This window comes from Aythya fuligula, chromosome 1 (genome assembly GCF_009819795.1).
Source record: "Aythya fuligula isolate bAytFul2 chromosome 1, bAytFul2.pri, whole genome shotgun sequence".
Taxonomy (NCBI): domain Eukaryota; kingdom Metazoa; phylum Chordata; class Aves; order Anseriformes; family Anatidae; genus Aythya; species Aythya fuligula.
In genome coordinates this window covers 184,681,462-184,825,640 of record NC_045559.1, presented here as the reverse complement: position 1 = coordinate 184,825,640, position 144,179 = coordinate 184,681,462, and the positions used below count along the sequence as shown (strand labels likewise).

The following is a 144,179-nucleotide window of genomic DNA, read 5'->3' as shown; positions in this document are numbered from 1 at the left end:
CAACAGGCACCTAATGACCCCAGCGCACTCTGGATCAAAGCCTGAGGTACACCTGCCTGTGTCGATATGCATATACAGAAGATCCTTCAGTTAGAGTAATTTAGGCCACTCAAAATTGAGGAAGAAGCCTTTCAAAGATGAATTAATTCGATTAAGGCGAATCCCAGATCTGCACATCTTATCAGGTAGAAGCATCTGAACTCTCTTGCAGGAGCTCCACCGAGAGCTGCAAACTCGCCTGTTACGTGCAGAAATAGCACAGCCTAAATGTGGGTTGCTCTGGAAATAATGCTAAAGCGAAGCAAACCCCAGACAGACTTGACAAAAATAGCAAGAGCTATGGGTGAAAGAGCTACAGCTCCACGTTGAAGCTGTTGCACTAATTGCTACTTGCATGGGAATAGCAGGAGGGAGGGAGGGGGAACCTTTCCTACAGAAGCAATTTGTTCGCAGGGAAGAAGATCACAGCAGGCTGAATTTTCCAGAGAAGCTCAATAAGTGGCTTGTATACAAGCCAAGCTAGACCCATGCAACATTTATAAATCTCTCCGGCGTGTGCCAGCCCGTGTTTCCTTGCAGGCCAGCATGAAGGGTTCAGAGAGTGAGCCAGGACTGAGCTGATGGACGCGGAGACATTGGGAAGCCAGGGAGCAGTTGTTCTGTGTCACAGTCTCAAGTAAAAAAAAAAAAAAATAACAGCCTGGTATCACTGGCTACCCTTGCAAGCTCCTTATCTGTGGTCTTTTGTTGGAATTGAGGATTTTGGCCAAGCAGCAAAACGTCATTAAAAATGGATTTGTGATACGCCTGCTGCAGTGCATTAAAATAACCTGCAACTTGCCTCCCACTTCCTCAGGCATTTGGGGCGAGCTCTCCCAAAGGTACAAGGGTTCTTCATGGAAACTGCCCACAAGTTCAAAGAAACAACAGAGCTACACTTGATCGTGGCTTAAAACAGGCACCAGAGCCAACCTCGTGCTCCAGGTTATCTGAAAAGCTCTTTTCTCTCAGCTTTGGACTCACTCCTGTGCAGAGCCCATGCTGGCACAGCCTGACTCCCACCACTTTCACCCCAACAGAGTTGCCCACTTTCAGCAAGCACCCACCAAAACCACCTTAGCCCCCAAAGAGCTCGGTGAAGGAGGAAGCCGTCCCGTTCACCGATCCTCTGAATCGCCCCACAAACCCTCCTCTAAACCTGCTGTTGCAAATGCATCCATTTTAGGTCTAAAAAAAAAATCTGCGACCTACTTGTCCCCCAAAATGCTGTGGTTGGTGTTGTAAATGTCCTCTTCGGTCAGCTGCCAGTTTTTAAGCGATCCTTTCACGAAGCCGGAGACCATGACGAAGCCGAGGACAAGGATGTTGATGCAGGTGAACACTTTGTTCACCAGGGCCGATTCCTTCACACCAAAAATTAAAAGCCCTGCGAAAAGAGCAAACACACGGTCGGCTACTTCAGCACCAGCAGCGTGCGCAGGGGCAGGCGGAGGAGACCCAGAACAGCTCCCTTAGTGAAAACGTCAGCGCTGTACCAATGCTGAGCTCTTCCCAGCTTAAAATTTTACACATTTTCAAGACTTTTCCAAATCCTGATCAAAGCCCTGGCACATTTTTCGGAAAAAAGGAGGAGGACCTGACTGCTTTTCATGCGTTTACTTCTCTGGGGTCTTGCATTCAGTGCTGCAAGTTGAAGCCTGTACATATTTCCATGTTTTGACACCTAATATAAAAAAAATAGTACATGAGGTTGCTACCAAGTCCCATGTTTTTCGCTCTCACTTTTCTTGGCCCAAGGCACTGAAAATTGGCAGATTATCAAAGGGGGAATAGAAGTAGTGGAGTAACAGAATGAAATCCTTGTGTAATAGGATTTGTGGGGGGAAGGATTAGACTTCCATACTGATTGAGGATAACAAGTCATCTTTTCTTTCCTTCCTTATATAAAATTTGATCGAAGGCTTTAAAAGTAGCTCAAAAACACCAACAACGCTCCCCTCTAATTACAAAGCTTGTAAACAGGAGATGCCCAGCGTTAACATCCCCCCCGCCAGGTTTTTACCTGTTAGGATGATGATTATCACCACGGCGAAGATGTCTGGGTACTTGGCCAGCACTCCGGGCGCATCCATGGTCATGTATTTCCTGCAGAACTCCTCGATGTGCTGCCCGATGATCTCGTCGAACGTCGCGCTCCAGGCTCTGGCCACGCTGGAGGTCCCTGGGAGAGGAAAAAGAGGAGGAGGGTCACCTTCTGCAGCTGTCACACGCTCCAAACGCGGGGCACTTTGCACAGCTTTTGGCCACGGCAGCTCTCAAAGGCTGCCTCTGAAGGTAGCCTTGCATTGGGAGCTCAGGTGCAAGCAGAATTTCCTCTGCAGACCCAGCTCATTGCTTCACAGGGTGAAGGTCCTCATCATGTTTTTTTTTTTTCCCCTCTGGAGCACTCCAAACCTCATCCTGTACTCAAAGCACCTGCAAAGGCCATCAGCCGTCACAGACTCATGCTCTGACAAGATAAAATCCCTTAACAAAGTGTTTTGGCTTCCTCATCATCTTGAAAAACCCTCACAGGTGCTCCACACTCCATCACAAATGTTCTGCTTTCCTTCAAGACAATTCAAGGGAAAAGGCTGTTTCTTTACTGCTGGTTTCTTTCTTTTTTTCTTTTGGTCTTGGCTGCAACGTTTCGTGTTCCAGGACGGGAACAACCAGCTCCTGCACGCTTTGTCTTCGATGCCAGCTGCTCGGAAGCCAGTTCCCCATCGCTATCAGTTCATCCTGAACTCTCTGTAACCAACGGGCTTGAGGAGTGGGGGGAATCTGACGTTCTTCCAACGGTGCAGGCACCTGGATAATATCTTTACTGTTGCTGAGGAGCTTGGCACAAAGGCATTAGGCCTGTACCCAGGAGAGCTGCACCCATGGCCACCACGATCCTGGGACCCCAAGATTTCATTTTTTCCCCACGTTACTTTCTGAGCCTCAGTCTGAAAGCCTCAGTGACAACATCAGCTCGGCTGAATCCCTTATAAATTTAAGCTCCCACCACCTTGGCTGGCTCTGGTGGCACTGCTCAGGATTTTTTGCTATGCAAATGAAAAAAAAAATTGGCTTTCTGCCCCCTCTCAGCCCCCAGCTCTGAACTGCAGCCTGTGCCTGCCAAGAGAGCTTTCCCTCCCCCGCCCCTGATGCTGACGGGAGTTGTCCTTGCTCACAAGATGGGCAATTAGCACAAGGGAAGAAGTTGCATAAGATAAAGGAGAGAGACCTCGTACAGCTCGCATCCTCCTCGGGCTGATTTGTCTTAGCCACCCTTCCCAAATTGCGAGGAAGCCAGTTGCAAGCATTTCTTTTTGCTACGGAGCTGAATTAAAAGCAACCAAGTTGTGTCAGAGCTTCTTCACGGACAACACCTACGTAGTTTGTAATGAGTTCTCTACCCTCTGCTAACACAACCAGCAGCCAGCTCAAAACCACAGGCCGAGGCAGCGGTTCAAAAGCCATTTTGAGAGGACAAAAAAATAGATCAGTCTCAGCTCAGACTGGGAGCGTAATGCTGGGTGTACAATCTTCTCACAGTGAAATTGCAGAATCAGGTTTTGGGACCGAGCTGAGGCTTTTCCAGGGCTATGTAAGCCAGTTCTGTGGTCCAGTATCATGGTAGGAAGGCCACCGTGTAGATAACAAGACAATGAGCATGATGAAGACTGTGTGTCATTAACCTTCAGAATGAGGTGATAAATCACCACGAAATCCGTGCCATTTTTCTACATGTAGCCTAAACAGAGTCCATTTTAGAAGTCTGGAGGAAACCATATTCTTACTTTGTTTAAAAACTATTTTTATCTCCTCACTGGAATGAACCTGATTCATAAAAGAACCCCAGGACTCTGATTTCTGAAGGAGACAAGGTTAATTAACTCTGGCTTTTCAACCCCTCAGTTGTTATTAAAAAGAAAATAAAAGAGAGAGGAAAAGGAGGAAGAGGTTCCAGGTCACTTCATCACTCTTGATCTGATCTCACACTTCCCAGCTCCATGGGAACTGATCTCCAAGGTAACAGTTGCACATCCCATAAAATGCAACTTTAAAAAAAAAAATAAAAAAAAAAACTTCCTTTAATCATTTAGCATAACGCTGGGTTTCATTTTCATTCGTTGAGTCTTCACTCTCAGCTGGCAAGTTGGTTGCAGCCTTAATTATGGGCACGGTGAGGGATCCTTACTTGGCAAGGTGTGCTCTGTTTTAGTGCATCAGCGGGGCTGCACGCCGCGTGCTCAGAGCATGCTGCACGGCCTCCCTTAATGTGAGCAAAGGGCTTAGGAGGGATTTGGTTTGGACCTCTCAGAGGCTGAGAAAGTGCAGCTCACCCTAGGTTAAATCCTGCCACCACTCATGAGAGAGAATTCTGAACTCCAGCTGCTTTGAACAGGTCTCAAAGGGACCAGAAATTAATTCCTGATCAGGCAGGAGCACAGAAATTCTGTCTCAGCAGCCAGGGCATGCCAAGCGGGTGATGTGGGAGTTCAGAGGAAGGAGCTGCTGCAATAATTTGGCTTCAGGACAAAGCCCAGGGTGTAGCACTCACCTTGTAGGGTGCCAGCAGCCACTGCCGCCCTGCTGAAGAACCCTCAAACCTTCAGTGGGTTTTAAAAAGCACTAAAGGGACCAAAAAGGTTTAAAGCTAAGGTCTCATCGCACGCCCCCCGTACTTACCGATGACGTAGGAGAGGATTAAATTCCACCCCGTGATGAAGGCCCACAGCTCGCCCACGGTCACGTAGCTGTACAGATAAGCTGACCCCGTCTTGGGAACCCGGGCACCGAATTCCCCGTAGCAGAGCCCGGCCAGCACAGAAGCCAAGGCGGCGATGAGGAAGGAGATGACGATGGCAGGCCCCGCGTTTTCCCTTGCCACGGCCCCGGCCAGGACGTAGACGCCTGCCCCCAAGGTGCTGCCGACGCCCAGGGCCACCAAATCGAAGGTGTTGAGGCACCGCGAGAGCCGGCTGTCCTCTCGAGTGCAATCCACGTTTTTCCGCCGAAGGAGCTGGTTCCCGAAATGGAGAATCTTCTGGCACTCCATCCTCGTGTCCGGGCCTGCGAGAAAAACAAAAAATTCATAGTTATTTATACTTTTAAAGTCTCGGGGGGTGAACTAAGAGCAAAACCCTGGAGCGTTGCATCCCCGAATAAGGCTCCACACGTGCTGCTGGCCCTAGAGGGAAACGTGAGCACGTGCAGCAGTAAAACAGAGCCACATTTCCCTCTGGGAGCTCCAGCTCCTGCCAGCAGGCAGTAGCACGGGCTGGCAGCTGCCCCCGGGCTGGAAGAGATACAACTTGGGATAAAGGACACGCAGAGCTGAGCTTTATTTAATTCGGTTGCACCGAGGCAAGGCTCAAGCTGGTTTTTATTTGCATCGGCTGCGTGCAGCTCCCCGGGCCTCTCAGCCCACAGCCTGCCACCCTGCCTCCATCCCAGCGTCAGCACCCGCAGCCTGCTGGCAGTCGAGTGCCTTCAGGCCACTACCAAACACCGCTTCAGTTCTGCCATCACATCGTCGACTCCAAAATGAAGAAACTCCTCGTTTTCCCCAATCCCTCTCCCTCGGCCTGCCGCCTGCCTCCCCCACCATCCCGATTTGCTTTCAGGCTTTGGTGCAAAGCCTCTGCTCCACAAACCTGCCGCCTAATAACGATCGTGGACCGTTTATTTGCTGCGTGGGCTTTTCATTTATTCATTAAAAAAAATAGCTGGGGAATTATCTCCAGCTCGTCTATAAATCCAAGAATCCCACTTAAAATATATGTTGAAATAACTTAATTCTGAAGCTTCCTGGGGCACACCTGCAGGTATTTTTTCCAGCTGCGTTGTGGTTATCAAGAGCAAAAGCAGAAGGGCTTCCGACGGATAACCTGGTTAGAGGAGGAACCGTTTCATTAGGACTGGCCTAGAAATGAAGGCTGGTGGCCATCCTGAGCCTCTCCTGCCCGTTCCTGTCGCTTTTCAAGCAGCGGGTGACAAAAGCGAGGTTTTGCTTCCAATTACACCCCCTGGGACTCGGCAAAGTGCCTTTCAGTAAGGACAAGCGGGGATTTTGCTCCTCGTCCCGCAGTGCAGCACCTCCCTGGATGCTGTGGAGGGGCCCTCACGCCCCTGCCCCGACCCTTCCCCCTGCCCTCATTTGTTATCTTTGCAATTGCATCAAAGGGGGACTGCGGCGGAGCTGATTTTCCCCTCCTTAGAAGTCGGGCCCGCCTGTGATCTGGCTTTTTGAAGGCTTCTTGCCTTTGAAGTACGGAAATGTGTGCTGGGCTGCCTGCTCTCGCTCCCACTCCTGCCCGCGCTGGAAAGGAGGAGCCTTCATTTCGGCGTGTGGGCAGCGCTCCCGCGGTACAACGCAGCCCGAATCGCCTCAAACAATGCGAATTACTCCAGAGACGCTGCCAAGTGGCACAGAACCGCCTCCCCGTCGAGGAAACTTGACCTGAATGAACCGAAATGAGCTCTGTGTGTCCTCACACGCCCGATTCTCACCCTGCTCAGGGCACCGAGGTGTCAGAGAAATCCTCTGGGACCCTGGGCATGAGGTCCTGGAGGGAAAGGAAGAGCCCCTTGGAGGGGCTCTGGGCATCACTCACCTGCTGCTAGGACAGCTCCTGGGACAAGCTCTTGTAGGGCCAACCCTCCTCCTGCCCGGAGCCACCCCAAATCCTGGGCACCTGGGGGCTTCAGCAGGAGCCGAGGGAAGGCTGAGCCACCTCGATAACCTAGCAGGGAGGCTCCCGGGGCAGGGTTCACATCCTCAAGTGAGATCCCACCGGAGCCAGCAGCAGAGCTCCCACCGACATCAATAGGGCCCAATTCCCCCCGTTCCTCCAGGTCCTTGTCCTTTATTTACAGCTCACCCCGTGTTTGTTCTGCGTCCAAATTCTCCTGCCTGGGCCGCATTGTGTTGTGAAGTCACATAAGATATTCTTTCTCTTCTGATCTAATTGTTCATTAACCTGTTATATCAGGCTTGTGGATTTCCTTCCCCGTCGACAACATTTCCAAAAGGGCCGACGTTCTTCAAAAACAAGGCGGTAAGAAAACAAGCAGCCTTGCATCTGGCTACAAGCAGCAAACCATAACAAACCTCTGGCCGGCCGAACATGAAACGCCACGGGTAAAAATAAGCTGACAGGGCAGCCCTTTTACATAAGCAGCGCTACCGCTTCCGAAACAACCACGGCTTGTTTCAGCTTCTGGAAAGCCCTCCTTATCTGCCTCAAGGCCCTGCTGCTCCCGAGAGTTTGCTTCTCACAAGCCAGCTCCGACACGCAGAAGAGCGTGAAATTAATGAAGTGTGAATGCCCCTCCTTCACGGCAAAGTAGCATCCCACAGCGGGTTTTGTTTTTCCTCGGCATCCTTTTGGTCTTCGGCGAATGTCTCCTCATGCAGCTACAGCATCACTGCAACTGATCTTCAGGAGAACAAACAGCGGGTGCTTATGACACGTTGGCATGTCTGGAAAACAACGTGGAATGGGTTTGGCCCTCTGTTTTTATATTAAACACCAGCCAGCTTCCTGAACGTGCACGTGGTGATGACTTTTTGATGGTAACAAACCCCTTCGGGTGCCCTTTCCAAAGGGCTGGCTTTGGTTCGTCCATCCCCGAGGTAGCACCATCCACAGAGAAGCCCCACTCAGAAAAAGAAGAGATGGAAAACCTGTGTTCCTCCTCTTTCTAGTAGCACGACAGATATTTTCAGGTGTCAGATTGAACTGCAGACTCCTAGAGGCAAAGAGGTTTTAGGGGACCTCGCCAGAACCACCGACTGCCTCCTGAAACCTCGTTGGAAATACATAGAGGAAAGCAAACAAGAACTGAGGCAGCCACCTCAGGTGCAAAGCAAAACCTTATTTCCCTGCACTAAAGGATCAAGAGTGTCAGATAACGCATTTGGAAGGACCTCTCCTGGAAAACCTGCAGGTGCTTTGTGAAGTTACCTTGCAACGAGTGACAGGGCAGAGAGAAGACAGCTACAGCAGACACCGAGGTCTCCACACAGACTCCTGCCATGAGAGAAGAGGCTTCACAGCTGATGAAAACCAAGGCAGGACCGTGCAGCAGCGTTACGTGGAGCTGGAAGACATCCCAGCACGGCAGCAGCGATGGCTGGGAGCCCGAGCCAGAAGCCAGTGAAAGGAACTGCAAACCTTTGCATCGGTTTCACCGTGCGGAAAAGGATGCCACCCTCTTTTTTTTATGATAACCAGGCAAGATTTGTCCGTGTGCTGTCGAATTGCTCCCTTGATTTACATAATTCTGTATTTTTTAGGTGTATAAGTATGTATTTATGGCCCTACACCCTGCAGAAATGCAGATTACATTGGCACGTGTGGATGTGGCCACCGAGCGTTGTATTCTTTGCCAATCCTGTCACGAAAAGCGGGATCACCCAGCAGCAAGGCATTTATGGCTCAGAGCGAAGCCATGCAGTTAAATATAAACCACTGGCTACACACAGCTCGGCCGCACACGCAGCAGGGGGTGTGCAGTGTGTACAAACACGCTCCTACCTACCTGCCCAGAGACACGCTGCCCACAAAACGGGGCCCGTGTTACCTCCCTCTTTTCAACACGGCCGTTTGCGTGGCACGAGGAATGTGCTGCCCGGGAAGCAGCCCTCTGCCCCTCGTGGCTTCTGTTCTTCCAGCTCCTGAACGTCACGGGTAGCTCAGAGATTTCTCCCAGTGCTCTGCAGGCATCTCACAGCCCCGAAGGATTCGCCCCACTGCAAAAGGAGCAGCGAGGTGCCCTCTGTGATCCCTACACCACCCATTTACTCACCATCAGCTCCTGGAGGGGAATAGCCAGTGCCACTGGAAGAGCAGAGCGTGCTGCTGCTCCACTTCTGCCTCGGGGTGCTGCTGCTCGCCAGCCTGTCTTGTGAACCAGCACAGCTTGAACCAAGTTCATTTCCCATCCCATAAGGGCTTCCAGGATGGCAATCATCCTCTTCCCAAGTCCAGACAAAACCTCCTAACTGCAAGCTGTTTGCGAGCCAGGGATTTCCCCCAAACCTCAGAGCAGACAGACTTCAATGTTCTGCTTCGATGCCTGCCTAAAACTTGATCCAGGTTATTTGTGGTTATGCTTTCAAACATATTTCAAAACAAAGAGTGATTTTTGACCAAAATAAAAGGAGGGAGGGTGTGACAAAGGGCATCACACCTCTCCCGCTATGGGAATCCCTATTTTCTGATGAAAAGCATTTAAATTGGAATTATCTCCCACCAGCTCGACCCGTCTTCCCAAATAGTTCCTCAGCAGGGCTTCAAATTATGTTTTGTGAGAAAAGGGCTTGATTTAACCCCCCAGTTTGTCACAAAACCTGAGGGGATCTCCACTGATAATTAGACGTGCCCAAGCAGAGCCCGAGACGGATTGCCAGGGATCGAGTCCGAATGCCAAACGGCCTGGAGTCTGCCAGGGGTTCAGCCTTGACAGCAAGCAGGAAAAAAAAGAGAAAAAAAGGAATTATGCTCTGGGAAACAATACTAAATAAGCAAGTTTCTGTCTTCTTACATCCAGATAAAAGGGAGACAGGGCTCTGCTCAGCCGAAACGTCCGGCCGTGCCACGCAGCAAGCTGCAGGAGCGGCCTTTAGACAATGATCCTTGGGAGACGGTGGGAAGTGTCCGTGAGGAGATAAGGAAGCGAGCTAGACCGAGACAGAAGTTGGTTTGTTATTCAAACAGCGGTGGGGAAACGATCAAATCAGAAATCCAGAGCCCTGACGCTTCTGCAGAAGAACGAACGGCGTCCTGTAGCGAGGTGGGGGGATGGATGGAGGGAGCCTTCCCCAAACGCTGCCATTTAATCAATGAGAAGGGCACAGCAGGCAGGGATTTTCAGGCACACCGATTTTGGGACGTCCCTGAGAGGTGAGGATGGCAGCCAGCACTTTGCTACCCTCAGGTAAGCGTGCCTGCAAACCTCAAATTCTGCTGCACAGCCTACACCGCCCCTCAGGGCTTGGGCAATCGAAATAAAGTAATTAGACTAATTAATTGATTAATCCGGGAGTTTTCCCAGGTAAAGCACGAGGCGGGCACCTGGCCACACTTCTCATCTGCCATCAGACCCCCCCAGCCTGGCTCTCGCAGCCCGGTGAAAGCCGCTACCTGTGCTTGCAACGCGCTACTCCAGTCGCATCATCACCTCCCCACCTTCCTCCCCTGCCCAGGCAGCTCCTTCCCGCAGGATTCCCGGCCCCCCGGAGCAGCCTGGTGGTTAGGAACAGCAGCAGGGCACGGTTTGGTGCTTTCTGCCAACACCACGAGCAGTTGCCATGGCAGCTTCGCCCACGTGTTTGCCCGCTCGCTGTTAAAGCTTCACGTTGCACCAGTCACTCGCTTTCCTTCCAGTATCTGCCCCGATCCTGCCCAGCTCGGCGCTCCTCCAGTCCCTTTCACCACTAAAATCCAGCATTCAGTGGGACAGGAGCACCTGAGTAATAAAAAAAAAAAAAGGCAGACGAGCTGGGATTACTGCTCTGACAGAGGGGAAAAAAAACACTCTTGGAAGTGATTTGCAAATAGCTTTCGCTGCAAGGACTTCACAGCTCCTGGACGCTGATGGGCTTCCACCAAAACGCCTCCAAAAAATGCAGGCATGGTATCCAAACCCCAAATAGAGCAGCCCAAACGCTACAAGTGTGAGGTCTGCCTGCTCTGATCGCACGGCCATCAGGTGCTCCCGCTGTCGCACGGGTATGGGAGGCCAGGCTTGATCTATTCCACCTAAATAAATCTGATTATCGGAGCGGGGCAGGTGGAAGGTCTGTTTGCTGGCGGTAAACACTCCTCGCTCGGCTAAAACTCACTGCTCAGCTCTCCCCTGCTCCTCGACGGCCGTGCTGCAGGAGGAAAAAAAGGCAAAGCGAAAGCTTTTCTCTGCAGGCTGACCAGATTTGCCATCGTCGAGTTCTCATTCCCCTCCAGCAGCCTGGCAGCCGACCAGAAAAATTACTGGTGGCATCCAGCCTGCTATCACATGTTACAAACCTGATTAGAGTTTCCCAGGTCTGATAGCAAAAGAAATCTCTCCTGATTGCACTTTTGGGGTTGAAGGTGTGCAGAGAGGCCGAACCGCTGAACTTCAGAACCGAGGATCTCCTCGCCGGAGCGGTGATTCCTCCAGCAATTGCAGTCCTCACAAATAAAGATCCTTCTGAAGCTGCTGAGCTCTCCTGTTTTCACTCTGCTGCTTGTGTTGGAGCTTTCCTGAAGCGAAAAGGCCCCAGCAGCCAAACTCCCAGCCCAATCCTTGCTGTTCCAGATCAATCTCACACGAGTTCTCATTTTCCACACCCCAGCGGGAGCCCAAACACCGATTGCTCTTCCCCTGCGTGGCACCTCCACCCTCACCCCTCGTTCAGCTGCCGAGCTCTGGGTGTTCCCCTTCCTCACGCTAAGGCTGCCAGCTCCCTTTTGGCTCCTTTCTTCCTCTTTTCCAGCGGATTAAAGAGCCCAAAAGGCCCCTCCTGCTGCACCTGCGGTCAGCACCAGCAGATGCCCGATGCTGTGGCATGGCTGCGCTTCCAAACCGTGCCAGCTGAATTCCCCATCCTTGTTTTAATCGCTCCCGCTGCTGTTCCAAGCTAAAAGGGACACCAAGCAAAAGCCTTTCTCAACCCGCGCTGCCGGTCACCCTGCTCCGTGAACTTTTGGAAGGGGGAAAGCAAACAGCGCAGCCCTCGGCAGCATCCTCTGCTCGGGAATTATCTCAGGCGGGTCAGCAAGCGGTGAGGAACCCGGCGCGGAGTTTAATCAGCAACCTGGAGATGAAAGGCTGCACTCTGGTTACCCAGGCCAACAAACTAATCCCCCCCGTAGTATTTTTGCTGGAGATAAATCACCTTATTTACTCTGCCAGCTGAAACAGCGTGGGTGAAAGAGTGGCTTCGGCAAAGCCACCTCCTTCTATGAACACAACAGGTTTTTTTATTTTAAGGCTCTCCCCCTTTTCTTCAGCGCAGGGACACAGCTTGTGTATCAGCTCACGGCGAGCTCTTGCCACATCCATATCCTAAAGAGCCTCCCACGGAGGCATTCCTAAACGAAACCACTACAGCATTAGCAGCATTTTGCTTTTGTTGTGCTTTATAGCTCGTGCTTTTTTTCCCCCCTTCTTTTTTTTTGGCAGAAGTTCTCTCCTTCTGCTGCCCCGCAATCCACACCTACATCACTTCCCGCTGCACAGGCAGGACGGGGAAGCGGATCCTTGGGAAACAAAAAGCCCCGATCTCAGCGTGTTTCACCCATAAAGTTTTTTAAAAAAAAGGCAGTTTTACACGGCCCTGCTTTTAGAGCAAAAGGAAGTGGCTCTGAACCACATCCCACAGCCACCCCGCAGCCCCAGCACACTCACCTGCGGTTTACCTGCCCCGGGGGGTGCAGACACACGAGGCAGCACCGTGCAGGTCGTCCTACAGCTGGCCCCAAGAGCTGCGGGCACAGAGGGGAATATCCCCAAAGGGGAGGCTGTAACCCAGTCCTTCTCACCACAGCCAAACGCCCGGCAGCCAGGAATAACACGGGGTCACAGCACACACCGCTGTTTCTGCCGAGAGCACCTCCTCGTTGGACAGAGCGGCTTCCAGGAATAAATAAACCAGCTGGGATTAAGCAAGCTGCGTGAATCCGCACCAGGGACAAACCCAGTTAAAGAAAAAGCTCATTGTTCCGTTTTTATTTTTTTTTAAGGATGTCGGAGTGGCTCTAATAAACTTTTTTAGGAGGGGATGACTACCAAACAGCCACCGGATTCAAGAAGAACACACCTTGCTCAATAAATCCGGATGGTAACTCACTGCAAGCCCTCAAAAATAGCACCCTAATTAAAATCCTCATCCCTGTAATTTATAAATTAAGCAGGCTGAAAGATCTGCAAGGAAAGATACAGACAAATGACACGGGTCTGGAAAATGACGAGGCACAGGAGCGAGGTGCAAAACCTGCCCAGCTCAGGACAGACAACTCTGGGGAAAGAGAACCCAAAAGTTGTTCCTCAGCCCAGAAAAAGGCAGGAGAAGGAGCTGTAAGGAAATAGGAAGCTAAATACTGCCCTTACGGTCATAAATGGGGCATTTGAGTAAGCCTAGGAATCGCCTGGATTTCTCAGAGGAGTTGTGGCATGGTACGGCACGCACTGAGGAGTGGGTTAGGTCATCAGGAAAATGTAAGGAGGAATGCTGCTTAGCCAAGGAACCGGTAGTGCATTTTTTCACCTGATTTACCCCAATTTCTGAGCACATTTCATTTGCACCTCTGTGAAAATGATGTCTTCCGATCTGGTTTTCACTCGAGGAGAAAACTGGAAACTCCGAAACGCACCCCGAGCCAAAAACCTCGTGGCATTTCATCCTGGAAACTCCGAAACAAGGCACTTCTGTGCAAGATACGGCTCACAGGACCGCTGGGCAGCCACCTCGGTGGGCTCAGGGCAAGCCAGCAACGCTGGGACGAGGGTCCCGGGGTTTATACAAGCCATGCTGGCAGCGGGGAGGTGGGAGCCCCAGTCCCTAATCGCTGACACTCCCCAAGTGCCCAGGAACCACAGGGAGGTGTCAGTGAACCCCACGTCCTGTTTGACCAAGAGATTCAGCTCGGCCCTTTTATTTTTTTTTTCTTTGTGGGTTTAAGCAGGCAGCGATACGGGAGCAAAGGCAGCAAGAAGGGAGTGCTCGAATACCAGAACAAACTCACCCCCAGTGCAAACAGCCACGGCTCTCCCCGAAGCCACGGAGGAATCCGAGAACCTCGCAGGTTGACCGAGATCAAGGTTTAGGTGTTTGCAGTGCAGACCTTTACGTCGGCATCGCTGATATGGGCCAGGAGAAGGGAATTATAGGTGAAAGCTAGACTGGCACAGAGCAGTCCTCACACGTCCCATCACCTAAAGCAGAGACACAGAGCCCAGGTGCAACATTACCTGCCATTTGTTAGTGCACTGGCACAGAAAAAAAGATAAAAATAAAACTAGGAGTCACAAAGATTTCAAGAGAAACACAGCTCTGAGCTGGTTCCTCTGAAAACTGGTTAGGTTGCAGGAAGAGCAATGCTCTTCTACGCTCCTTCTGCCTAGCGGATCCAGCTCCCTTCTCTCTCCTTCACGTGGACTCATGAGCACGTTGCAAATGTGCAATAACACATTTTGACCCACATTCACAGCTGAACTGCTCGAATTAGAAGCCTCGCTGGCCTCAGTTTCCGTTCCAGCCCCCCCCAAAACTCGGGGGGCCTCCTGAAGGCGTCTTCGCGCTGCTCAGCACAAGCCTACAAGGAGCGAGCCTCAAAACACCCCGCAGTGAAACAGCACAAATCAACAACACAGCCCAGGGAACCGGGGCATTTTGGGGCCAGTTTCACTAAGGCACACTGGTGGAGGGGCACAGGACAAGAGCCATCCCCTCCGGTACAATACAGAACACAATCTGCAGTTACGCAGCCTTGGCAATTCCACAATTCCTCTCTTTTTTTTTTTTGCATCAGGTACAAACCTTGCCTAAAAGACGTTTAGGCTGACTGCCGAAGGCAAGGCAAGCCCACAGAGTATCTCACCAGCCAGGAAGGTTTCTCCCAGTCAGAGGTAGAGCCAGTGCAGCTGGGAAGCTGGGTGTGGGTGCGTGCCTCGCCGTGTGCCAGGCGTTTCGTAAAACAAACAGCCGGTCAGCGCTGAAATCCAAAGCGAAACAAGCTTCCCTGTCACGAGGTTCAAACGCGCTGCTGTCAGAGCAGGCTCTGCAAACCCTTTTTGCTTCACTACTGTTTTCACATGCTGCGTCTTGCCCTCGGGAACTCAGCACAGGGACTACCCACGCCTCTCCCTCCATGGCAGAGGCAGCCAAGTGTCACGGAGTAAAGGATTCCTAAAGGCAGAGCTGTCCCACAGCACCTACGGGTGCGAACACATCTTCCCCACACGCCCTGGGCTTGGAGCAGGGGTGCTGAGAGGTTCGTGTGATGGCAGACGTCGCCACGGGGTTGTTCCTCGGGGCTGCTGCTGATGTTTGTACATGGCCGCGAGTGCCACACGTGGCAGGCAAAGCCGCTTAGCTAACAGACAGCTCACTGATAAACCCACCTTCTCTCATACCCTGTCAACTCCTCAGACCTGCAGTGGCCTTCTTGTCCTCAGCACCGATGGTAATTACACCCTGCTCCAAAACGAAGAGTCCTAAGGAGTCCTACCCCTTCTTTCCAGCCTGTGTTGCATACAAAAACCCTCTTGAGTTGGTTTTTCCCCCCCTCCCTGCCCTGTCTGCCACAAACGTTAGGACATGAATATGCAAAAGACGAAGAAACCCATCTGTTAGCCCAACCGGCTGACAAACAAAATGGGCACAAGCCCCTTCCCTAAGAGCAGCAGTGACCGGGGCAGGCTGAAGGACAGCAGGCAGCAGGAACTCATGGGCTGCAGCCTCAATTTGAGCACCAGGAGCACAAAACAGGCTTCTGAGTGAATTTCCAGCCTCTTTTGTAATTTTTAAGGAAAGGAAAGCGCCGCACGCTGGGGCCGCAGCGGTCCCAGGTGAGGGATGGCCATGGTGGTCCGAGGCTCGCTCCTGCTCAGCGCTGAGGCCTGCACCTCCTGGAGAAGCATGTCCTCTGCCACCCCGCTCGTTTTGTGGGGTGAAGAGACGTGGGTTGAGCGGGGCCGGGTGGGTTTCACCCCTTGAAGGCGGGCAGGGTGGCGGCGATGCCCACCTGGGTGGGTGCCAGGTGCCACCAAGGGCGACCGGGCACCGTCCCCCTGCCACCACAGGACAGCCAGGGCTGGGGGTCCTGGTGTTTTGGGGGGGCACGGAGAGGGGATGGGACACCCCGAAAGCTGAACAAGGGCTGAAGGGGACTGAGGAGGGGGCTGAAGGGGGCTGAGGAGGGGCGAAGGGGGCTGAGGAGGGGACGCAGCCCCCGATTGCATCATGCAAAATGGATGCCCCGCGCGTGGCGCGGCCCCGTCCCCATCCCCGTCCTTCTTTCTCCTCGTCCCTCTCCCCGTCCCCGTCCCCTTTCCAGCTCTCTCCACTCACCCTCGGCCCCCTGGCCGGCGGCGGGCTCAGTTGTGAGGCGAGGCGGAGCGGCGGGCGGCAGCCGCGGCGGGCATCGTGGCCATGGCAGCACCGCGCTCCCCGCCGGCAAAAGGGGCCGCGCCGAGCTCCGCCTATGAATGCGGGAGGGGGGAGAGGGCGAGGCCGCCGGGACGGGGCCTTTTCGGGCTGCCCGGACCTCCCCCGGGCATGGGGAAGGCGATGGGGTGGGTTTTAGGGACGGCCGGTGCCGGAGCCACCGCCCCCGGTGAGCCCCGGGCTCCGCCGCCCCCTGCCCACCATCTCGCTGCTTTCCCGCCCGCCGCCATGGCGGGCCCGGCCCGGGAGCTGAGGGGGGGAAGGAGCAAAAGGGGACTTTGAGCCATGGGGAGAAGGGTGATCGGGCAGATAGCGAGGCAGGGAAAAGGGAAAGAGAGGGAGGTGAAGGCCTCGTTGGGCCGGCTGAGGAAACATAGCCGGAACGGCGCGGGGAAGGAGGGCTTGGGTGAGGGCATCTCCTCAGGCTGGGGAGAGGTTGCCCCCAGAAGCGGGTTATGAGAAGGGTTTGGGTCTGTAGCGCACGGGAACGAAAGCTTGTGTTGGAAACCTGCTTACTCTTTTTCCTCTTGAACCCATTGGAAGTGAGAACTGAGGGGCTGTGCTGCAGTGAACTGCCCAGCCGTGGTGTTTGCCCCGCTCAGATCGCCAACAGCACACCACAGAGACAAAATCACAGAACCATTAAGGTTGGACAAGACCTCCAAGATCACTTGGTCCAACCACCCCCCTACCACCAATGTCACCCACCAAACCGTGTCCCCAGGCACCACGTCCAACCTCTCCTTGAACACCCCCAGGGACGGTGACTCCACCACCTCCCTGGGCAACCCATCCCAGTGCCTGGCTGCTCTTTCTGAGCAGAAATGTCTCCTCATTGCCAACCTGAACCTCCCCTGGCGCAATTTGAGGCCATTCCCTCTAGTCCTATCACCAGTTATCTGCGAGAAGAGGCTGACCCCACACCTTCCTTTCAGGTAATTGCAGAGAGCAATGAGGTCCTCCCTGAGCCTCCTCTTCTCCAGAGGAAACAAAACCCCAGTGCCCTCAGCTGCTCCTCACAGGACTCATGTGCCAGATCCTTAGATATAGATAGATGCAGGCAGAGCCCATGGTATGAAATATCATGCCCTGAACCAAAGGAATAGGCTGTTGGTGAAATCCCCACAGCTGCCCCTACAAATAGGACAAACAAGCAGTCCACGGGAGCTGTAGGTGTCAGGAGAGGACAGCATGGGGTCTCTGCTGGGCTTGGCTCAGTGTTCATAAAATCTGTGGTGTGACCCCTATGGCAAAGGTTTCCAGTAGGTTGCAAGATGGGACAGCATCTGAACACAAATCTTGAAGAAACTCTCCAAAATAAAGTGGAAATCTAGAAAGGTGTAGCAAGTTTAGAAAAGAAATACAAATTAGCAGTGCAGAACAGCTGGCTGAGCTGTTCTAGGCTAGGAAAAGGTCTGGAGATTACAATGAATCTCAACAGTGTTGCAAGACTGATACATAGTTAAACCAAAAAAAAAAAAAAAAAGAAAAAAGAAAAAAGAAACACAGCCATACCTTTCTTCTAGAGCATCTTGATGGTAACATTGTATGCAAGACATAGAAAGTAATTAGGAAGCTGTAGTGAATAGAGCTGAAACCTCAGCTGGAATACTATGCTTATTTTGACATTTAACAATAAGAACCAAATAGAGTTGCTTGGGGGAATACCAAAATAGAAGTCTGATAAAAAACACTTATTAATGAAAAGCTGAAGGAATTGTTTATGTGTTTTTTTTGTTTTATTTTTTTCGCAGAACAAAGGCAGAATAGAGTCCTTCAGCGAATAAGCAGGCATAAGCAACAAAGAAATTGCTTAATGGCACTTATGACAGATCCACACTCATTAGTGATTACAGAGGAAGGCTGGAGCATTTCTGGGGTAAGCATTCAGAGAAAGCCCTTGAACGATGTTTCAGTGCAGCAGTCCACTTCTACCTGTCACTGTCCTAAAGCTCTGGTTCATCTCCTGTGCATATTAAAAGATGTGGCTATGTAAATAAGGATAACAGTGGTCTGTTATCTATCCTATCCTATCTGCTCAGGAAAAAGAAACTCTCTTTTATGCCAAGCTGAGGTACCCAATAATGCCAGATACAAATAGTATGCCAAAAAGAAAAATAATAATACTCATTCTGTATTTGTCTTCTATTTGCTATAATTAAGATATTCTGTATTGAAAGATTATCCATTGTACCTTAATAATGCATTGTTGGTTTTGTTTGTGTTTTTATTAAGGAGCCAGTCAGCTCGTTGTAGTTCATTTTAATCTATGGCACCGAGGAATTATTCACAGCATTGTCTTCTGCCCTAGACATCACTGGCACCAACACACACAGGTGAGTAAACTCCAGCCAAAGGACAAATTGCAGACCTGGCACTAATCGATCATGTATCATGGGTAGGTTGGACATCCTGGCTACTTAAAGAAGAAGCCCTGTCCGCTGATGTGGCTGCAAAGATAACAGGTGAACAAAACCAAGGAGGATCTGAAGCTGCGAGCAAGAAGCTTGGTGGTGAGATGGGCAGTTTTCATAGGTTATGTGAACTTTGTGCAATGTGAAAGGAATGGAAGAGGAGGGGAAGAAGGGAAAGATTATTCATTCTGCAGTTCAGGTTCCTTGGAGAAGATGTGGCAACACCGGGAGTTGAGCAAGTGGAACTGTCTACATCCAAGCTAGTCTCCAGGCTTTGTAACCAATAGACAAGGAGAAGCCTAAAACATATCAGCTGAGTTTCAAGCCCAGGAGTCTCTGGTTCACTCCCCAACACTACTGCTGAGGGGTACACCTACAGCAATGAGCTTAGATGTTGGTATCTGCATTATAGATATCCACAATTAATTGAAAAGGGTCCCATTCTGGCACTTAGATGTGTGAAATTAGGGGAAGATGAATCCAAACACAGGGCCTGACTACCCCAACAGCGCAATAGAGTAGGCAATGGGGTGGATGTCATACTGTGACTAAGCAGTTAGAAGCTTCCTGCAGAATGTATGTAGCCAAAAGTGAACATGTAAGAGAATGTGTACAAGGGAAAAAAAAAAAAAAAAAAAAGAAAAGAAAAGAAAAATAAGACTGGAGAGGTAGATGGGAATTTTACAAGCTTTGGTTCTGCAAAGGCCAGGCACCACCTCAGGCTGGACTCTCAGAGCATCATGGAAGTGGGAAACCCTCATGGCTACAGTGACTGAACACCTTCCCTTCCATGAGCACACACAAATTATCCAACTGCATGGTGCCAGAGCGAGGAACTAGGACCTGCTTTCCAGTAAAAGGCACTGCAACCTCCAAAGATACATGTATGTACAGTGTGTGCCCTAGAGGAAAAACATCCGAGTGAGAGAGGAGGGTCTGGAAGCTGCACCCACTTTGCATGCTCAGGAGCTGAAACAGGGCTCTCCTGCTTTTCAAGAGCGGTGTGCCAGGCTGGATTTTCCTTTTCCCAAATTAGTTCAGTGTGCCAGAAGGAAATAATGGAACAAACAGACACTGCCTTGCAAAGAACCAAAATGCTGGTGGTATCATTACTCTGGGTGAGGTGGTAACTCCCAGTTCCCACATCTGAATCTTCCTGGGTGCTGGTAAATGCTGTCTCATAAATGCTTCTCTTGCTATGCTCTGGTGGCAGTCCTGCCAGGTGCCACCCAGTTAGCCTAAGCCAAATATTTGCCACCTATGGCAGACGCCTTTCTCCCAATGACTTCACGGTGCTGCTTACAGAGAAGACACGCTGCAGCCACCGAGTGAGCCCTTGGGCTGTAGGGTGGGATTCCACTCTGGGACTTCCCAGTCCCATCTGGGGTTGTGTGCTATGTTTGAGAGAAGTGATGCTCAGCCCATACATTTTAGTCACTCTTGTGTTTTTAGCTAACAACAAGATCACTGCTGTGCCCTACTGACAGGCAAGATGAGCCTTTAAGGCAGATTTTAAATGTGGCTTATTGCAATATGCAGAATAAGTCAAATGAACCCGGATGATCTTTTAAGCTGTCTCTTCCTTCTTCTTGCTTGGCTGTGGGAGTGACTCGCTCCTTTCCAAGCTAGAAAGTCTTACAGCAATAACCTCTGGCAAATAAAAACACTGACGGATAATTATAAATGGGTATTTCCATTTCACTGGAAGGATCTTCTTTCCTACCTTGCCGAGAGTGAAACTCTCATTTTTCACCTCTTCTGGTTTATTCCGTTTCTTTCTTCTCTGCTCGGTCATTGATGAATTTAGCAGTAGCTCAGGGACCCGGGAATAAAAGAAAGTGCATCAAACAAAGCTGATGCAACAAGAGCTGGGCCAAGAGGTCACCTTTGAATCAGACAGTGGATTTTACAGGCTTCTCGGCCAAGCTTTATTCCTGCAATGCCGAAAACAAGGAGAGATGCAACTGCCAAGAACGGAATCACTCCAGACTTACGACAGTGAAATGGCAAGGAGAAGAGTGCTCTATACATTTTCATAATTTTCCTATAAATCTAAAGGGACACCTTGGAATGCACTCAGACAAAGCTGTGGGAGGTGGTGGTGTAATGTGCGGCTTTTTTACTCATTTACTTTTATCTGAAACCACCACCCTCAATCCCTTTTCTTAAAATAACCAGAGCTAACATCCTGTTACCGCTTTGTGTCTGTCCCATTCTTAACAAAGTTGTTCTTTCACCTGCTGAAGTGCTTGGATTACTATTCTCATTCATCTTTTCTCTCTCTTTTTTTTTTTTTTTTTTTTTTTACCCGTTAGGATTTAATGGGTGTAGTGGACTTCCTTCACATCCTTGTGTTTATTTGGGGGGAAGCAGGCCATGATTTTATTGGAAATCGTTAATATAATTCATGTGTTTTGTGCTCTCTGAAAGCGCTGGAGATGAAAAAGACTTTTGTACTTTCTGCTCTTGAAAGATCATTGTTTCTGGCAAAGTCGTTTAGCATTTTCCAAGCTGTGAAATGATATCACTGACAGGCGAGGCATTGGAAAGGGTACATCCAGACATGCCAAAGGATACCGAGAAAAGCTAAGACAATTTTCTTGGGAAAACCGCAGTGTCCGTGGCATACACATGTTGTCCTCTCGGCTTTGTACGTTTACAAAAATGTTGAGGAATAGGCTTGATTGAAATGGACTTTCCATGTGTTGTGGAACAGGTGGGTTAGTTTTCATTTTGAGAGAATTTTGCTGGGTCTTTTTGTTGCCTTTTTATTATTTTTTTTTAGTGAAATTTGAATTGCTCATTTAAAATCGGTAAAAAAAAAAAAAAAAAAAATCCTCAGAAATAAACTATTCAAGACATATAAAATATACAGACATACACTCTTACCATAGACTCCTCTTGACTCCTTGATCCCTAAATCATGTTGCATTTATGCCATCCCACACACAGCAAGAACCTGCAACTTATCACCTCCTGGAGCCAATTTGTCTGTAGCTGAGCCCGTCAGTATCTCACTCATCTGTAGGACAGGACCAGGCATTAATGCCCTGTAAGTGGATAATACATTTATTTTAACACCTGAAGAGATACTCTGTCTCCAGTCAACTCCACGTAAAGTACCCACTGAGTAGTTTTCAACCTGAATTTTCAAATGATGTGTTGGGATTTGGCCATTCTACTCTGCCGGGCCTTTGTCCTCCTTCTAGTTGATGGAAAACCTCTTTCCCTGGGATTGGGGAAGAATTGAATCCTATGATAAGCAAAGGATTCAAGGGGATCCGTAAGATGTCCAGGTTTTGTCTGTTGGTTGATTGGTTTTGTTTCGTTTGTATTTCCTTTGCCAAGAGTAGTAAAGCCAGGCAAGAGGCATCCCTAAGTTCAGTCTCGGTGAGAAAACATTCCTCGACTCAAAATACAGGTTCAAGTCAACCCCAGACAGAGTTGTTGACCTTCAGGACCCCAAATGAATATGTCCAGTTACAGATGAAAGGGAGATTCTAAATGTTGTGGGTTTTTTCTCTTTATCTCAAGACCTAAATCCACTTCAGCCCACATTTATGCATGGGAACAATTCTGAGTTGGCCAAAACGCTGTGTTTTAGGATAAACTAAATTATTTTAATGACAGAAAGTGCTTCCAGACCCAGTTCGCCTCCTCGTTGACACTTGGTACCCTGACAAATTTCAACTGAATTTGGAGAAGAAAAAAATTTAATTCCTTTGTTCCCAGATCACACATCCAGGCTACATCCAAGTCTTGCAGATTATTTTACATATTTCAGTGACTTCACTGAATGTGCAGGTGGGAGGTTTTCCCACTCCATCTCTGCAGGTAAAACTCTCAGCTAGGAAATTGGAAGAGGATGGAAAGGGTGGTTTGGGTTTTACAGTAAGCACCAGTGTTTACAGAGTGTCTGCGTGAAGGCGGAAGGTGTTGGCTGGGTGTTTTTTGCATTTCTAGACCAAACAACTAGTGATTAAGGAATTTTTTCTTCTGACTGGAAGAAACCAAAGTCCATTACACGTTTGGTTTCTTACACTTTTAGTTTCCTTTCTTATGCCTTGGCTGTTGTAAAAAGTGTTGTAACACTTTTCTTCTGCCTTGACAAACTCTGGCACACCCTGCTCATATCCACACAAAATGCTGCAAAATTACCCCCTTCCTAGCCTGGTGCAGACTACATGATTCTCTCTTTGCAGCCTTCAAGTATCTCTCTTTGCAATTTTGTACCAATCAGCATCTGCTGGTCTGTCCTGTACAAGGCTTTTCAGGTCCCCATATTCCCTTTGATATCTACAGGCTGATTTCCACCTCTGATGCTCCGTGGTGCCACTCCACAGTACCGACGTGGCAAATTCTCAGACTAACACTTCTGAGTTTCCTTCCTTAGCGTGCAAGAAATCGCCACAGTCACCTTCTTTTCTTCTTTTTAGGTGTGTCCTTTGCATCGATGACTGAAGAGAACTTTTGAGAAGGGTGGTGGTAAGTGTACTGAGTTCACATCCTCTCCTCTAACAGACAGTGGCTGTTATATATGCCACCCCCATTTGCCTCCAGCTGTCTCAGGCTACAGCTATGCTGCTCAAAAGAGAAGGCATGGGAGTGAGCTCAGATACTCAGGCCTGGGCATTCACACCACGCACTGATTAGTTCACTTCTTGGCTGTTTTGGGTCACTCCAGCCATTCCTCTTACACATACCTACCACGGAGAGGGAGCGAGCCCAAGATGTGTAGCCATGAGCCAGTCAACGCCAATTGGTTTCAGGCCCAAAGACTTTCCCTTTCTCATTTTATGGTATAGATACAGCTTCAGGCAGTCAGTTCTTGGAAGAGACAATTGCTGTGTAGAGAAATGAAAACAACCGCATCGTACTACCAAGTCTCTTGGTGCTATAGTAATAAAAATAATGAGGATAGTTCCAGGTAGGAAGTGCCTTTCTCCACAGGATGATTCACTACCACTCACTGTTCATTAACTTGCCTAACCCAAGCAGAATTGCTGCAGCATTAAGGAAGTCCCAAAATCTGGAAACGGAAAGGCCACAACTACATCTAAAGGCGTTCTTGCCTATGACTTGGACAACTGTAAACAGTACTTGCCTAACTTACTGGACCAACTCATTTGTCTCAAGATAATAAGTCTCAGGCTCATAGAAACTCATCTGGCTATCCTGTAGTTCACATAATATTTCATTTCATCTTAGTCAAATTCATAGAGCTGTAATAAACTCCAAGATATACAACTTTGATATCTCCCAACTTTGATCTAAGCAAGTTTTGCCAACCCAATCTGGCTTTTGGTGCTAAATGCATTAAAAGAAATACCAAAATAAAACCGATCCCAAGATCCTGAAGGATCTCATTAGTAACTTTCTTCCAGGTTGGTAGTCAATGTCATCTTCCTCTCATTAGCTCTACTGCTTTTCACCCTCCTTATCAGTTATTTCATGTACTAACCCTTTCCTGAAACCAGTTTCCAAGGCAGTGCTATATCATTTTCTTTACTGAAGTCCAAGTAGATTAGATATGCTACATTTCTCTGGTCTATAAAGTGATTTCCTTTAATCAAATAAACTATATGGGCTCCTTTTGAAATCTCACCAGTCTTTGAGCTCTATTTTTCATTTAAATCCATACCTTTGCATACTTTTTCTTCAAACTATGTCTTTATATCTTCTCTACTGCTAAAATCTGTGTCGCATCCCATTTGCCACCCCCTGCTACTCATCTGGTTGTGTTGTACTACCTGTGATTTTAAAAATCTGTGAAAAAAAAATAAAAATTCCTGATGTCCAGATTTTCAATTATGTGCTCACATCTTTTCACAGTTCTGGGATGGAGATGACCTGCTCTTCAGCTAGCGTACAAGCCTGTGGGTTCTCTTCCAACAGTTTCATCATAGATTGTGCACATTCCTGCTCCAGTGCTGATTTTGTCCTTCTCAATACCCTTGCTGGAAACTTTGGACATTTAGGACAACATCTAAAGAAGAACTTGACAACCTAACATGCAACTTTGGTAAAGGCCTCTAAATTCAGAGCAGTGATCCAAATCCTCCTCCAAATTGGAGGCTGATTTAGCTCAGATGCCATTTGATTAAATGGCTCCCGCCTTCCTGATAGTACTAAAGACCTAGTTACACCAGGAGCTAATTTGAGAAGGGCTGAAGATTCAGTTATGTACAAGAAACTCAGAATACACTAAAAGGGGAATTCCTACTAATTTAAGAAAAAAACACTGTTGAGGTTGTTAATGGCCCCTTTACAGAGTACATTACTGAGGCCATCCAAGATATCTCGGAAACATCTCAGTCATTTAGATCATCCCAATCTCAGAAGCTAGCTTTATGATACTAAATAAAATGGACGGTCCCCCATTCTCTGTTCTTAAGGGCAAGCTGCACATCACAGCCTGAATCCACACAGGAAACCCCTCTTCTTCTCCAAAACAAGTCAAAAACGAGGTGGCCACCTTCAAACATATCACTGAGAGGAGCAACCCCATGCTATCCTATGAACTGTGCCCCCTCACTGCTGGGCAGAAGGCTGTCTTGGACAAATTGTACCTGAAGCAGGAACTATTAAATACCACCCTGGCCCCTAACAATGCTTTAGGTACGAACACAGGTGTAGCCAAGGAGGCTGACACCTTCTTACAGACCTAGAACCTCACGAGCAGCTCAGGCACCATACAGGTTGCCCTATATTCAAGTCCTGGGAATGTTACTTTCTCTCATTTACTAGCCAAACGACTTAAGGCATCTTCTTCAGCACTGTGGATTTTGTTCCCAGAGCTAAATTAACTTCCTGGCATTACATCCCTGCGTACCCTCTTGGGTCTGGCCCTTGATCTAAGTGTGAACCAAATAGTGTGTTTGATCTCGGCGCCCTACTCTGTACACAGCAGCCCTACTTCCGCCTTTTTTTATTTCGTTTCTGTTTATACAGATACCAAACCTTTCAGCATTTATCTTCACAGATCTTTGCAGGTCTAACTCAGCTTGACTTCTGGCACTTGAAAGAAAGAAATCAGAAAGATATTTTTTATCCTTTTTATCCCATTCCACTGAAACACTATCAACACCTTGGTCCAAAATTACTTAGTGTAACCAGCTCTTCTATAATATGTTCACTACCAAAACTACACCCCAAATACAACCCCTTTTTCTTGTGGGGATAAATAAGTGTGTTATCACATCTCTTTATTCTTGAGTTTGCAGCTGGAATATTAAGCTCTTGCTTACTGTCAATTGCCAGTAATATTTATTCCTGATATTGAAGACACATTAAAGGTTTAGAGTTTTAAAAAAAACGTCTAACACCATCCTGTTTTTCTACTTTACCATACCTTTCCCAGAGGATTTTGACTCAATTCACTCAGTTTTCCTCCTGCTTGGTCTCAGTTTTCTTCATTATCTGTCACTGTATCATCATTTGTCAATGCTCAAGAAAACAAATCCAGTGATCCAATGCAAAAGATTATTCAGAAAGGAAGAGAGAACAGTGCAGAAAGCATTGTTATCACACCGGTTTGCCCACATCCTGAAAACTGTACCCACATCTCAAAAATGAAAATAGCAGAACCTGAATGGTTCAGGGAAGGGCAGGATGAAGATTAAAGATAAGTAATGATTTACACTTAAGGAGTGACTAAGTGGGACTGAATTGCTGGGTTCCAGAACAAGATGACAGAATAAAATTGTGCAAACAGAGCTGTGAAATTATGAGTGGGAAAATCACAGAACCACAGAAAGGTTTGGGTTGGAAGGGACCTTAAAGCCCACCCAGTTCCACCCCCCTGCCATGGGCAGGGACACCTCCCACCACACCAGGTTGCCCAAAGCCCCATCCAGCCTGGCCTTGGGCACCTCCAGGGATGGGGCATCCACAGCTTCTCTGGGAAACTTGTTCCAGGGCCTCACCACCCTCTGGGTGAAGAATTTCCTCCTAATCTCTAATCTAAACCTATCCTCTTTTAGTTTAAAACTATTCCCCCCTTTCCTATCATTATCTGATGGAGCAAAATGTTGCTCTCTATCTTTTTTATAAGCCCCCTTTAAGTATTAGTAAGTTGCAATTAGTAAGTTGCTCACCCCGGAGCCTTCTCTTCCCCAGCTCTCTAAGCCTGTCCCCATGGGAGAGGTGCTCCAGCTCTGACCATCCTCGTGGCCCTCCTCTGGACCCACTCTAACAGCCCCACACCTGTCTGGGGACCCAGCCCTGGACGCAGCACTCCAGGTGGGGCCTCACCAGGGCAGAGCAGAGGGGCACAATCCCCTCCCTCCACCTGCTGCCCACCCCTCTGTTGGTGCAGCCCAGCACACAGTTGGCCTTCTGTGGAAAAAGTGGATCCAATGAGGGAATAAAAAGAGTGTTTGCTTGTTTCCCCAAGCAAGAACTAGGAGCTGTCAAATGACACTAAGACAGGTTCAAAATTAACCAAAAGGAGTGGTCCTTCTGACATTGCCTGGTAGTTCTGTGGAACTCTTCAGCAAAAAGTGCTCTGGATGCAAAAATTATGCAGGGGTACCAGAAAAGTACTTGGAAGAGGGATCTGTTCAGAGCTACGGACAAACCACAGCGAGCTCAGCAAATCCCTGGAACTGAGAAGTGGAGGCTGGGAGAGTATTTCTGAGGAAAAGGGAAAATTAAAGGGCAAATAAAAATATATACAAGATGAATGATAGGATAGGATAGGATAGGATAGGATAGGATAGGATAGGATAGGATAGGATAGGATAGGATAGGATAGGATAGGATAGGAATAAAAAAATATTAAAAGGGAAAATTAAAGGGCAAATTATATATATGTAATATATATAATATATATATAATACACTATATAGATTATGATATATATAACATATATATATCGATATATATAATATATAATATATATATTTATTATAATATAATATATATATTATGTATAATATATTTTATATTATATATATGATATGAAATGATATGATTGATATGGTATGATATGTGATACGTGATATGTGGTGTATGGTATGGTATGATGTGATGTGATGTGATGTGATGTGATGTGATATGATATGATATGATACGACATGATATGATACGACATGAATAATAAAAATATGTTAATTTCTTTGTTCTTAGTTTTCACTGCGCCTCCCCTTACAGCCATTGCTGGAAGCAGGACAGCAGTCTGGGTCAGCACGGAAGTTTTTACGTGGCAAATCCTTCCACGCCCAGACCTTGTTTTTATGGTTTTGTTCTGGCACTGCGTGCCCCCACACCCTGTCCTGCTGCTTCCCAATTTTCCATTTCCACCCTTGCATCAGTACACAGGTTTTAGGACTTCTGCTTCCCAACCCCAACAAGGCAATGCCCTTCCTCTGACAGGACCTCATGTCCGCCTTCGATGGCAGCATCCCACGCGTGGGGAAGGAACGAGGAGATGGAGGAGGACAAGAACGAGGAGATTTCACCCCATGAGAAGTGAAACCTCGACAGGCCCCCTCAGCCCAGCTCTCAGCCCTTCATGCAGGGCTGAGCTCCTCGAAACGAGCCAGGAGAGCCCCAGCCCTGACAGGGCCCCGGAGGCCGCGGGGAGCCCCGGGCCACAGCCGCCATCCTGCGGCGCCCCCGTGCGGCCCGGCCGGGCTGCGGGGCCTGCCTCGGCCCCCTCAGCCCCAGCAGCAGGAGCCGGGCCCCAGGGGACGGCAGGGAGGGGAGAAACCGCCTAAATCCCGCGATGTTGAGTGGGTTATTAATGCCTAAATATCTGCAGATCTTAATTTCTTGCCGCGTTGCCTAGCCAAGGTGGAATTTCCCGGTGGTCTGATGGAGAAACCTGTTAAATCCCGAACAAAATCCTTCCAAAATCCCCTTTGCTGACATTAAAATAAAGCAAAAAGAAAACCCCAAACCCTGCGAGTGTCGAAGACGTGCATTCTTTAGAGGTGTTGGTGTTATTTCTCAACCAGAAATTATGTCACATCCATGATGCAATGTAGTAAACATGTAAGGGGAAAACCATTGCCACCCAAAGCCCGTACCCCGGTGAAACGAGGTGTTTTGGTTGGCTTCAACAAGATGCAAACAGTCTGAAAACTGCTGCTGGGGCTAACGTTGTCTCCCTCATCTTGGCCAGGTCAGATGCTGAGCAGAAAGACTGCCAAATCCTCCTAACACCTCCAGCATGAACACACAGTGGGACACCTGCTGAAATCCAGCTGCTGGCTCTCGGTGTCAGGAGACCGACCTACCTAGATGTGACCCTGAAAAATGCTCCTGAGTGAAGAGAATTCTCCTCCTTATTCAAAAATTCCCAGACGCAGCATATTACCTGAAAAAAAAAAAAAAAAAAAGAAGCCATGACTGCAGTTTTTGCTTGAACCTGCTTAATTATACCATAGGACACAGGGAATTTGAATTTTAGCATATATCAGAGGTCTCCTCCACAAAAATTATATACACTGCAGACCCTGTTGCTCCATGAGGAGTGGGGTCACTGCCCTGCACAACTCAGATTCTTGCCCCTTGCTCCTGGTTCTCACATACCTAAGCCATAAATTACCTGGCCTTATAAATTTGCAATCTGTTCCTGGTTCCCTGATCTTTGTTCCTCTAAGCTGATCTTTCTTTTACTGCATTCCCATATCTAGACCTTGCTGTCTTTCAGAAAACTTCCAATTTTTTGAAAAAAAAAAAAAAAAAAACAAAAGAGTAGCTTTTCCTGTGTCTACAGACCTGACCACGACCTGAGACCACCACGACCTGAGCAAGGTACTTTCTGTTCTCAGCCAAAACCATTTCAGCTGGGGCTACCAGCTCACAGCCTTCAGCAGCCTGAACCTTCCCAGTCTACCTGCTCACCTTAGTCTGTATCTGAGCAAAGCCACCTCACGTATGTCATTGCAATTCCCATCACCGAAGGAGCATCATCCCTCCTTCCTCTTCGGTGCCTGTGGTGCTCTGTGCTCCCAGAAACCCTACATCCCTTTCGTTTCTGCCCTTACTCCACAGACTGGCAGCCGGGAATCCCTCAGTTTTGGCTGATGGTCCGTGCCTCTTCCATGAGCCAAGAAGGGGGTCTTTTTGCCTAGTTGTTTCATAGGTTCCCACATTTCCCTGGGTAGAGCCACCAGCAGGTGGCCCTGCAAGGATCCTCCTGCTCCTGTAGGATCCCTTACTGTAGTAGGAGCAAAGAGGAACAGATCTGGACATCTTTCCCAGACAAATTTTGCCCACAGTATTTGTTCTACTCACTGTTGGGTTTCCCTCAGCCCCCTCTCCTCTGTCTCCCGGCCCAACTCTGAAATGGTCAACTCCCACCAGGAAATGAAAAAGGAATGTTTTGTGCAATCTTCAGGAAGAAAGCACTACCCTCACAGCAAACTTGAGGATGACAGTGAAAACACAGCGTGGGGTTGTGTCCCGGTGGGGATTTCTCTTTTTCTTCCCTGATGTAACCCAATATTTCTACATATCTCACCTTTCCTCTGCAGCCTTAGGACACTCCGGGCATTAGTCATTCACTTCCTACTTCTAGGTTTGTTGTATGACTTTATTTCAATGCTCAGGTCTTGGGTGTAGTCCCCTGAAATGTCATGGTGGTTGGCTGTTAGTGTTATTTTTCCAGAGGAGTTACTATTTCCCACCCCAACCGTGGTGCCATCTAGAAATCCCCCACCCTTTCCCTCCTGTTGATAGTTTAATGCTTTCCTCCAGAGCACAGCATCATCCTACAGTCTCTCAACAAACAACATTTGCCTTTCTGGCAGCAAAAGCCGTCATTACATTGCTCAGACCTTCACCCTTTCCTCTTGGACGCTCGCTGTCTCTGAAACGGAGGGACTTGGTGTTCACTCTCTGTCTTCCTCCATTGTTTTTCTTTTCTCATGTTCCAGCAGAGGGAAATTCAGTCAGAAAATACCTAACCACCTTACACAATGTTTTTATCCAAAACAAGTCTGGTGTTAGCAGTCTTTGGAAGCCACAGCAGCATTGTGTGACAACAAGCCTCCGTCAGCATCAGCTGCTGGGAATGCCTGTGCCTCTGGGGGCCACCGCCTGGCCCTTGGCCTTGCCCTGAAGCTGGGCTCACTGAGTCTGACGAGAACATCCCTGTCCCTCAGCAAGCAACCTGATGACACCACGGTTGTGGATGATGTCCTGGGACCATTGGGGACTTGTGGCACGAGGAGGAGCCATGTCCTGAGGGACCACACGTCACGAGATGCAGGAGAAGCAGCCGGGAGGCCAGCAGCAGCTCGGCAGCCCTGGGTCTGGAGGGCTACGTGATGAAAATCAGACCAAACTTGCAGCGTTATAGGGCCATTAATAGTCACAGGGAGCCGGCTTTTGCCCTTCAAGGGAGACAGGGGGCCAGGAGCACTGGAGCTATTAATTGAGTCACCGAGCAGTCATTTGTACATTTAAATAGCAGAAAGCCAAGTATGTTCTGCAGTCACTCCGAGCAAAGGACAGTGACAGGACATGCTCCTTTCAAAGCCCGGGGCTGTGTGACACACAGCTCTGCAAGCACAGCTCTTTCTGCCTGCCTCTCGCCAGGCTCCCTTAAAGAGACAGCTCTCCACGTCTTATTTTTATTATTTTTCTTCCCAAGCCAAACATAGTAACAAGCCATAATCAAGAAGAGATCGTAACGCGTAGCTTCCAGCATAATTAAACAACTTCGCTGATTAAAAACGTCCTCTTCATTTCTGAGGTGAACGCATTGTGCCCTGTGCTGAAATATCTCCTCTGGCTAAATCCATCCTCTGGCTCTGCCTGCAGCCACCCTGCAAACCTGCTCTTGCCCTTAGAGCTACATCACAAGGAGCTTCAGGAGATCCCTTTGGTTTCTCCACCTGAATGAGATTTGCATCTCATTTTTTTTCAGCATCTCTGTCGTGTGCACCCCCCGGGTATTGCTAGAGGAAGACAAGGCACACATTTTCCAGTAGATCCGTCTGGTAGGACAAGCAGATCGCAGCTATCTTCCATTACCTTCTTTTTGCCTTAGCTGGGGTAGTCCAGCTGGTGCCGAAGTGGCTTGCTTTGCAGGCTCGTCCCCTTCTGCTGTGTATTCCCAGGTCACAGAAGTAGGAAAAATGAAGAATGAGGGGGCCTTGGGTCAAGTTCTTACCCCAAATGCACGGTCAGCTTTCCTCCCAGTGTTACACCTGATGGCTGTTTGCTACGTGTGCTCTTTCAAAGACCCATGAGGACAGTCTCCATCAGCCCCCACAGCAAGAGAAACAAAAGACATTTGGCCTGATGGAACATCTGGGCTGCTGAACACAAATCCAGCAGCAGCTGGAGAACATAATGTCTCCCAAAGAGAGTGCTGAATGGGAACATGCTGGGTTTTATGGCCTTGCCAGAGACCTGCTGAAGCTACGGCATTGAGTGTAGTTGCTCTGTTCTAATCTCCGACTTGTTTCAGTCTCCTCTCTCCTCAGTACCCATCCTTTATGTTAAAATCCAGTACCTACAGTTTCCCAAATAGTTTCCTGTGCATAGACGTCCCCAAATATAACAAATTTATATTCTCTTAGGTACTCATCTGAGCTCGCATTTCACACCCTTCCCTGGTAGATTAATTCATGTAGCTTCTGTGTGTTGCTGCACATCTCCTGTTATCACCAGCTTCTCTTTCTGTGTGTTAATAAAACTGTGTCTGCCGCCATGCAGATTTGGGCATCCAATTTAAAATAAAGAAATACACAGCTTGGTTTGGAGCTGATCACCCGCGTGTGCTGTGGAGCTGCTGGCAGCCTCCGTCAGTGCTGCCAAGTGCTGCAGACGCTGCAGGTTCTGCATCTCCTTCCAAGAGACGAGCGTCGCCTCTGTTTGCTGTGCTTGCCACGGAGCCTGCAGCTCCCTGTGCTGCTCCTTTTCCTTGGACGGCTTTTCCTCTCGCACTGGGGGTATTTTCCATTTTATTTCACATGTGGCATCACGTGCTGGTCAGTAAACTCACAGAGCTAAGACAGCTGCCAGCCTCTGCTCCCTTCAGCATTAGCTGGTGAGCTTTTTAGCACTGCGTAAGAGGAGCAGCAAGCTCTGAGTAGCTCTGTCGAGCCCCTCTAAAGCACTGTTATTGCTGAGGAATGCGTAATCAAGAGCCTCCTCTTATTATTATTCTCAGTGTATTCCTGGGATTCCTTCCCCCTGTGCATTAAGCCATGCTTGCACCCTCCTGCCAGAGGGTGTTGGAGCACGAGCTTTTGATTTATTGGCGGGCGGAGAGGGCTTTTTGCTGGGATTTTTTCCCAGAAGTGCTGCAGTTCCCCAGGCTGGACTACTAAAAGCTGATGAGAAACACGCTGCAGAGACCAGACCAAGATGGGCAGCTTGTGTTTAAAGGAGAAAACACTGCATGGTGACAGCAGGGAAACAGCAGTGGAAACTTAGAAATAGAGTGCTCTGTGAAGAGCCTCCGCAGGAACCCAGCTCTAACAATGCCTGCAAGGTCTGGGTGCTCCTGCTGCCAGATCTTGGCTCCAGAACCACCCATTGCAAGGCTGGAGACGATTAGCCCAAGTGGAAAATAAGATTCAAGCAGTTTAGGCAAGGATCAGGCTGACAAACAACTCCCAGAACAGCCCTGCTCTGTATTTGATGGGCCAAGGGCTGAAAATATGTTTTCCATCAACCTGACAACTTTGAAAAAGCAAAATCCTAGAATGCTGATGCTGGCAACCTGAATTCATATTTTATCCCCTTTCGGGAGAGACAGGATTTTTTATTTTTTATTTTTTCCCAGTGCCAGGTTGATTCTCCTGAAGAAGCTTTCACAGCCCTGCACGCACCAGCACCGAGGGGTGAATTCACCAGCAGGTTTCAAGATTAAATGCTACGGGATTTATTTTATTTTATTTTATTTTATTTTATTTTATTTTATTTTATTTTATTTTATTTTATTTTATTTTATTTTATTTTATTTTATTTTATTTTATTTTATTTTATTTTATTTCATTTCATTTCATTTCATTTCATTTCATTTTATTTTTATATTTTGCTGTGGGAGAGATCACTGGGTGTCAGCGAGGCTGTAACTCGACGCCGATTTGATGCCAGGGAAAGCAATTACAGCAGATACGCAAGCCAAGAGCACCAAGAAGCAGCAGGAGACATCGCAGGGTCCAGCTAATCCCCTAGGCAACTTCAACCATGTTATTACTTGACGCCGACCATTAAAGAAACATCAGCATTAACCTGCTTCTGCGGCAGCTTTTCCAAACAAGCTGAGAGCAGGCTGCACTGACAGTAAGGCAGAACCAAACAAGCTTTTTGTGCTGAGCGGCAGTAGCTGCCTTATTTCAGTGGCTGAGGGGATGGAGGACATAAGAGCAATTAGATAATACATTTACCTCTTGGGAGAGGAGGGGATACATCAGAAGAAAAGCCAGATTTCATCCCGAGACAGGACAGCCTGTTCCACGGCTACAATAGGGACAGGTACTCCTGAGAAGATGTACAAACCTCTTCTGGCTCAGCTCAAGCCCTGCCCTTTTGGCAGGAGATTGTATGTACCAAAGAGATCCCTGCAGCCAGGGTCAATATCCACAGCACTGGCATGGTTCGAGATGGTGTCTACATGGGAGGACATCTGCTGGGTTTAAAGCTTTATAAATACCACAGCCAAGCTGTAATTTAAGCAGAGAACCAGGCTTATGGTAGAGGCTTAATGAGAATCCCAGCTCAAGCTGGGAAGCTGAAGGCAAGGCATGGCTCGCCAACAGACCCTGTGTGACTTCAGTTTCTGCAGAGTTACCTCACAGCACACTGTGCATCTCTGAGCTGTAATGTGATGTGAGTTGTCATCACAGGACTTAAAAGAGTGATACCCATGCAAACAGCCAAGCCTGGCAGGCTCAATGACACCCAGATTCTCCTCCCTGCTCCTTTCCCCACTTGCCACCCAGGAGATTTGGTAACAATTAGGAAAAGCATCTTTCCTTGTAGGTTATTTACTATAACCTACCTGATTTCCCTCAGTAAAAATCCAGCACAATGAAGCTCAGAAGAGGAGACAGGACCACGGCAACCAACTTACTTCAAAAAACTTCCCCCGAATAACTGGCACCTTGCAATCTTTGCATTGCTTTGCTTTGACTGAAGTTCAGAAATGGAGGAAAAGGTGGGCGTAAAATGAATTATGTTTCAGGATGACCATGAGCTCTACATGCTCTACATGAGTTCACGTCTTCTCAGCCAGCACAAACGAGCCCTTGTCACGACATGGAAGAGGAGCTCTTCTACTAAGAAAGGACATGGTGAGCCTGGATGGCTGGGTTATGAAATGCAACGCCACAGAGAGGAAAGCAATTCTGTCATTTGACCGTTTTTTAACTGCTTTTGAGATTTCACCACAGGCTTCCCCGTAGCTCTCGAAGCTGACCACAAAGAGCTCCTCCTGTTGGGATGTCCCATCGGGCTGTCCCCGGGAGTGCCATGCATCCAGATGTGTGCCATGAGGCTGTAACTTGTGTTCCTCAAGGCCCAGGGTGAAATTTTTGCCTCAGCAGGTGCCCTCTGAAGCAGCCCGTTGCCTGAAGCCAGGGGCCAGCATCTGGCTGAAGAGTTGGCTGCTGGCTGATTCGGACTGCATTTACCAGCCACAACCCCAAAAGTTGGCTGGAATCTGCTCAGTGAAGCAAGCTGATCGAATGTGATCCAAGAGGCACTGCCCTTCAGGACATCGAGCAAGTCTCAGCTGGGAACACAAAGATCATCACATTGGACTGGTGTCGCGCTGCTCCGAGCCAGCCACGCTGGGTGGGTATTTTTTCCTAATAGTGGTTTTAATCACATCAAGCCTGCCTTTTCAAGACACGGCATGCTAGAAGAGAGCTGACTTTTCACAAGATGCCACATAGCCACGTCGCTTTTTGAGTCTTTCCTGTTCTCAGAGCACACTGAGACAGTGATGGAGACTGTAAGGGCCTGCCTGGGGGAACCGATTACACGTACGAGGTGTTACTGACTCATCATGGCCTACTGTGACAGGAAAGGCTCTCTTACAAATGAATTTACTGCAGCTTATCACAACTTTGTGAGCTATATATATATATGTACTCATCAGGAATAGGAACATAACCAGAACAGGAAAAATATGAGGGATGATTTGGAGGCCTCCTGAATACCATCAGTCTTTGGTGCTGGTTTGTACCTTCAGGCACAAGGCGAAGAAAGATCCCATGTGTCTTAGTTTCTACCTGGAAGCCCTATAGTCCCCTCCTCTGCTCTCTTCTGCTCACCACACCTTGCCTTGCTTCACCTCCCCTCCTTGTGTTGTAGGAAACAGGACCAGGCCAGGCCCTGACCCATCTGCTGTCCTCCCCCGTGACCCTAAGGAGGGAGCACACCGACACACCTACCTTCGTGGCCATTCAGAATAGGGAAAATCCTCGGGTAATCCCCTACTCTGTAATGTCAGCGAGTGGGAAATGAGCCAGCACAGACATATCCACCCCCACCCAGCCTTCACCATGCGGAGTGGAGGCACCAGCAACCTGATGGTTCTTGAAAAGTCGATCTTCTCATTCCTTGGGTATCCACTCGTTGCGATTTGCTTGGCAGGAGCATTTCCCCTTATGGGAATCTCTCTCCCAACAGACATGGTGTGAACAACTCTTACGGTTATGCCTTTCTATCTTACCCAGTGACCTTGCACCACAGTACCAGCTCCTGTGCCCAAGCAAAACAGGACCGGGACAATTCTGACAAACACGAAAGAAATTTGGTCACATTTCTTCTTCATCTGGCCAGCGAATCATTTGGCACTGGCATCCCAGATCTCAAAATTTAAACTCGAATGAGTTCCAAATTGCAACCCATAGAAGGAGGCGTTTTCCCCTCTCCGTTCCAGGACTCTCCCAGTAGACTACAAAGGGTTCAGCAAATAGAATAATGTGTCTTCTGTGCTAGGGATAATGAAATCATATTCACCACAGTCCCTACTGGGAGTTTTTGAACTCCAGGTTTATTTCTTAAACAGACACCAAAGGATTTATTGCCAGAACAAATAACTAAAGAGAGAATGGAGAACGTTGTTTAATAGACGTAAGTATCTCAATGGAGATAAAAAGACAGATTTTACTCATCGTTTTCTAGGGATTGTATCACAGATACCTATATGGTTATAGGGCAAATTTATGTGATGTGATTTTTTTGAAAAGTTACGCGTGCTTATCCATATCAGCATTTCCTTGAAACGCTCCAAACTAGAATAATCACTCCATTAAAATAATTATCACTTAGAAATGCCGCATTAAAGAAAGGTAATAGCATGTGAGCTGTCAGCCTGTAGGATATGTGTATGATTGAGCTTAGTGGATCCATTTTCCAATTACAATGAAGCCTATGCTAGAAGCAACCCTTCTTAGGCAGACGCTGATTTTAAAACACTAACCAAAAATAGCTCTATTATTCACTTTTTCTAAGAAGATTCTCTCCAGCAATTCACTAGTCTCCAGGGTGGTGACTCTACCCAGGCTTTGGTGAGCCCTGCTTGATATTTTTGGTATATCAGAGCTTGGATTCTCATTTTGAAAGAAACTTGACAACATTAGGAAAGTAAATTAAGCACAATGAGATGGGGAATGACTCCGTAATAAGAACAAATGTAACTGCAGTCAGGAAATCTTTCCCCTAAAGGAATAACATTCATACCAAGAATGCAAAACAAATCAGCTCATGCAAAAGTGGAGCAATCAGCTCATTCTGCAGCATACAGATAAGTCCAGTCCCATAAACTAAGGCTGTGTGACCCTGCTGCATCCTCACGGCTTTAAGCACTTCTGTGTGAGGAAGGAGAACCATCCGCAAGAGACGAGGAGGGTCTTGGACCTCTCGCTAGGAAACACTGAGTTCAGTAGGAGTTAACTCGGCATGTCATCCAGTTCATGGCTGAAATAGGGCAGGGTACATCTGTACACACAAGTGGAAAGTCCGTCCTTCCTTCCTTCCTTCCTTCCTTCCTTCCTTCCTTCCTTCCTTCCTTCCTTCCTTCCTTCCTTCCTTCCTTCCTTCCTTCCTTCCTTCCTTCCTTCCTTCCTTCCTTCCTTCCTTCCTTCTTTCCTTCCTTTAAGAAACAGAAAATCCAGCTTCAGCTACCTGCTCTCCTCCCATCAAAACGTGTTTCTGTCATTGCCTTCAGCACAGGACCTCATGTTCAATCACAGCCGCTACCCTTCAGGTGTGTTAATCAAGAGGTAAGTGGCTCAATGCATCTTCCCGTTGTTCCCTTCTTATTGCCCCCCGTCACAATGGAGACATCTGCAAAAATTGTTCAGAGTTGTCCAGGGACCTTGGATCCTTTCCTCCCTTTAGTTTTGCCAGGAAATATTTGTCCGATCGGGCGGTTTCACATATATCATTTCATGCCTTTCATCTGCAACAGCAGCACCAAGGATTTGTTCGGACAAAGCCTTTTGTGTGCAAAGCTCCCATGGAAACTTGTCGGCTGCAGAAGATTTTAAGACAAGGCACTTCATGAACTCTATACAGAAATAGAAGCGAAGTGCACAGAAAAGAAGAAAAAGCTCATTCTAGATGGCTCCAAAAGAAACATTCCTATATCTTGACTCAGTTTGAAAATAATTAAGATAATCTGGAAATCAAATTCAAAGTCTAGCAGGAAAGAAAGGCTCCCACTGCTAAGAGAAACAGCCTTGCAGGAGACACTGGTGCATAGCACATAATAAGGTGTGACGGTGAGCAACGGGGTTGTTACTGGGACATTAAATTCAGCGTTAATAGACAAACCTTACATTTTCACACATTTACAATTCTGCTTGCTTTCTTTTTATCCTTTCCTGGCTCGTCTTGTTCTCCTCATACACACTGCAGACAGCTCTGCTGTCATCCTCGCCGACGTTTCAAGGACGTCTCATTGAAGACGTTGAGAAAAGCAGCCCCTCGCAGCCTTCCAGGAAGAAGCATCAGCGACTGGCAGCGGCCGAGCTCACGGCATCCCATCTCCAGCTGGATCCAAACCCTGAGAAGCAACATCTGGAAGCAAGATTGCAGGAAAACTTCTACAAGCTACCTCAGGCCGTTTACTGCCTGGGCCCTCCTTGGTTTTACCCTTCCACCTTGCAGTTTTGTTTAGCCTTTGTGCCCCTTGTTCCCTCCTCAGCAGCTTTCCACAGGTCCTCCTCTTCTGTTGCTGTTCACACCACAAACTCGCTTAGGAAATTGCATTAAAAACATATTGCTTCTGTAAATTATCAGTGTCAGGGCCTCGCTTGGTGTCATCTATAATAGTTTTTGAAAATTAATTGCTCTAAAGCCACTTAAGGCCCCGGAGGATATGAATCATTGTTCTCATAGTGTAAGTTCTTTGAGATAGGGACTACACCAGCAGTAGTAAAAAATACATCTAAATAGATGAAAACATGTTGGTAGAGGTTATATACAGTTTGAATGTTTAGGAGGAAAGAGAAAACTTTTGGGCCTTGAAATACAAGACACATGGCTAGGAAAATAATCAATCGTGGCCCCTGGTAATGGAGTGTGGAAATGGAGTGTGTGATTTGGGATTTTGAAAGGCTTGCACAAGAAGGTAGAAGCAAAGGGAAGGATCTCTGTGGCTGACAAGCAGAGAGAGACCAACGCAAGTGTTAGAGGGAAGGGAAGGGAAGGGAAGGGAAGGGAAGGGAAGGGAAGGGAAGGGAAGGGAAGGGAAGGGAAGGGAAGGGAAGGGAAGGGAAGGGAAGGGAAGGGAAGGGAAGGGAAGGGAAGGGAAGGGAAGGGAAGGGAAGGGAAGGGAAGGGAAGGGAAGGGAAGGGAAGGGAAGGGAAGGGAAGGGAAGGGAAGGGAAGGGAAGGGAAGGGAAGGGAAGGGAAGGGAAGCTGCTCTCGTGTGGGCTGGGCGGTGGCTGCGGCACCGTGCGATCCTTCACGAGCTGATGGGTTTGTCATCTGCTGCTTTTGCTGCTCAAGACATACCACTCGCGAAGCAGAAACGCAGTATGGCACAGAGAAAAAGCCATTATTCAGTTTTAATCTGCTGGAACATCAGTGTTTGGCAACTGCGAAGGAAAAAGAGATCAAGAAAAATATACTGTAGGCTGCGTCGGATACCTGTGACACTACTCATTGTTTCTCCATTTAAAAACAACAGCCCAAGTGCAGGATTCAGATTTTTTTTGGTCTGCTCATAAGTCTTTTCCCCGATGAGGAGTTTTGCTTTTCCATCTTAGTCCTCTTCTGTGTGAATCCTGCCTGTGTGACAGACCAGCACCAGCCGCTGTTGGTATCAGGAGGGACCGAACCAAGGGCTCTCGTCGTTCCCTTGCTCTCCATCACCGTTTTCTCTCTTGCTTTGTTTCTTTTTATGGTTCAAAAAAGAAAAATCACACAATCAATGATATGCCAACACGAGATTCACTTTACTACCCACCCTCTGGAATTGCAATGAAATTGCAAAATCAGCCTTCAACAATATGTGATTGATGGCCTTTGAAGGCTGGATAAAAAAGTCAATAAAGTCTCATTTCTTACGAATGTCTTCTCTGCTGCTTTTTCATATTTGCCCTGTGGGATATTTGGCAATTTTTCACACAGCACATAACCGAGTTGACTTATCACACGCAGTTCTTTAAAATAACACTGGAGGAATTTGAGGATTTTACTTAACACAATATGGTGAAGAAATACATCTCGGTTCTGTTTGCATTAGCGATAATCCCCTAACGTCCCAACGGGTCTGCTCGGCTGCAGCTGGTAATTTAGCTGGAGTTATTTAGGCAATAATGAAGGTTTTTAATCGTGGAATTGTATTTGGAATTCTTTTTGGAGAAAATCATCCTTTAAGACCCTCTATCAAGATGAGCAGTGCCCGGAGTTAGAGAAATGTCTCACGAAGGGGCCGAGAGGGTTCCCAGGTCATCTGGCACTGGCGATTGGCACTGGTGCCTCTGGTGGAGTCACATTTTGAGAGGAGGGAGCAACTCAAGCCACAATTATCCAGCCTTTTGTGGACAGCAAAGACATGGAAAGCCCCAAGGATGGCCCTTACCATCTCTATGGGACACTACAAAGCCCCTCGCTTCTCCCTGGGCTTCTCTTCTGGAAGGAAGCCAGGAGCTCGGAGCAGCTTTATGGCACTGCCTCTGCCTGTGCAGCAGCGGCCACGTCCTCAGCCCTGGCTCCGTCTCTGTTCTGGGCTCGTTTGAGGGATTGACTGCTGTTTACAGTAATAAATAACGAGCAAGAGGCAGCCTGCAGGGCAGCCGGCGCAGAAACAGCCTGTGCCCTGCCTTTGAACAGCATGTGGAATCACAGCCTCCTGGCCCTCCCTCCCGGAGCTGGTGTGAGCCCAGCTAAAGTAATTATCCTAATTGCTCACTTTAAATACTCCAGGTGCTGATCATGGGTGTGTCTGACACATGGAAACACGACATGAAAAAAGAGATGAAGCAGCTACTGTTGTAATGAACGTAGGTAATCCAAGCATGAACCCCCCATCACAGCAGCAATCCAAGAGGAAGATGGACCTACAGCAGCATCAGCCCCAACAAGGGACAGGTCTTTGTCAAGGACCCTCCTGAAGAAAGCCCACGTGTCCAGACGAGGACTTTCAGGGTCCACGTGCTGAATGGAGCTGGATATAACGCAAGGGGCTCCCTGCACTCAATGGTGAGGAGAGCTGGGGGCAAAAGGAGGGCAGGCGTGGTGATCCAGAGCAGTCCTACAGCCCTCAGTTTCCCCATTGCATTTTTACAAGGGAGCAGAAGTAGGGCTCATTAGCCCAGCCTTATTTATACCCATCTGAATCCGGACTCGGTGCCTTGCTGCTGGAGGCCGAGCACCGTGCACGTATCTTGCGGGGAGCCCCTGTCTGGGGCAAACTTTAGGAGTTCCTAATTAAAGCTCAGGTTTGTGTGACTTCAGCCCTGCCAGCTCGTTCGTGCTTCTCTCCGTACCGTGTCACCGAGATCCAGCAGTGTAACAATAGGGACCCTAATCTGAATTTTACTCATTATGACAATTTCGGGACATCGTGTATCTCCAGGAATATATCGCTCCGTGTGACTGGCAATGGCCTGATATGAGTCAGTCTGTGAATCACAGGAGATAAAACTAGAAACCGAAGTAAACTGTTCTCTGTTTTTCAACCGTGTAGAATCACTTTTCTGACAAATCACATGAATTTATTCTTTTATTTCATCATTTTCCCTCTTCCCTCTCCCAGCTCTTATTTAACCCAACTGGAGCACATCCTGCCCCAGGTGTGGCTGCCGGTGCCTTCCCCTCATCCCTGGGTGCTGTGTCTCAGCGGTGCAGAGCAGGAGAAGACCTGCGTGCAGGACCAGCAGGGGTGCTCCCGAAGGGCACGACACGCTTTGCTCTCCCACGTGCTGCAGCACTGCCCAGAAGGGTTTGCCCACAACGCTTCAACCTCTGCCTGTCCAACCCGCACAGGGCGAGATACCTGGGATGGGAGCTGTCCTGGACATTTGGGAGACACGGATGTCCAGGTAGAGAAGAGAAATCATAGAAATAGAGCTACAGAAGGGCTGAGGCTGGCAGGACCCCCTGGTGCCCCCCTGCCCAAGCAGGGACACCCAGAGCAGGCTGCCCAGGCCCACGTCCAGGCGGCTTTTGGAGCTCCCCAAGGAGGAGACCCCACAGCCTCTCTGGGCAGCCTGTGCCAGGGCTCCGTCACCCGCCCAGCACAGCAGTGCTGCCTGGTGCTCAGAGGGAGCCTCCTGGGTGCCCGGCTGTGCCCATGGCCTCCTGTCCTGGCACTGGGCACCACTGAGCAGAGCCTGGCTCCGGCCTCTCTGCACCCAGCTGGAGGCACGGCCTCTGCGGCCTCACCTCAGGGAGCCCTGGTGAAACGGGGACGGTGCAGGCAGGAGCACAAAGCCCAGGCAAGAACCAAGTGCCGTGTGGGAGCTGGAATTTCCACCTTGCAGGGAATTCCCCGGTTTTGCAACGGGCTTTTAGTCTACGCTGGAGCAAAACCAGCAAGTTTTGGCAATTCCTCCGAAACCCGACTTTGGAAAGGCAAGCAGATCCTTTGATGCCTGTCAGAGTGTTTGTTGTCATTTCAACAACCGACAGGTTTTTTTTACATTAAATGGATTTCCAAACAACGCGCTGCCTCACAAAACGCTAAGCCAAGCATTTCGCTTTGGAAGGGCTGAAGCAGAGCATTTTATTGCTTTTGTGCAACTCTTCCTTCCTGACTTCCAGGATCTTATTCAGTTTTATTTTAGCTTATTTTTTTTTTTCATTTAGTTGTTCCCTTAAAAAAAAATTCCCTTGATGGGGAAATCATACTTTTCCTGGAAAAAAAGAGTGGCCCATCAGCTGCATTGCTACGGCTAAGAAATAAAAGCAATTTTATTGCCTCTGCGGCCACAAGCCCACCCACAGCATGCCTTGAATGCCTGAAAAACAGCTCCATGAAACTTAAAAATCCCTTTTTCCTTTCTCCTAGGTCTTCCTGAGTACTGAAGCGAGATGAGGTGATTTGCAAGGCAGAAGAGGTGCCTCATTCAGTCATGATTTGTCCCAGCTGGGCACCAAGCAGCCTTCGTGCACCTGCCCCAGCTCCCCTGCCAAGGGGAAGGTGGTGAGGGACCGCAGCAGCCAGTCAGGCTGGGATCGCCTCAAAATTTAATAATGACAGAATTCAGCCTCTGAGCAGCTGCCTTTGACAGGCAGCTAAGTCCTGGGGACGAGCAAGCCCCGATGGCTCCATCAGTCAGAGCCCTGCCAGAGGAAGAGCATTCCTTCAGCCACGTAAATCAAAGCTCTCGCCTTCTTTCTTGCCTGGGTTTGTTATTTCTCCTAAGCCAGACCCATCTGGATTCCTGAAAGCCGTTCTTCTGACCCACATAAAGAAGGTGTTTTATCTCTAAGAGGATGGTGATGGGCTCCCTTCTCTGTACACCCATGTTTTCCCCTTTGTGCCTGCACTAACTGCCTCTGCTCGTTTCATTGTTCATTTAATACCCGCTGCCCCTTTGCTGCTACCTGAAGTACACTTCAAAGCTCCTAAACACGAGCTGGGTGCACACAAATTTCGATGCAAATCAAAGCGGAGAGGAATTCCAGAAAGCCATCAAAGAGCGGCAGAGAAAAGCCTCCCGAAATGTCATCCCTCCCGGCAGGCAACCACGATGCCCCGTGGTTTCCCCAGTGCCTGACCTCAGGCTGCTCCCAGATCTTTGGGTGAGCCAAGTCATGGTTAAAGCCTTCTGTGAAGCAGGAGAACCAAGGAAAGTGAAATAGATTTTTTATTATTATTATTTTTATTTGCAGTTCATCAGCTCGGTGCAAAGGTTCTTTTTTCTCCTGTTGGTCTTGGAGTTGCTTCTCGTGTCTCCAAACCCTTTAGCTTGGTTTTACTCTTGACTGCCCATCCAGTGCTCAGCATCCTTCTATTTCTAGTGCCTCGGGCTCTGATGTGTGGCCATGTAGGGAATCCTTTAGGGGCCATTCCTGACACACGTCCAAGCCATCACAGCTGTCCCTCTCCACTCTTCACTCGCAGGGCAGGTCCTTGCCTTAGCTGTTTCCCTCATCACATCATCTTTTATTTTCTGCAGCCCTGGTCCTCGGAGCTCTTTCCAGGCTGCTCGCTTTCCCATCGCTGCCTTTCCTCCTGCACCCTGCCCCGTTCAGCAGCCTTGTCTCAGGTGTGGGGGTTCCTGGCTTCAGCAAAACTTTGGGACCATCTCCCAGTACTTGCAAAGTTTCTCCTGGTGTTTCTCCTGGTGCCCGCTTCACAGCCTTGTGTGTACTCCAGAGCCCTCAAGGTTTCCAGATGACTCCTGGAACGTTTTTCATCTCTCTTGGTTGGAGAGAGGAGCATTTGCAGGGTGGACTATTCATGGCAGAGGGGTGGAACTGGGTGGTCTTCAAGGCCCCTTCCAACCCAAACCATTCTGTGGTCCTATGCTTCAGGCTTTGCCTCTTCCCGTTTTCGTCTTGACACGATGTCTACTTTTACGCCAGTTCTCCTTCCAAACTTTTTGTTCTTTTTCCCCCACCTCATCAGGTACTCACTCTAGACCTTTCTCCATCAGCGACAGGAGGTCAGGAAGAGCTGAGCTGGGAAAACCACGATGTACCTGACCGGCACAGCTCCTTTGTGCGCCGTGGCAGAGCCGTGACCACCTCGTGCCTCCCTGGCCTCCATCCAAGCCCCAGCCACATTCCAGGAGCCTGCTCATCACCACCAGCTCCATTTCCACAGGCTCACCAGCCCAGGGGTTTTGGGGGGCTTCGGGAGGCTGCTGGAGGCACGCAGCTGGTTCCCATCACGGGGTGAATGCCTTACACAGGCTTCTCGATGAGGAGCAGCGTGGGCTCGCAGGTAATTTTAAAATCCAATTTCGGCATCGGCTGAGCGAGTAGGAAAGGCTGTCAGGGAGCTGAAAGGCTGGGGAAGCGCTCTGATGCTCAGAAATGTCAGGGATTAATCGGGGAAACCTGCACGCGGGACGCTTGCTTCCGAGTAATCCTTTTAATGAAAACTGGTTATATAAAGTAATCCCAGCCCTTCCTCCACCCCTGACCCCGGTCACAATTACAAGACAGGCAGAGGGAGCGAATGCAAGCCAGCGAGCACTCTGCGCATCGCTAATGGGTCATCCTCCTTTAGGGACTGACCGGGCAATCCCGCTCCCGGCTCCCCTTGCCACCTGCCGCGATGATTAACGGGCAGGAGAAACCCGCTGACCCAAAGCTAAGCCCGTTACGGTAAATGGGAGCTGCTCATCGATCTCCCCCGGCCCTTCCTCCGGCAGCAGCGTGGCCGCCCAGGAAATATTTTTGGGCTGGGAAGGTTGGAAGGGGAGGGTGTCTCCGGGAGCTCCTTCCCGTAACAGGCCCCGTGCCGTGGGTGCAGCGGGGTGATTAAATGGGTGATTAAACTCCCCTGAGTGCACGGAACAGGTTTCACCCTGCTCCACTTCTGGGGAGGGCTCAGGAAGGGAAAAAGGCTCCTGGAAGAGCTGGCAGGTGAGGGGCCAGAAGGGCCCGGTGCCCAGGTGCATGGTGTGACCAGCTGTGCGCCGACCTGGAGGCCAAAGGTCTTTTAGGGTGGCAAAGCTGGATTTTGGGACATATCTGCACCAGGTTTACATGGACGTGAGCTCCTTCCTTGCAACATCAGCACGAGGCCCAGGCAGAGGGCTGGGCACACAGGGGGTAAGCGGTGGAGCTGCTGCCTCTGGCTGCACGCAGCAGAGCCCCTGCTCCTGCTCACTGGGACTTCGGGCAGAGTGCAGCTCCCTCCGAGGCAGTACAAGCAGTGTCCAAGGTCATTTTTTTAATAAAAATGTGACTGCACATGATTAAAGTGTTCCTTGTCCCCGTAAAACCAGCAACGTAGCAAAGCAGGTCCACGGCGACCGTTTTAATGCATGAGATTGGGAATTATTTTAGGGCATCTCAGGAAGATGTTTTAAAGCAAGCTTGCTTGTTTCAAGGACTAGAAAAATAGGGTTTACTGATAGCTATGCAAAATAGCTAATGGAGTGGCAGAGGGACCAGGGCCTGATCTCTCACTGAGCTGGACCCCAAATCTCCACCCCTCAGACCACTGCCCACCCTCCCAATTAATTCGGGCTGATCGGTGACATCAGAGGCTGTGGTAAGCAGGGTACGGGCAGACGCAGATGGCTGGCTGGCGAGGCAGATGGACAGACAGCAAGTGCGAGCTGGCACGCCTCATTTCCTTTAAAATCTGGCTTCAAATTAGGTTTCTGTGCTACAGCAGCAGTGATTTCTGCGGTGACGTGAAAAGGGAGCTCTGGGGCTCGCTGCAGATCTGGGATAACTGAGAGCAAAAAGTGCCGCACGTAGCTGGCAGCACGGGCCCGTGCCCAGCACCCAGACACCATCCTGGCTCCCCTTTGACACGAATCTTGGTCCTCAATCACCTAATTGGATAATTATGCCAATTATGAGGGTGAGTGAAACCTCTCAAGCTCGTAGGTGTCAGCGCGGCCTCCTGGAGCCAACCGGTCGTGGCACAGACACCTACAGCTCGGGAAGCCTTCTGCATCAGGGACAGGATTCACTCCTGGGACACACACCCAGGGGGAAATGCACGGAGCTCAGCAGGGTTTTCCCCAAGGAACAAGGTAAGGGGGATCCAAAACTTGCGGGAGGAGGCAGTAAAATCATCTCTGCTCCCTGCTGGAGGATGGGGACGCAGTGAGGCAAAGTGGGGGGCAGGACAGGGATCTGGCACTGCCTCTGCTCACCCAGCCATCCCCAGCAGTGTCTCAGTTCGGATATGAGAATACGTGGGACGTGACATCAAAAGCCCTGATGAAGTTGAGGTAAATGACAACGCTTGTTCCACCTTCATCCACAAATCCAGGCACTGCCAGGAAGGCAGCCAGGCATGAGTTCCCCTAGGGAAAGCCCTGCTGACTGCTGGCTGCCACCTTCTCCTCTGCACACCCAGAAATGCGGCCCCAGAGAGGTCACTCCGTGATTTTCCAGGAGCCAGAGCAGGGTGGCCAGCTGTTGGTCCCCCTGCTCATCCTTTGGGCCTGTTTTTTTGCCTGCTTTTCTCCCCGTGTCCGTAACCTCACACGACCTCCATCACCTTTCAGAGCACAGCCATCACCTCCAAACCACACTTACAGACTTGTGGTGTTACAACCAGGTGAGCGCGGTGGCAAATCCTCCAAACCTCTTACCCTGTTCTCTTCAGACTTAACGACAGAGAATGAGATGATGGCAATTTCGCAAAGCCCTCTCTGTGAGAGGGAATATGTTTCAAAGTGAGTATTAATAGGTTTTGGAAGGAGGAACTCGTGTATGACTGCATCTACTGACAGATATCAGGCTGTAGGTTCAAAAGGCCGGAGCAACTAACCCCTTCTGCCCCTGCAAGCAGTGACCAAAGCATTTCAGAGGGAAACCTCCCTCACAGCTATCACCACATTTGGGACATCCAAAGGAACCGGGGTCAGCAGAAACCTCTACATGAGCTACGGTGGAGATCAGGCCAGGCCCTGCTTCTCGGTGCCTTCTTCCTTGTACTGCTCCTGCCCAGTGGGGAGCCTTGGGGACAGGCCAGGTCTGCTCCCCATGCTGCCCATTTATCAGCACACTCCTTCGATCAATGTCCTTGCACTTCAGCAGGTCAAGCATGTTTGTACAGTTGCAGCAGTCCCCTTTGTGTGCCAGCATCGTGTAATGTGAGCTTCGTGTACTTACAGAAGGACCCACCCCATATTTAAGAGGTTTTATAAGACAGAGGCAAGGGGACTGGCACAAGGAGTGAAGCAAAACAGGGCAACATCAGCACAGCCTCCTCATCCACCTGCCCTTTTCCTGCAGGGATGTTTTATCAGGTTAGACTTGTAGTCACGACAATCTCCTTTCCCTCCTCATCCCAGCAGAGTGTCGTCCTGCAGCTCAGCATGACGCAGACCCAAAGGACCCACATGAGAAGATGCACTGGGAGAGGAGGCACAGTGAGGCTGTGAGACTGCTGGGAGAGCAGAAGCTGCTCTAAGCTGATTACAAGGGTTTGCTTCAGCATATACTATCTGGTAACAACTTTTTTTTTTGCATTTTGATGATCAAATTTCATCCTCCTCTCCCTCAGCAGGCAGTGAGCTTCATCCACCTCCTGCAGCTCCCACCACCCATCCCCGAGGGAAGACCTGGCAAGGCCGGGGGCATCCAAAGCCACCAGGGCCCACAGAGTTTTTGTGCCCCCGGGGTTTTCACAGAATCACAGAATCACAGAATTTCTAGGTTGGAAGAGACCTCAAGATCATCGAGTCCAACCTCTGACCTAACGCTAGCAGTCCCCACTAAACCATATCCCTAAGCTCTACATCTAAACATCTTTTGAAGACTTTCAGGGATGGTGACTCCACCACTTCCCTGGGCAGCCTGTTCCAATGCCTAACAACCCTTTCGGTAAAGAAGTTCCTAACATCTAACCTAAAACTCCCCTGGCTCAACTTAAGCCCATTCCCCCTCGTCCTGTCACCAGGCACGTGGGAGAACAGGCCAACCCCCACCTCGCTACAGCCTCCTTTAAGGTATCTGTAAAGAGCAATAACGTTGCCCCTGAGCCTCCTCTTCTCCAGGCTGAACAAGCCCAGCTCCCTCAGCCGCTCCTCGTAGGACTTGTTCTCCAGGCCCCTCACCAGCTTCGTCGCCCTTCTCTGCACCCGCTCAAGCACCTCCATGTCCTTCTTGTAGTGAGGGGCCCAAAACTGAACACAGTACTCGAGGTGCGGCCTCACCAGAGCTGAGTACAGGGGGACGATCACCTCCCTAGCCCTGCTGGTCACACTGTTCCTGATACAAGCCAGGATGCCGTTGGCCTTCTTGGCCACCTGAGCACACTGCTGGCTCATATTCAGCCAACTATCCACCATCACTCCCAGGTCCTTCTCTGCCTGGCAGCTCTCCAACCACTCATCTCCCAGCCTGTAGCTCTGCTTGGGGTTATTGCGCCCCAGGTGCAGGACCCGGCACTTGGCCTTGTTGAACTTCATGCAGTTGACCTCAGCCCATCGGTGCAGCCTATCCAGATCCTCCTGCAGAGCTTTCCTACCCTCAAGCAGATTGACACACGCACCTAACTTGGTGTCATCTGCGAACTTACTGAGGGTGCACTCGATGCCCTCATCCAGATCATCGATGAAGATATTAAAGAGGACCGGCCCCAGCACCGAGCCCTGGGGGACGCCACTAGTGACTGGCCTCCAACTGGACTTGGCTCCATTCACCACGACTCTTTGGGCCCGGCTATCCAGCCAGTTTCTAACCCAACGAAGCGTGCACCAGTCCAAGCCTAGGGCAGCCAGTTTCTTGAGGAGAATGCTGTTTTATATAAATTATCTCCTCCTCTCTCCTCTTTCCTCTCTCCCACACCCCAGTTAAGGTCTCAGAGGCACAGGGACAGAAGCACTCACATTTAAATACCTACCAGCAGCTGAGGAGGCGAGCTGTGCGTTAGGTGCCGATGATGCTGTGCCCTCAGAAGCTTCACCACGTCAATGCCCTTGCATTTTTTCTGTCTCTCCAACAGAAAAATCACTTCTGTCTCTGTTTTTCCACCCGAGAAAGGAGGGGAGGCTCTCCAGGTTTGGCAGCAGCCCGCAGGGCCCAGAGGATCCCTCCAGGCTTCCCCAGGCAGCAGCCGCCTGCCAAGGAGGGTGCGAGGTTGGCTCCACGTTGGCTTTCTCTTGGCCAACTCTTGCCAAGAGGAAGAGAGGAAAGGTCTTTGCTAGACCAAAGCAGAGCTGAAGGCTCACATCCTGCTGCACCAGCCAACATTTTCCAGACCACACTTCCTGAAGCGAGCCATGCAAGCACGCCTCTCCGCACGGGATCCTCCCGTACCCGCGGGGATCAGGAGCTGGCAGGACAGAGCTCCCCGAGGGCAGGGAGGCTGCTGGGCACCTTCACAGGCAGCAAGTCACCACTCCTTCCAAACGCCTTCGTTCCCAGAGGCAATGAGGCGCTTTGTAGTGTTCAGCCTCACTCTTCAGGCTTCACCACTATGCGAAGGCCCTGGAGGCCCGAGCGGCCTTGATCCCATGGGTGACAGCCACACGTCCAGTGGTGATCACTGTGATCTGCCTGCTGAAGCACCAGGATAGTGGAAAACTAGGATGATGGGGAGCTCAAAGGCTTCGGTGGCGAAGTGGCAGCTTGCCAGAGGACAAAAATAAAGTCTGAGGCAGACCTCGTGTCTGTTTGTTGAGGGAAGACCTTTCCTTGGGTTGTGGGCAGTCAGGAACCAGAAGATTCGTCTGATATTTCTTAGTGTAAAAGCTGTTGCCTACTTGCTTCACAGAAGAACACCCCCAGGTGCTTATTCCACTGCAAGGCAGGAAACACGGCTGCTGGGACACCCACAGGGGGCTGGGAGCGTTCCCCTTGCTGGATCCTTGTTGCCTCGCTGACATTTCACCAGGAGCCGCGCGCTGTTAATCCCGCACCGCTGTGTGCTGTGGTGGCCCTGGCTTTTGCCAGGTAACATCTGAAAGCCTCATGAAAGAGCCAAATACCAGCCCCTCCTGCCCCTCTTTTATAGCTATGGCTACTTGGCCATCAGCGCTGGCCATCAGTCAGGAGCTGTGAAGTATTTTCTGGTAGAAGAATCAAAATATTTCCTACCTATAAAGTCAGAGTCCTCTGGTAACAGCAGGGTACTTAGATCTTGCCCTGTGCATTTTTAGGGCATTAATTTCTGCCCTAATCAATTGCAGTTCACGTTCCTTGCCATCTGAACAGAGTAACTTGCTCCTTCAAACTTGCTCCAGGAAAGCACAAAAATCACCTGAACTGACCAAAAGTTCTCCTCAGGACACAGCAAGATGATGAACTCTCAGCAGGGCATGCGATACGTTGGCCTGGTACTGGCAAGGGCTCACATTTTGCTGTCGCTTGTCCATAACGGAGGAGGTAGCGTGCCAGAAATATCTCCCCCCAAAAGCCAGGCTCTCATTAAAAGCTTGTGCACCGTCTGAAGGAATTAATACCCTGTTGAAAAAAAGGTTTAATGATAATCATGAGTACTCTGAAATTTCGCTCTATCCTTATAGTGATTCATCCTTTTAAGTCTTGCTCATCTTTTCTCCTCCAATTATTTCAGGTGGAAATCTCTTCAGTCGTTTTCAGGAAAAATATTTCTATCAGATTTGAATGTGACCTCTGCTTTAAAGAGGAATTTCAATTTGACGCAAAAGCTCTCCAACCATTTTCTCTGTGCTCGTCATCGTTGTAGATATTTTAATCCCTCGTTCTCTTCAGTCTAATATTTCTGCTGTCTAATTGTTTTTGTTATCATTTTCCAAACCCTAAGGAGCTGGCAGTACAACGCACTTGCTGTGAAGCCCAGAACTGAGTTCCCGATGGATCTAGTTGATTTTAAAACTTATGAGTTGTACAAGTACCTTGCTTCCTCCAGCTATGCCTTCCTCTACATTAAAAACCAAACTTCATTTCTCATTGCAATCCATTCAACGTGCTTGATCAGGCACAGCCCAACTTTCCAAATTTTGTCTAAGCTTCACATTAACAACGTTCACAATTTTCCACTTCACTGGTCGTTCCTTTATCATTTAAAAAATTAGAAAAAAAATCAATCATAACTACAGAAAAACAGCAGAAAGGTTTTTTTTTTTTTTTTTTTTTTTTTTTTTCCCTCCAGGTTTTAGTATAGCATAATAAATTGGTCATCAAATTAGCTATTGCATTGTAAACTTCTTCACAATCATGAAGGACACAGGGCTGTTCCTCTGAAATATGTTACTGCAGTATGAGGACTTCAATAACGTATCATGAACCATATATATTCTTGGCAGCCTCTTGAATAACAAAGTACTTTTATTGTGCTCTGAAAATAAGCTTGATACTCACAAGTAATGGCCAAAACACGGTATCTAGAGGAATACAGCTATTTCAGAAGAAAAAAAGATAGGAAGTCTTTAACACCTCCGATTTAAGCACAAAGCCCCATCAGTTTCAGTGGTGCAGCTGTTAATGGCCTGTACATACATTTTGATAGGACGTATAACCTAAAATCTGCCTAAGTTTATCCATTTCATTAGTACAATATTACTGAGAGGTTTCGATTGAGAAGTCTATCTGTCTTCCTATCCACTTCTCCAAGTAGGGTTTGCAAAATGGATCTCATCAGAGCACTCGCTGAAGTGTGAAGCATCCAGGCTTCACCTCCCCAAAGAACAGCAGCAGCAGCTCCTTTCAGCCTGCCTAGAAACCGCTGCCTTCCTTCCTACCTACCTGCAAGGGAGGAAGAAAGCTTTCTCAGAGTGCTATATACATTTTCCTCTAAATTAAGTTAAATTAAATCACTGCACCTCCTGTTGTAAACACGGGGTACTAAGGAAATGCATTCAGACTTCAGAGATCACCCCTGGGTTAATATCAATGCTGAATATTAGTAAAGACTTTTTAAAAATGAACAGCGGTGATACTTTCTCCCTCCTTCAGCAAGACGAGTCCCTCAGACTGTTGAAACAGCTGTATTTATTCTATCATTTAAGTACAAGTCGGAGCGCTTTCGTTGTTATCAGATACGATCCCTCACATGTGCTAATATTAACTTACAACCGATAGCGTGCAGGGGTGTGGGAGATGGATGCGGTCCCTTTGTGCTATTTCAGAACACGAAGGGTTCTGCTTCATCTGCTCCTCTCAACCTCAGGGTCATCTATTACCTCCAAGAGAAAATATCATTTCTGTCGAAGAGTGAAAATCAAATGTCAGGCTCTCCAACGCATTAGCAGACTGTCCAACAGCTTGACCCTGCAAAGAAGCATCCTCTTGACTCCAATCAGCAGAGAAGAGAAGCACACACATAGCAAGGCTGGGGAATCTGGGATTAAGAACCTGCTGCTTTTTTGTTTTTGACTTATATGCACTACAATCCCCGAGACAAGGCATCCCAGGGAAACACGCAGCTCTTTCAGCAATTCTTCTCCGCAGTTTTCCACTACCCTGACACAACAGAAATGTCCTGGAATGGACTGATGGAGCTCCAAGAATTCGCATGGAAATTAAGGCAGCGTTTCTGCTTGGCTTCTGCAGGACTTGCATTTTGACAAGTTCACATTTTAAATGCCAAGCAGCATGCACAGATTTGCTTGGACAAGCACGTACGTGTACATTATTCATTTCAACAAGAGGGAACTCTACATCACTATTCAAGCTTGCCAAGTATTTCAACCAGAAGCTACTGGATTTTCATATATTCACACAGTATTAAGTAGCTAGCTGCTTTTAGAAAATATGCTTACATTTAAAGCATTTTCAAACAAATATATGTATTTTAGAGTGGTTTAACTAATAAAAGGAGTCCTGCCTCAGCCCATTTCGTTTTCTTGTATTGTCACAACCATTCCCCACCTGAGCCTGTATTACTCAAGCAGCCAGCGTTTTGGAAAAAGGGAAGCTTCATTTTGTGAATAAAGATGACAACACACTCCTCGTAGCTGTCTTAAGTTGATGGCTTTCAAACACTTTAATTTTAATAAAAAAATTGTTTCACTATAGTTGCCTATTTATCAACTTAGCAAGAAAGAAGAAAATACCCAACACCCTAGGCCACTTCTTTTCACAACGCAGATGAAATGGAGGTGCAGGAGTTACCTCGTGCTTACTCTGAGAGCACACCCAGGGCCCCACACACGTTTCTGTGGTCACACTCCAGGAACGCTTCCACTTTTCATTTAAGTATTTGGTACAGACAACTGCATCCTTCTCAGGAGGGCTGAAGAGTAGTCACCGAGCATTTGAAGAGCTCAAAATCTGAAGTCAACATGCTACTGAATCAAAACTGAAGTGATAAATCCCACTAGGAGTTTTTACTCCCTCCCTCCTTTTTATTTTTTAAGTAAAATGGAGTCCTTATTAGCCTCCAGATTAAGAAGTATTAATAATACTGGTTACAGACCCAGTCACAACCCTTAACACACCACCGAGATGCACTACAATATTCTTTTATTTAGTTTACAGAGGAGTCTATCAGTACAGGTTGCAGAAAGAAAATGTTTAGTGCTATTTACAATTTGTTTTAAAACTCTGCTCTATACAAATTTAATTCTGATCAGTATGAACAATATTTTTGTAAATCTACTGCATATAAAGCATTTCATCAAAGCAGTAACAATGGGTAAAATAACCTGATTACATTTGAATGATGCCAATCATTCGAAAAAAACGATTACACGGAACATCTGTAGGAGTTGTGGACACTTAAGTACAGAACACAATGTCAACCTGTGACTTTCTTTAAAGGCTAAAGCTATTTATATGGAATATTGTTCTATTATACTACACGCCAATCTATATTTAACTTCTATAGTTATGTATTTTATAAGATTTTTATTAAATATATTCTACACATATTTGTAATTTCAGCCAGGAAGAATTCCTCCCCAGTGAAAAAAATATAAAATCTTTTATTTTTTAATTTTTTTATTATTATTTTTACAGGTTTAGATGAAACTAGCTCATGCTTTAGTGCTGTGCAAATTTCTTTAGCATATCAATGTTTAAATTATTGATATGAAATGAAAGAATGGCATCCTTTTTTAATTACGTATGCCTTCAAAACTCAGCTTTTGATTTTAATACAATTGCAAGCACTAATACCAAATGCAGATTACGTAAAGAAACAAAACTAGTACTATGGCAGAGGTTTTTCTTTTTGCTTTTTAAACTTTAATAATTCTTTTGAAGTCTCTAATGAGTAAGCATGACACTGGACACTAAGGTACAGATGAGAAAGTGACTGAAAAACACCAATTGCCAATATTCAAATACATAAAATTGATTAGTAAATGATGTTTTCTAACATTTATGCACAATAATAAAAGCCTATGAACTACAGGAAATTACCCCTCCCATATTAAGGCTAGGAAATGCACTCTCTGCACTTGTTTGTGCTGTCTGAATTAAGCACTCACCTAACGCACGAGATAGAGTGCACGCAGTAACGAAAAAAATTAGTTTCATCAGCCCTCTACAGAGTGCTTTTAAATTACAGGCACATAGTTTTTTTGTTTGTCGTAGTGAAAATATATATAGTTAGACTCGGTTTAGTTAGTATTCTGTGCCAGTTCGGCCACCAAGGTTGACTCAGGTAGAATGGACTTAACAGTTTTTCCTTTGATTTGGCCAAAAATGAGATTTGCTTTAATTATAGATATACTATTTTCCAGTGTTGCATTGTAGGTTATTACTAGGTATCTCAAATATTGTTAAAGATTGTTGATGAGAAATATACTGTCAACCACATTTAGTGCAAATTGCATCTAGAAAGCTTGACTATAGTTAGACCCAGTTAATGGACATTTCTCTGGCAGCAAAATGATTCCTGCTGTGGAAAAGAACACATTAATTTTTCTGGAGATCAAATTTGTTCAAGAACCGATGTATTATAAGATTATTCAACAAACAAAAAGCAGGAATTAAAAAAAAAAACAAAACACAATGAAAGTGTTCATAGATCTTTCTCCTTAAAAAAAAGACTAATGAGACAGTGTTCGTGTAATATTTCAGTTCCATGGATTTACAGACAGGCTCTTCCTACAGGTGTTTGAAGCAAGGTAGGGCCTCTTCTATTCCAGCAGCATGAAAGACAAAGACTATATTACATCACACTTAGCAGGTAAAGCTAACAAGGTTTACAGGATTACACAGCAATTGCTTTCTCCAGTTTTTTCACGGTTCCTTTGACCTGCGGAACAAGAAGAAAGTTTTGCTTAGAAGCCATTTCTAAAATGATTAGGTGGTTTTGTGCATGAATAGACTTGATTGAAGAATGTCTTACTATTTTTAGTGAAGATATTTATGTGTTTATCGTTATTATCCCCATGCATACATAAAATAACAAAATGATGAAAGTAAATCAAGAATATCTTTTTAACAATAAAAACAGAGCTTTTAAGGTTTGAGTAATTTTTGATATATATATTTATTTTTTTTTTTTTTTTTTTTTACAGAAATGCTAAAAAAGAAAAGTAATTTCTTAGTCTTCTATAAGGAAGATGTACAAAAGCATTCTAATACTTGCTTCACAAGACCACAAGGACTTTTCTCCACTATGAAATACTCAAAGCCTGTAAGATATTTGACTATTTTGCCACATAATTGAGCAAGAAATACCTCTGTTGCACAGCGTACCTTGAGAATTTGGTTCTGGCAATGTCTCTCTAGCCACCAAATGCATCACTGTTGTTTTGCCAAAAGGAAGTTTTAATGCTGCAAAAGGAGAAAGGGAGATTTACTAATACGTTACAGTAGATTTGCTTCTTCAAAACACCCAGTTGAAACTAATGTTGATTGGATTAGCATCTGTTCAAAAAGTTCATACTGTTAGGTTTGAATTGCGTATTAAATAAATCTATAAAGGCATTCTGACTAAAGCTTTGCAGATTACAGTCTTAGAACCTGATAATAATCACTTGAAACGTGGTGTTCTTGGAGGTCTGAGATCCCTGTTATGAAGTTTAGCTTCCTTCTTCTGAGTAAAAGTGGAAGGCCAAGACTCAGGTGCTTTAACATGCCCTTTATTCATAAGGATGGAAAAAAACCAGCTAGGTCAACCAGCGAATTGTTAGTTCTAAGACACCCAGAACATAAAAACCACTGCTGAAAAACAGATTATCCTAAAACATACTTAGATCCATGATGTGGATTTCTGAATGTTTGTTTTAATGAGTTCTTTATTTTAGCTACATTTCCTCATGCCTCATCCTAAGACTAAACAACTTTCTTGATTATTTTTCTGAGAAATGCAATGTAAGGATGCATTCTTTGAAGCTTGTTCCTCCATTTATAAGGGAAAAAATGATAAATGTAACAAGAACTTAAGCCTAAGCACACAAATCATTTTGCCTCGACTAGAATTTTTCGTCTTAAATTCAATTTACAACTAATATTTTCACATACGGTGCACCAAATCATTTTAAGTGAATAAATGAATAACAAAAGTCCAATAAACCTGAAGGTAACTGAAGAGAAAATCCTTTTACTCATTTCAATCACTACAGCATACATCCAGCATTCAGTAGTAAAATCCACAACGTAGTATTTCCTTACTTCTTACGTTCAATACAAGCCCAGCTGCAACAATGCCACTAACTCATTTTTATGGCCTATGTCTTTGAAAAAAATCAAGTCACGATTACGGTACTGGTGTAAACATGGAGGGATACACAGATAAACTTCTCTCACGTAGCTGTGCTGTGGGAAGAGCTGTCTAGGGGAAAAAAAAAAAAAAAAATCAGACCTGAACACCACTTAGTTTACCTGAAGGACTGCCCTGTGCCTGCAACTAGAAGCTATTGCTTGGTTAAAGCTTGGCAAGGATGAAGTATTTTGGGTACTCGATTCAGAGTTTCCATTGTATCACAGAAAAGAATATGTTAAGAGCCTGTTAAACTCAGTATAAAAAGTATTCTTTTCATTACAGAAACTCTTAGACCCAGGACAGACCAAGATTTTATGAACTAATCACATTAGGGACATCTTATATAATATCAAGACACTCAAGGAGACTTGATTAGTGAGCTGTGGAGATTAATTATTTACAGTAATCAAGTAAAAAGTATGCTAATATTTTAATTAATTCATTTCAGCTAATAGTTTGCATAGTTCGCACAAGTTCTTATTAGCAATTTCCAACAGTTGCTTTCTTTGGAGCACCGTGAAAGAAAGAGAGCACCTTAACCTATGCTCAGTAACCCTTTCCTTCTATCATCTCTGCTCTTTCATCCCTTCACCTTACTTAAAGCAAAATTTTATTTAATTCCTTTCTCATCTATGTAATCCTGCTTTTATTTCAGAGTTTTTACCATCAGAATTTTCTTTTCACCCTCTTTTGGTGTGTGCGTGCCATGCGAGTAAAGCATTGCCTACTGCCACTACCTAACAAGACAAATAGGGCTGTCACCTCCCTCACTATTTCAGATGTATCACTTCAGGCACAACCTGCAAAGCATTTAACTCAAGGGTAAAATTTCCTGTTGGAGGCTGAACAACAAACTCTGCCCCGCTTCCTCCCCAGCCCTTCGCACAGGCAGGAGGCAAGTGGTGGCTCCAGCACCCCAGGCAGAGGCACGGCAAGCTCTGCAGAGACATCTCAATCTCCTTCCCGCTCGCAATGCCATCAGCTCAGCTCTTCCTGTAGTGACAGCCCATTCAGAAAGGTGGCAAAAGAAATGGTTTCTCTGAAATACGTTTTTTTCCACTCAAAAGCCAGTCTTTCCTGTTTACCTGTCATTTTTTGAGGCGTCTCCCTTTAAAAGGGTCTCAAATCCTATCCACATGTAAGGTTACGACTAGAGCGTTACAATATCATTTTAAATGGGATTGAAAAGGGTCTCCTCTTTAAAAAACGCACAACAAGCTGTTTCCTTGGAAACTCTTGTTTCGCTGGTTGATAAAGCGACCTTCAGTACACAGTAAGTCCAAATTCCAGTCAATATTTCCTAATCACCCAAAGCAAATAAAGCACTGTGTGCTACAGCAGTTACACAGAGCTGCAAACAGAAAAGCCTAATGGAACTGTATGATGACAACACAAGAAACTAAATATATCTGGTATTTAACAAGAAAGTTTTTTTTTCCCCTTTCTTTTAAAAATAGCCAGCTCACTTGGGGTTATTGGCAGTAACTTTGAAGTCCTAAAGTCTTTTCAGGCAATCATGAATTGCCATTGCCCTTTCAGCTGTTATCTTACTCTAGATAAATTTGTTCAAACTGAAGCCAGTGTTTTAGGATTTTTTTTTTTTTATTAAAGCAATGCAGCAACAGAAAGATCTTTGAGAAATATTAACATACGTGTCTGATCCTCGGGGTAAAATCATGATGATTAAATTGCAACGCATGAATGATTAACAGTGAACTAAAAAGCCCTGAACTCAAGTAAGTGTCCAAAATGTGGGGAGGATCTGAGCTGATGCAAGAGTCAACAGCACACAGCTATTATTTTTCAGCCTTACTTGTTAAACAAATATTCAAGATTGCTTCAGATTTAGACAGGTATCAGTAAAGGAAACAAGCACTGGTAGTCAAGAACAACACCTAGAGATGATTAGTAAAGAAAGTCCCATTTAGCTGTACTTGCCTGGAAAAATGTATGATAAATCTCATGTCTGTAATCCCAGAGATGAACCAAAATTTATAACACTTGTCTCAACTGCTTCCTTAACTTCTACTAGCTGTGCTCATTGGCACCAGGTAATTGAAGAGATAAGAATTACATAGTTCTCTCAGCTGAATTGACGATGATCTTGTCAGTATATACAGCAGGATTAAAAATTGATTTATATGGAGAGTAAACCCATTGGAACCAGCCAACACCAGTAACATCAGAAAGAAAATCAAGGGCAGAATCATCCCAGTCATTCCTTAAGGGAAAGGCCACCATAAGCAGTCAGAAAATACTCCTTTCAGGTTCAGTTGGACTTCAGAAACAATTCATTAGTGATCCTATAATGGGCAGGGACACCTCCCACCACACCAGGTTGCCCAAAGCCCCATCCAGCCTGGCCTTGAACACCTCCAGGGATGGGGCATCCACAGCTTCTCTGGGCAGCCTGTGCCAGGGCCTCACCACCCTCTGGGTGAAGAATTTCCTCCTAATCTCTAGGCTAAACCTACCCTCTTGGTTTAAAGCCATTCCCCCCTTGTCCTGTCATTATCTGACTGAGCAAAAATATGCTCTCCATCTTTTTTTATAAGCCCCCTTTAAGTACTGAAAAGCTGCAGGGAGGTCTCCCCAAAGCCTCCTCTTCTCCAGGCTGAACATCCCCAGCTCCCTCAGCCTGTCCCCATAGGAGAGGTGCTCCAGCTCTGACCATCCTTGTGGCCCTCCCCTGGACTCACTCTAACATCCCCACATCCTTCTGGTGCTGGGGGGGCGCCCAGCCCTGGATGTAGCACTCATGGTGCTCATGGCTGGGATTGACTGCCCCAGTGCAGCACTGTCCACTTGGACTTGTTGAACCTCATCAGTCCACATGGGCCCACTTCTCAAGGCTGTCCAGGTCCCTTTGAATAATTTGCTTTTGTAACTGCTCAAAGAGGCAACTTTGATTGATAAAGGGAAAGATTGCAACAAATTTGTGTCATATTTCCAACCAAAATACCCACCAAGGAGTGTAATTGCATGAAAACACTTGCCACAAGGGGGCATAATTGAATTGTATTTCCTTAGCATCCGAAGTGAAGCCATTTACTTTTGTTTTCACATAACTATGCAATTGTATCCCTGGGAGAGCACTGGACATCAAGAATGCTTCCCCTCATTCTCATTCATAGGGTGTCTTTCTTCATTGCACTATGGTTTGAAGCATTGTTTAGCCAATTACCATAATCTTTACAAAATATTTTGAAGCACTTGAGACGTTTATGTAGTAACTTGCCCTCAAATACAGTGTAAGAGAAGTGGAAAAAAATATTCTATTTAGGAAGACAACAGATAAAAGCAACATTACTGCCTCTTAATGCAAGAGGAGACTTGACTCGCCAATTGGTACATCCCAGAGTTTAACTAGTCATAACAAGATGGAAAAATATGCAAGATAAAATGCAATGTCATCCTGTGCCAAAGCAAAATAGCACGCAGCAAGGCACATTGTGATCTTCAACACCAAATTAGTATTTACTGCATCGTACAAAAAATCCCCTTTGCCTGGCTGTAACATGGATAATGGAAATCATTTTCGTACCTCCTAGTGTCACATTGCCATGAAGAAACCTCCCTTGATAAATAAGCCGCAAGATATTTGGACTGCTGACTTGCTCTTCTTCCCAGTCTGAAAAGGAAGAGAATTTCCACGGTTAGGTTGTAATGGCAACATCTTTGGTTATTTCTCACCTTTACTTAAGAAGAAAACCTGGGAGAGGATTTTCTTGCATGGAACACTGCAGAGAGCACAGACTAAAGATACAGAAAGACAATTCACTCCTGAAAGTTATTCTTAAATGTATTATTTGACACTGAGCATTGGAATCCCCTAATTTTATGCCTATAAATATTACAAACTAAATATTACGAACTCACAGATCACATGAGCTATTTAACATACACACAAGCCCTGCACGAGATACTTTTAAGAACAAATTGCTTCCTGTTTACACTGAGGCTGAACGCCCACTTTGCTAAAATTGCCTTGATTTCTTCCAGTCCAGGGGCTCCATCCTGGAGCCACACTCATCCTCCCCAGTTCCCTGCCTAGCCCGAGCCTCTCTGCAGCCACACGCAGAGCCGACGTGCACGTGATCGGTCATCTGAAAGAGGATTCCCAGATCACAGAGCCTCAAGCCCGGCGTGGGCAGCTCGGTGGTGCTCGATGCCAACCAGATTGAGCCAGCTCCGTGTCCAGAGGCGGCAGAGAAATGAGCAGCCCCCGACCCGACAACGGCTGCGGGGAGGCCGAACAGAGGAGGCTTTTACAGGCGTATTTTAAGGAACTTCTCCAAGAACAAGCTGGATATGGTTTCATGGGGAGAACGGTGATTCGGGAAAAACAAGCCTGCATTTTCCTATAATGCGTTTCCCATAACGCCTCGGCTGCAATAAATCATTTATAAGCTGAGATGATCGCTTCCCACTCCTTCGCTGCTCCCCGTCACAATGTGAAAAACAAATACATCTGCACTTTGCTTTCAGAATAAGTACCATAAAAACCTTTAAATGCCGAATTTAAATGGCCTCTCTCCGGGAGTAGTGTCTTCTGCTCCGTAGCTGACCAGCTACCTGGTAACAGCTGCTCACAGACGTGATTTTTTGCTGCTTTTGTAGTGTTTTTATATGAAAATGAATATTCAGCAAGGGATCAGGACAGACAGACACTGACCTGCTTACTGGGAACATACAATTAGCACACGGACAGTGGCAACCGGCCCCACAAAAGGAGAAGAAGTGAAAAGGAGAGACAGGGAAGCATTTAAAACAGAAGGCAGTGCCATGGGGGGCATACGAAGAGGCCCTGGTGTGAAGGAGAGCATGGGGGAGGCCGAGGCTGCTGCAGCAGGCCTGGGGTAGCAGCTGGGGTAAAATTCGGCAGCCAAAGCCATCTGAATTGCAATTATCTCCACTCATCGCCTGATGCAACCGTCTTGCACGAGCCATTTTTGCTGTGCTGGGAAGACAACCAAGGATCGGAATTACCACACTGCTAGGACAAACTATTTATTTTTTGGAAGGTATTGGTTTCTTTCTTTCTTTTTACTCTATCGCATCTGAACTCCACAGAGACTAGGGCTGTGAAGAGAAGCCAATTTACAGGACCGTAGCGATATAAAAACAGCAACCAGAAGACAACAGACTGTGTTTTGGCACAGGTATTTCCTCACTGTTAACCTGCCAATTTGCCCATTCTTTTAATTTTTGCTTCTTGGCTCACAGTCCGAAGCATTTATTTCTGACACCTTTTCCATTTTCAAATTCCACCAATGATGACTAAAAGAAAAAATATTTACCTAGGCTTTTAAAATTTTTTGTTGTTTTTAAAAATATAGCAGATAACCACTGTACAACAAGTATCTTTTAACACTGTCTAGAAGGAAGGCAGGGAAGAGGAATCCTACCTAGATTTGTACATGAAATTAAGTCAGCATTCCCCACTACCCGTCAGGAAATCCTTAATTAACAGCTGCATTACAAAAATTGGAGGAGAGTTTGGCCTTAAGCTTGCTAGGCATATGACTGAGGATCTCTCATGAATTTTCTTCCTCATAAGATCATGACAAGTCAAAATGACACTAAAAACAATCATTTCCTCTGTCTGACATAAACTTTTGTCCTCATTGGGATTTCTCAGTGCTGTGGTACAGAAGAGTGCTCTCACTCTGCAAATAGCCTGTAGGCAAGTAACATGTGAAAACCTACATACTTTTCTCAAGTAGTTTTTTCCTGTGTCTTTTACATTGACATTATTCTTCTTTGCACAGGCAATTAAATATTCATCAAGAAGATTCAGAGCACTCCTGGGGGACACCAGGTATTTGAACCAATGCTTCTACGTCCAGTTCTGCTTTTTGTTTTCTTTAAAGATGAGACTTTGCAGACTGGGTTTCCTCCCAGACAGAAACTCCATCTGCAACCTTCAAGCTCCTCAGGTTGCAGTAGGAGTAGACCACATTAGAAACAAACTCACATAACAGAACACTAACGTGGCAATACTTTCATCTCTGGTGCTGTTCTGTCAACCTGCATCATGTCCACCAAAATCAGTGACTTTACTGGCCTTAAATCTTTACTAGCATAAAGGAGAGCTGAACCGAGCCCACAACGCACGCTCATTCCAATGCTACAACCACCCAATGCATCTGTTTTGCTGTAGTGGAATGAAATCACCTTTATTATTACTATTGCCTTCAGTATTCAGTATTACTTTATACATCACGTCACGAGCCTAAACTACTGAGTTTGCCAAAGGTTTCCTCATCACATGCTGCAGCACAAATCAAACTCATGAAATAACCCCTTGCTTCCGAGCTTAATGCCCTGCATGCGAAGAGGTAGGATGCAGATGTCAGACTGCAAGATCACATGCTCAGGAATGAACTTGGGTAAGAGAAACACACTTCTGACTTTACTAATTCAGACAAACGTAACCAAAGAACAACCAATGCCAACCACTTTCCAGGCTTGCATTAAAACATGTGCAGCAGCTACACCAAAATCCTTCACCAACCAGATTTCTTGCTGTAAAAGTGCTGAACATCTCTATCTAATACTTAGGACTACAACTTCTTCATTCATTACGTGTTTTATTAAACATGTAACGCTGCATCCCACCAAAACAAACAAACAAGTCGCCCAAACCCCTGATCCTCCTGACCTCAAAGATAGCAAGTTTAAGGCCTAAAATACAGCTTATCAGCACTAACTTTATGGCATAGATTGTCTGTCCTACCTCTTCGAGGAACTCACCACAGGAACAGATATCGCAGTGTTGGAGTTTGTGTAAATAGCAGGCTTTTTCACATCAAAATAGTAACCCAGATGAAGTCCTCTACCAAAGGAAGCATTTTCTTTCATCATATATAAGGCTATGCCTGTGCTTTGGCTATTTTCCCATGAAATCATACTCAGGGAAAACAGAAGGACTTTGTTTTTGTGGAACCATTCACATATGTGAATAAACATCTTAGTTTTCAATTCCATTTTCCTGGTTTGATATTCCCGCATAACACCACATACATTTATACAAACACCTTCAGTCTCCCGTCTTTTAATGCCTCTTAAAATCTTCTTTTACATAACACTTTTTTTCCTGGGAAAATATCATTAACACAGATCCTTTCCAAGATAAGGTAGTAAGTGAGAAGAACTTGAGGCTGAATACCATTAATGTACTCCTGTGACACACCATGCTTTCCACTAGCTGTCCTCACATAAAAGGTTTTGTATCTCCAACACTTCAAGGTCTTCCACTTATTACATCTGCTACCAAAACTGACCAAGAAAAGAATCTAAAGATAGAGAGAAAGTAGTAACTTCACTCTGAGAAAGCAAGTTTTAGGGGAAAAAACAGGAAATAGTCAAGACACCTACAAGTCTACCCCACCTAAGACACAGGAAGAAGGCAGGATGGCAGCTGTATTTCTATGTAAATCTCTGCCCACATACACAACGAGCGTACATAATCTGAATGTTGGTAACAGAGGCAGGTTTATTAGGACTTCAGCCTGAAAGCACAGGGAAGCTTTGAACTCGCCAGTAAATGCCAAAGGCACACAGCTACTCACCCATCGGCCAGTTGTCGTACACGTGCTTCGCAATATCTGCAGCAGAGTCATTTGGTGAGAACAAGAACTCTTTCGTTTTCCCGCTCACCAAGATGAGGCGCAAATTTATCTGTAAAGAAAACGCATTATTAGGAAGGTAACTGAAAAAAAAAAAAAGACTATTTGCTTTTTTTAAATGTTATTATAAGCTGTCATGTTTTGGAAAAAAGATTTTTCTAAAGTGATCTGACAATACACTTTAAGATGGTGTTAAATATAAGGACAAAGAGGTCAATAAAATGTTGTTTGTTTATGCCATCTAGGAAGTTTAGATTCTTACGGCTGATGTTTTTGACATTAACCACCAGAAGATTCCAATAGATAGTGATCAAATCAACTGCAACATTAAAAAGCTTTCAGCAGAGTATAAAGAAATTCCAGCCAGAAGCACTAGCAACATATCATCTTGAATAAAAACGAACGTGAAGAATTAACCTTTACACACAGCACTGAAAAATATACTTCTGCAAAGTCTGTGTGCTCTAGACTCAGTCTCCTCTAGTATGACATTTATCAGCCCAGATCTCACCCACTGCTCCTCCTACAAAACACCCAAGGAACTGAACATCTTCCCTTGGTCCCAGCCGCCACAGATCTCTCTTTCAAACCCAAAACTTTATTCCATTGCTGCCCTGATGCTACAAGTTAAACTGCTGAGATCCACGTGCAATGAAGTCACAACACATCGCAGTGTATCAGCAACTTCCTTTATCTAACCATCAGCATCTTCAGCTACAATTGTCCTCCCTTCTATCTGCAAGTTACTGACTGCTTTTTTCCATATAGCATCAAAATAATCTGTATAGAGACACTATGACATGAGTTACAATGCAAAAGAGATTAGATTCCAGTTCTCAAGCAACCACAAGGTCACACAACGTATTTGGGTAGCCAACGCTTCCCAATGTCCATGACAAGGAGTCTACGTACCTTGTGTTTTGGCCTACAAGCCTAAATCCCATCAATTTTTAGCAAGACTTGGGCAACCCAACTGCTTGGATGCTTTTTTTTCCTAGATCAGACTGGGAAAAAAAATGGATCCCTCATTCTAGAAAACTTTTCTCATTGGAATTTGGGAAATTCTTTGTCTGGGTCAAATACAAGAGGAAAAATGTACAGTGATGACCAAATTTTCAAGACTTTTGCAGGGTTGAATACCTTGGTGCTTTACATCCACATCCCAAACAGACCATTTATTCCCTCTTAAATGCTTTGGCTTGGGTTCATCCCACCTATCTTTATGAATCTAGTGGAGGCATCCAAAATTAAGGTCTCCATCATCCTGCACATTTCATCAAAGAAAATGAAGAGAACGATCCCTCCAAAAAACAATTCAGCATCTACTTCAAACACAGCAAGGGTAAATCCACATGAAAGGGCTCAGTTCCCCTCCCATGCCCCTGGTAACCTCCATCAGAAAACAGAAGTTGTGCCATTAGCCCGGGGAAGATGCCAGGTGGCTGCTTTTTTTCAGAGGAAATGCTGCCACCACCATCACATCGTCCCACCGCGTTATCCCTGCCCGTCACGAGAAGCCTCCGAGGACTGAAGCTGCAGGAATGCTGTTTGGTCACAGAAACTCATTCAGAAAATTCAGAACTAGCCCCGCCAACTCCAAAAACCCAACTGCAACTTGAAATTTTACGCCTAAATTTAGTGGCAGCCAGAGGATGCCCACTTGTTGCTTTGCTTCTATTGCCTTTCAGCTGAAATAGCTCCCCCCACCCTCAGCAGTCCCCACCTGTGTATTTACAGCCAACGCTTACGCAGACGATTTCTTTGGTCGGACTGCCCACGAGGAGCTCTTCAAGCTTTCTCTAACGAGATATCCATTTTCCCATTCACCCCAGCTGCCTGTCTCTGCATGTTTCAGTCTTTTTTTTTTTTTCCCCCTCCTCCAAAGAGATGACTGTTTCGGAAGCGTACCCAGCGATGTCTCACCAGCTGCTTGTTCCACCACCACCAGCACCTACTGGGAACACCCCCTGTGGCTGTGTCCCTGGAGGGCACACACCTCCTTCAGAGCTCACCACACCATGAGCTTGGCTACTTCGTACCCTGACCTACCTTCATCCACACGATTATTTAGGCTCTGAGCCTGTAACACCCTAAAGCTCCAAATTTCACCCCATTCCTACTGCTCCACGTCTCCCAGAGAAAGGAAGGAGGAGTCCAAGTGGAAAGAAGTTGGCAAAACCTTACGCTGCAACCACAAAAACGGTTGGGATCTCCCTCATGTCTGGGCCTGAACCCTACAAAATCACCCAGACGTTTCTGCGTCACGCTTTTCCTTCTATAATGAGAACATTTTTTTGAACTTCGCATCATCCACAGGTTATGGCAGCAACATCCCTTGATGTTTACCTTTGCCACGGAGTCAGATGAAGCAAGAGTGATCAGAGAATTAATCCACAGCGACTCCAATAATGAGTTCCCCCTCCTCTCAGTCAGGCCATTTATGTTCGCCCCTTTATACACTCATTTTCTCTACTAAATCCCAGTTTCTCCTATTTAACCAACAGTCTACAATCTGGCATCGCATCGGCTGCTATGTACATACCCAGATGAAACTGTAACAATTTCTATTTAGAAAATCAGTTCTTTTCATCGAAAGTCAGCCTGCCATCATCTGGCTTTCAGAAGTGCAGCGCGCTGCCTTCCCACTTCACTTTCTCTATACCTCATTATCTTTAATTATCCTTTAAGCGTCAATGCATCTCATTACAACTCCGATACACTGCCAAAAATTTCGGAGGTTTAGACTGCGTCACAAGCTGTTATTGTACTTGGGAACGGGCTGCCTGTTTAACAAACAAACAAACCAACCCCAAATATTCAGCAGCAGCGTCTGCTGTACACAGTCGAGGATAAAACGAGGAAATTTCTTCTCCAGCAGCTTGCCTTCCTCTTCCCCTCCTCCCCCCACGTCTGTGTCCCCACTCTAACTAGCTCCTCATCCCCCCAGCTTGCTCCCTGTTGCCCAGCTGTCCCCCAGCTCTGATTTTCTGCAGGCTACCTGAGGATTTGATCTCATTTATCAGGGCGGAGCTCATCTGTGGTGGGGATTACATGTTTTGAGGATGAGAACGCTTTCCTAGGCAGCGAATGTTTCTATCACCAACCTATCAGCTCCTTAGAACCACGGGATCTGCATCCTACAAGGAGATGATTAAAAGAAAAAGGCTATTAGTAATGCCCAACACTTATAATTATGGCAGAGCACTGATACAGAACTGAAGTTATTCTCCAGCTAGCACAACGTTAAGGAGATTTCTTTTCTTTTTATTCTCGCTACCGTGTTTTGAAACTGGCAGGCACGCTAAAGTAAACACAGAAAGGAAAAGTATATCACAGAACTAGCCCAAACTAATGCTGCTTCCTGGGAAGTTTGATTAAATCATATCTCCACAGTTAATTAAAAATACAAAAATCAATATAAGCACCAGGAAAAAGGTGAAAAACTTTAATTCCTTCCCACCCCCACAAGATGGCTAACCCAATAAGTGCTGATTTTTTTTGTTGCTGCAGACTATATCTAAAAGACTATCATCTTTTTATCAAATGTAAAGGCAAATATCAACATGAACGAATAGTTTTACAGCATATACCACAAAGTATGTCTAAACCAGGGGAAGAATACATTCATTAAGAAACAAGAAGTCTCACCAAATATCAGAAGGAGCCCAAAATAAATCCTTAAATCAGTCCCACAGATGTTGCATCAAGTGCAAGGAAACAGCTGCTCTAATAAAAGGTTAAAATATTTTCTTATTTATAGTACAGCATGCCCCTGACACGTTTAGTTTGCATGTTTGTCTATATATATGCATATATATAAGATATATTTATCTCTGTATTTATATTTCTTAATCTTGGCTCGAAGGAATCTTAATCTTCAGTTGAACATCACGTTACCTCAAAGGGTTTGAAACACAGAATCCCCAAACTTGCCTTTAAATTTAGAGCCTAATCTTATTTCCCCTCGAGAGCACCACGAAGTGAATTGCTTGCAACTGCTGCACTTCTCACCCTGTACGCCTGAGAATCCCACTTCAAACAAACTAGAGGGGATCTGAAACAAACCTTCTGGCACAAGGCCACTGATGGAAGTCCATATCTAAAAGGAAAAAGAAAGAGCACGTGCATGTAATGGAAGGAAGGAACAGATTTGGTCTTGGTTTGGCAGAGAAGTTCTGACTCAGAACAAGGCTCTACTGTAAGAGCCTTGGTCTGAGATACTCGTCTGATTCCCCTGGCCCTGACGAGTTTCTTCTCTACAGGGGATGTAACAAGAACTGTCCTGATTTATTTTTTTTTTTTAATATTTTCTTTAGGACACCAAAGGGAATTCCAACCTTTTGCTACAGCAAGCTGCATAAGGGCCATAAACTCACATCTACGCCCTACAGCACCAACTGCAAAGATTATACACTACAAACTAAAATAATAGTAATAAAAAACGGTTGTGCACAGAAGGATGTATTAACAAACGCTGTGCAATTGCATCTTTTGGAACAAAATTTGGGTCATGTAGATGCAGATGTAGAAGTTGTGTTTTGTGTTACTGAGTTTGTGCAACTGAGTTTGTTCATGTCACTGTGCTTCTAACTTCACAGCTCAAGTTAAAGAAATGAAAGCCTCTTAACCATCAAGGAATGAGGGATTTACAATCATCAGGAAATAGTCTGTTGGCTAAGTGGCTCCCATCTACTCAGTTAAACAATTTTTATCAGTTTTATGCTGCAGCAGCAGGCTAAGATTCCTCCCATCTTACGATTAAAACACAGAGGAGGAAGAGCATCGTATCACTGCATGCTATACGACCCCAAGTTTAAACTAATTGCTTTTGTTCAGCTGTTTTTAAGATTGAAATACATACACAAGACAATTTTTCCTCTTTTTTTTTTTTTTTTAAAGATGTAAAATTTAATTAAAAATTAAGAATGGACCAGAGGGGGAAAGGATGAGAAAGCAGCACTCAGAAGCTTCACTTTTCAAAACCCAACACATTTACTTCCTAGCTCAGGTTCGCAATTGTACAAAAGCAGCTTGTTCTCCAAAGGTGAGCCGAAATTTCTTAGTGACTGCAGCCCAAAGAGCTGCCTGCTAGCTCCCTACCGCATAGCACCACGCAGCACCCTCCACTTGCTGACTTCCACCCCATCCACTTCAGAGGCTGAACCAAGCCTGAACAGGAGCCTACGTGAAACAGCAGCGTTACACAGGCCATGTCAGGACAATCCTGCAGGTTCTAGACTCCTGTTCACTTGTAAGGTAGATACCATCTCATGTAACCCCATCCATAAATTGAGAATTTCAGTTTTTACACTCCAGATCCTGGCTGTCCTATTGAGTGAAACTTCCTTTCCGTTCCCAGCACAACTTTATTCTTGGCCAGGGTACATCCACTGACACCAGACCTACTTCAGGCTTCAGTTATAACAGCGGGGTTTTGTCCCCTTAGGGTTTGGGAGGTTTATTCTCCATCTGCAGATGAGGACACCTTGCTAAACCAAACAAGCAAAGGCTTTCCTCATTAGCAGGCGGGCTTGGTGTGATCACTGCCTTCAGGGCTCCAAAGCACATCAGCAGAGGTTAAGGAAACAGGGCTCGGTTAGCCCGGAGGCTTGGCAGGCACCTCTGAGCAGCCTTCAGATACCTATGGGGAAATCGCTGACGTGATGACCGTTTGACTGAGGTACAAAACAGAAGATCAAGAGACAAGAGTCTTGGGAACAACAGGTTTTCAAATGAGATAAGGAAAAAAAAAATTGCCCTGAGGACATCGAAGCAGTGAAAGAGGTAACCTGGAGATGCTCTGGAAGCTCTGGCTTGGGGATTTTCAAGACCTGAATGACAAAGCCCCAGGCGACCTCCTCTGAATTCAGTCCACATGCAGAGGTGACCTTGCTTCCAGCAGCAGGCTGGGCTGGAGACCTCTCAAGGTCCTTTCCACACTGAGTGCTTCTACAATTCACTTCCATCTGCATCTGCTTCAGCTTTGATTCATCTTCCTTAAGTATGCACGATTAGAACTGTACACAGCGTTTCAGAGAATATCATCAAGAATTTATGAAGTGATAAGAAACCTTCCTAAATCTATTGCAAATGCCTCTCCGTTTTCTGCACGAAGACCACAACTGCCTCACATTTGCATTTCAGTAACTCTGCAATACTCTTCTCCAGTCCAGACAATCCCGTGACACAGAACTTCAAATCTGCATTACACTACCTTAACCACCCGTTATGTACAGGATATGTTGATATTAATGCAATTAATTTTGTTCCTATTAATTCAGCCTTTGAGATAACCCAATCTTTTCCATATGATGGCACGATCCTCTCTGATGCCTCCAAGTTTTCATCCTCAGATTTCATCAGCATCTTACCATCTTCACCCAAGTCACACACTCCATCAATCCGTCTTCCCAGACTAATCCTCTCCTACAAAACTTCAGCTACTCACTGAGTTCCAGACTTTTACCTCTTCTGCATTTTCCTCATCTGAAAAACAACCTTTCCAAAGCGAACTGGATAATGAATCTGTCATCATCTAACTTTGGTAAGTAAATACACATTGTGAATTTGAGTTGTTTTACACTTCTCTGCTCCTTCTCAACATCCTGCTTGAAGTGGTTATTTACCTGTCAACTTCGAAGGCTCTCCCTCCATCCTTTTACTCACTTTGCATGCAGCTATTTTATACCTTTAATGGCTTTGACTTGAAACAGCAAGCCTGCAGCTCTTCAGACAATGCTCCTTATACTGACCCCACACACTCAGCCTAATCAGCATTTACACCCTTGGAATCCAAAGCCTTGGTGTATCAGAGATGTATTTGCTCCTGTTTTGTTTATTCTTCCATTTGATATGAATACAAACTGTATCAGCTCGTGACCGTTGGATCTAATGTAACTTTGCCACACATTCTGCTGAAGATTTCCAGAGCTGTTTGGAAATTTTAAGAGACAGACATCTAGAATAATAATGTTTGGCTAAGAACCTGCCTGGCTGTTAGACTGACAGACAGGCACACGAAGTGAGAAGAAAGTACAAGAGCAAGGAGGAGAACGAATGTGCTGCCCGGCGATGCAAGAGCTCTCAGGAAAGGAACAAGAGATCCTTGATTCTGGACTCGACTTGAAGGGTCTCCAGGTAAAATGAACAACTATTTCTACCCTTACAATTATTACCCTGCACCTACATTAAGTTTACTTCATATCAGGGCAAAGAAAATGACATATGTTATGGGAAGTGACATAAATTGACGTAAATTGTCAACGTGGCAGAACAAAACTCTGAGGTTTCATTGCCAGCTGGCAGACAGACCCGCGTAACTCATCCAAAGCTGTACCACTTGTGATAGCACGATGGCTCCGACACGGGGCCGTAGAGGTGTGATAATACCACCCTGCATCACCCTACTCAAGATTAACGTGAAGTTCATAACCAGCCCCAGTGACACACTCATCTTCACATCACTGCGAAGAGAAGCAAATACATTTTTATGGGTAAACACTTGCACATCAAACAAGCATTGACTAAGACAGCTTTGCACTGCTAAGAACTAAGCAAATTTCAGAGAACGCTGAAGTGATGGGAAAGGAAACCAACCCGAAGCACGATCAAATTTTATTTAAAGGAGGAAAAAGCAAAATCCTATCAGCATTTACCTCGGCAGCTGTGACAGAGCAAGCTGTCTCTATAGAAACTGTGGCATTCTTGAACTAGAAGTCACAGTGCTCGGACACACTTCAGCCATGCCCTCACTTCAGCCCAAGTAACACTGGAACAATGGCAATACATTAACCAGCGTCCTCCAGTGAGTTCAAGGGCTGCCTTTTAAGAAGAAATATCTAGGACTGTTCTTCAAATTAAGTTAATGTGGATATTGTCACAAATAACCAGTAGAATGCAATGGATTCCAGTGGAAGATGGAGATTTCTACGTGCACTTTACCATCTAATACTTCACAGGATCACAGATGGTTTGGGTTGGAAGGGACCTTAAAGCCCACCCATTTCCAACCCCGTGCCATGTGCAGGGACACCTCCCACCACACCAGGTTGCCCAAAGCCCCATCCAGCCTGGCCTTGAGCACCTCCAGGGATGGGGCATCCACAGCTTCTCTGGGCAGCCTGTGCCAGGGCCTCACCACCCTCGGAGGGAAGAATTTCCTCCTTATACCTAATCTAAACCTACCCTTTTCTAATTTAAAACCACTCCCCTTGTCTTTTCACTCGACCCCCTGGCAAAGAGTCCCTCCCCAGCTTTCCTGTGGGCCCCCTTTAGGTACTGGAAGGCCACCATAAGGTCTCCCCGGAGCCTTCTCTTCTCCGGGCTGAACAACCGCAGCTCCCTCAGCCTGTCTGCATAATCCACTCACACAGGGAAGATGCAGATAAAGACCTGCTCTGATAACTCATCAGCCAGAGACAGGGCAATTTCATCGTGCTCATGCAAAACAGATTTCTATCGTGTTATGACAGAATTGCCTAATTCCACTGCAGTGATAAGATGTACTTACAAGATACAAAAGACCACGGTTTAGAATTAGGCTTCAGTATAAGTAGGTAGAAAAACAGGCACAGAGAGTCAACCACACGGCACCCAAGGCTGCTGTTTTCAACACTCATCCTTTCGGGGCGCTGTTGGAATAAACACATCTGCACTTTGAAATAAGCTGCCTAAAACACGGAACGGAGAAACCAACACAGTGAAAATTACCGTGAAATTCTGGTAGAGATCACTGCAGCGATCCCTCCAGCACAGTGAACCAGGCACTGCAAAACACTGGAAGTAATAACGCCGCGCATCCTGTCACGATGCATACGGGAGAAGCTGGTGAGTAGGAGCGAGAAGACAAGATGCTCGTTTCTTTTTTTTTTTTTTTTCTGATCTTTATCTCCCTAAAAATGCCTCCTGGTGACACACATCCCGGCATTTGACTCCAGGCTTCAGAAGTGGGATCAGTGCGTGCCATCTGTGTGACCTTCCTGCCGTGTTTTCTCAAGAGCAGCCACTGGATAAGGCCATCACCTTGCTTTCACCTTCTGCTATCAGCTGGCGTTCAAAGCTCACAGGTTCGCTGCAGGTGAATAATGATAACACTACAGTTTGGATTTAATTCTTGTATAATTCAACACTTCGTAGATTTAAGGAGTGTTTACATGGTACTTTTAAACATTATCTAGGACAGCTCAATCTCTTCTTTAAGAGGAGATCTAAGTCTGAATGCTTATTTTGTGAACTAACAGCTCAGATTTGCAAACAAATATTGCTCTAACCAAGGAAGAAACACAACTCAAAGGAAAGCCCCAAAGACAGCTGCTTCTTCAAGTCCAAGGGGCAGACGGGTACCTTCCACCCTTCTCAATCCATTATTTTCTTCCCATCTTTAACCAATTTTGTGGGTCTAAATTTCCATTTAACTCACGTTCCTAGAAGTTTCAGATGCAGCTGTTCCATGGTTACAAAGGATAAAGAAAAGCTAATGACGGGCTGGGGAAAGCATATTGAATGCTCTGTTTGTGCGCTGTGAGAAAACAGAGGCAGAAATCTGAGTTTCCTGCTGCTGCATAATGGGAATTTGACCAAACCATGCACGCCATAACTGGATTTGGAGGTATGAGGATTTTATAACCAGAATCAGTCAAGGAGACAACACACACAGCTCAAAGTAACCTTTTGGTTACAGTCAGCTACAGTTTGAGCAGAATTTAAGTTCAACAACAAAAAAAAAAGTGAGTGTGAAGAAATCATTCCAAAATGTCCCCAAAAATAAATTGGACATTTCATGGGAAATGCTATTAACTGGAGGCAATCAAAACAACGATAATAGCTAGCAGCACACGGCCATGGACAAGGGCTAGCTCTACATGCTAATTTTCAGGAGAGAAAAGTGAAGCTCTCCAAGCCAACTTCATTATTTCTGAGAGGAACGCTCACTCATCTGAATGCAGTATCAGGGAGACGGATTGACAAAAATAATAACCAAAGGAGGCAGGCAGGCAATTCACCAGTAAAAGGCAGTATTCAAACTTCCCGTAACACCCCACTGATCTTTGCACTACATGCTGGAGTAAGCACGGATGTGTATATTGAAGCCTGCCACAAATCAAGGGATTAAGTTGTTGGTTTTGTACTTTCTTCCCTAGACACAGTTTAAAGGGGTATAGTATATGGACTATAATCCCTGTACTTAATCACAGAAAGGTTTGGGTTGGAAGGGACCTTAAAGCCCACCCAGTCCCACCCCAATGCTATGGGCAGGGACACCTCCCACCAGCCCAGGTTGCCCAAAGCCCCATCCAGCCTGGCCTTGAGCACCTCCAGGGATGGGGCAGCCACAGCTTCTCTGGGCAGACTGTGCCAGGGCCTCACCACCCTCGGAGGGAAGAATTTCTTCCTTATACCTAATCTAAATCTCAAGAACCTCCAAGTACTTCTCACAGGGCTGCTCTCAGTGAGTTCTTCACCCCATCTGCATTCATGGCCGGGACTGTCCTGACCCAGGTGCAGCTTCACCTGACAGCCAGGACTTTTCAGATCTGACAGGGAGAGGCTTGGCAACTCCACCAGCCAGCTCCCTCAGGACCCTGGGATGCACAGCATCAGGCCCCATGGGCTTTTACACATTTAATGTATCCTTATATACAATAAACCATGTTAATACAACAGGTATTGCAAGAGGAAACTGAATTTTAATTTCTATTTTAAAGTTATTCAAACTTTAAACAAACACGTTGGTTAATCATTATTGCAGAACTCCTAAACCTTGCTCTTCCCCCTACTCCTACTCCCCCACAGGAATAATGCAGGACAGCAACAGCAATTAAGGATCACTTCAAAATTAGTGTCTTTTTGTGAGAATACACAACTAACTAACCAATTTACAGAATTCTTCGGAAAAATCTTTAATCTCCATTTATTGAAAAAGGGAAGTGAGGGGACCACCCCTTAGTTCCCTCCACGAGCATGAAGATTCCTGCCGTGATAGTTCTCCTTGAAAACTAATCAATCTCCATGCAAAACCTAATAAGATTTGCTACTCTTCAAGCTTCAAAAAACAAAGGATAGTGACAACCAAGTGCAAATCTGTTCCAAACCAGACTATAGCAAAAAGAAAAAAGCCAGAAAACGATCTTCTGAATCCAATTCTGTTTCCTGTTGTATTTTCTCTCACAGTACCTGTTGCATTACATGGTTTTGACGCAGCTCACTGTACTGTACATAACACACTGTGACTAAACACGGAGATTACAGCTGATATAGGTGCTACAGCTTGAAAATTCGAAGAAAAATACCTCACTTCCTAATGACAAATAAACAGTGAGGTGGTCCCCTGTAAGTCCAGGCGAATATCATTCCCAGAAACCAGCACTAAGTTATTAATAAGACCAATGAATCAACAAAAACCATCCCTAAGACTATCAGGACCTACACCCCAGTAACAACGCCAGCAACAGGAGACAAGTTTGCAGTTTATCACTGTGAAGTCCTTCGGGGATTCTGCCGACTCCTCCTCGTGTGATCCCGCATCTCGGACAGCCTGCACCTACTAAATTTTTCAAGCCTTGGGAGCGAGCATCAAAAATAAAATGGAAAAAGTCTTCAGTATTTTTAAGACAGGACAGAGGTGAAGAGCTGCACCTTGAATTAGAGACGCATTACAGCTCACTCGTGTGGAAATACCATAAAATTAAATTTTTATTATTAGCCACTGATTCCTAGTTTCTCTGGGCTGTGTATCGTGGCAGTCAGCCAAAGTTTTGTCATTCCAAAGCACTATCTAAATCACTGAGCTGTGATAATTTAAGACAAGAGATAGAGCATTACATATATATATTTTTTTCTCTCTGATGCAAAAGATGGTTTAAATTTTAATCAAAATGGATGTTTCACTGACTATACATCTTGTTTATTCTTGCAAAAGCAATCACCTTAGATATGAATGAGAACACAACCTTTTCTAATTGTTTTCATCCTAAAATAGCAGAGAGAAAACACTGAATCATGTGGTAAGAGATGAAGGATTGCGATGCTGGTGCCAATTTATTCAGAATAAAACTCTTCAGGAGCAAACAGCTTGACCTTGACCTATGTCTGCACTTTTCAGCTCAGAGTGATGACCGCTCTATACCTTCGATTTTTCCCTCCTCAAGGAATTACCCTTAACCTTCAGCAAAAAGGTAAAACACGGTTATATAAAGCTTAAATATTGTTCCGTTTAAACATGGTGGCAAAACTTCATCCCCAAGCTACGCCTGCTGAAGTCAACTGACTGAAATTAATGGCAGATAACGCAAATCAGGTTTGATCCAGTTATTTATTGTGTTAAATACTAAAAAGCACAGCTTATCCACCTTGCTGTTACTGCCCTCCCAACCAGCTGGCAGCCTAGTAGTAATTCTTTGCCTGTTTCCATCACGGAGAGCACTTGCTAGTCCAGACTATCTACTAATGACTGGCCAGTTAAAGCTGCCCTCGCATTTTGGCCTCCTCCTCCAGTATCATTAAGCCTTCTGTGGAGTAAGAACCACACAGTTCACCAGCTGTAAACTTATTGCTCAACTTCCTTGGTAGATGCAGTTCCAGATGCAGTACCTCTGTGTGGCTCTGGGGACCTCTGCCCACCACGGCGGCCAAGGACATCCAAAGGGAACTGGATCCGCCTTGGCCAGGTGCTGTGAAGTCGCAGTAGGTCTAAACCAACCTTTTTCCATCTGGGAGAAAACTTTTCACCCAAAGATTGTTAGAGTTCAAAGAGGGAAATAAAGTAATAATATTAATAATAAAAGCCTTTTAGAGCACACATTTAATATGTCCTTAATATCTTCTTCCTTCCTTTGTCTTTTTAACCAGAGTCTACGCAAAAAGCATCACATCACACACACAAAAAAAAAACTTGATTCCAGCCCTCCAGGAAAAAAATATCTATAAAACCCACTAAATTCAAGAACCGACTAATATCCAGGCATCTTCTAAGCACAAGTGTCATTGTGGTCTAGGATCTCACTAAACCCTTCGCATGAGGGGAAAATAGCGATGCCTTCTTGAAGACATTACAGTCTTAATTGGAAGCGATTATAAGCAACACCAGTCAGGGCTCTTTGTTCTTCCTGCATCAACAACTACATTATAACGAGCCATCTGCTCTGTGTCAAAGCAGTGAGTAAGGTTGGTTTCTGCGAATCTGGGGCAACATGTGTTCTAGCTTGCATCTTAATTACGGCTTGCAAAACCCTATATATGGACAACTACACAGGCATGTTATTGAGAGCTCCCCAAAGTATCTGTGCCTCTTAAAAAATATAGTATTGCTTCCCTGAACTAATTGGTTTGAATCTAAATACACAAGCACCTGGAGAATTTAATAGGCTTCTTTCCTTACACACTATGAGAATAAAATCACTTCAGACCCAAGTCGTATTACAAACCCTTAACCCTCCCCTCCATGTTTCTGTGGTCAATACCGCCAGCAGATGCTACTCACCAGATGAGGACTGGTTGCAAAACAGCCAGCGCTCACCTATGCCAGAAGAACATTTCCTGGCCTTTTGCCATGGCAGGTCACTTGGCCTCCACAGCTTCCCTGAGGTATGGAGATGATCCGTCTCTCTCTCTTGTTTCTCATGTACTGATTGTCAGCTTTTTAGGACAGTTCTTGTTTTGCTTTACACATAACACTTCTAAGCTATAGCTCATTTACAGAGCAAATGTTTTGAAATTAAGGGTGTTTCATTAATAGTTCCACAAACCCTATGGTGGGTTTCCAAAGAGGCATGACTGTCTGGCAAGATAGAATCAATAATGGACCACGTTATGAAAAACCTCACTGCTTATGACTAACAATAGTTAATGGAGAATTACTGCCCCAGACAGTTACTAAACTTTCGTAATTATTTGAAATAAAACATGACTTTGATGTTACAAGAGAGAGCACACACACACCCCCAAAACCAAACAAGCCAAAATGTCTTTTCTTACTGGGACTCTGCGCGGAGCTGTGGACAGATGAGTGTTTTGGCTATGGTGACTAATCCTTAACAAAACCAATCCTTAACAAAAAGGGTTCAGAAAAAAAATCTGTACTTGTCATTACAGCAAAGAAAGGTGCCATGTCGTCACTGACGCTGTCACAACCTTATGAAGGTTGCTTCAGCTACGTGTTGGGCGAGAAAAGGCTTAGCAAGCTCTCTGCCAGGAGATGCACCACCCTTTAGCATGAATCTTTCAGGGCAACAAGCACGTAGGTATTATTGACTGACTGACAGCGCTGTGTACACAACCTGATGTTAACACTCACGCAGCTCAAAAGTTTCTAGTTATCAGCCAAGGGATTTTCTTGCTATTTACTAAGCCGTAATTACAGCACAGTAGCAGAATTGTTGATGTAACTATTTCTTACAAACTTTCAAGAACATCCTCACGCGACAGCACAGAAAATCCAGCTGCTCTACACGAAGAGAAGGCAAGTCCACGCAGTCAGAACTATTTCATTCTTCCCAGTAGTTTGGGAGACAAATCCTTACACAAAGCTGAAAGGAGGATGTGGCATTTAGAAGAAAAGTGCGTTTGTCACACAAAACAGCTATCAAGACCACTATTGTCTTAAGCTACCCTCGGCCTGGGCAACTATTCAGCTGAAGAGTCAATCCGCATCAACCTGCGACTAGTGATACTGTCACGTAGTGGTGCCAGCGCCAACCGTGCCATCATCTGCTTTTCAGATCAACATCCTCGCTCATAAATTAGTTTTCAAATAACATAATGAATTCTCATGTGCATATAACTGTATTTCATTGATTACCTCAACAGGCAAGACTGTTTACTTAAATAAACAGCCTCTCAAATTATACAAAGTAAGCGTTGCATGAATACTGTGCAGCATTTATATTACAAGCCAAGGATTTGTATGCTGGATGAGCCTACGCTGTGCCAGATACTGTCTGGAATCTGAACATCCCCACATTACAACCCTGAGCACCACCTGGCACAGTTCAGTTCTTAGCCTAGTAACTGTAACCAGTGCGCAACAATTCATTTTGTTAACTGAAGACACCAAGAGAAAGTTTGAAACCACTACAAAAAAAAGTAAGAACTAAACAAGGCAGCCCAAAGAAGAAAGACAAATTAAACCAGAAGATGTGGAACAAGATGACAGGCTACAGAAACCTGTGGAGCCTGGAAAGCGTCTCCCTCAAAGAACAAAACCAAGAGGAAACCAACAGAAACAGCTCCAGTCTGCGAAGACCACAGGAGTGCGGGAATCACAGCAAACAGAAGAAAATGAAGTACAACGGTGGTGAACATGGCCTGAGACTGATGGCAGGCAGCTGTAAGGTTTGTAAAGTTTAGTGAAGCCTACAAGGCTTTAAATCACAGAATCATCTAGGCTGGAAGAGACCTCCAAGATCACTGAGTCCAATCTCTGAACTAGCACTAACCAGTCCTCCACTAAACCATATCCCTAAGCTCTACATCTAAACGTCTTTTAAAGACCTCCAGGGATGGTGACTCCACCACTTCCCTGGGCAGCCCATTCCAATGTCTAACAACCCTTTTGGTAAAGAAGTTCTTCCTAAAATCCAACCTAAAACACCCCTGGTGCAACTTTAGCCCATTCCCCCTCGTCCTACCACTGGGCACATGGGTGAATAGACCAAATCATGGCCAATTGGTTATTAAATAAATAAAAGGTACCAATCATCTCAGCATCTCGAGTTGCAGACCTGTTAGAGAAATATCAGTTAAAGATACACAAGATACCACGTCCCTAATAAAAGCTACCCTAAAATGCCCCTGTGCCAAAGGTTTTTTTTTTAAAACTTTAACAAACATCCAAGATTATACTCTATCCTTACAAAAAGGAGTTTCATGTTTTAAGAACTGCAGCAGAGAACTGCAGAGATGGCAAGCGCAGCTTGTTTTCAAAACCCATGGTATCTCGGATCTTCCCGCTGCACGCCTCAGAGGTAGGATTAAGAAGTTTAATTAGCTATTCAGGCAAGTCCTGAAGCAGCTGATCACCTTCACCTTCCTCCCCAAGTGCGTCAGTGAAGTCATCAGGGTGCTATTTGCACTCTGAAGGAGAGACCATTACTGTGATTACCTGCAAATTCTCAAATCACAAAAGCCTCGGTGTCATGTTCTCGAAACCAAATGGGAAAGGACCGCATGTGTGCTCCTGTGTTAAACAGCACCAAGCTCACCGCCTTCACCCATCCAAATTCTGGAACAGAGAACTCTTCCTTAAGGCTTCCTCCATAATCCATCTCCCTTTCTTTAGATGTGAAGAGAAAGGCATCATCCATAGTTAGTAATATTACATTAAGGAATGTAAGGACTTCATTTCATTACTTACATTGCACTTACACGACCTACAGTGGGGTAAGTAGCAGACAGAACAGAACAACGTGCTCAGTATCGGAACAAGAACAGGCCTCTGGAAAGTCTTTTATAAAAAGCAAAGCAAGAGATGATCTGAAACTTCAAAACAGGAATTGAACACAGGTGCTTGTAAGAAAATAGATTAAGTAGTGGAAAAGTGACTAGTTCGAGCACTTTTTTTTTTTTTTAAGTGTTACCTGGAATCAATATATTTAGTCATCAGACTGCAGATCCATTACAGAAAAATAATTCACATTCAACAACCCTATGAAAAATTTAGGCACGCTACCTCTAGAACTGAGCTTTATTAATAGTGTGATTCTCCCTACAATATTAGTAATTTGCAGTGTCCTAAAAGGAAAAGAAAGCCGAGACAGTTCTTCAGTCCTACCTTCTAGCTTGCTTGTCAGTTCAGACTTCTGAGGCTGCTGCTGTGCCTCCTTTGCAAATTATACCTCTACCTTTCCTCATTAAAGGCTCTGCAAACTAATATTAAAAATACATAGAAATAAAAAGGGAATGGTCATACACTATCAAACACTTCATAATTCTTAATTACAATATTACTTCTACCTCAGTAAGAAAACTCCCCGCTGATGAAACCAACTTGCAGGTGGATCTCTGTACCATGCATCTCACCATACAGCAAAACAAGTCAACCCGACCACATCTCCCCTGAGTCTGAAAGTTTGCACAAATTTTAGTTTTGCCAGGCCTAAATTTTTTAATGCAGATTTTAAAATTAGAGTGAAACAGTATATAGAAGAGTACCGCATCAGTTTGTGATGTAGAAATGAAGTCAAAGAAACAAAACCGGTGACAATACGATCAGAAGTTTAGAGCTTTTCCTTCCTCTTTACATTAAGCTGAAGAAATACAAAACACCATTGAAGGTCAACCCAAGAACCTACCACAGCCAAAGTCTGCTTTTAATACAGCCCTGCTCTGGACACCTCAGAGAAAGGAATAAATCCTGGACAGGCTGTCTCAGTTCCACACTATCACAACTGGAGGATGTTTTCCTGCCATTAATGACTATTTTTTTTGCTCTTGAAAATTAACAGCCCTGTTTGACACTGACGTGACAATCATTTGCACAACGATTCTTATTAAATTACATCTTTTGCCTCATTATAACAAGCCAGTAAGTTCTACCAACTACTTCAAACTTGACATCTTCTCAAACTTCCCTTGTACGGCGAAGCACTGTAGGATTAAAAAGCTCTTAGAGGTTAACTCCTACAGCACTTTCCCATCATTTTTCTTACCTCTAATGAAGGATTAAGCTTTTTTTTAAAATGTCCGCTGAGGTAATAATTCAGCATGTGGCCAACTCACGTTTGACCTATTTTAAAAGACTGCATTTAGTCAATAAAGTGTCATTTTACCCCCCAAAAAACCAGTATTTTCACCCTTGCATATATATATACACATCTAAATTTCATGTTTCTTCTTGAATTTATTGGCTAATAATTTGTAGAAAATAATGTGCTCTGAGTAGTTAGCGTTCAACAGTAAATGTAATTCACAATGAAATATTTCCATTAGAGACAAAGTTGAAATCAAAGCGCACAGTCTAAGCTGCAGGAGTTTTTGAAAGAACCCAACTTTGATCTTTAATAAAATCCTCATAATCAATACAGCAAAACATAGGGAAGGGGGGAGGGAGGGCAGGAACAAACACGTTTATTCAGGACTGTCCAAATTGCAACACAAAACCAAATGTCTCTTGCCTACTAATTATTCCTTTTGTGGTTTGGTAACAGCACTTTCACAGAGGGATGGTACTTGCGGTAAGCTAAATGAGTAGCAGGACATAAATCAAAAGAGTATTTTAGCCTGCTTCTTCCTTCAGAGAGAGAGCAGACGCTCCTCAGCTGAAGGCTTCCAAAGTCTCCAAACAAAAATACAACGGTGATTAATCCTCCCCTGTTATTACGGGTTGTTTCATCAAGGAAGGAAGCGTAACTGACATCACGAACCGCAGAAGAGACACAGCCAGAGTGATTTTTAGTTCTTTTCCCCTCCTCAATCAACCAGCCAAACCAGGGATGGGTATGACTGCAGACAGCACTTCCACCAAAAACACCCGCGGCTTTCATGCGACTTCTCACCTGCACAGAAGCCAGTGGCAGATAAATGCTATGAGGTACAAACGGGGAGAAAACATCATCCTATAAGCAAGGCAGCAAGATGAATAGGCTTAGTTGGACATACCACCCCTAGAAATGGGTACAGAAGGATGCTCTTACAGCTTGCGACCAAGAGAACAACCTTCGGTTACTCAATGGTACTTCAAGAACCTGGACATATCTCTGCGCTGGCCTTTTATTCACTTCTTCCTATGTCAGAGCACGCTTTGTTACTAGCCCAAACGCTTTGTTTTTTCCCTTTGCACACATCCAACATGAAAGCAGCACCAAAGGCAGAACAAATATTTAATTTCTTGAAATAACACGGCTTTCCTCCATAAAGGCAGGCATGAAGTTTGTGAACTATAAATAATTAATAGCTTTTCACAGGTCAGATCTTTTTATGTACAATAAAGGGGTAGCAGAGTTACTCTATTTTTATTTTATCTTATTTTTTTTTACTGTCACAATGATATCAGCTGCTCTTGAAGCAGTATTACTATATTTGCAGGGTTGTATTCAATGCTGACATGACCAGAACCACATTTTTAGGCAGGACAGACCCAGATTCGCCACATTACTAATATATAATATTACCAGGAAAGTGCTGGTTCACCTGACCAAGGCTTCCCTTTGAAGCCTTCTGCCACTGACCACACAATGCTCAGACTCCCACCTCTGAAGCTGAGATTTCCTATGCTGGCTCCCACTTTAGATAGCACTGGCTTTGGTTGTCAAAAGCAGGACCCAGAACGAAATGACCACTTCTGAGAGCAGTGAAAATACAGGCAGAAAGGAGGCACACTTCTGTGTATTTTAACCAAAAAGGCTCATTTTTATCAAGTTTAAATAACTGTATCAAGCCAAAGAGAAAAACAGAAGGTCTAATGGTAAGGCTTGAGTGATGTACCACGTGTGCAACATTCAGAGGTTATAGATGCTCAGCCACCTCCCAATCCAAGAGGAAAATTCATCTATTTCCAATTATCTTGGCAGCCACATTAGCCCAAGCTTAACACATCATTCAGTCCTTCCTGGAGATGCTGGATCTTCAAGGGAAGCTTCACGAGTTGCTCCTTGCAGATGGCATTTCAGCTGATAGGTTCCCGATAATTAATTTGCCGGGCAAGGCTGCTGCCTGCAGATCAGGTTTATTCCCTCCTTCAGCTCGCCGTGAATTAGATGCAAACGACACAAAGAAGGAAAACCAACTGAAGGAATCAACCAGCCACCCACAGCAACAGGGCGATGAATGCCACGCCAGGGAAATCTCGGTTTGAGCTTTCCACATGGCATTCAGGTTCCCTCGTGAATCACCCTGTAACATTAGCTGCGTTTCTCCCCAGGTGGGTACGTTCACACTTTTTGGGAGCAGAAAGCACAGAGCGCTAGAGAACGCATCACATCACCTCCCCTGTACGACTGTGACTTGTCAGGAAGCCAGAAACTAATTTATTTCTGAAAGGTGAGCAAGAACTGCTAATAAAGCACTCGGATGACTCTACTTCATCCCTTGTCTTCTCTCAACCGCTGTGGTCCTGGGTGCTCTCTGCCCTCCCCGCCTCTTACAACACTTCAGCCTCTTTATCGCTGCTCTTATCTATTTGCTTACTTTTTCCTCTTTTAGCAGCGTTTTCTGCTTACCAACACCCAGCCCTGGGTGACTCATTTATGTTCATGTATCTACCTGACATTATCCATCAATTTAGTCTCCTACGTACCTGAATACTCGTTCCACCTGCCGCTAGCTTGGTCCAAACACAACCCAAAGCAGGCTTGTATTTTATTTCAAACTCTTGCCCTCTCCGTTCTCCCAGTGCTGTGAGTACCTGCTAACCCTATTTTCATCTTTCATGTCCATTTTGCAATTTTCAGGTTGCCTTGAGTATCTAACCCCTCATGAACAGACACCGTGCAACTCCTCGTTACCAACCTATTATTGCGGTCACAGAGTATCACCTACGCGCTGTCAAATTTCTTGCAAATATCACAGAAAAATTCAGGATGGAAAACGTTAACCTTGCAGCTGGCGTACACAGGACTCTTTCTGAAGAGCACTGGCAGCATGGGATAAAGGCCAAACCTTCTCACTGGATCATGAGGTGCATATGCAGGAGCAGCTGCCACTGAAAGCCAAACAACGAAGTTGAGCAACCTTTTTTTTCCCCCCCATGAACTAGGAAAGAAAGTGACACTGAGGGACAGCATTACGTTTGTGTCTTTGCTGACTGGTTTGGAAGCTTGCAACAGGGGCCAGAGGAAAGGATGCTGCAGTGACTGGAAGATGAGATGAGGGGAATTCAGCTGGAGGAACAAGTAAAGAGAACGTAAATTGCATGTAAAGAGAATAATCCAGGAGAAAAACCTGGACTAGAGAGGGTTTTGTACAGAGCAGGCATCAGATTGTTGTGCCTGTGGGTGAGGAGGAGCTGAGTGAAGCCATAGCAGGAGAGATGGAGCAGAGCTGTGTGCACAAGCACGGCTGAGCAAAGCACCCAGCACAGCGTTGGGAAATCTCCTCAAGAAAGCTGGGAGTGGAAAGGAGTTCACGAGTCAAAGGAGGACGCAATAGAGATGCTGCAGGAGGAACAGGAAAACAATGTTAGAGCATCCCTGAAGGACAGGCTACCTCAGGGCCATTATCATCCCACAGCTGTCATTTATTGCCATGTCTGGTCCCGAATCTACAACCAACAGTGAAACAGACCCCTCAGCTCATTGACAGGTTAGTAACAAGCGTGTTACTCAGCGAGTGCTGGACAAAAGTAAAAGCAGTTGTCATAGAGGACATTTCTCTCAATCTGGGCACAAGGAGGAGGTCTTCCAGATCCAATCTCACATCGATCAGTTCACTCTAACCCCTCTCGGTTCTGCATTTATGTTCTCTCTATCACATTTTCTCCTTGAAATATTATCGTGCGGTTTTGAATTTTACCTCAACCTAGATTTAGCTGGCGATTATTTCAAGGTAGCTTCCCAACAACAAAGCAGTCCTTCAGCTTCAGAACTGGGCAGGTTTATCAAGCATCTTGCCTTTCCAGCGCGTTGTGCTGGCCAGCCAACAGAGCTGAAACATGCACCTCACTGAAGTCACACCGGGTGGTTTGGTTCATCACGGAGCAGCAAAAGGAGGAAACTCCTTCACTGACTTCTGGCAAGGTAATTTCCCAAGCAAGGAACACAACAGACGAAAAGAAACTTGAACACAAAAAGGGGTTGCAAATTTAGGAAAAGGATAGATTTTATATGGAAGATGAATGCAAGAACAAGCTGGGCGCTATTCCAGGCGCATACCAGTGCCAAGTCAAGGGGCCCTCGGGCAGGCCAACTGCACCTCTAGCTCGGTGCGTTCACAAATTTGACAAGCGAGCCTCTGCTTCCTCTTCTAGGTCACCAATAAAGATATTAAATGAGCCAGGTCCTACAGCAGAGCCCCACGATGGACCAGCCTCGTGCTTAGCACAGCTGGAACCTGCAAAAAGCCCCGATGAAGCAAGCTCTGAAAAGGGAAGCTTCAGTACTTCAGCGAGGGGCACAGCACAATTTCCAGCTGGCGCTGTGGTAATCTACAGAATCTCCACCATTATCTGAGAAAAAAACAAACAACATACATCTGTTTCTCGACCAACACATGGCTGCCTTCATTACACCTGAATTCAGGCAGCTCTTCCCACAGCTGGACCGTGGAGTTTAGGACTCTAAGGCCAGGCAAAAGTACAAGGAAGAAAAGCATGTCTTATCAGAAGATCTGCAACAGCTGGTATATAAAACCACTCAAAAAAAAAAATGATTCTTTTACTCAGTCATCCCTTGGCAATGGAAATTAATAAGTTCAATAAACCATCCCCTGGATCCATTTACAAAGAGAAAGACATTGCAGGGAATAGATACCTGTTCAGAAAATCATCTGGGGTTTCAAGTTTTTGTTGTTGCTGTTTTGCTTTTGTGTGTTTTAAATCATTTTGCTCCTGTGACTAATAAGATAACTAAAAGGTCAGTCTACAAACTCATTAAATCAGCATCATCTTTCCCCCTCATAGTTTATATTTATAAAAAAAATATAATACTGTTTTCATTAAAACGTGGATCTTCTGAAACTTTACTTCCCCAGAATACTACCCAAACCCTTTATTGAGCCTATAAAGCTTTACAGTTGGTCTGGGTGTTTTATGCTGTAATTTTAATTTTATTTCCAGTGCTGAAATTCCACCTTTGAGCAATAAGCATGGATAATTTTTTCGGTAAATCTGCAAGGATTGAAAAAGACAGTTATAAGCAGTCGTAAACATTCCCTTAACACGGAAGCACTACAAGGCATGCTTTTCTTCATTCACTCATTGCACGCTTACACTTCGTACTAGAAGAGAAAAGCAAAAGGGCTGCACACAAGCAGTTATAAACTGAAGAATATCACCTAAAATGCTACCAAATCACGGAAAATACTGGTCAGTAATTTCAGAACGTGCTGCAAGGATGACCCTGCTTGTGAACATGCACATGTAGGCACTGTACATTTCATGTGGTGCTGTTTTTATGTGAGAAGCACAGGTCTCTGCGCCTGGGCTTGCAGGGTGAAGCTAGAGAACGGCAGTTTTATTTCACCATGCTTCAGAAAACTGAAGTGGTTTTGATAAAAACAAAGCCAGGGGAACTGATATTGAAATAAAAGACTATTTGTTAGACAGAACTAGTGAGGTATAGTGATAGGCTGCACATCCTTGGAAGTGAAGCACAAGTTGAGCATTTGCCCAGCCAGGGACAAGCCCACAAGCAATGCCCTCTCCTCTCCTGTAACTAAAGCAAAATGCAGAAGCTGGTTCCAGCAGATCATCTTCCCTTCTAGCAACTACCACCAAATCCCACCGGGATGCGTATTTTAGAGATGAGAACCTCTCTCATAATACACATTTTCAGAAGTTTATCAAACACAATGCAGCTTTTTAGAGAACTTAAGGACATTTAAGTTCTCTAAGCTTAAGCACGAGACATTTTGGTAGTGCCTATGGATTTCCCTTGTTCCTGTTGTTAGTTTTTTGTTTTTTTCTTTCATCACTCTGAACACCTAAAGTTAGGAACACCAACAACAAAAACACATTAAACAGAGCATACTGGTACACAAGACAGAGGTCAATACACATGCAAGGAACTAAAGGTTAACTTTTGGCCCCAAAAGACCAAAGGGAGAACATAACATTGTGCATACATTGTTAAACTACCTTTTTTCCTGCTACGAGTAACAAGAAAAGATCAATCTTGCCCTTGTTTGTTATTTTTGCCTTATAGAAATCTCCTCACTCACCCCTATCCAAAGTTTCAGCCATACAAGAGGCTGGTCAGCATTTGGGGAGAATTCTGTCCTTGTTCAGCTATGTGTTTGTAACTGAAACATCTTGCTATTTTTTAAGTGTCTCTTAACCCCCCAAATAAATGCATCTTTCATCTCATTTAGTTATTTAGAGGTGACAGTAGGAAATACACAGACAAATTGTCCAGCTAAGCCAATTTTTCAATAAATACTTATACAAGCAAAACTGTTCCATCTACAGTGGAATGCAGAAACACTGGGTTATTTTAATAAAACTTCACAGGTTGCTCTTCAAACTACTATGCACAGGCCGACTTGCTCTACACTAAGAATATAAAATCACTTAGTTACTCACAGACTAAAGTGCAAGGAATCCCAAAGCAGTTTGATTGAAAGGTCTTATTCAAAGAGCTAAACTACCAGTGTTTTGAAGCATCTTGATGTTCACAAGCTGCAGCAAGGGAAATTTTGACTGCACACACAGATGAAGTCTTCGGGTAGAGGTGGTTTAAGCTTAGCACAGGTTGCCCCAAGGGCAGTGGGACTGGCATCCTTGGACACACAGAATTCAAGCGGAGGAGGCTTGAGCAACTTCTCCTACCCCTGAGGACAGTCCTGCTTCGGGCTGCTCTTTTGGACAGCTTTACTTCAGGCTAGAGGACCTCCTGAGGTCACTTCCAACCTAAATTGCTCTATAACCTATAAATATGGACTAGTCAGACCAAAGTATTTTTAGTACTACAGATTTTTCCAGTGTTCCCCCGATCCCCCATCCTTCCATACAGCAGCACTGGTAGGAAGATGAGAGTCTGATAAACATTGCATAAGGAATGTAAGAAAGGATTGACAGCCACATTTACGTGTAAAAAATGCATCAAAAAGGCATTAAGGTTAAATAGCTTTATTTCCTTAATTCTCTCATTGGTTGTACCATTTCATCTGAAATTTACAACAACCAGCAACAACTATTTTAAAATGAATGCTTGTTTAGGCGTTCAGGTGGCCTTTACTATAAACAACCAGAACAAAACAACAACAAAAATGCTTTATTTCCCTGACAAGCAACTAATCCTTTAAGCCACGTTCACTGTCGCTGTCCTACTTGGAAATTAGTATTGTCTCAGTACGTCGGCGCTTACATAAATGCAAGCATTTGGGTACCTCCAGCATTCAGCAAGTCTGGCTTTCTCTAGAGAGCATCTTTTACATCTACACTTTTGTGACTGCAACCAATTGACAAAAAGGGGCAGTCCCAATTTCTACCATTTTTCTGGGCTCATTGGATGAGTGGTTTTAGGCCAGACACAGAAAAGCTTTGGGAGAATTTCTGCCAGATTGCTTCTCCATCAAATCATTCATGACCCATTCTTTTTTTTTTTTGGCTGCACGACCAATAACTTAATCCTACTTTTGAGGACATGGTGGAAACATGGCCATGGGAGGGCAGGTGTGATGTGGCTAGCCATGTCTATGTAAGGACTAGATGGAAAGTGTGCGTGGGGTGAGCTGACATCACAGTTTTGTCCCTGGTTCATTAAAATGTTTGAATGAAGACATTAGTGCTTGCCGGGGCTGCCCCCCTGCCAGGAAGACAGATAAATGGGCTGCCTTGCAATGACATGATATTGGCAGGTTTTAGCTACAAAGCTTCCAGGGAGACTTTGAAGACAGCGGCTGGGGCAAAGGAGATTTTAAAAGCATAGATTCGAGGTCCTTGATCTTCCTAGAGTAAGCCTCTGCTGAGTTGGGCCAATAACCTTAAGCCAAAGCCAGCCACGTCCAAACAGCTGAAGCTGGATGTGATTAATTCAAGCACGGGTTATCCAACCAATACGTGAGTATAAGAGCAGGCATTTCGAGTATTTTGATACGACAGCTTGATTAGTATCCCAGCTGCCCTCATACAATAGCTTCAAATTCTTGTTCCCACTTCTTGTTCATATCTACACGCCGGAGTCACTGCAAACACCCCTTCGCCTAGCTGCCCCGAGACAGAGCAGAAAACAAAGCTCAACAGGACGAGAAGAGGCTGGAGCCTGCATAAACGACACCAAACTCAGGGGTTTTGTGCTTTTAGCAGTGCAGACACCTCTTGCTAACTCTGCAAGGCAGAAGAAACACACAAGGATTCCCAAATCCAGTGGAGCCAAAGCCTTTCCCAGCCCAGGCTCAAACTGACCGCTCCTGGAGGGCCAGCAAAAGGAGGTTTGTCATCCTAAGGGGGATGAATCAGACCCAGACGCAAGGTATCTGATGGAAATCCAAGCCAGAAAATGTGGTGCCTTGTTGCCTTGGGTAGTTTCCCCGCTAGAATCTCTCCTTGATTTTACTTGAGCTTTAGTTTGCAATTTTAAATGAGCAAAACTCCTGTGGGAGGCAGGAGGATGAATTTCCAGAATTACATTTTAAAGCCAGCTCTAAGCGGCAGTCAGCAAAGAACTGGTTTCTAATTTTAAGCAATTTTCTGCAATTGATGATTTTTTGCCTCAATACAGTTTATTTTGCTGCAAACTGCTCAGCAAAACAGAATGATTAACTGACCTGCAGCAATTGTCTTCCCAGATTTTTGCAAATACCGATTTTTTACATAAAGACCGAATCTCGGTCTTATTTATCACAAAGCCAACTTTTCAAAAGGAAGTCAGTAAACCCAAAAAACCCAGTCAACTCTACCGGGCTGCCATTATCATCCCGAAACACTCATCCGAAAGACTCGAAAGTTACAAAAAGCTGCATCATCTCCCAGGGTCAGACAAAGTAAGAGGGATGCCAGACGGATTAAGGCGGTGCTGCTTGGGTTAGATGTCAATAGGATTAGAAAGGCCTTCGGGTTGCGGCTAGCAGGCAGACCCACGAGAAGGCACACGTCCCATCTGGGGGAGCAGCTCCGGCCCTACACGGCAGAAGATGAAAGCAGTGAGGCAGAGGAAAGATCTCAAATACACTCCTCGGCCAAAGACTAAATTTAAGGAAGTGTCAGACAAGCTAAAGGAGTCAGATTAAAATGAAAGGGAAAAAAAAAAAAAAAGCTTTTGTGTCAACTCACAGAAAGGCCACTGTGTTATTCTTAAATGCACGCCTCCATCCAGGCAACAGAGCAAAATGGACAGCTGGCTAAAACCCATCCAGAAAAAAAAATAAATAAGCTCCTCGTGCATTTAACAGATGGTGGCCCAGGTTATGAAATTGGTCTTTGCTTCAAGTCTCTGAAAATAGGCTTTTAACTAAACCAAGCTACAACGTTTAAATAGCCTGAGAATACTTCTCAAATGAAAGAGAGCTAAGTGTGTATTGTAGTGCATACACTAATACTGGGAATAACACCGTGTTTCTACAGATTATATCCTAGTCTACATTTCTTGTGTCTGAAATAATCCGCATCCTCTGAAAAATGAAAAGTTTGGGGGTTACTGTCGTGTACGTCCAGCCAAATGAGAAAACAGTAATTGCAATAGCTTCATTTTGCATCACAGGGTTTGGGGTGGGGAGGAGATTTGTTTAAAATAATTCTCTGCAACTACTTTGCAAAACGTCTTTACTTTATCACACAGCACAGGAAAGAGCAAAGGTATCTGCCCCAACACAGCCCTCTTCAGCACTTCTCAAAGCCTTGCAGGGTACGGACAAGGTTTTGCATTTCATATTTTGATGTGGCAAGCTGAATGTGTGCAGAATGAAGTCCTAGCTATTTTCCATCACCTGCAGCAGAACTAAATTACAACAAGCTACCTATGACAGGTGAGTTGACAAAGTAGAGAATCACTTCAAAACAGATAAAAACCCGCAAAGCGCCTGTGAGTGTCCTAGCTACAAGCACGCCTCGCATCACCTTCACTTTGGAAAACCACACTCAGACAACCTACATCCTCCAAAAGACAATTTCAAGAAACTTCTACTCAAATCTGGGCTTAAGAAGCAATTCTGTACATTTTTAGATGTCCTCCAAGTACCCACACAATTAATACGTTGGGTGACAAACGTCTCAGACCTTTATTATAAAATCACAGCAACTCCAGCTTCTGTAGCCTAGAGAAGATGTGCACATCAGAGTGGACAGCAACCTTCTTCCCCCAAGTCTTCACTGACATTTTTGCTTCACACTGGTGACACGCCAAGCTAGGTTATTAGTTATTTACCCCCCCCTTCTGGACCTGCTCTAACAGCCCCACATCCTTCTGGTGCTGAGGTTCTCGTGGTTATTTTCCCTTCTACTCATTAGAGAAAGCAATCTGCTCGTCTGCTTGATTACAAAGCTCCAGGAAGGAAGAAACAGCATTAATTCTTGAGTTTTATTTCCCTAAAGGAAAAAAAAAAAAGCACAGAGCCACCAAACCCGAAGTGTTTCAGCAGAACGGCCCCTGCTTGGTGGCCACCTGACAAATGTTTGGAGCCACAGTCACGGAGAAGTAGATAATTCCCCAGAAAAATAAACCCCTAAAAATTAACATTGAATAGAGCATTATGCACGTTCTACTCAGAGAATATGTTACCGCTAACCTAAAAATAAATAATTCATCAGTCTTCAAAAAGGAGGGAAGGAATCAAACAAGGAGATACACATGTGTGGATTTGGCACTACAATGCTTTCCAAGGCACCGAAATCCAAAACTAGGGCACGGCTTTATCCCCCAGATCATTTTCAGCTTAGTTTGAACAATAAAAGTCTTTTGAATAAACTGCCTGCATTCAACAATCATGCTACACGCATCCCCAAACACCAGACACAAATGTAAGAGCTCGTGTCTCCACAGCAGAAAACAGATGGACTTGAAGGAAAGGACATGCCTGTGGGCTGCTACTTCTGCTTTGGTCTTCGGGGCACAAGACAGCAGGTGGAGCATTGCTTCCCATCCATGCCACACGCTAGAGCTTTCAAAGGAACACTGTAAATACTTCAGCAAAGCCTCCTGGCTCTTCAGGTCAAGTATTATTTCCAGGGCTCCCGAAATAGCAGTTCTAATTCGCAAATTTTTGATTGATCCCTCGGTAATGAAATCTAGCCATCCAAAAGAGGTCTGCCAGAAGCCCGAGCCCAGCGATTAGTCTTGTCATACGGATGGAGGCTATATTTAGATGAGTGCCTATTTAGGTAGGCACTATATAAAGACTCCTCCACTCCCTATGAAATTCCTCCAAAAATGAAGCGCCGCTGCAAATCCCAGGCACTGCCTTCTAGCACACGCACAGCAACGCGTCTTGTCTCAGCACTCGTGACGTAGCTTGGGCACGTCAAGGCTTTCTTCTTCTCCAAATACTACAACTACTTATGCTGGAAAGGCTTTACGTACGGTCATTGGGATTCTACTGGACATGTTTTTGAAAAAAACAGAACTAAACAAGTGTTTCAAGGATTAAACTGGGCCAAGAGCGAAGTGCTAATATGAGACACAGCACAAGGGCTTCATTCACACTGTGACTTAACTTTCACAATGCACAACTCTCAAAAGCAGCCCTCCAAAACAGAAACGTACAATGTACTCCTCAAGTCATAGGAAAGAAGTTTAGTATACAACAGAAATCTTGCTAGGGAAGTGATAAAGTTTTCCGTATTCATACATTATGTAATGCTGAAAAACCTTCATTATTTAACCACGTATGCATTAATTTCCAAGCTACTCTTTCTCTTCTGCTTTGAGGATACGAAATATCTTGCAAACATTTCAGGCCAAGTGTCAAGAGAGACCTGTCAAGCTCCAAAGAGTGAGCTGCTTTCATTTAATCTAGCATCAAAAAAAAATTTGTGAATTTCAGAGACTATTATAAAATCTTCAGTATCATTAAAACAAATTTGTACAGATAGTATCTTTTTTTTCTCCTGCCACACAAGCATGATTACACACTTATGTACTGAAGACATATTGCATTTCTGCTGGGATATTTGGCGTAGACCATTCAAGTCCAATTTTATACCACAAATTACAAAGCTGATGGATCCGACTTCAGACAGTTTTCAAGATTAATCCAGTAGCGTGCAAATTCTTGTTTGATAACTTAAATTACTTTTAAATTCATTGTAATACCATGTCTCAGCTTCCTTTTTTTTTTTTTTTTTTTTTTAAAAAGGAGTATTTCTTCTGTGCTAAAAGGAAGGAAATGGAGTTTGAATACTGGAAAACTTCTTTTCTAGCACTGTACTCACAACCATGGATACAAAAGTTATTGTAGGAAGTAACAGAAGCAGTGGAAGTGTGATTTACTGTAAAAAAAAAAAAAAAAAGTTTATTGATTGTGAAGCATTACTTAATGGACACGAGCTAGGAAAAGGCAGCCTACCAACCAAACAATATGAAATTGTTGCAAACAGGACTGCAGAGCCCCAGCAGCTCCAATGAGTTACCTGAACACACACCTCTGGTGTTGCTTTCAGGTGTTGTGAAGTCCCCATACACTGCAGCTGCTCCTCCACAAGGGTCTCCCCCACACATGGGGCTGTCTGGACACATCCATCAACACGTGCTAAATGGCACTAATGCCACAATGAGGCAAATTCTTCAAGTGGTGGAAACCTTACTGCCTTAGAGACTGGATTTGGTAACGCTAGAGTCACTTTTACCAAAAGGTGGGAGAACACTTACACATTTTTCCACCCAAAGTAACGTACTCTATTATCTTTCTCCGTTCAGCACCGATACTGAAAATGCAAATGCAAGTTAAGGGATGGGTTTGGGCACACTGGTCTGTGTTCGGCATGCAACAGGTAGGTGAGGATGCCCATCAGAAAACTGCTCTCACCTGACACATTAAAAGCAGTACGTACTGGAATTTAATCGCTAAGAGTACAACCCTATGCATGGTAAGAATAAAAATCATGAGTTGGTTGCTGGCCAGCATGCTTGCATGGCAAACTACTGCCCATAAACAGGCTTTTACACTGTGGTGTGCACTGCCTCTGAGCTCGCTGCTACAAGGTTGTGTAGTTGTGATTTGGCTCCCCTCTGCACTGCTCTCAGCTGCTCCCACCACCCATCCTACCAGCTACCACGGCAGCTCAAAATGCCTACAACACCAAGCGAGTGCCATCTTCTGCAGCAACCCAGCCAGAACGGTTTCTAACAGCTCAAAACGCTTCCTCTTCCCTATCCCAACAGCCCGAGGGACACTCTAGGGTTAGCCAATACAGCTTCTGGCACAGCGCAGCGAAACAACTGCTGTCTTTCCCCCAAAGTTAAAGACAGAACAAAAACAGGAGGTTACTTCCTGTAAGACTCTGAAAAAAAAATATTTTTGTAGATGAAATTTAGATTAGCACAACAAATAGCTATGGTTCCTCCTGAAAACTGCACCACAGTTTTCATAATGTTGTACATCTGATTTCGCGAGAAAAACTATTATTTGATACAAAGACTGCCGAAAATGATGGATTTATTCAGGAATAATCTGTATCTTAGGCCTCCTGCAGAGCAACATTTAGCAAAAGATAAGAACTATGAAACTATACTGTTGATGGCAAAAAAGACCAAAACCTTAAATGATCTCCCTGTTAAGCACAGTAATTTTCTTTCCCTCTGGGCTTCACCTCTATATGCTGAGAACTAGAAGATAAAACAAAAGCAGGATTTTAGGGTTTTTTGGCAGAAGATAACAAAGGGAAAGAAAATATCTCCTAACCACATGCTTATTATAAATAAAATACATAACCTAGGATTTTTTTTTTTTTTAAGGCATCAAAGTCAGTACTGATATGCAGCAGCAGAATCAGCTGCAAAGGCAGGAAAGTATTTACCTTCACTCCACCTTATCTGGCATTACTCAGCACTCTTTAACTACTCACTCAGGCAAATTTCAAACCCAGCTGAAGAAAAAGCAAGCACCAACCAGCACATCTGCAGATAAAGGCACTGACCGATAATCACCCCTTTCTCCGTGGATAAGTCTAGCAGCCTTTCCTACATGTTGTTTTCTAAAAAGAAACTTACAGAAATCAAGGGAGAAATTAAGAATGAAACTAAAATCTCACATCACTGAACACAGGGAAGTGCTGCATATCACAGAAGTCTCAAGGTGAATTCGGACTTCTCATCCAAAACATGTTAGAGCAGCGCAAAACAGCAAGGCACTGATCCAGGCTTTGCAAAAGGAGTTGGTGCTGAATAGGAAAGGGATACTGCGATGGAGAGATGCACACGGTTCTCGAAGAAGAGATGATTATCCATTTATGCAACAGGATAAATAAATAGTTAAATTTGATGGTTTAACAACCAGTGGGCAGCTAAGCACCACCATGCCGTGCTCTGCCATCTTGATCCTGGTATTTATACTTCTGTATTTCATTTCAGAAGTGGGACAGTTCTCTCCTAATGCCAGTTTTCCGTATATGACATAATTAGCACTACAGTAACTACACCATACAGTTTATTATGCACATTTTGCCAGCGTTATCCGCTTAAAACACAAATTGAAAAAGACAACTCAGCTTAGAAGCGCTAGCCTCCTTCTGGAAAGAGTTTTACACCCTTTATAGCCGACTGAGGGAAAGAGAGAAGGCACACAGAAGTCCCAGCACCCCAGCAGACGTGAGTGGTGAGAGTTCCCTGCAGAACCGTGTGCTTCAAGCCTCCTTTTTTATAACAAAGGTGAAATGAAGGTGAAAAAGCAAGCTTGGAGGTCCCCCCGACCCCCACTTTCATGGATATCCCTGCTAGCAAGGCAGCACTGAGCCCATCACTGGAGAAGCATACTCCTCTTCTACCCCTGATAAGGGAACCACTTCCAAGCTACAACAATTCTGCAATACGCGCTGCCACCTTCCCCAGACCCCTCACTGCGATCCCACTGGAGTTCACCTAGCATCCCACCCACTGCAATCAATATTTTAAACTCCCAAATAATTTCAAGCATATGGAACTGGAAATGAAAGATCCCCATTTCCAGATTCGTATGAAAGCTGGATTCTTATGGAACTGTACTGGCCAGAAGCAACCAGCAGACAGAAACATTGCACTCTCTCTTTGACACGAGCACCTGGTCACTTTGCCATTACTCATGAAAAGAGGATCCTGAAGATCCTACATGGCTTGGTAATAAGCTGTTTTCTTGGTGCCAGGATCTGACATATTACATCCTGAAGCTTTGTTCCGGTGTCTAGATGGCTAGAAATACTCATTAGTGTCGTTTGGAAAAAACCTTCTCTTCCTCAGTATTTCACATTTGAAGGGGACTGGCTGAAACTCACCTAAAACAGTTACCAAACCTTCAAAGCCAGTTGCTAAAACAGCGTTTCTTAGAAACCGCCAGCACAAAGGATACACATTACAGCATACTTGGGTAGAAAACCTACCAACATTCAAGTCAAATAGGATACATTTTTATGGCCTAAGGTAACACGCCTGGCAAGTGCCAGCTTATGAGCACGGGCTTCCTGACTGCGGGTACGGGCAAACTACAAGGACTCAAAGAGGTATTGCCAAACCATCCGCGTAAAGGGGAAAGCAGGGCACATCCGTAGCTGTTCAGGAGAGGGGCTAAACCACTGACCCCACTGTTCCCACCATGCTAACCAGCGACAGCCTCTGGCAGAGTTTTACCCCCTGTGCTCCCCACACTGTATGACCAACAGCCAGTCCCAGCCCTACACTTAGCAAGCCAGAAAATTAAAGCAAGTGAGAGCTTTGGAAGCCTTCGTAACAGACAGCACAGCGCTCTGTTGGGAGAACGGCTTTTTAGTCATCCTTACAAACATATGATTATCCTGCTCTGCCCTGCGCTGGTGTGGCCTCACATCAAGTACTGTGTGAGGTTTTGGGTGGCACGCTAAAAGACGGACATAAAACTATCAGAGAGCACACAAAGGATGGCTATGAAGGTGGTGAAGGGTCCAGAGGGGAAGATATATATGAGGAACAGCTGAGGTCCCTTGGTTTGCTCAGCCCCGAGCAGAGCGGGCTGAGGGGAGGCCTCATGGCGGCCTGCAGCTCCCTCACGAGGGGAGCGGAGGGGCAGGCGCTGAGCTCTGCTCTCTGGGGACAGCGACAGGACCTGAGGGAACGGCATGGAGCTGGGACAGGGGAGGGTCAGGCTGGGGGTTAGGGAAAAGGTCTGCACCCAGAGGGTGCTCGGGCACTGGGACAGGCTCCCCAGGGCAGTGGGCATGGCACCGAGCCTGACAGAGTTGAAGTGCTTGGACAGTGCTCTCAGACACATGGTTTGGTTTTGGGGTGGTCCTCTGTGGAGCCAGGAGTTTGGACTCCATGACTCCTGTACTCCCTTCTAGCTCAGAATCTGCTATGATCCTACACAGTAATACATGACACCCTCATCACCACTGACATGCTATAATACAGCTATCGGAAGCTACTAATTGTGTGAGATTTTACACTAATTCCAGTATTAGGGAATCATACTGAACTAGTGAATGGGGATTTCCCCTTCCCCCACTTTAAATCTTTCAATAAAGCTTTCTGAAAGTTTTGAGTTTATTTCCAGAAATACCTGCGCAAATATAAACCACTGAAACAAGTGAGCCCAATGAAGTCTGTTTCCATTGGGGATCAGAGCTTCAAAAATGAGAGCTAAGCTCTTGTTAGCCCACCCCATGACCGTTTTATCTAACGTGCTCGTACTGATTAAAAGTATATTCACGCACAGCCAAAGCGACAAATATTCAGATTGGATACATCCTAAGCAATGTGTTGTACATCAATTACAACCATGGAATGCTACTCCAAGAATTAAGTTTAGTTTTATGTTCATACAAATAAGACCTCTATAATCAAAAAAATGATACTAAAAAAATGCTGCAACGAGGTATTACAGGCTTTTAAGAAGTACACAGCCTTCTAGCCAGCCACTTACAGTATCTGACAGATAAGCATGTCTGAAGAATGTTGGACAGTATTTTATCTTAAAGGAAATACTGTGAAGTGCAACTATCTTCGAATAATTATGTTGAAGTAACATAATCTAAAATAACTTTCCTGAGGCTTACTAACACACACCACGTATATCCACAAGCAGACTGACACTAATCTACTTTTAAAAAGGCGATTTTTAAAATTATACCCCCAGCTATGGAAGGTTTTTGATTAACACTGAACTTCACTATTTTATCACTAGTCCATTATTTCCTTACATTCAAAACATGCGCCAGATCCCAGAGCCAGATTCAGTAGTACCCTCTAGAATATATGGTAAGTATCAGGAACAGATTATAACGCCGTGGATCTCTGCCAGACCACGAAATATTACCGTATCGTAACTCCACTGAGGAGATAGCAACCAATGCTACAACACAGGACTTTGAAGTACGATTATTTTTGAGATGAAACACTTCGTTCTCTTCAGTCCCTGAAAGAGAAGTCACATTTAGTTTCCTTGTGTTTATTTTGAAGTTGGGACTGCACTTTTATCAAGTGCTCCAAGTTTCTTACGCAACACGAAACAACGCGTGTTGCGTAACGAAGATCACAGCAAAGCTTCCACACGAGCTCAGGACACCACTTTATGAAAAATAAATTAAAAAATAAATAATAAGGAGGGGAAGGAAAAGGAGCTAAGCATTCATTCCCAGGCAAACTGCCCATCGATTTGTAGATTCAAGTCCAGATCCTCAGCTTCAGCTAGAATGCTCCAGCACACGGCCACCTTGGCTTCTCAGCAGCGGTGCAGGCCACTGACAGAAATCAGATCCCACTGAGGCCCTGAGCTGGTGTTTTGGTGGTTGAACAAACCCATCAAACCACAGGCAGGAGCCTACTTGGCTAATTTGTATGGATACACACAACTCAAGGAGCTCCTTGCTTGTTTCTGTCTCCATAACAACAGTATTATGGAATAAAATCTCAGCTCAACACTGCCACAAAGTCTCCTTTTAATGGAAAACTCAATCACACAAATAGGTTTCATTTAAGAACAGACAACAACAAACACACAAACCCCCAAATGTGGGCCCTGCCACCGGCAAGCTATTTTCAGATGTCTTTAGCAGAAAAGCAGAAAAGTTACGAGACACCGATGGCAGTGTCACAACTCTACAATCAGCTGAATCTGCACTTCACAAAGTTTCTAGCTGTGGAAAATGCACACCAACCACACTTCCAAGCCAGATTTCAACACACTTGCGGAGTCTTAACACACACAGAAGGGTCTTCACAGCAGCTGCTTTCCGAGCAGCAACTAATTTAGCCTCTGTTCAGGAGCTAACCACAATCTCTATTACTGACTGCAAAATACCCCAATTTCCACAGACATGTCAGAATATTCAAAAGCAACAATGCGTAAGTATTTCTGCAGGACTATACATTGTAGGCCCAGTACTCCTACAAGTCAGAAGGTCTTCACTTGCTCTTTAAACGTTGCCCCCCAAATAAAGACCTAAATAATTGTCTCTACGTTCTTAGAAAGCCCGTTTCACAAGTTATCACACTCAACAAGTTTCCTTTCAAATACAAAAAACATAGTATTGAAGCACAGAAAGCTATTTGCAGAACATCAACTGATGTCTCCATCTTATTTTAATGTTTTAATTTTTGTGGGTTGTTGATTTTTCATTTTCCTCCAGTATCATTTCCTCAATATCGTAGCTTGCAATAGTCAATGGCACATCTGTGAATTTGTATTTCTTTGGAGGTATACCCAGTGAAAAATGATCTACTCCTCGCTTTAAGATATTCTGCAAAGTCTGTATATCAGACACCATCAAAATGAATTAAGCTGTCCTTCTAGCAGAGTTCATAGGGTAATTTTTAACAGTAATTCAATTGTTATTATTAACTGCTAACTGAAAACCAGAGCTCTAAATTAAGCTAAAACTGGTGAAGAGCTGGGGTCTTGAAGTTCAGATCTGACACGACAGCAGCGACATTAAAATTGCTCATTGACATTCTGCTCACCTCTGACGGCTTCTAAAATGAAAGCATCTCCCTCAGTCACAGCCCTGTAATAACTATGGGGAGCTGAAGTTTATGCATGCAAAATTGTGGCAGGGAAGGCTCGCTCCTTCTGTGGGCTCGGTTAATTGCTGCAAGACACAGACAACATCGAGAAGAGTATTGATCTGCAGCTCGGCCTGGCCCCGTACTTGGGCTGAGAAATAACCAAGTCAGTGGACCCAGCACTGTACGAAGCAAGGGCTGAAAATAAGCCATCCGATCACTTCCACATAAAACCACAAGAATGATTAGTCACATTCCAGATATTTCTGGATTCCTGCAAAGTAGAGTAGCACTCGGGCTGAGTCACAACTGAGCTCTCCTTTCTGCTCAGGATTGCATAAGCATATGCAGGGACATCACCAAAAGTTTGCATTTTGACTTCTACTCAGAACCGACGCCGAGTGACCAGAACTATCCAACAAGTAAATCCCGCCTGGTGCAGATACCGTGACCGCGGCCTCTGACGTTCACAGAAGTCATCCTTAGAAAGGACTGGGAGTTAAAAACAGAAAAGCTTGCCCTTAGTCACTCTGTTTACAGTACCATAAAAGCCTTGCCTATCAAGTCTGCTGCAAGGGCAGTATCCAGACTGGCTGATCTCCTACCACAGCCTTAGGCCAAGCCAAGAAAGAGAGCCATGGGCCTTGAACGATCTCAAACAAAATACCAACGGGGCAAAGTTAAGTTTAGATATGCACAAACAGCAGTCACACACTGAGGTGAAAAGCAGGCTACAGGTACCTGACGTTGGCCCTAACTCCGCATCCACAACTTGTCCCCACTCAGGCCCTGACCTCGCTGTCAGCATTCCTCAGATGAAGTCTGGCAATTGCGTTGCTTTTTGGTTTTAAATGTGTCGAATTCAACATTCCTTTTGCTATAATCAGATACTCAGTATTTGTGTGTTTTGTTTTGTTGTCTTTTAGTCCTGCTGAAACCTGCCAGCAGCTACTACTGGCTTCCAGCAATCCAACAAGGGAAGCCTCGAATGGCCCTCAGCACCCATTTCCTCCACTATTTCACAGGATCAGACAACAAAAGCAGAGCCAAACAAATCTGTAACCACCCAGAGGTTACAGCTACCTGCCCCTGAAGAAAATGAAGGCCATACAAACACTGTTAGCCCCCTGAGTTCTTCATGAGGGTATGCGGAAAGGCTACCAGGGATGTAACAAGTTTCAAAACAAAGAAAAGGTATCTACCGAAGGCAGAAGGAAAAGCAGTCAAAACAGAACCGAGATGCGTGGCTTTTTACATTTTGTTCCAATACATTAACATGCTAAGAGCAAACAAAGCATTTTCTTTCTATGTTCAAAGCATATTGTAGTGATAAAGGACTTATTATTCATAGATGAAAGAATTATTTAGACTGGATGACGGACGATAAAACTCAGCTGCCATACCACCAGCTACTCCTCCGAGCCCCTGCTGCCTGAGCCTTACTCCAGGATGCCACTGTTGCCCTACTGCTTGTAGGATCAGCTAGAAGTCCATCCTTTTCCTCTGTTAGCCTCCTCCAAAATGGATTTTATTGTATAAATGACACACAAATGTGACAAGTTACGCCATTCATCGTCATTCTGCACTAAACTTCCTAAAAGGGCACATGTACACACATTGTCACTAAAGATAGTGACACTAACAAGATGAACTGAGCAGTTTGTTAGTCTTCCTCCACCTATTGCCCTCGTCTAATATTGTTCACGTACGTCAGGATTTTAGGCCGTGAACCCCACGGTCTTGCATGTCTACAACTGTCTATCACCAAACATTCAGTTTTATTAAAAAGATCTCTGACATAAAACCTACATCTCTTAAATTCAGCGTGCAGATTCAATAGTTGTACATAACAGAAGTGAAAACCTTCAACTGTTGGAGAGATTTGAGCACTCAACGCCACCCAAAAAAAAAAGAAAAGAAAACACCACGGGCCAAATACATTACACTTGATTACTACTCGACACAAAAAGAATTTGAAATTCGATATCCTAGAGGGCATGCAAAGAACTGCACAGGAAGGAAGTGCTGGCAGAGCCTTCCCGTACCTAAATAAAATGCACCAATACAGGAAAAGGCAGGCAGCATAATAGTCACACAGGCCCCTTACTGTGAACTTCCAAGACCCCCGAAGAACTATATGTGTAGGGGGAGGCATGGTAGGGCCACACAATGGAGAGATTCAGCTTCCCAGATTGTACTGATAACTCCACCAAAATAAAGGGGGTTGTTCAACTGAGCAGCAACTGCTGGGCTGGGCCTAGTGGTGGTGGTGGTTTTTGGTGTGGTTTTTTATTTTTTTAATAAATCGCTTTCTTTGATATAGTCAGCTACAGTTTTTAAACAAGTAGCAAACCATTTTCATTCGATTAACTTAAAAAAAAAACAAAAAACATAGCATCATTGACTGCAAGTCCATAAAGCACCTCACGTCTCCTCGTTGTTGGAAAAGAAAACTTGCCAACAGCTCTGCTGTCATTCACTCCAACCGGAGCTGCTACCAGATGGCAAAACCAACAAGTTATCTGATGAAATCATTCAACGTATTCAAATACCCTGGCCGCCACAAGTGCCAGTAATTATCAAGGAAATAAACAAAATTAAGCTGTAGAAATGCAGAATGGCCTAGTCCTCAATAAGTAAAGAACCTACACGAGTACGGAGGTCAGTATTGGCAGGCTTCATTCCAGGAGGGGAGGACAGCCTGTAAGCAGCACGGATTGCTAAGGAATAATGCAACACAAACTGACAATGCCCGGAATGTGGTGTGTCACCATCCAGTTTATTATTGGAATGCAAATGATAAAGTACTTAAGGTAATTACTTCAGAAGTGATGTTGAAAGGGTTAGCAGGTAAAATCTGCTGGAGCTTTGGGAAGAAGTCAACCAAGCATCAGAGAAGAGAAGGCCGGATCAAGTTGTGTCTACCCAGCAGCACAAAGCTTGCTGAAGATTTGATAATTCGCTAGGAAATTATCTATAGCAGGTCCTTGATGTTTCCAAGGCAGGACAGGAAGGCTGCGTTTTAAGAAGCATCAATTATAATAGTTTTACTGTTATTATGAGAGGGTTAGTTCATGAATCTGACAAACACTTTGAAACGCAATTATTATAATACTTGAGCAATTCAGAGCAGATTTAGGAAACGTGATGGAGCCTTCGTAATGTGACATCCCCCCACAGCAATGCCAGCTCGTACAGAAATGGGGAATATTTTTTTTTTGTAGATGCAAATTACAGAGTGGGTGGATAAGAGAAATGCAAACTGCAAAATCATACAGTAAATAAAAACATATATAAACAAGGTGACAGCCTGGTAAGTGCTTCTCTTTAAAGAGCAATCAAATAACAATCCCATTTTCCTTCCTGGACAAGCTCCTTTGAAATAAGGAGGACGGTGATAAAAAGAGACCCAAAATGAGTTTCCGAGTGCTCTTTCTACAAATTAAATTATTGATTGTGTTTAGCGATTTGAATTTCTACAACACACTTCAGACCTGAAGAAACTGCCGCTAATAACGCCGTAACTCAGCAGAACGATCCCGAGACAGAGCCGAACACATCCGTCCCTCCAGTTAAATGATACTGGCATTGGTAACATCTTCATCCAAATGTCTTTGTAATGACTCAATATTTAAACATCGCTCTACCTAACAAGCTTCTTCCTGACTCGGGGAAGCAGAGCATCTCCAGGCCTCGGTATCCCTGCCGGCAGCATCCTCATTACATCACAACTACGGGAAGAAAGAGTTGCAAGAGGAACGAGCTGCGAGTTCACCTCTGGAGATCTGTGTATTGTTATAAAATGGAGTCCTCCGACACGACGAGCGTAGTGGCAGCACCACGACTGCCCGGCAGGCAGGACGGAGGAGAGCCGTGGAGGTGGCACTGCGCTCAGCCCAGGGTAAGAGGAAAGAAGAGCTTCGTGTCACAGCCACGGGGCTCCTCCAGGCAGCTCTGGGAGATGTGCTTCCAGCTCTGCGCAGCTGAGGAGGGGACTTCTGCCATGCAGAGGCAGACAAGTGCAAAAAAGAAGGGGTTTCAGAGTGTTCTCACGGTCAGAGACCCCAAAAAGACACGTATGGAACTAAACAACTGAAAGGATTTAAACACGGGGGCAGCAGCCTCGTCACCACCTTTTCTCCCATAAAGACAAAATATATTTTTAGTATTTAGGTAGGGGGGTGGGGAATCTTAAAGCTGTGCCTGACCACCCTCTGTATCTCACTGGTTCTGCTCTTTTGGCAAAACCCGCTCATCTTCCCTGCAGTAGAAAAGCTGTGAATTAAACAATGAAATTAAGCAACTAGCACGATTTCAATAGCCTGTTTGTCCTACATATGCACCACTAATTGCGTATCGATGGCTGAAACGAGGCTCAGTTTTTCTATCACCACCGCCACGACAGCTCACACTCACAAAACAGAATTTCATCCCGAAAATAAAACGCACAGCCCCGGCTGCTGCTGTCAAAGTGCCTTTAAACGCGAACAATCACGGGGGGGGGAGGGAAGTGAAAATGTTTTGCCGTAAGAATAAAGAGCCAGCATATCAAACCACTGCCACAACTTTTTTTTTTTTTCCGCTCAGCTAAGTGATTTATGGAAATACAGGCAAATCGGTGCAGCCCTGCTGAGCAGAAAGGTTACCTAACAGACCTGATCGCCCTCCCTTCACGCCTAGCTGTGCCTTCCTATTTTAAATGTACCCACACGGGCTGAAGTACAGTCCGCCATAAGAAGTGCAAGGAGTGCCCTTGAAAAACGTCCAGATTGCAGCTAGTGCACAAAGGCTCTCCCTGTGCAAACAGGGCACGAGAATTCCTTTCTCCCTCTTGACCCGGCATCAGGTGAGGGGATTAACTTCCCAGCAGCATCAGAAGGCACGGCGTCGGTAAGAAACGAGCAAAGTTTGGGAGCCGAAAAAGAAGGCTGAGAACCGATTTCACAGCTGGTTTAGGGGAGGGGGAAAAAAGAAATGGCTTGGGTAAAGCAGTCTGGATGCTCTGCTTTGAATTTCTCTTCCCCAAAAGAGTGGTGGGCAAGGCTGAAGAGCACTGCTGGAGCAGGCAGGCAGGAGCAGCCGGAGATGAACTGCCAGCGCCAGGAGACCGGGCGGCATCCACACTTGCCTGGCCACACGGCAGACGACACTGCAGATTTCCCCTCCGCTCCCCAAAATCAAAGCCGAACCAGCATCGGGGATGGGAGGGGAGGAATTATTAACCGGGAACTTTTTGTTCCTTAAATACGCCACCGAGATTTTTCACACCCCCCCCTCCCCTTCCCACACCCCTCTCCTTTCCATCCCCTTCTGCCAAAAGAGGCCTTGGGGGGGGGGGGGGACATGCCAGGACTCACCATATCAGCCGGGACTCCGCTGGACATCTTGAGCTCCCTCCGAAAAACCGATTTTAAATTAAAAAAATAAAAATAATAAAAATAAAAAAATAGACGTAAAGGCAGCAAAAGGTCCTCGTCACCACCGGCGGTGCCAGGTAGGGCCGGCAGGACCGCAGGGCGACATGGGCTGCGTGCGGGGCTCCTTCTGCCCGCACACCCCCTTTTTCTTGCCTTCCTTCCCTCCCTCCCTCCCCCCCCACGCCTTCCTCGCTCTCCCTGCTCTTCTTCCTTCTCCCCCGCCGGATAACGACGGGGTGATTCACGGCCAGGGCTGCCGCGGCCCGGCCGCCTCCTTCATTAGCGCCGCGGACACCCGGCGGGGCGGGCAGCTCCTGCGGTGGGGGGGGGGTGGGGGGGGTGGGGGAGTCCAGCTGGGTCCTGAGGGGATAAAGCCGGATCCCGGGGGGTTAAATCGAGCCGGATCCGCGGGGCCGAGCTGGATCCCGGGGGGTCACCGCCAGCCCGATCCCCTCAGCGCTCCGCGGGGACCCTGAGGGGCGTCCAACGGCCGCCGCCTCGCCTCGCCTCAGCGCTGCGCTCGCATCGCCTCCTCCTCTTCCTCCTCCTCCTCCTCCTCCTCAGCCCTCCCTCTCTCCCCCGCCTCTCCCCCCTTCCTCCTTTCCCTCCTCCCTCCCTCCCTCTCTCAGCAGCCGGGGGTGCCGCTCCCTCAGCGCGCTGCCCGCCCGCGGCCGCCCCCCGCCATCTTCGCCTCACGGCGCCAACATGGCGGCGGCGGCCGGGCCCGGACAGGGGGCGCGGGGGGGGAGGGGGGACACCGACCCCCCCCCCCTTCTTCTTCACCCCCCCCCCAATCACGCGCCGCGGCGCCGCGCGGCATCATGGGACTTGTAGGCGGGCGGGCGGGGCCTCCGCCTCATGGCCCCGCCCCTCTCCTTAGCAACCGTTGCTAGGGCGGTAGATTATAATTAATCATGATCGCTATTTCATATATATACAAATAAATTATTCCATTTTCCATCCCATATTAACAAATCGAAGCCTGCATGGCATTCCTCTGTAAAAACTCCCCGTCACGGCCATTGGTTTATTCCTCATCGCAGCCCCTCAGCGTGCCATAAAGGCCGTGCCCCATGAAAAATGCTTCCCACACAGACAAAAATAATACAAAATAAAATCCCGCTCAATGTGCACATCTACCCAAGGAATTAGTGCACCTTGTGAGAGGGATATGTGGAGACGCGTTCGTATTCCAGCACTGTAAAATTGTCCAGGATAAAAAAATAAAAATAAAAAAATCAAGTAGACAGAGCTTGTGGCAGATGCTGTCTGGTTCCTTCAGGGACAGTTCTCATGTAAAACCACAGGAAATTAAGACAGAGTTGTTCCCTTTAATACGAAAAGTTGGAAGCTGTCTTTCCTCTTTATGACTTCCTACTGAAAGCAACAAAGGCAACCCCACTGTCCCCTCTATCAAATTTATCATTCTTTTCTTCAGGAAAAGCTACAGAATAGCATGAGGCCGTTGACTTTAAAAGGCAGATCTGACAGCAAACATCCCAGCTGAATGCCCAGGAAAAGAGTTTGGGGGTCAATAAAAGAGACCTGTGCTATCATACTGTGTGACTTTGGGCTTGTCATTCCCCAGGACCTCTGCTTAGAGAAGTTGTTGAGTTGCTGTCTGTGGAGACAGTCCAAACCCAACTGGACATGGCTGTGGCTGACCATGTCTGATGCACCTTCCAAACTCATCCCTTCTGTCACAGTGTCTTGGTGACTGTCCCCTGACAAATGTTTTTGTGGTACCATCCATAGTCATGCCCAACTTCAGTCAAGTTCTTCAATAAGTCTTGTGTTTGTGGCAATAATAGCATACTGTTGAAACATTACTTACATTTTTCTCCAATCAGATATCCTTTAGGGACAGAGAAAGTGTAAGGGTTCCTCATTGTTTTCATATCTTTTCATAAGGCATCGAATAATAATACTCACAGATGAGGGTCAAAGGGGTGAGCTCTGGAGGATGTCTCCCATCTGACATAATATGCCTCCCTGGGCACATACATCTGCCTGGTTATGGCAGTGACAGATTGAAGAATTATAAATAGGTCTCGCTGAACAGAGTTTATACTTAGAACATTATCAATAAAAATTCCTTATGGAATTTTAACTGTATGCCCAACAGCTTAAGTTTAGGTGGACACCCGAGCTCTGCTGTGAGGCAATCCTGCAGACCTAGCAGTTGCTCCAAGCAGACCACAGCCCCATACAGGTGCCTTGAGATGATCCCAGGGTGATTTAGGAGCTGCCCTGCCCATGCCCACTGATAGCAGGGGCAAGAGGATAGGCACAGTGTCTGCTTCTCAGGCAGTACAGCTCCCAGCTGTCTGCTCCTGTGAGCTGAAATTGGTGGCAACCCAGAGTGATGTCCTTGTCCCTGCCGTGACAGCTGAGGAGAAGGCAGGGCAGACAGCAGGGGTGAGTAATCTTGCACAGCTCGCAGCGTGAGCTGCCAAAGGTTATATGGAAATACCCTTCGATCGAGCAGGGAGAGGTCTGTGTGCCCAAGCACGTCAGGAGAGTTAGGGCACCAACAAGCACCGGCAGACTGGATGAGGGGTCGGCCAGGCAAGGAGGCAGCAGCAGGGTACATCCACTCCGTGGGAGATGGCTCTTTTGAATTATTTAGCCAGATGAGCTCATCTGTGGTCCATAAAGATAGGCACATCCATAGGGCAGAGCCATAGGACAGAAGGCAGAAGACGCAGAACCTAAATCAGTGTGACAGTGTGTTTTCTGTTTTCCTACCCCTGGCTTAGCAATCTGCTAAAAGCAGGATCAGGACTTCAGACAAATTTGAATCCACAGTTATGAGTGCAGGCCAGAATGCCTCTACATTATGCTCCACACAGTACACATAACAAAGACAGAGTTTCTGTCCTGAAAGGTTCACAGTACTGTGTTTACTCTACAGTTGACATTTGTATCACATTTGTGTGATTTTTTTTTTTTCCCCAGCTCTCAGCTCTGATGACACAACACAAACGAACGGAGGACCCAGCACAGCTGGTACACACTGGAGATCGTTTAAGGATGATTGTGTGCTGGGCAAATGAATAAAAAGAAAAGCTGTACAAGGATCCTCGTAGGAGTAGTGCGGGTCCGTGTACTGCACGTGACAAAAGGGATGAATTCCCACCAGACTTGTGGAGGTGAGGTAATGGATTTGAAATACAGTGTGGTCGAGTATAAACCAGAAAAATATCTTTTTCTCTTTGGCTTGCATTAAGAAAGGCTGTTCTGATAGCATTCATTTCACATTCACATGGAGAGGAAATGAGAGTTGTGGTCAGCAGCAGTCAGCTGCAACAAGGGACCCTGCAAAAGCGCAGCTATAGCCTGCATATGGGACCAGCTTGCAGCTCAGCACTGAGCAAGCGCTGCAGGCACACAGAGCTGACAACAAACCTTTCCCACATCCAAGGATTGAGCAAAAGGGGAAGTGCTGTTTGAGAGAAGTGCTAACAACATGGAGAGTTGAAAAGGCTATTCTGTTTTGGGGACCTAGCCTTGTACTCAAACACACAAATCTTTCCGCTAACTCTCCCTAGCAGAACTGGCATGTGAATTTAGCCGGCCAGGCACAAAATCTTTTGTTGGCATTGCTTTGGCAATTTGCAAAGGAAAACGATGGAATATACTGCTGATAGTTTGCTCCTCATTTGGAAAGCACAGCATGGCATGACTGGATGAGTTGAATTTTGCAATGCTGTATTTGCATTGGTAACATTTGTACCTGGTCTCTGCGGGTGGGTTGAGGCTCGATTTTAGTGTTTCATGACCATCAGTACTAGTTGAAACCTGACTCTGCACTGAGACATGCTTAATAGGAATAAAAGGTCTGTTATTCTAAATCAGATTAGTAGTCCAGCCAATGTGATATCCTGTCTCCAGCAGTGGCCAGCATCAAATGCTTCAGAGAGACACACAAAACCCCGCAATGGACAATCACGTTATAATCTGCTTATTTGGTTAAGTTTCCACTGCTGCCAAGGATGTAGGAGAGACTGGTTTATGCCCCGAAGCACAAAACTTCGTGTCCTTTATGTCCTTAATAGCAGAATAACCCATCAATAGCATGTAAAAATGATTGCCATTTTTTGAAAGAGCGGTGCTATCTCCCGTCAGTTGTTACTGCCCGGGCTTGAGAACACGTCGAGCCTACGCTCCAAGACTGACATTAAAAGCTTTCAGCCCCATAATGTACTCCGGTGTTTTTCATTTGATGCAGGCTGTGAACAGGAGCATCTTCAGGAGAAGGAGCACGCAGCGATGACAGAAATGAAATTTCTCCCAAGGCAAGAATATCCATGGCTTCTCGTTCCCCTGCAGGTTTTTCAAGCAGCCTGAGAAGGTGAAAGGCTCCCGAGACAAAGGGTTTAATTCTCCGCACTTTGGCCATGGGACAGATCAGGATCCCTTCCCTCTCTGGCAGCCACAGAAGCAAGATACCCAGGGCAGCAAGGAGCACACAGGGCTACTCAGCAGGGTATTTTTAATACCTTTGTATAAACATGTGGACTTTTTTTTAACTCTTGCCAAGCAAAATTCACATTTAACTTGGTGCCTCTGTAAAAATCTCAGATTTTGTGTTTGCAAATATATTTTTTTTCCTTACTAGATTGATTCTTTTCCATTGATTTTTGCCTCTTTGGTTCTTCTGAGTCAAGCCAAAACAGTGTGGGTGTCCTACCAGCCCCTCACCTGATGTCAGCAGACTTCTAGGAATAGCATTTAGTGGTTCTCACCTGCCCCAGAGCCAGTAGGGATAGCAAAAGGACCTTTGAGGTTTTGTAGAGTTTATAATACTGCTGGCTATAATTGTGGTTTATTTATTTACTTTTTAAGTTACTTGTCATGCTGATCTTGCTGGAAAATGAAAACACACAGCTATTTTAACTCGCGCTGTACCCCTGAATGCCGCAATATGCTTTAATGATTTATTCCCCCACTTCTTGATGTAGTGTCCACACACAATTCAAGATGACTGGCAACAAGCAGGTAATACCAGAGGTTATTCCTGGCTTGGCCCATGCAGTGAGAGCTGGTAGGAACAGTGCTCTGCCAGTGAAATGGGTGTAGCAGTAGAAAAGGAGATAGGACGTATCAGTGTTCCAGGTACTGGTGCCATAAATAGCACCGGGGAAATCCTAAGAGGGGGTGAAGATTGACAGAGGAAGGTACAAAGGTGGAATGAGGAGGAAGGAAGAAGAACATGAATGAGAAGAAGAAGTTCCCATGCGTATATTAGAAAGTGCTCAAGTCACCGGTATTCTGAGGTGGTTCAACTACCCATAAATCTATGAATTAACAGATACGTCGTCCAGTCCATACAGAAAAATAACCCTGAAGATAATTGGAAGTTCCTTTTTTTTAGTGTCATAAATAAAAACACAGGAAGGAGAAATTGTAGCAGAGAAGCATCCATCCCATCCATCCTGGATCCACTTCCTGACGGCAGGGGGAAGCTAAGGAAATATTGAAATAACACTCTCAACTTCTGAACTAGAAACTTGAATTTAGCGAAGGATTTACAAAACATAGCAAGAAAATTGTATTTCGTATCTGGAAATCAAATGTGTGGGAATTAAAGATTCCTATACAAATAATCAGAAGAGTGGTGGCGGCAAATATTATTAAAAGCTGCTGGACAAGAAGGATAAGATGAAGAAACTCCAAGTGTGCAATGCGAAAGTAAATGAAAGTTCTTCAGAAAAAGGAATGAGAATCTGTGACCTTGGGGAATGGCTGTTGCAAAAAATGAACTTTGCGACAAAAACTGTCGGGAAAATAATTAAAGAAAAATACACAGAGTACGTACACATACGGAGAAACATTGGAGAGAGGGTAGTAAAAGACCACCAGAGATCACACTCGGTCCAACCAAGGATGAAAAAGGAAAATGGCTTTGTAAAAATGTTAGAGAAGGCAGCTGAAGCTCGTGCTGCAGCTTTCCCCTCACTCTTGCAGGAACCGCCGAGCCTGCGGCGCAGCGCAGCCCATTAGCCGAGACCTGGAGCACCTCCGCCTTTTATCGTCCCTGCTTCCTGCTGACTCCAGCAGGTTATTTTTTACATTAGCACATGCAGAAGGTTACGTTCATTTAAATATTATTTTTTTTTCCGTAAGGGTCTCCAGTGGGAGACCCTAACCATTAGCGAGCTCCCGTTATAGCTCATATTTACTATTTATAAAATTAGTACCAAAAATACTAAATCGAAGCACAAAAGTCTTCTTGCTCATGTGATTTCCGAGCCTGTTGTCAACGCTGCTTTAGAATTCTTCGGGTTTTTTTAATTTAAGGATCTTCATATGTCCCTAATTTAAGGCTGTTAATTATATGTGTGTGTGTGTGTGTATATATACAAGGATATGTTTATATAGACTCTATATGCGCCCATGCGTATTAAACCTCTGAACATTTTTCAAGCTAACTGTAGCACTCAAATAAATTGCACTCAAATCTGATTGTACGCTACTTTAACTGAAACAAAACCCGTCTCGGCATTTGTGCTGAGGACATAATTGTTTTTTACATACATTACGCCATTGTAATAGAACATTTAATCTGACTTCTTTTCTATCGCTCGCTGGTCTCCAAACCAGAATCAATATCTGAATGAACCACTGTCTAGGAGCACTATTTTTAATTGGCTAAAGAGATTGCCTGACCTTTGGTAACTGGTTACTGCTGCTGGGGAGGCTCTCCACGAGCAGCAGGGCATCGTCTAAATATAACGGGACAATGGCCTCGTGTCATCTATAGGATATGGAGACACCACCGTTTTGTGTTGCTTTTACTTTATTACTATACATGCTAGGCACAATCAACAAAGACTTCCTGAGGATGAATGTTGTCAGTATATGAAACACTGAATAACTGCTTTTTGTTTCACTGAATGGTCCCCTTTCTTTGGGATTTAAAGGGGAAAATACAGGAAAAACAACTCTGGGGAATGGAGTCTCGCATATAGGAGATTTTGTTTTCCAGTGGAGAGACTTTTGGCTGCACTGGGATCTTACATTAATTTTATAGGAGTTTAACTCCGTTGACGTAATCTGAATTATTCCTCTTTTACAATAAGGTGAGAGAGGCACTGGGCAAATTAATAGGAGCATGAATTCCACATTATTTACAAGGTCACAGTCATCTGGGTCCTGAATGCTGCCAGTGTTGGGATTGATTTTTTTCTCTATTTTCACTTTCTCTCATCATGACCATAAAACCCAAGAGGGCCTGATTTAATTCCAGCCTCCCTTTCTCTTTCCAGTCCCCAGGCCAACATGTACTGTAATAGGTGTTTGTGTAGTATAGCCGAATACTCCCAAAATAGCCAGCACTAAAAGTCGTCTAATTGGTTTACTGTCAGCAAGAGACTTGCTAGAGACAGCAAGAGAGCAGCAGAATCCGAAAGACTGAGCAGAAAAGTTTCGCCACGTTTGAGTTGGTAATACGGGTCTGTAGTCACCTGCTTCTGGTAAAGGGCTTCCTTGATGTTTATTAATTTTAGTTTTATTGATTTATTTAAATGACTCTAGCTAGAAGTTAAAGGAAAGGAGAATTCATCAGACCTCAGCTGTGGGTGCAAGCTATGGACACAGCAAGTTCACGAGAGGCAACAGTGGAAAAGTTTGTCCAAGTGACACCACATTTTCCGATTTCCTTTACCAGCCACTAAGAGCAGGATTCCACTCACCTGAATAAAGTCTTCTAGAAATGTTGAATATTTACCCTAGGCTACTTGTCTGGCTTCCTTCTGTCATTGGTGGAGCAAGGTACGTCCATCACCTTGGCATCTCAGGTAAGACTTAACTTTTCTTCCCTGGCTATTGGACAAGCCAGAACAATTATTCTAGATGATCTCAATTTTTAGCCAGATGAAGTTAACCAAGATGAATCTCTCTCCAGTCTCTCCCACTTCTCCCCAACAACATGCAGTTTTCTGCTCCACGTGCTGTTTGCCTGGAAAATGAAATATGATTTTGTGCTGTGCTGCACCAACCCACCAAACCTTGGCATAACTCATGCTCCAAAGTGCTGAGATCCAAAGTCAGGGATGACTTGGTCATGCAGGACCTTCAACAAGAAAGCAGGGCTGGAGTTGGGGGGTGCAATCTGAGTGAATTTCCTAGCAGTAAGCACATGCAAGCACACTGGTTACGTACTTAAGCAAGTGCAAAATTTTGGCAGGATCCAGGCTTAAATATGAGCACCTCGAGGCAAGAAAATGTTCTTCCTTTGTTTCCTTTGCAGAACAAAACTTGCTATTGTCACTTAATTAACTCGCTTTTCAAACTGATGAATGGTGAAGTAACGTTGGAAAGGTTACAACCATGGCATCACTTAAAACACTTTAATGCAATGCTGGGAGAAGCCAGAAAGTGATAGACTGGCTGCCCTGCTGCGTCAGGCCGCTCAGTGCTCACGGGGTGTCCTCTGGGGTCTGTGGCACTGGGTTTTTGTGGCTGCTCTGAGATTACATGGGCAGAGTCCACTGCATCTTCTTCCCAAAGGATCCTTATCTACAACGCTGAGGACACGGTGCAGTAGTTGATCATTAAAGGCTTGGTCAAGGAGAACAAGAACAGAAAGGGAAAGCTTGGGCAGAGCACGTAGAGATCTCTTCTTCCTAGCTTTAATAGGGCATTTAACACGAGTACATTTTCTAGCTCACTGTTGCAAATTCCTTTGTAGACGCAGCAAAAGGCAGGTCTTAAACAGAGACTGGTTGCACAGAATATTACAGAGTATTTTCAAGAGCATTAAGTGCGCCACCAAAGAGAGATCTTGTTCACTTCTCCTGCCCTTTCAGTGACAAATGACTGCAGTAAAATTGAACTCCTGCTTTTCCTTATTTATGAAACACCTCTTCCCTTTTGTATGAAAAACTAATTTTCCTGTGCTTTAAAAAGTGTCTAAGTGGCAGCTGAAAAAGCATGAGAAAGGTTTGCATTAGAGTGGAGGAACAATCCAAGTACTGTAAAACAAAAAGCTATTCAGTGGTGGTTTTTTTTTTTTCCCCTAAAAGAAATGGAATGAAAACTGTCATCAGATTAAATTGTTCTATTCCTGATTATTGTATATAGCGCGATGAAACAAAAAATGCATTTCCATTCTCGCTTTCATGGGCAATCTATGCCTGCAAACCTCTTGATAAAGAACTTATTTTCAAGGAAGCACATTTCTGCGCTCTGTCAGCCATCCAGCAGAGCTCTCACGCTGCTTTGACTTTTCCATCACCCAAGAGTATGAGACCTTTACAAATTTTCTGGGATCCCAGCAAATTTAACAACACAAGAAAACTCTTCTAGGGATTGATTGTGGACGTACAAGGTTTCTGGCACCACGTATTGCTTGCTTGCGTAGATGTAACCAACAGGCAGAACCTACACAGCGGTCTTGAATAAGTGCCATTTAGGCAAAATGGATGTTACCCGTCATCCTCCCCACAGCTGAGACTGGAAATGTATCACAACTGGCCCCATTTCTTCAGGAAGGAACTGGTCTTAAAGCAGTCAGCTTAAATAAGATCAGCAAAGCCATCTCCAGCGATACCATCTGGTGACTCTTAATCACATCCAAGTGTCGAACATCGCAAACATGAGTCAGGTTAAAAAAGGCATGAGAAAAACAGCGAGAGCATGGAAAAGCAAGAGTATTAAGTTAGAATAGCTTGCAGCACGGGGAAGAGCAGCAAAGAGGAACGTGTAGCTAAGCAGTCCATGAGCTCAGGCACTAGGGCAGAACAAAATGCAATCAAAAAGTGACTGCAGCACTGGAAAGAACAGCATTAGAGCTGAATTTGAGTAGCCTCCTAATGCAAAGGAAACGAAAACAGCTTTGTGATGAAATTTGCAGGTGCTTGCGTAGTTGAAGTTGAGAATATTAATAGATCCAGAGGAAAATTCACAATGTCTGTAAACAATACACGAGATGATCCAGTACATGGAATTTCTTTTGTTAACAAGAGGTTCTGACCCTTGGAGATCTGAAGAAAAATGGGTTGAGGCAGAATTGCACGGGGCAGACCCCCTGGCACAGCACCCTGGCCTGAAAACATTCCTGATAGAAGGCATCCCATGTGGGCAGTCCTGGGCAAGGGGCTTGTCCTCCTGCCTAACACGGTGGAGCCCATGGAGCTGGGTCCACCAGAAGAGGCGGAGGAGCCCATGGAAGTGGATCCACCTCGACCACATCAGACCTGGGACTGCCCTGGCAACTCTTTGCTCTGTGCTGTCAGGGAACACCGACAGCTTTGCAGCAGGGCCCGGCCAGCTCCTTGCTCATCATCGCTCAGGCTCCATCCCAGGCATTAGCTTGGAGCCACCAAACACCCGGCAATAAAGATCTCTTGCTGATTCTTAGGGGCTGTGTGAGTGCTTCTTTCCCATCCCCCAGCCCTGTGTGAGAGGTGGCATCCCTTCTGCATAGAGCCGCGAGGAAGAGCACAAGAGAGGACCCAGCTCCCTTCGGGCTGCTGCACTGGGGTGACAGGAGGAGTCCCCGAGGGTCACCATGTGCCTTTAATATCTGTGAAAATAGACTGAGGGGTGAAAATAGGAGCGTGTAAGCAATGATAGGTGGCTAATTTCTTATATTAGGTGTAAGATTCTGTATCTGAATAATTGGTAACGACAGACATGGAGAAGGCTGAGGTACTCAGCAACTTCTTTGCCTCCATCTGCACTGGTAGGTGGGCTTCCCAAGTCCTTCATTTCCCTGAACCTGTAGATGGGGGATCAAAGTCCCACCCATTATAAGTGAAGAGCAGGTTCGAGACCACCTGATGAATCTAAACAGGTACAAGTCTGTGGGGCCTGATGACATGAATCCCAGGGTCCTGAGGAAACTGGCTGATGGAGTTGCCAAGCCTCTCTCCATCATAGCCAAAAAGTCCTGGCATTCGGGCGATGTCCAAGGTGAGTGGAAAAAACGGAAACATCATGCCCTTACTCTTCATCAATTAAAACAAAGAATTGCACAAAGAGCACTACTCTTCAACAGTTAAAACAATGAGGAGACATTTCTGCTCAGAAAGAGCAGTCAGGCACTGGGATGGGTTGCCCAGGGAGGTGGTGGAGTCACCGTCCCTGGGGGTGTTCAAGGAGAGGTTGGACGTGGTGCTTGGGGACATGGTTTGGTGGGTGACATTGGTGGTAGGGGATGGTTGGACCAGATGGTATTGGAGGGCTTTTCCAATCTTAATTTTTCTATGATTCTACTTTCTGATTAAAACACACCCATTCACCAACACCACCCTGCCCGTTCTCGTCTCTGCTTTTTGTTTTGTTCTCATGCTCTGGTGCAGGTACAGATTGGGAAGATAACAGCCCAGCCCAGAGCTCAGCATCATGTGCTTGTCGCGGCTGTACCGGCACCGAAGCATCCCTTCCCTGCCTGGCGAGACGTGACAGCTCTATGTGCCTCCTGACACTGCACAAGGACGTGGAAGAGCAACCCTTGTACTTTCTGTATTTCTCCCTCTCTCTCTCTTTTTTTTTTTTTTTTTCTTCCTGCTGTTGGTGTGCATCGTTAGCTTCAGTTTCATTTCACTGACTGCAACACAGTTCCTTGGCGGTAATGAGCACCTGGGCGACGCATCGCAGGACCACTGTATTGGGGGATGTCTACAAATAAATGAACTTGCTGACTTTTGCATTTAAGCCCTTCACTCAAACCTCTAATCTAAAGACAGGTGTTTTCTTAAAGTGGATTTATGTGCCAGCAAACGTACAGAAGCACTGGACATGTTGGTAGAGACGTGATCTCTAGAGGCTGAGAAATTGAGAAGATGAAAAAGGTGAGCTCGCATGAGATACAGGCTGATGGTTTGATGGGAGTGGTTTTCCCATTTCAAAAATATCTTCCAGTTAGTTTAACAGTATTTGATGCAATGATTTATAGGCTTGTGAACAAGTAGCTGAATAGTTTGGGCAGCGTGTGTTTCATCCTGTGCTGAATAGTTTGCATTAAGCTGCTGGAAGCGCATGCACATCCCTTCATCGCCAGCCTCCGTTCTCATACCTTTTCTTTCCTTCCTCTGGCTATAATCCAGCAAACTATTTTAGCACATGCTTAATCCCAAAATCATCGCTAATCCCAGCCTGTGCACGTGTGGAAGCTAAGCACAGCCTGAAGTTCTTTGTTAGCCTGTGCTGGGCCTAATCAGCTCCCTGGGGGATCCCATCCCCTCCAGGAAAGCCCACACTAGGTGTGCTGTGGTGTGGGGTGGTGTCCACCAGCCAAGGGCATGGAGAAGAGATATCTTTTCCCTATGGGCATGAAGCCACGCATGCTGTGACCCCGGAGGTCAGGCTTAAGCACCTGTTGTGAGGACTAAATTCACGAGATTCGTTTGCTCTTCAGGTGGTCTGGTCTGAACACCAAGCCCAAATGGTCTGCTGGATTCCATCTTAGGTGTTTCAGCATGGTTTCTTTCTCTTTGTGAGGTCTGTAGTGTGGTAGCTTTGGGTTCAGCCCTGGTTTCTCCCTCTCCTTTCCATGCAGCTGTGGAGAACAGGGACTGTCAGTCACCAGTGGCCCTTCTCTCCTGCAGGAGGTGACCGGATCAGCTGTAAATCCCACGGGGAAAGTCCCTTCCTGCTTGGGACCTTGGCTCACTGCTGGTGAATTTGCGTATGGCAGAGCAATATATGATGGATGTCATCGCTGTGTACTGACCAGGTAACTCCTAGGGAGAGCGCCCTTCCTCTTGCTGGGGAACAGCAGCTCTTGGAGAAGCTGAAGAAAAGTACTGATCAGATAGACAAACACAAAATATATATATACACAGATATACATTAAAAATAATATACGTGCGCATGAGTAAAAAGGGTTATTTCTTTTTCCTGAAATCCCCTACCCGTGAAAGCTAGGGCATCTGGGCATTTTGGGTTCATTGTAGAAGTACTTTTCATGTTTGGTGGAGTCTTCTGGTAAAAGGAGGGCATTCGGGGTGTTTTAGTTACAGCTCAAAATCCTCCGGAGCCCCAGGGAAGTTTTATAGCTGCTCTCACTCTTTGTACAGAATCAGATATACATTGTGCAAAATAAAGCAGAGACGTGTACAGTTACTTTTATGATAGGTTCAGCTTGACAAAGTACATTAATAGAGTTTCTTTGTCCTTGCACAGGACAGGTTTGTTGTTCTTCAAGCACTTTTGTGAGCAAATGAATGTGTTAAATTAGGTCCTGTAGAGACTTGTTGGCAATTTTCAAGACATGGCATAATGAAGCTTGTTTCCAGCTCTGCGGGGATGGCTTCTTTTGTTAATCTACCAAATTAAGTATTGGGTAGGATCGTTGAGTTAGCAAATGGGAGAGGAGACATCAAAACCCCATTCTTTTACCCTCCTGCTCCTGGCCCTCTGACAACCCCCTCTGCCCCAAAGGGGAAGCAGATTTGTGTTCTGAGGGGTGAGTACGACCCTTTTCCAAAATCAAACCCATCTCAGATCAAACACCTCCAGTGAACTACAGAGAAAGAAAGGCAAGAGCAGAGGGCCAGCTACGGGGGCAGCTGTCTTCAGAGGGATGAACCAGGTTTTGGCAACCCATCTCTCCTCTCACCAGACAAACAGCCAACGGGACTAGCTTGGATTAGATACCTGCCTCCTGAAAAAGCTAAATTTAAATTTATTAGGTGAAAGGGGGACTCAACCTTAGATTTTTGATCTTTGGACAAACTGAGCAGATCTGACTCCCCCAGCAGAATCTATTGTTGCTTTTCAAGAAAAAAAAAAATGTTTTATGTCTTGCCAGATGGTTTTAAAAAGTGGTGGGCTCTTGGCTGGGATGTGGTACCACAGTCCTGCTGCTGCCAGCACATTCCTGCTCTGCTGAAAGGCCAAAAAAAAAAAAGAAAATTCCCCCCCTCCAGCAGTGGGGAGCCTAGGGCTGAGAGCAGCAGCGTGCTCAAGAGATTTTGGCCAGTGCATCTGAATAAAATAACCTTTGTAATGTTAGAACAGCAAAATACTTTGCTGCTTTTAGCACAACAAGGCACAGCAGCAGAGTGATCCTTGCTGGAGCACCGTGATACCTCCGCAAGAGAGCCGTGCTGAACCTGCATGAGGTTAATTACTGGAAACACTCGCGCTACTGATGTGATTTTACTTGAATGTTATGGAAATAATGGTCACATCTCTACGGGGCAAAGTCAATGAAAGGTCCATGGAGCAGAGCCCCGGGTAGCTTGTGTACCCTTTATAGCAGACGCTGGCAGTGTCTCCTTTAGGAGAGCTAAAATTCGACTCTGAAATGCAGGCAAGAAATGCTCAAAAGCCACTTCTGGTACCCATGTATTTACGGCTTCTCATTTTGAAGCCGGAAAGCACTCGTGCCTTTTAACAATCTAAACACACACAAAACGGAAAATGCAATTGCTTAATTTTGCCATGAGACCCAAGCACAGGAACCCATGAGGAGCAAACTCCACATTTCACACCCACAGCAGCCACACGCCCAGCCCAGCTTTGGTTCCTAGCTCTGTCCCCAGATGACTTCTGGCTGGGATGGCAGAAGCCTTCTTTTGTCACCTGCAGGCTTGTTCTTGGGCTGCAGGAGGAGAGAGGAAGGAGAAATCTGTGTTAGCATTGGGAAAAGTCTTGCTAGAAAGTGAGTGCGGGCATCCATCTCTCTGGAGGCAGCAGCAGAAGGTCCACAGCCACCCCTATACTCCCGTCAGGGCATGAAAAAGAGAAGGCAGCGGTGGTGGGAGCAGATATTCCCTTTTTTTTTTTTTTACTTTTTTACATCATGCCCCATAAACAACATCCTCATGCTCAAAGTCATTGCCTCTCCTTCAGCATCGCCAGCTCCTGCCATCACCGTGTGCCCTGTTCGTAATGCCAAGGGAGGCAAGATACCCTTACACTCCCTAGCTTGAACAAAAGACTGATTGCTTCTGACACTGGATTCCTGTGCCTGATAAACCTCTGACTTTTCTAACTTGAATAAGTGGTGTAATTCATAGCGGACCTGATCGTGGTCAGATTGAGCTGTTGTCATCACAGCGTCGCTCAACGCCGGATAGGAAGGTGACTGGGAAAAGCTGAAATTAATAGCGCTTTCATATGGCTTTCCTAAAAGAGCCTGAAGAAAAAAAAGCTGTAAGTGCAGATTAAATATTGCAGTGTCTATATGGAAAGGATTCATGCTGCCATTTGCTCTCTGGTTCATTATATTTGCTTTCCCCCGCTCCTCCACCCTTTACTGTAAGGCAGTAACTTGTCAGAAAGCTCTTCTCTGTTGATGTTTCACCTCTGTTTCATCGGCCTTGACAATCTGCACTGACTTGGATAACATTTAGTCAAAGAAAATGCTGCGAATAAGATCAAACATTCCTCTATTTGACTGAGCGCTTCAAAGCAAACCAACAATATGTGAAATACAGTTCGTACAATTCGGTGTTCTTCCTTTCGCTGGGCTCCTAAAGGCACTGCTTGTGAAAGGAGACACTGCGCAAATCCCGAGCGAGCATATGGCCACCCCTGTCCTTCCGAGGAGACAGCCTGAATCTGTGCGATCCCGCTAATGATGGGAGCAGCGCTTAATGGCAGGTGTCACTCATCCCGAGGTACCACGCTCCTGGGATGTCTTGGTATGTCCGTGACAGACAGATTTGATATTTTCTGGAGAGGGCTACGTGGCTGCTGGAAGAAAGCCCTAGCTGGGAGGAAACGAGGAGAGAAAAGGAGCGGGGAAATCAGATAGAGCTTTTCCAGCCCCTCTTTCTGGAGCAGATGATCCTCCTGCTCACGTATGAGCCGTGTCTGAAGCCGGCGGATAAAAGGGGGAGCCCCCTGTGCCTATGGGGGATGCCTCCCAAATAACTCCTCGCCCCTCTCGTCCTTGAAAATCGGAAGCCGAAGAGGCGCAGGGGGGCAGCTCAGGAGCCCAGGCACGTGCTGCTCTCACGGAGACCTGCTCTATATCTGCGCCTGGCCAGCGGCTCAGCCTGTCAAGCGGAGAAAAGGCTTTTCGTGCATTTCTGGTAATAGTCACAAGGTCACTCCGCGCGGGGAACGGGGTTTGGATCCTCTGCTGCAAAAGTCCTTCATCTTCTGTCAGCCGAGGGCCACATGAGACTGCAGGGAGGGAAAGATGAATGGGACACGGCCCCCGGGAGAGCTGCTGCAGGAGGCTGCCCAAGACATCGGGTCGCAGCACACATAATGCTGCTCGAGTAGAGCTGGGCAAGGCAGCGGCAGTGCTCTAGGGTCCATGAAACTGCTCCTTGAGGCCTCCCCGGGATGGCAATGATGATGAATGACGCTGGCTGTGCTCCACAGGCTGCCCGGCCTTGGAACAGCCTCTGCACCTTGCTCCTGGATGCTGCTGAAAGCTCCCTGTGCTCCATGAGCCTCCTGCTGTGCCTCCACGGCCAGCCCCCTGCCTGTAGCATCTCCCTTCTCCTCTCATTTCAGGATGCTCCGGGAGAAGGCAGAAGGTGCAAGGCAGCCTGCCTGATGCCTTTCGTCCCGACCTCAGCGCCCAGAAAGGCAGGCATGAATGGCCACACTCCCCAACATTAAAAAGCATGTAAAAAGAGTAAATAAGTGACCTGGAATTGTGAAGGAAGTGAGAGGAAACACAGGGTTTGAAGTTAATTAGCCCTTGAACTGTCAGGCCCAATTACTTCCAGCAGGCTCTGACATTTCGAAGATTAATTAGGGAGTTAGCTGTCACATCCCACCAAGGGCCACCATTGCGCTGGAGAAGAGCTACCTGCTCTCTGCACACAATGCCTGGAAATCTTGCGATGTGAAATTGTATCCAGAAGCTAATTGGGGACCTCTGGTAAAAGCTTTCACTTGTCCAAGGAATGCGGCGTATTTACGTGCTGAAATACAACCGGCTGCTCCGAGGGAAAGGTTTAACTGATAGGAGGAGGATTTTAAATACTTGAAGCTCCTGGGCAAAAGGCCTTTACATCCATCTGTTCCTTCTGCAACACTCTGATTACATCCAGTATGGATTATCGTAGGCTGCTCTACTCGCTGTATGTCAGCATGTGTCCTCCCCAAAGAGATCCAAGCATGTTGCAACACACCTGGCCCTGCGATCAGCCTCCCACCCCATCTCACAGCAGCACCCTCCTGGTGATGTCCCAGGTTCCTGCACCCTTCTCAACATTTCCCCAGCCACTTCTGGTGCCCCCAGCTCAAGACACACAATGAAAAATGTCTGTCTGCATTGCAGCTTTAGGAGCTTTTTTTCATAAGCAGCTCCACAGACCAAAAAAAAAAAAAAAAGAAAACCAACCCTCCCTGCCTCAGAAGAGCTAACTGTAAAGCACCAAAGTGGAGAGTTGGGCAAAGGCTTTTTCATAAAAAAAAAAAAAAAAAAAAAAAAAGAGAAAAGAAAGAAAAAAAGAAAGTGGAACAAAAACAAAAGGAAGGAAAAGAAAATGAAAACCCGTTTTAGACACAGAATGGTTTCTGGCTTACGGCCACACGGATATTTTTAACGTGTCCATCAATACCGTCTCTGTGCACAACAGAGCTGTGAATCCGTATTTGTGCCTCCACTTCTCTCCCAACGACCGGAGGCTGTGCTGAAAAGAATAATTTGGTCTGAGCTACTTTTATTTTCCTTTATCTTTGGGGCGTACTTATGACATGAAAGCCAGGCTGTGGAGAGCTGGGACAGGAAAAAAACCTCTCTTCAAAGTCTCCTTAGTAGGTTCCTCTGAAGAGCAATCCGTCTCCTCCCAAAACAGGTGGATTCACCCTCCACCACCCGTAGGAAGACCCTACACAACCCCTCTGCTTCCATGGGGCCAAACACTACAGCTCAGGGGCTGACTGTGGCCAGCACTGATGTTGATGGGAGCTGGATGTGGGCTTGCAGATGCCTTGAAACAGGAGGGATGGGCTCTCCCTTTCTACTCCAAGTGACCTGTGCAAGGTGACACCGAGCTGGCAACCAGACCAGGAAGCGATGTGCCCCAGCCACAAGCCTGCTCTTTCTCTCATGCTTTTCTAACCATTTCCAACCCTACCAGGAACAGATGAGCTGAAAAAGAAATACCTGAGATTCCAGATGCCTGCTAATCTTCTGCACCATCAATACAGTAGCTGTAAATACCTGCTGGAGCCAACCCAAGGCTGGTTTGCCGTTTCATCTTTCAAGAGCTTTTTTAAAGCCAAGAGAAAAACTAGTTCCTCTACAGGCAGCAGTTAATCATTAATGGTATGCGCAAAAACATAGCATACTTGACCCTTTGATGCGCTAGAAGAAGCAGGTAAGTGCGGGCTTACATTCCCCCTAGACAAACCTGCCTCGCCAGGGGAAGCAGCCAGCTGAAATCCCCACCGCCCCATGAAGGAGGTTGCGTTTGGAAGGCAGCAGCCGGGTGCTTCAGGGCTGCTCGCTTGTACCTCTGCCTCCTAAATGCTGAGTCATTGATACGGTTGTCCAGCGGGGGAACTGCTGAGTCAGCCTTATTTTGCTGACTCACTGACTTTGCTTTCGGAGGACGGCGGGCGCGAGGCACAGCAGAGGAGCTGGCAGGCGAGCAGGACCCGGTCTTCAGCCTGGTCCTCGCACATGGAGATGCTGCCAGAGGGACGTCCTGTCAGGGTCTCTCAACCCACCGAGTCCCTTCAGCTCCTAGGGTTAAGGGCATGGTAGGGTGCGAGGCACCTCGCACTCCTCAACCCTTTATTTTCCAGCAATAAATGGGGCAGCACTCCTTTGTTAGGTTTTTTGCACCGACACTTTCAGAGAGCATCCCGTTTCACCAGCTTTCCCATCAAGCGCCTTGCAGCTCTGGGCACATCTTAAAATAAATAAATAAATAAATAAAAATAAAACATACTGAATAAAAAAAGGGAGTTCCATTTGCCTGATTTGCCGTGGGGCTCGGCCAGCCCCCGGCTCCCACAGTGGCGGTGCCACCTGCTGGCCGCAAGTTGCTTGGGGCCAGGGGCTCGCCAGGCCCTAAGTGTCGCTGCCTCGTGTGTCTTGGGTTCGCTTTATTATTATTTTATTTTATTTTATTTTATTTTATTTTATTTTATTTTATTTTATTTTATTTTATTTTATTTTATTTTATTTTATTTTATTTTATTTTATTTTATTTTATTTTATTTCATTTCATTTCATTTCATATTTCATTTCATTTCATATTTCATTTTATTTCATTTAATTTCTTTCATTTCATCTCATATCATACCATTTCTTTTCCTTTTTTATTTCATTTCATTCTTACTTATTCTATTTTATTGCATCCCAGGCGGCACTGTCTGGGTGTCACAATGCCAGGCAGGGTGAGCAGGGCGGTGTGGGTGGGAGCTGCCGCACACCCAGCTATCAGTTCCCAGTGGGAACTGGTAAGTGTTTAGGAAGAGGAGCTCCTTGCAGGTGTGAAAGAACACAATGAGGGTTTTGGGGTGGAAGGAGACAACGCAGAGTGGGAGGATGCTCTTTCTGCTCAGACCAGCAGGAAGGGAAGGTAGACAGCATGGCCATGTGGGCACGATGGGCACACCTTCACCTCTAGACCCCATAGGCCACAGGGACCACACAACGCACCCATCTGATGGGCTGTGATCCCCAGCAGCTCTTGTCACCAGGACTTTGCCGTCCAGCAAGTGACCTGCCCAAAATCTCACATGGAGGCAGGGTTGCAGCTGGGGTTGGCACAGAGGAGGTAGGAAGACACACTAATTCCAGAATTAGGAAGTTTTGATCCTCTGCAGTTTGCAACACACCTTACACCCAGAGTCTTGCTGAAGGTGGTGCGATGCATGGAGCTGTAGCTGGGGGGTGAGGAGCACTCTGGCACAGCAAATATTGCAGCTGCTTATTCAGAGCCAATGGTTCAGAAAGAACCACATTATATCTTTGTCTCTAAATTGGAGAGATGTGGATTTGATGGATGGACCACTTGGTGGGTAAGGGATTGGCTGGATGGTCGCACTCAAAGAGTTGCGGTCAGAGGCTCAATGTCCAGGTGAAGATCAGTAACAAGAGGTGTTCCTCAGGGCACTGAGTGCTGGGACCAGCACTGTTTAATGTCTTTGTCAGTGACGTGGACGGTGGGATCAAGTGAACCCTCAGCAAGTCTGCCAATGGCACCAAGCTGTGTGGTGCGGTTGATACACTGGAGGGAAGGGATGCCATCCAGAGGGACCTGGACAGGCCTGAGAGGTGGGCCTGTGCGAACCTCATGAAGTTCAGAAAGGCCAAGGGCAAGGTCCTGCACCTGGGTTTGGGCAAGCATAAATATGGGCTGGGTGGAGAAGGAATGGAGAGCGGCCCTGAGGAGAAGGACCTGAGGGTGTTGGTTGTTGAGAAGCTTGACCTGAGCCTGCAATGTGCGCTTGAAGTCTGGAAAGCCACCTGTGTCCTGTATCCTGTTCCCTCAGAGGGTGGTGAGGCCCTGGCACAGGCTGCCCAGAGAAGCTGTGGCTGCCCCATCCCAGGAGGTGCTCAAGGCCAGGCTGGATGGGGCTTTGGGCAACCTGGGCTGGTGGGAGGTGTCCCTGCCCATGGCAGGGGGTTGGAAATGGGTGGGCTTTAAGGTCTCTTCCAACCCAAACTATTCTGTTACCCTATGAAATATTAGATGGTAAAGTGCATATAGGAAATCTCCTGCAATCCAGCTGCCGATCCTCTGACAAGACAGAGAACCCTACAGAGGGTCATAGAGGGATTGTGCTGCCATGGGGGTGGTGAAAAAAAACAGACTCCTTCTTCCACCCTGCCTGGAAGTGATGCTCACCTGAGCAGTGCTGGCATCATGGCACACACTCACGAGCTGCGCCTCCGGCAAAACATTGTATGAGCCAGGTTCAGGCCTGGAGGGCGGTGACACCTTAATTTTGATGGAATGATATCCAGCACAGAGTCACAAGACAGAAAACAGGGGTGTGGGGTGGGTATAAACCGTTTAATGGCTTGCGTAAGGTGACTGAGGAAGCTGCAAAGAAGAACTTGCCATTCTTGGCTGCTTGCCTGGGGCTTGTGTGCAGCTGGGGAAAGAAGAAGTGAGAGGAAGGGCTGCCTGCTAGGGTGCTCGAGGGAGCCATGGCTTTGCTAGAAGAAGTCAGAGATGAAGTCTGAAGTAATGGGGCAAAAAAAGTCACAGGGCATTGTCAAAGCCCTAGCCATAGAGCAGCCCTGCCTAACTGCATGTGGCAGGAACATGCGGTGCTGAGGGGACCTGAGCTCCTTCCCAAGTTCTCCCTTAACCTGCACTGTGGCCATGGGCAGGTCCCATCACCCTGCCTCCCTGTGCTCCATGGTGGCCTACTCAGATTTCATAATCCACACACCCTGCCTATGCATCTGAACACAGTGCCCAGGACCTCTGCTGACAACAAGCTGATGGTGGGGCCTTCTGCAACGTCCCTCAGCCCAGACGAAGCGGGGCGAGCCCCTTACAGCCTCACTCCCCTCAAAGGGTTTTGTTTCGTACATCTCCTTCTGTCAGCTCACTCCTCCTTGCAGGGTTGGAGGCCTGGAAAACCTGACTCTGGATGTAACCCTCAAATCCTGGTGACCTACATCATCGTGCCTCAAGGGCCAGGCCATGCGTCTTTACATGAGGAAAGATGGCTGCTGAAAAAATAAAAAATAATAAATAAAAATGATATATCGGCTATTCTTTAGTCTAATTTAACTCCTCAGTGTTTCATCAGTCACCCTTCCCTCCATCATCCTCCCCTCAGCATGTCCGAATGGGTGGCTGGAAGGACTCTTGCTCCTTTCTGACTACTGTCAGTTCTCTCTGCTTATTTTCTGCCCTCAACTCTCCTGCTTCCTGAGCAGGTCTGAGTTCAGTTAAAAGAAAACACAGTGTTTTACTCCATTTATAAATATAGCTGGTGGCACAACATTATTGCTGTGGATGCAAATAATGACTTTTACTTCACTTTTTTAACATCTGCTCAAGCCCCTGGCAGTGACAGAAGAAATGATCCTGCCCCCACCACTCCTGGGCCGAATGACACATTGCCTTGAGTATACCTTGTGTGATATGAGTGTGGATGGGAAAAACAAACATCACACTCAATGCTTAGTGCATGGGCAAAGCTTTCCTGCGGGCACCCTGTAAAAGGTGTCACGCAGCCTATCTGCATGTGGAGGAGGCCCTGGTTGTCCCTTGGGGCTGGGGCTGCTGCCCGGGACGTGAGGCTCCTTCCACTGCAGCAGGGCCCAGTGGGCTCCAGCCAGATCCCCACAGGGGATATTGAGGTTCCTCCAGAGAGAAAATTGTCAGAGGAGATGGGTGCAGCCAAGCTGACACGGACATCCAATTCTTGCTTCTGTGAACCAGGGAATTAATGGGGTCATGACCAGACTGGTTTGTACCAGCTATCCGTACGAAACCGGATTTAACTGAGAAAAGTCAGAGCAATCCCGCAGGCTAGGTAGACAATTACTGTCCTGGAACAGAGATGTGACTGGGGTCTAATTCCCAAGCCTAAACCCTCTGGACTTTTTTTCTTCTGTGATAAGGAGATTAATTGATTTTATTGTCTGATGGATGTTGTAGGCATCATCAGCATCCAGGATCTCCATTCAGTCAGAGCTTATCTCAGGCACCCCTGCGGGCTGCCAGAGCCAGGACAAGAGCTTGTTTTTCGGAGCCATGAGTGGACATTTCTCTGCTCTGCAGGTCCCTTGTTGAAGGCAGTGCGTGCAGCTGCCAGCAGTGACCACATGTACCCACAACTGAAGATCACTGAAGGGTTTCCAGCCTCTGCGACCACCAAGAGAGGCTCGGGGACTCCACAGAACACCATGCCCCAATGGTGAGAAATCTTCACTCTGCAGCCTGAGTGGTTGCAGAAAGGTTATAAATTTTTTCTTTCTTTCTTTTCTGGTGCCAGCATTTACCCTAAATAGCTTTTCCGCCTCTCTAAGGTATTTGCAGAGGGCAGTGATGGCTTCTCTTGGCTTTGGGTACACCACAAACTTGGAGTTTCTCCTTATGATAGTCCCCATTTCCTTGGTCAACTGGTTTGCCCAGTACTCTTTCTTTGTGGGACACTTGCTTTTGTAGATAACAACAGCTGTTCGCAGAGCACTTAAGCAGACATATATAGAGAGAGTGGACAACATCAGTCTTTCTTGTTTGGTTTTCTCATGGGCAGGAACTCATAACCCTATAACATAATCATTATTATTGGCAAATGGGCCCCTGTGCAGTCTTTCAGGTGAGAGACTGACAATCAGAGCCACTAACTCTAAAATATTCCTCTATCCAGGACAAGCAAATAGACCCGTCCTTAACACCATAACCATTTCTTACACTTCTATATATAATATGTGAAAATTGACTTTGTTGGCCTGATTTGTCTCCTCATGGAAACGTACCTAGCAAGTTATCCTAGATCTTCTGCAGGATCAACCCTGTTTTGCTATTGCAAATATTTATTTCGGTATAAATATGGGCATGCTTATCTCCAGGTGTGCTGTCTTTTTCTCCCGCTGTTGTAGTTCGATCTGCTTTTTATCTTGTGCTCTTTTGGAGAAAGTGTTGAGGCACAACTTAGGTTTCTGGTGAGCTTCTCAGATCACCATGTTCCTGATGTCTCAAGAGGAACCAGATCAAGTTCAGACTAGGGGTCGAGGTGACTGGCACCTGCAGCCCAGCTAGCTGTGGGATGCAGCTAAGGGATGAAGAGCAGTTGTTAGCTTTGGCTAGCATGATGTGAAGGAGATCATCTCTTATGGAAACACACTTTGGCAACCTTATCTACTGAGAAGGAGTTTAAAAAGCCTCTTTTTTGTTATACAGAGATTTCTTTTGATTACTAGTGGGGAAAAAGGTGATTGCGGGTGAGAAGTCTCTTGGGCTGAATAAAAGAGCATAGAAGGATAGAAGTGGGGAAATGTGATTGTTTGAGAAAATTGTCCCAGAAACAGGCTCATGAGAGGAAAGGGAGTTTAGAAAGAATCAGTAGCTGTAGGTTTTTGTGTGTTTGTCTGTTTGTTCTTAACAGATAAGATCTGTGCCTCATCTACAGCAGCTACACTCAGAGGGAGAGTGAGATCTCCTTCTGTGAGATCTTCTCCAGTTTCTACTTCTGCTCCCACACCATTTGTGGTGAGAGCTCCTGGGAGAGTTTTACTTCATATCAGGTGAGTCTGGGACTGTCAGTGATTGCTGGGCCTTGGGCAGGGGGGTTTCTGGTGGAGCAGATAGAAACCCTGTGCCCAGGGCATGTGCCTAGTAGGCCAAAGTAAGCAGCTCTGCTCTCACTATGTACACCGAGATGCTTGTGGGAATGTGGATCTGATATCTGGGACTCATATTCAGTCAAGTAAGGATTAAATTCAGCTAGCTTATCTGTTTCAAGGTAACCTTGAGAAAAGGTTTTTTTTATTATATTTTATTGAGTAATAGTCAAGAACAGGTTTTGGTGTAATACTCCTGGAATAGCAGTATCTGTAAATTTTCATATTTGAGCAAGTCTTTGCATGATGTTAAATCTGTATTATGCCATTGAACAGAAGAGAATAAAACTAGATTTCTACTGTAAATTTGGTCAGGATGAGGGCCTTGTCTGCTGATGAGTATCTTAACTCAAGACACTGTGAGGGCACCGGATTTGCAGACAGTTCTGAGTCTCCCTCAAAGGCTGGGCACCTTGACCCCTCTCAGCTTGAGCATCTGAAAATAGAGTGACCAAGGCTGGCATTCACTTCGTGCACCATTACCCCTCCATATGGCAGGCACCTCCTTTGTAAGCAGTCCTGTGTCTGTCCACAGCCTGTGCAGAAAAATGGACACAAATGGACACCAGAAAATGGAGAGAACATTGGCTCTCCTGACTTCAGAAGGGCATTAAACTGTTAGAGAGCACCCAAAGGAGGGCTACAAAGAAGGTTAAGGGTCTACGGGGGAAGATGTATGAGGAGCAGCTGAGGTCCCTTGGTTTGCTCAGCCCCGAGCAGAGCAGGCTGAGGGGAGGCCTCATGGCGGCCTGCAGCTCTCTCACGAGGGGAGCGGAGGGGCAGGCGCTGAGCTCTGCTCTCTGGGGACAGCGACAGGACCCGAGGGAACGGCATGGAGCTGGGACAGGGGAGGGTCAGGCTGGGGGTTAGGGAAAGGGTCTGCACCCAGAGGGTGCTCGGGCACTGGGACAGGGCAGTGGTCATGGCACTGAGCCTGCTGGAGTTCAAAGAACATTTGGACAACGCTCTCAACCATAGGGTCTGATTTTTGTGTGTTCCTGTGTGGAGCTGGGAGTTGGAATTGCTGGCCTTTGTTGGTCCCTTCCAAACCGTGATCTTCTAAGACCCTATAATTCCATCACAGTGACCGTCAGAGGCTCTATAGGAAGCCTACCGACCTTCAGACAACAGACACAAGAAGGAGAAAGAAACGTGACAAAAAACTGCACACACCTGGCCTTGGCTTAGTACAGCAGTCAACTTGTTGATGTCGGCACAGCCCTGTTGGCCTGCCAGTGTTGGATTCAGTGGGTCCCACGAGCAAGTTGCACTTAATATTTGCTAAACAACCTGGCCAAGAATGCAGGAGCCGTAGGCAGGAGCACTTGAAGATGAAGTGCCTCTTAATGTGTTTTCCTGTTTAAACAGAGCCATGCACTCACAAAGCACAGCCAAGGCAAGAAGCAACAGCCCTTGGCAAGCAAGCCTACCTGCAGCATGCTCCTCACGCGTGTTTGCTCAGTGGGTTTGAGAAGCGTACCAAGCATATTGACATTGCAACGCTGTGTTCGTCTTGTGTTGTCTGCAACTGGAGGCGAGGATGACAATCTAATCACTGGACCCAGAGCTACTCAAACCCACGACTTAGATTTTCTTTGCAAATAGCCGGCACTCAGAGGAGCTAGATTAATCTCTGGGCAAATTTAGAATGAAATTGAATTGTGGCAGAAATCAAAACTCCAATCACAAAACAAACTGAGGCAGAAGCACCTAGGGGAGAGGAGGGACCTTAAGTGGCTCAAAAGCCCTGGCTGCATGCAGAGAGGTATCACCAGCACAGCCCAGGAAAGGCACCATTTTCAATGGGTAGACCCCAAACAGCATCCAGATGTCAGTGCAGAGACAACATTTCGGTCACAGGCTGAAGAGTCCTTCCAGCACCTCCATGTCATCCTGCTTTCGAGAGAAATCCAGGTACCAGCAGGATGGCCAACCACCAGCATTTTGCCGTCTCCTTCCCATCATGAAGTTGACTTAAAATCCTGAAAAAATAGCGTACTCAGTATCCTGTGCTGGGACACAGCAGTTAAACCCCTTTCACAGCCTTCTTGGAGTCTGATCTTCAGTGCTTGGGGTTTCAGGCTTTCTCCCTCCACATCTAAGAGAGAAGGAAGAAGCTGGAAAGAAAAATCGTGATGCTGCTAAGGCTGCACAACTGCAGCGTCTCAGTCATTAGCAAAAACTTCAAATGCTAGAATTCAAAAGGAAAAAAAATCAGATTGACAACTTTGTGTTAAAAGCGCTAAATACTTTTTTTTTTACTCTTATTATTCTATTTCTCTGTATGTGACCATACTTGTGATGACAAATCCTGCCACTTAGATAAGGAACCAGGCTTTGAAGCCAGGACTTGAATTAGGTTTTGGATTTTTTTTACTTTTTTTTATTTTTTTGGAGGGAACTCCGCCTGTTTGGTTTGCTTCTTCCCACATTAAAAAGAAATATCCTCAAACCAGCAAAGCTCTGCTCTTCCCTCAGTTCTCTTTCAATTCCAGCTCATTTTGGCTCAGTGCCTCTTTGTCACCCAACGTATCGCCCACAAAGAGGAGAAAAAGAGAAATCCATTCAATTAAAAAAATAAAATAAAATGAAATGTGCTTTGGAGGGCAGATGTCAGAGCCAAGCTCGCCCCATTGCTCTTAGGGATTTGTTAACCTTGAGGATTATTAACAGAAAATTCATTTCCTGTTCCTACATAGATTTCATCTGCAATTTGTTGAGTTGTGTAGGGGTTTTTTAATTTTCTGAAAATGTTTCCTCTTCTCTGCGTACACTGAGAAAATTCCCATTACATCGCCCAAGAAAAAGTAATATCTCAATTAAAAGATAAGATGCTGCGCTCCTTCTCCTCTCAGTGCAGAGTGAAATGTGCGGCCCCATAGTGGGGCCACTCCTTCCAAAACACACATCTTCTTCAGGGCTTTGTAAAAGGGGGGGGGTGGCTCTGTGTGCAATGTGTGGGTGGTTTGCTTCTTTCTGAGAAATAATTTACAAGCAGAAAAAGAGAAAAAGAAAAAAAAAAGAAAAAATATATAAATAAAAAAATATATAAATCTTTCCTTTTGGTGTTCATCCCCACAAAAATGAAGGCTGTGCATGGTTTTACCAGGCTAAGGCAGAAAGAAGGCTTTACAATGCTCCACCACTTGCACAGCACCACCGTTCCCATCCCAACCTGTGGGGAAATTCAGGGCAGAGGGCCCCCATCTCAGGATGCTGCTCTCCATCCAGCATGAGCCCCCACTGGCTCCTCTGGAGCACATCATTTTTGCTAAACCTGATAAAACCTCTGTTTGAGGACAGTGTATACATGTGGGCATTTTTCCAAAGCCGCCTCCTTCGGCGTACAGCAAATTAAATTCAGTGTCAGCCTTTGGTCTGCTTCCCTCAGGGTTCTTTGAAGGCCCCAGCTTTTGTGTCATGCCTCAAACTGGTAGCGGTTTACTGTAAAACTTAACAAGCTTAATTTGGTCGGTTTTCTTTTTGTTTCCCCAACACTCTGGCTCAGAGCAGTCTTTGCCATGTCCCAGAAGAGGCTGTTTTGAGCAAAAACATGGCAATATAACATACCCACACAAAACTGGCTGAGGTGAAAGTTTTTCCACTGCTTTGGAAACCTTCACCAAAGCCCACCACTGACATGCCATGAGGTTCCCCTGGACACCCAGGGCTGCAGAAGACCTCCTGAGGACATGGGGCCACCTGGGGCAGCTTTGCACCCCCCCGGGAAAGCATCCTCCCATATATTCACTATGTAAATAGCTGAAGTGCCATTGCAGGTGATATTCCTAATGAGGGGAAGTTCGTTTAAGCTTGGAGAGGAGCCAGAGCTTGTTTCTCTGTTCAGTGACCACTCTGCCTCAACTGGAGCTGTGCGGAAAAGCACAAAGCCAGAAATTATGATGGAGACAGGGACTGCAGGTGAAGGAGGAGGATATTCATGGCTCTCACAGGTCCACAACTCTCTCCCCACACATATAAATAAAAAAAATGTAGAGAAAAAGAAAAAAAGGAGAGAAAAAAAGCAGTGTACTCCACTGAATGCTTCGTGAAGCACCAGCTCCTGTCTGCATTTCCTTGTAACAGCCCTTGCTGAGCTTCCTCCTCCTATTCAGTTCCTTCGACCTAGGCTTCATTTTCCATTATTTCCTGATACTTTAATGCAGTAGCACAAGGTGGAGCTCTGTGTGGAGAAGCACAGACCATGAGGGACCAGGGCCCGAAAATTGGGAAGCGCACCTGAAGGCGGTCTGGGAAGGGGGCAGGAGCATCCCCTCGGTGACACAGGACATCTCTTCCAGCCGTGGCCACGCTGAGACCTGGCTCTTGGTGTGGCAGTGGCCCAGCCACCCGAGCCCCGAGCAGCTCGGGCTCCAGCTTTTATCTTTAGGAGAGGGATTTTGCTAATTTTATAGGCTGTCGAGACTGATGTTTCTCTGACAGCAAAAAATAGTGCCATTAAAAATGGATCGAGCACGTGACTCGGAACTTGAAGTGGGCTGCCTATAAAATTTGGGATTTGTGCTTTAATCTGGCGAGGCTGGTTTATAAAGGAGCTCCGCTTCAGATTCCTGCTTTAATCTCTTTGCACAGCCAGCGCTGAATGCTTACAAATGTTTTTCTGACGGGCTCTTTGTTTGCACCCTCTCTCCTGCATCCCTTAAAATCACAAAGTGAGTTTTTCGATACCCTCTTAGTCACCTAAAAACACAATTCGCACTGAAATTCAATATTTGCAATCTAAGAAAGAGCTGTGACACATAGTAATTAAAGCCTTATTAAAAAAATCCTTTATTTTTCCAAGGAAAATTGCATTCCTCTAGTAATATTTATGAATAAGCTCTAACCATCACTAAAGAAAAGTGCTTATTATTATCTAGGCAGGCTCGATATCATCCCTGAGTGCTCAGGCTCAGGTGTGCCAGACCCTGGCTGGGGTGTCCGGAGTCCTCCCTGGCCAGCAACGCATCCCGCTGGAGGCGAGTCAGAAAAAGGCTGTGCCAGAGAAACCTCGCTTGAACCCTCCAGCCCAAAGTCATTCCGACATCTTGCGAGGCTGGATTTGGAAGCCAAGGTCCGGAGTTGAGACGGGGCTGATGGTTGCTCCCTACCTTAACCTTCCACTCAGTAACGTGCCGAAGAACAAAGCACGAGCAGGGGGAAGCGTCAGCAGTGTGACTCGTAGCAAATACCCACCTGCTGATGAGCAATTTAATTGGAGCTCAATTACACGCTCCGGAAGCCTGGTTCCCCGGGATGCAATTACCCAAATTTCCCCCTCCAAAGGCGCTCCACCTCGCACGGACACCCCGGGCTGGGCACGGTGCCCACCGTGGAGCTGGGGTGCCCCCAAGCACCACGCCAGCTCGCAGGGCTCAGCCGCCCGGACCCGCCGCCCACTGACATTAACACGAGCTGGCTGGGCCCCCAAGCTACTGCAATTATATTTGGCGGAGGCTTTATCTGCCATGTCCGGTTTGTATTTAGGACGGGTTGTGCAACGTGTTCCCGTGCTGCCAGGCAGGCACTCGTTTCCTTTGACACCGACGGCGGGACTCACGGTGAGCGAGGAGCTGCTAAGGTGGGCAGAGCCTCGCTTCTGGTTTCACACCCGCTGAGAAAAGCTGGGAAATGTGGCAAAGGGATTCCTCTTCTTGGGGGTTTCCCTCTCACGTTTCAACATCACGGCCAGGTGCAGCCCCATGCTGGTGCAGCCCCGTTTTGGGAGGACATCATGCAATCACAGGTGGATGATTTAAGCACTGGACACTTCAGCCCTTGTCTTAAATGTTTCTGATACGGTCTTTGGCAAAATGTTTTAGCAGCGATTTCCTCGCTGCGTAATGATTTGTGCCCTGATCTCACTCTTTCAAAGCAAAAGAAGCAGGAATATTATAAACGTAGCTGCAGCAAGAATAATTCCAGCGTAATTGTTTAAAAACGATCAGTGTTGGGGTGTCCACCATGAGCAAGCAGCCGGTATTACTAGAGGTGAATAAAGCCTTATATTGCTTTTATCCACACTCTACAGGAAGACTCGAAGTGATATACTCACAGATCACGTCACAGCAAGCTGTAATACACAGTGTTTGCCATGAAAGCATGGGGAAGAAACATTCCTGCTGTTACAAGATCAGCATTTTGGGGGTGAGGAGATGGTGCCTGGTAAGAGCAGGGTCTGCTCTCCCCTCTGCCATGTCTCACCAGGAGCCTTGCGAGGTCCCAGCTGAGCAAAAGCCTTCTCCACCTTCTCTCCATCACCGGCTCCGTTCTCTGTAAGCACGGCCAAGGCCACTTGCAGCACCAGCCTCCAAAACCACCAACTTAATGCCACAGCTTCCCAGTCCAGCTCCTCAGAAAAGCAGGCCTAGCTCCACAATCAGCCTTATTTAGTGTGAAAGAAAAGAAAGAGAGGAAAAAAAAACAACACAAAGGCTATCAGTTGCTGAAGTCAGGTTTACGTGTCCTCGATTTCTATGGCAACTGCCTGCAGTTCAGCCGTGACACTGGTGCAGCCACAAGCCCTCGTACCAGCAGCCACCAAACACCACGGTGGAGATGTGGCCGGCCGCCCCCAGAGCATGGGACGGGAACTGAGGGTTTCCAGCACCACCAGGCAGTGGGTCCAGCTGTGTTTTTTCTCTTAAGTCTTAGGAGATCCTTGCTGCAAATGCAAGCTGAAGTTTCTTGATACCTCCAGGGAGTATTTGTCCATACCTTTCCCCCGAGGCTGAGTATCTTTAATCCTTTATGTCCTCTTCCTGCTGTCTCATTTCCCAGGTCATCCTCTTCATCTCATTCTCAGCAAATACAGTCTTTAGGCTTCCCGAAAAGCCAAATATTGAAGCAGAAATGGCTTTTTCCCTCCCAGTTCTCTGGCTACCACATCACTGCTTGCTGGGAGCTTGTTGAGGAGGCGAGGGCTGGCCACGCGTGGGTCACCTTCAGCAGGAGCCTACTCGGTGGCCAAAGTACAAAACCGAAAGTCTGGGCTGGCCTTTGAAGCTAGCCCCAGATTAAATGATTTTGTGATCTACAGTTTCATTGTTCACATGAAAAAAAAGATACTGCAAAAGAACAAAGAAGAGTAAATGTTGTTGCTGGTTGATTTTTGACAGCAAGGAAAAGCAAAGCGGCAGTCTTGACTACAGCTCTGAAATGATTCAGTCTGATGAGCCTGCTGCTGGTTTTGCCTGGGAATAACAAAAACTGCAAAATATAGCTGAGCGTTGTTTATTTTAAACCTAACACCAGATTTTCCTTTTTTGTGGTTTTTTTTTTTTTTTTTTTTTTTTTCCCTCATGAGTTTCCAAGTTCGCACAGGCAGCTCCTGCCTCCCTGGCTGCACCCCTACCAAATTTGCTTTGCTGTACGGAAGCGGAGCCCGTGCAGGAGCTCCTCAAAACCCATCTCCCTGCAGGAGGCTGTGCTTATTCCAGACGAGCTCCTCGCACCGTGGGGCTGTGGCGTTTCTGATTTGCTGGAGGAGGTCCCGGAGCCCCGTCTGCCTTCCTGCAAGCCGAGGGAATCCTCTCCACCCCACCAGCCGTGGCTTCCCCAGCACCAGGCGCAGCAGCAGCCGCGCCTGATGCGTGCCATCTGCATGCTGCTCACGTCGGGCTTCTGAGCTGAGGCGATCAGCTGGTGGCAGGGAGCCCGCTGCTCTCTCTCAGCGTGGACCTCTAAAAATATTACAGCCTGCCAGACGCTCGGGGCCGCGTTTTTTGGGGTTGTAACTGTTTCTAATTGTTTCACCAGAGCTGAGGATTTCATCTCAACGAGATCGCCTGGCCGGGTCGCAGCTTTGGATGGGGCGCCCTGAGGGCAATTCCAGAAGCGTGTCTGTGCCCTGTCCCCATGCCGTGGGCACGGTGCCAGCCCCAGGAGCATTGTCACGGCCTCACAGTGCTCTGTGAGCCCGGCAGGGCTCCTCGGGGGATGCTGGAGGGCACAGGAGGACCAGGGGACACACCAAGGGGACATCTGCCCGAGGAACGTTTCCAGTGACCCATGTAGAAATGGTTACAGCCAAGCAGGAGCCCACAAGTCACAGCAGGCCTCTTCTGCGTGAGGGGGACACACAGCCAGAGGGAGACAGTTCCCACACCCTCCCTTTCTTTCCCTTTTACTATTTTTACCCCCTGCCAAATCGAGAACAAAGCCAGCACCAAGGGAACGCAGCCCACATCTCTCCAAAGCGATGCGCCGGGGAGAAACCTGTGCAGGATCCACACACCGTGAGGGATACATCTGTATTTATATACCTAAATCTACATCAATCCGTGCCCGGGAGGTCTCCGTGTGGCACTGGCAGCCCCCAGGACGAGCTGACCAGCTCCAGCCCAGCCCCTGGCCCAGCAGCAAGGGCACGGGGATGCGCCTTTGCTCATAGGACAGCACCGAATCCAGCTGGCAGGCAGCTCTCCAAAACCCCACTGCAACCGAAAAACCCTCTCAGCCCGCCCACTTGCTCTGCTTGAGCATCGCCTCAGCATCTTACGAGGCTTTATTGATCATTAGGCAGGTAATGAGGAGTGAAATTGTCCATCTCCCCCCTCCCGCACCTGCCTTTCATGGAGTGCACTCAGGGAGCCGAGGCGATGCGATATTTTCATTTCTCACCCACTCGTCTCGGACACGCACACCAAGTGACTACGGCACAAACAGCAGCAATAAGAAGCAAGCACACAGTATACCAAACCCACAATCTGCTTTTTTTTTTTTTTTTTTTAGCTGCAGAGTTGTGTTTTAAGCCGGGTGTTACCCGGCTTACTCACCGCCTTATTTTAAAACCCAAGGAGAGCGGAGGAGCCCCGTGACTCAGCCCGCCGCCCCGCTCCTCCCTGCTGGCCCCAGCTCCGAGTTCAGCCCCCGGGGAGATGATGCGAGACCAGATTCAGGGCACAGAAGGTAAATGATGGAGTGCGAGCAAACATCCGAGCTCAGTAAAACACCAGCGTGCACGGAAAGTGGCAGGAGAAGGAAGGTGCACGGGTATGTGTGGCTAAGGCTCAGGTTTGGATACCCAGGCTGGGAGCAGAGTCACCGAGGGCTGCAGGGAGGAAGGCAAATTTCGGTCCCCTTGCAGCTGAAGGATTTATCGCTCTGCCTGGCAGCGATGCCCGCAGAGCACTGGCTCTGGCGAGATGCCTGCCTGAAGCACAAACTGCGCCCCTCTCATCCTTCCGGGGCTGTTCCAGGTTCACCCGAGGAACCTGCCAGCGAGCAATGAGTTTGCTGCCCAGCTGAGGTCTTTTTATTTTATTTTATTTTAATTTTATTTTATTTTATTTTTTCCCAGGTGATCTGGCTGCGCAGTCCTGGAAATAAAACCAAGCCTGGTTTTATTTCAGGGCTCACCCACACCACATCTCAAAAGGTGCAGGGCACCCAGGGCACAGTCTCCATTTGGAGTGACCCAGGGGACACCAGACCCTCCGGCATTTTTAATATCCTGGTCTTGACTGGCTTTGGAAGAGGGCTACCAGCCTCTCCCGACCTTCTCATGCTGAGCAGATGTTTCTGCTCTCTCGTTCATGAGCCGCAGAGGCTCTGGGTGATGGCTGCCACTGTTCGTTCAGGTTTTTGGATTCCTGCACATGCAGCAGCTCCTGGCTGAGCTCTTTAGTTATTAAAACGGAGGCTGGGATTTCAGCATTAGCTTTTCCAAAGCCCCTGGGAAAAGCTGGAAGTTTGCTGCGAAAAAAAGAGAAAACCACCGAGGGGGACGTTTTCTGGTCAGACAGGAGCGTTCCTTACCGCTAAGCAAATCAGAAACGGCTCAGGGCTACTCGTGAGCACCTGCTTTTGGGTATTTGCATGGGTGGCCGAGAGCAGGGACGATCCCAGCCAGCTGCCACACCTCTGTGGGAGCCAAATGTGCCGCTTATCTGATCTCACCCTGATCTAACATCCCGCATGGAACCGGCTGCAGGTCGTGGGGCTTCGCGTCCCCGGCCGAAGGCGCTGTGCGAGGTTTCCTCCCCAAGGCTGGACGTGGTGCTTGGGGACATGGCTCAGTGGTGACATTGGTGGCAGGGGGATGGTTGGACCAGGTGATTTTGGAGGGCTTGTCCAACCTTAATGATTCGGTGATTCTCCTCTTCCCCTGTCCCTCTTGTTGGCGTGCTTCGTGCCAAGGAAGAGGAGCCCTGTCCCGGCCAGGCAGGGCTGGGGTGCAGGTGTGGGCACGTACCTGCAGGGCTGTGAAGGCTTCCCACAGAAGCAGCAGAAGCTGTTTATGTGTGATTTCAGACCAGAAGGAGGGCCGGGCTGCTCCTGCAGCGTTTCCGAGGCATTTGGCCCTGGGGACAGCCCGCGGCTGCTCCCGAGAGTGGGGACAGCAGCACCAGCTGCGGCTGCTTCCCCTTTCGGCCCCTGCTCAGACCGGGGGCAGGAAAATCCCTCCAGATTTCATTTCTTCTTTTGATCATCATTTTGTTTGTATTGCAGTTTCCAAGGCTGGCACCGCCCTGGGGTCACCTCCCACCATCAGCTCTCTGTTGTCTCACGCCGTCGTGCAGCCTCACGGGCTGGCCAAAGCAAAGACCACAGAGGGGACAACTTCATAAGGCACGGCAGCCCCCAACGTGTCCAGCACGGGACACTTGGAGCATCCACAAGCTGCCCATAACCCCCAAATTCATCTTCTGTACGTGTGAGGCCAGGTGAGATGGCTCCCCAAGCACCCTCTCTCCACCTCCTGGGGTTTGAGGTTCAAACCCCAAGATTTCTGCCATCCTCAGGTGGGTGATTACTGTCCCACCTGGTCCCAGGGCAGCCCCAGCAACACCTCGAGGTCTGCAAAGAGAGAACAGCGCCAGCTTACCCGGTGTGAGACCCCCTGGTGTTGGATTAATGCGTTGTTGAGCATTACCCATGTAATCAATCGATTTTCAAATCAAATAATCAATAAAACACCCAAACAGGGATCTCCAGACAGCAAAAGCAGGAGGTGGGGGTGAGAAGGAGGCGAAGGTCCCAGACACAGCCCCGGGGTGGCTCCCTGCTGCGGGACGTCCTCGCCTGGCCCCGCTGCGTCACGGCGCGATGAGAGGCTGCCAAAACATGTCAGAGCAGGGCGGGTGGGGACGGGGCTCTGCTCGCTGCTGGCGTTTTTCTCATTTTTGGCAGCCTGAGTCATTTCAGGCTCATTCAGTGTCTCCTTGTGCTCTGTCACTTGGGTTTGCTCTCTGTCGTTACGGCTATAATTGCGTTTATGATACCTATTTTTTGGTTAAATATTAAATAGTAAATACCCACGTTCAGTCGTCACAGTAAGAAACACTCAGATTTTCTCTCCTGTCTCCAGCCTGCCCCGGAGCACCCAGCAACATGGGACCTGGGAGCAACGTGTGAAATTGGGAAGCGAAAATCAGAGCATCACCTCTGGGCAAGCCCCAGGAGCCACGGGTGTAGGTCCTCCTTGCTTCCCTCCCCGTAGCCACCCGCTTGTGCCTCCACCTGCAGGAGGCATGAATATTCCCCGTGCTATTTATTTCTGCAGTCTCTCATCTCTTTGGTATTTTAGGGTGCTCAAAATGATCTCCAGATGCACTGAGATACGAGAACACCCTCAGCAGCAACACCCACGAGGGCAGCGGCAGCATCCCATGGCCAGGGCTGGGATCTGTCCCCTCGGGCACGTTGCGATTCCTCATCCCAGGTAAAGACAACACCTCGCCTCGGGTGGGCAGGGGACACGAGGCAGGGATGGAGGGAGGAAGGAAGTCATTAAGGACAGGACAGGAGGTGTCCCATCATCATCGCTGCTGCTGCTGGGCGGAGGTTGTCCCATAACCATGAGCACGGGGGACGTCGTGTGCTCGTGAGCTGTCCCACAGCCCCGGGGCAGGCAAAGCCCTCCGGTGCTGCTTCGTTTTGTGGCCAGTTCCCATTTCTTGAAACCTTTGGGACGGCAGAGCCAGAGCTGGCTGAGTGCCTGCCCGTCCCCACGGCAGGAGGGGACACCTTTGGCTGGACAAGGAGGAATTCCCAACGCGTGGCTGCAGCCTGCCATGGAGGAGAAACCTGCCCTGAAAAACACTGGGGGGCTCCAGGGTGTCCAAACAGAGGAAGGATTGACCCGAACAGCAATAGGTGGTCAAACAGCAATAGGAACTCGCCCACGAGAAGGTGCTCGGTCATTTCATGACACCCCGGGGTTTGCATCACCCAGGTCGGGCCGGTCGTGGCCTGACTAAGCGAGGCCAGGCCCTATATTTACTGCAATTTATATAAATTGGGAGAGATCTCGTGGGAGACAAACAACCGGCCTAATTGCTCCGGGGACAAATTCCTTCTGACACACACACACACACGTCCGATAACATCAATTACCTGGCAAACAGACTGATTCAAGGGCTGTGGGTGTTTCCAGAGGTGATAAACACGACGGGAGGAGGCTGGAAACACGCTGGCAAAGGCAAGGAGCTGTAAGGCTCTGCATCTGTCGGGAGCACACACTCAGGGGAAACGGAGATGCCAGGGTGTCATTCACGTGTCCCTGCAAGCTTCCAGCATCATAAAAGAAAGCTCAGACCTCCATTTAAAAAAAATAAAAGGAAAAGAAGAAATCAAAGCTAGGCTGTGCTAGCTAGGATGTCAAAATCTCCTGTGATAGCAGGGAATACGTTGAATAAAAACCATTTCGGACTGCTTGGAGCCCTCTCCTCCACAAGCCCCTTCCAAGCCTCTTCAGCCCCATCCCAGTCTCCGTCCATACCCCACCCCATCACCGCAGGTGAGTCCTGTGTGCCTTGGGGTGCAGTAAAAGGGCCTGATGGCAAAGGGGCCACTGGGGCACAGCACTGTGGGACCACCAAGCCGGGCAGGGCACAGCAAATAGGGGCTGTTTGGAGAGGCTCGGGGGGCAAATCTCCCCCCTCAGTGCTCCCTTTGTCCTCAAAGGGCAAGCCAAGCAAACTTTAGTGCAGAGGTGCAAGCGTTGGCATCCTCCTGAAAGCAAAAAACCTCCTTTAGGGGTTTA

The 144,179-nt window shown here is 46.4% G+C and overlaps 2 protein-coding genes and 1 long non-coding RNA gene across 3 annotated transcripts in view; 1 reads left to right on the top strand and 2 right to left on the bottom strand.

The window, feature by feature from the left end:
* Positions 1-16,219, bottom strand: part of SLC7A1 (solute carrier family 7 member 1) — a 29,323-nt gene extending 13,104 nt beyond the window's left edge. Inside the window, exons 1-4 of the mRNA XM_032190029.1 lie at positions 16,094-16,219; positions 4,720-5,103; positions 2,063-2,221; positions 1,252-1,426 (exon numbers count right to left, since the gene is read on the bottom strand). Coding sequence (XP_032045920.1) covers positions 1,252-1,426; positions 2,063-2,221; positions 4,720-5,089 — 704 coding nt within the window. The 5' untranslated portion in view covers positions 5,090-5,103; positions 16,094-16,219. The remainder of the gene's footprint in view (positions 1-1,251; positions 1,427-2,062; positions 2,222-4,719; positions 5,104-16,093) is intronic.
* A 39,343-nt stretch (positions 16,220-55,562) lies between these two features.
* On the bottom strand, positions 55,563-107,536 carry UBL3 (ubiquitin like 3). The gene is made up of 5 exons (XM_032190796.1): positions 106,936-107,536; positions 64,842-64,950; positions 60,812-60,898; positions 56,259-56,336; positions 55,563-55,812 (listed from the first exon to the last, which is right to left on the bottom strand). The coding sequence occupies exons 1-5, from the start codon at positions 106,960-106,962 to the stop codon at positions 55,760-55,762; spliced, it is 354 nt and encodes a 117-aa protein (XP_032046687.1). The 5' UTR covers positions 106,963-107,536; the 3' UTR covers positions 55,563-55,759.
* Positions 107,537-109,965: 2,429 nt separating this feature from the next.
* LOC116491112 lies at positions 109,966-111,615 on the top strand. Its single transcript, XR_004253457.1, has 2 exons — positions 109,966-110,147; positions 111,227-111,615. It is a non-coding gene; the product is annotated as an uncharacterized LOC116491112 (long non-coding RNA).
* Positions 111,616-144,179: the final 32,564 nt, after the last annotated feature.

Excerpts from the sequence above, each read along its gene's own strand:
- UBL3 (XM_032190796.1), bottom strand. The coding sequence starts at position 106,962 with ATGTCCAGCGGAGTCCCGGCTGATATG. Across the intron at positions 64,951-106,935 it reads GCGGAGTCCCGGCTGATATG|ATAAATTTGCGCCTCATCTT; the intron begins GTGAGTCCTGGC and ends TTTTCTTTACAG. Across the intron at positions 56,337-60,811 it reads TGGCAATGTGACACTAGGAG|CATTAAAACTTCCTTTTGGC; the intron begins GTACGAAAATGA and ends CTCCTTTTGCAG.